This window comes from Onychomys torridus, chromosome X, assembly GCF_903995425.1.
Source record: "Onychomys torridus chromosome X, mOncTor1.1, whole genome shotgun sequence".
Taxonomy (NCBI): Eukaryota; Metazoa; Chordata; class Mammalia; order Rodentia; family Cricetidae; genus Onychomys; species Onychomys torridus.
The window spans coordinates 115,859,579-115,995,940 of record NC_050466.1 but is presented as its reverse complement, the minus strand read 5'-3'; the positions used below and the strand labels follow the sequence as shown (position 1 = coordinate 115,995,940).

The 136,362-nt window shown below is 40.7% G+C and overlaps 3 protein-coding genes and 1 non-coding gene across 11 annotated transcripts; 3 read left to right on the top strand and 1 right to left on the bottom strand.

Moving 5' to 3' along the window:
- The first annotated feature begins 42,154 nt into the window (after window positions 1-42,154).
- On the top strand, window positions 42,155-91,412 carry Sytl4 (synaptotagmin like 4). 5 transcript variants are annotated; one of them, XM_036174632.1, is made up of 18 exons: window positions 42,200-42,302; window positions 42,744-42,839; window positions 66,523-66,705; window positions 66,918-67,133; window positions 67,271-67,380; window positions 68,001-68,103; window positions 74,775-74,876; window positions 75,310-75,385; window positions 75,751-75,841; window positions 75,954-76,057; window positions 76,768-76,863; window positions 77,876-78,054; window positions 78,290-78,392; window positions 79,812-79,973; window positions 84,110-84,218; window positions 86,518-86,617; window positions 87,298-87,506; window positions 89,785-91,395. In XM_036174632.1, exons 3-18 carry the CDS (start codon window positions 66,596-66,598, stop codon window positions 89,931-89,933), a joined length of 2,019 nt encoding a protein of 672 aa, XP_036030525.1. In that variant the 5' UTR covers window positions 42,200-42,302; window positions 42,744-42,839; window positions 66,523-66,595; the 3' UTR covers window positions 89,934-91,395. The 5 variants fall into 5 exon arrangements, with proteins under 5 accessions (XP_036030526.1, XP_036030530.1, XP_036030525.1 ...); XM_036174633.1 differs by lacking the exon at window positions 42,744-42,839 and having other exon boundaries at window positions 42,155-42,302; window positions 89,785-91,412; XM_036174634.1 differs by lacking the exons at window positions 86,518-86,617; window positions 87,298-87,506.
- Window positions 91,413-93,122: 1,710 nt separating this feature from the next.
- Srpx2 (sushi repeat containing protein X-linked 2) lies at window positions 93,123-116,505 on the bottom strand. Of its 2 annotated transcripts, XM_036175044.1 has the most exons (11): window positions 116,300-116,492; window positions 111,894-111,974; window positions 101,935-102,126; window positions 99,787-99,963; window positions 99,386-99,512; window positions 99,101-99,222; window positions 97,565-97,744; window positions 97,128-97,261; window positions 96,086-96,207; window positions 94,917-95,120; window positions 93,123-94,430 (listed from the first exon to the last, which is right to left on the bottom strand). In XM_036175044.1, the coding sequence occupies exons 1-10, from the start codon at window positions 116,379-116,381 to the stop codon at window positions 94,940-94,942; spliced, it is 1,398 nt and encodes a 465-aa protein (XP_036030937.1). In that variant the 5' UTR covers window positions 116,382-116,492; the 3' UTR covers window positions 93,123-94,430; window positions 94,917-94,939. The 2 variants fall into 2 exon arrangements, with proteins under 2 accessions (XP_036030937.1, XP_036030936.1); XM_036175043.1 differs by lacking the exon at window positions 93,123-94,430 and having other exon boundaries at window positions 94,840-95,120; window positions 116,300-116,505.
- Window positions 102,753-102,824, top strand: Trnaf-aaa. Its single transcript has one exon. It is a non-coding gene; the product is annotated as a tRNA-Phe (tRNA).
- Window positions 116,506-128,161: 11,656 nt separating the features above from the next.
- Tspan6 (tetraspanin 6) lies at window positions 128,162-134,489 on the top strand. Of its 3 annotated transcripts, XM_036174583.1 has the most exons (10): window positions 128,191-128,376; window positions 128,768-128,783; window positions 129,270-129,311; window positions 129,385-129,458; window positions 129,763-129,837; window positions 130,684-130,782; window positions 131,199-131,333; window positions 131,681-131,764; window positions 133,487-133,593; window positions 134,299-134,489. In XM_036174583.1, exons 1-9 carry the CDS (start codon window positions 128,290-128,292, stop codon window positions 133,553-133,555), a joined length of 681 nt encoding a protein of 226 aa, XP_036030476.1. In that variant the 5' UTR covers window positions 128,191-128,289; the 3' UTR covers window positions 133,556-133,593; window positions 134,299-134,489. The 3 variants fall into 3 exon arrangements, with proteins under 3 accessions (XP_036030475.1, XP_036030476.1, XP_036030477.1); XM_036174582.1 differs by lacking the exon at window positions 128,768-128,783 and having other exon boundaries at window positions 128,162-128,376; window positions 129,270-129,458; XM_036174584.1 differs by lacking the exons at window positions 128,768-128,783; window positions 129,270-129,311 and having other exon boundaries at window positions 128,347-128,376.
- The last annotated feature ends 1,873 nt before the right edge of the window (window positions 134,490-136,362 follow it).

Genomic DNA, 136,362 nt, shown 5'->3' with positions numbered 1-136,362 from the left:
TCCTGCCTCCACCTCCCAAGTTCTGTGATTACAGGCATGTGCCATCACACCCAGGTCAATGAGCCAACTTAAAAATAAAGGATTTGAACAAACATTTCTCAAAGCAAAATGTACAGATTATCAATGAGCACTTGAGAAAGTGCTTAGCATCATCAGTTTTTAGAGAAAATCAAAACCACCATGAGATACCATTTCTCATGCTCTAGTATGGCTATAATAATAATTATAAAAAGATGGTCAGCTGCAAGTTTAAGTGTTGTAAGGAGAGGGAGAAACTGGAACCTTCACACATTGTTGGGGGAGTGTAAAATGGTGTGTAATTCTTTTACAGCAGAACCATAAATTATTGAACATAAAAGTGGTGATGTCACTCAGCTATGTATTCAAAAACTGAAAGTATGTACTCACATAAAACTTGTATGTGAATGCTTATCACAGCCCTCACAATGACCTAAATGTCCATCAACTGATAATTGAGGAAATGTGACATATCTATACAAAGGAAAATTATTTTTAATTTATTTTTATTTTTGTGTACATTAGTGTTTTGCCTACAAGTATGTCTGTGTGAGGGTGCTGGATCCCCTGGAACTGGAGTTATAGATGGTTGTAAACTACCAGGTGGGTGCTGAGAATTGAACCTGGGTCCTCTGGAAGAGCAGTTAGTGCTCTTAACCTCTGTGCCATCTGACCAGCCCAAGGAATATGATTTAGTTATTAAAATCAGTGGAGCACTGATCTACAACATAGATACACTTATCAACATTATGCTACATGAAAAAAAAAAACAGTCCTGGGGGACCATATAGCCTGTGTTTCCATTTATATGAAACATTCACCATAGACAAATTCCCAGAGAGAGAAAAGCTTACCAGTTACAAAGCTCAGAGTAGGGTGGGCAAGGGAACAACACTAGATGGTATGGATTTCCTTTCAGATGTGAGTAATATGTTCTAAAATTGGTTGTGGTGGTGATTACATAATTCTAATACTCCACCAGTTCACGATTATATACTATAAGTTTGGGTGTTTATTATATACGAATTGTATCTCAATAAACATACTCCTGATAGGAGAAATCCAGGACCAGATCATTTTTCAGATGAATCCTACTAATTATTTAAAGAAGAATTGAGATCAATTTCACATAAACCCTTCCTAAACATGAGGAAAACTTTCCTCTTTATTTTCTGAGACTAGTATTATTTTAACATTCTATTCACCAAAGAATATGATCAAAATGTGTTGCGTGAAAAAATTTAACAATTTTTTAAAAACATACACTAAATACCTTACAAAAACAAACTGAAGACCAATATTCATTGTGGATATAAATGAAAAATCCCTAACATGATATTAGTTCCCTTCTGTTCCCATCTTTTTGACACTTGTAAAAACAGTCCAATAATTACATAAGTATTAAATTGTCAAATATTTTTAGTGTGAATTGATAGCATGAGTGTTTTTCCATTAGTCTGTCAGTATAAAATACATTGTATTGGTTGATTTTCAAATATTGAAGCAATCCTGCACAGTTAGAAGAAATTTAGCCTATATAAAGTACTTTTTATACAGTACTGAGTTCAAATTGCTATTATTTCACTGAATATTGTTTCATATGGTCACTTGAGACAATGGTAGGCTTTTTTCTATGTATGTGGTATAATCATAAGATGTAGTATCATTTTGCTATAAAAAAGAAGATCTGATATATAACAGCATATATGGACCTTGAGAGCATGATGCTAATTAAAGAGACCAGCAAAGAAAATGCATGACATAATTTCAATTATGAAACCACCTGAAAAGAGAAATTGTGTATAGACATGGGGCAAATTACTGGTTGTCAGTTGTTGAGAGGATGGAAGTGAGAGAATGGAAGTAGATAGGATGGTAGTGACAAAAATGTCCCAAAATTGACTGTACTGCTGGTTGCCCATATTTGTGAATATATCAAAAACCATGGACTTGTAAACTTTAAGGGATGAATTGTATACTGTTTGAATTACAGAATAAATAAAATAGAGAAAGCAGCCATATGTGGTGGCACACACCTGTAATCCCAGCACTTGAGAAGTGGAGACAGAACTATATGTTCATCTGCCCTTGAGTACATAGCAAATTCTAGGTCAGTATGGGATATATATGAGAGACCTGGTGGTACAGGAGAGGGGGGCAGGGAGGGAGAGAGAGAGAGACAGGCCTAACATTAGGAAGAAGGCAGAATAGGAGACCCCAGACTCCAGTTGCCCCATGGAGACATTGACTTAACAGCAATGCATGACCCGGTTGCCTCTTAAGAAGTCATAAAATGGGAAGACAGATACTTCAAAGGCTGGTAGGAAAATTTGTAATACTCCTTAGAGCCTCACCTCTCAGAATAGCAGATGCAGTTGGGAACTCTCAGCTGTTTAGTTCTATCTAAGTAGGCAAAGACACTTGGAAGAAGTATCCAATATTCTAGTTTTGGGAGGAGCTGTCCAAGACAGTGTTTTCTAGAGCTAAAATCCTAATAACACTAAGTGCCAAGTCAGATGTTTACATTATGGTATGCAGTACCACAGATAGATACTAGGTGGCACTCCAGTACCACGTGTTATTAGAGCACGAGGCACGATGCACTACTACAGGCAGACACGAGGGGGAAATTGTGAGCAGAGGAGCACAAAGATTATATGTAGGAGACCAGGAATAAACAAACAAACAAATCCCTAGGGAAGAAATTGAGAGGTCTTTAATCTCTAGTTAGACATATTGGAGTCTTTCTAGACTGGAAAGACTAGGGGATGGAGCTGATTTATTTATTTATGAATGCCAAATCCTCAGAAGATAACAAGGCATGCAAAGAAATAAAGATGATTACTGATCGTGAGAACAAGTTAAAATCTGAAAACAGACCATTAAACAACCAAGATTCATGAATTTCAAAACTATTATCATAAGCTAAACAGAAAAAAACCCACTATAGGCTTCCAACACCAGTCTGCATTGGGCATAGAAAAGAATCAGTGAATTTGAGGATTAGGACACTCTAAATTGCCTAGGCAGAAGAGAAAAGAAAAAGAAAATAATGAAGAAAAGTGAACCTAAGCGACCAATCATGAATCACATATATCAACTTATATATTATGTAAGAACTAGAAAGAGAAGAAAAAAGAGATGGGAACAGAGAGGCTCTTTGAGGATCAAATAGCTGAAAACTACTTACATCTGAAAACACACACACACACACACACACACACACACACACACACACACTCTTCAGGAATCTCAAGCAATTTCAACTCTACTAGCTACACGGAGGCATAATAATCATACCATCAAAAGTCACAGAGAACCTTCAAAGCAGCAAGAGAAAAAGGACTCATTACATACAATTGAGTTACCACGAGATCACTTGCAGTTTTCTCAAGAGAATCTCTGCAGCATAGAAGGTAGTAGAATTAATGCTACGAGAAAGACAACTATCTGAAAGTACTGTATCTGGGGCCTAGGGGGATAGCTCAGCAGGTAGAGTACTTTCCTAGCATGTGCTAAGCCCTGGGTTCCCTATACTCCGCACCACAGAAAACAGGGCATAGTAGTACATGTCTGTAATTCCAGCACTCAGTTAAATGGAAGCCGAAGGACCAGAAATTCAAGGTCATCCTTAGCAGCATAGGGGTTTTGAGGCCATCCTGGGCTATGAGACACTCTGTCTCAACAAAGTTAAAATAAAAAGAGTACTATGTCTGGGGAAACTGTCCTTCAGAAATGAAGGAGAAAATGAAAACCTTTCTAGGTAAACAAAAGCTGAAGGTTTTAATCACAGAAGAGCACTCTTACAAGAAATGCTTAATGGAGTAAAGTTGATCTCATCACTTCTCAGTAGTATCAGAAGGAGACAAGCTTCGAACACATAAGATTTTTGGGAGGAAAAGGATATTATATAATCAAACTATGATAGATGATGTCTTCTAGGTGTCACAAATAGCAGTGAAATTCTCAAGGCCAGAGGTGATTAATGACCCCAAGGAAAGAGTATCTTCTAGACACAATAAGGCTGATGTGCATATGAGCTCGCAGAGACTGCCACACCGCTGTCAGCTAGTATATACAGCTGCCTCACTGTGTGTAGCAGACACTGTTTTCTGGTACTCACTACTTCTAGCTCTTACACTGTTTCTGTCCTTCTTCCACAATGATCCCCAAGGTTTTTGGAGGAATGGTTTCAGTATATGTCCCATTTAGGGCTGGACTCTCTACAGTCTCTTAGTGAATTTTATTTTTTAAATCTGATATTGTACTTTCAACTCCACGATTTTGTTTTGTGATAAAGTCTTATAAAGGAAAACATTTAATTGGGGCAGGCTTACAGTTCAGAGGCTTAGTCCATTATGTCATGACAGAAAGCATAGTGGCATGCAGGCAGACATGGTGCTGGAGAAGGAGCTGAGAGTTCTCCATCTTGACCTGCAGGCAGCAGAAGGAGACCGTGTGTCACACTGGTCATAGCTTGCACAGAGGAGACCTCAAAGCCTGCCTCTAAAGTGACACACTTCCTCCAACAAAGCTAGTCAAATCACCACAAACTCCAATGATACTCTGTTTAGTTTTTGTTTGGATGACCTGTCTATTGATCCAAGTGGGCTACTGAATTCACCTACCATCACTGTATTGGGATTAAATGTGGTTTTAGATCTAGTGGTATTTTTTTTTTAATGAAATCAGGTACAAATGTTTGGTAAATATTTGTTTAGAATTGTAGTGTTCTCTTTGTGGAGTGTTCCTCTAATGAGTGTGAAGTGACCCTCTTTATCTCTTTTGACTAATTTTGTCAGATACTAAAAAAGCTATGCCTGCCTACTTTTTGGTTACGTTTGCTTGGAATAGGTTTTTTCATCCTTTTACCTTAGGTGGTATATTTTAGTGGCAAGGTATAAGTTTTGGAGGCAGCAGAAAGATGGATCTTGTATTCTAATCCAATCTGATAGTAGGTGTCTCTTTAGTGGAGAATTTAGTCCATTGCTGTTTAAAGTCATTATTGAAAAATATCTATTAATTTCTGTCATTTTGGGGTATTTTCTTAAACCTCTCTCAACTAACTATTTTGATATTGCTTACTTATTGCCATGTCCTCTTCAGTGTGTTTGTTTATCCTTCTCTTTAGATTAAAGGTTTCCTTACAGGATCCTATGTAGAGCTGGCTTAGTGATCATAAGTTCCTTTAGTCTGTTTTTATCATGACAAAACTTTTCTCTTTCTCCTTTAATTAGATGACTTTGGGGGGTATAATATTCTGGATTGACAGTTGTGGTCTTTCAGAACTTGCAATACATCTACCCAGGCCCTTCTGGCTTTGAACATTTCTGTAAAAAAAAAAAATCAGGCTTATTTTCCCCTAGATAGGCTTGCTTTATAAGTGACTTGTTCTTTCTGTCCTGCAATTTCCAATGCCCTTTTAAAAATTAAAAACTTACTTTTCATACAATATATTTTGATCATATTTTTGCATCATCAAGTTCTTCAATTTTCTACCCAACAAACTTCATTTTCTTTTTCTCTCTCTCAAAAAGAAAAGAAAACCCCAAAAAGTAGAAAGCAAAAGAAACAAAAACCCAATAACAAAACAAGCAAGCAAACAAAAATAAACAAAAAGCACACAAAACACATATAATCTGTTTTGTGTTAGCCCACTACTACTCTTGGGCAGGGAGCCTGCCCTGGAGTATGGTCAACCCAGTGCCACTTTACTGGAGAAAATGGATTTTCTCCTTTCGAGGGGGGTATAAATGATAGTTTCTTGGTAAGGGGTGGTACTTTGTGTTCCCTTTCCCTCTTCCATGCTGGCTTGAACTCATGCAGGCGCTTTGCATGCTGTCACAGTCTCTGGGAGTTCACATGTGTATCAGCTCTGTTGTGTCTGGAATATACTGTTTCCTGGGAGTCAGCCATCACCTCTGGCTCCACAAGTTTTTTGCCTCCTCTTCCATGTAGATCCCTGAGACTTCAAAGGAAGGGGTTGTTAGGCCCTCCTGTTTAGGCCTGAGTGCTTCAAAGTCTCTTAGTCCCTGTGTGTTGTCCACTTGAGAGTCCTCATGTTTAGTACCGTCTGTTGCTAGAAACATCTCTGACGAAGGCTGAGTGATGCACTAACACGAGTCCTGGCTCAGTGTGGCAGCTCTTTTCAGTACTCTAAACATATTTCTTTTATTTGGGGGATTATACTATAATTATGTCATCCCTTTTCCCTTTCCTCCCTCCAAACTCTCCCATGTATCTTTCCTTGCTCTCTTTCAAACTTATGGCATATTTTTCAATGATTTGTTATTATACATTTTTAATGTTTTAATTACAATATGTCATGGAGATTTTCTTCTGGTCTTGTCTATTTGGTGTACTGTAGGACTCATATCTAGACAGGCATCTCTTTCTCTAGGTTTGGGTAATTTTCTTTCATGATTTTCCTGAAAAATATTCTCTATGACTTTGCTATGTTGTTCTTCTCATTCTGTGCAAATAATTCAGGGGTTAGATCTTTTCATGGTGTCTTCAAACTCCCCATGCTCCATATACATACACACACACACACACACACACACACACACATATATACATATACATATATTTACATACATACATATACATACACATACATATATACATACACATATACATACATGCATACATACACACACACACACACATATTTCTCATTGACTTTTACTCAGTGATCCAATTTCTCTGCTTTGTCTTCAGCCTTGACATTCTGTTACCACATGATCCATTCTATTGGTGAGGTTTTCGTTTCCAGCTTCATTTCAGTTTGGCTTTTCTTCAGCAATTCTATCTCTTTGTTGAATTCAGTTTTCTTGTCTTAGATTGACTTCCTTACTTCATTCATGCCATTGTGTTTGCTCTCTTGGATTATATTCATGTCTTTTTGCAGTCGTTGGAACACATAATTATAATCATTCTTCATCTGGAAGTTCTCCCAGGTAATTTTCATTAGCGGATATTACTATGAAATTACTAATTTTTAGAGGAGACATGCCCTGGTTTTTCTTGTTGCTTTTGTTTCTATGCTGGGATTGCACCTCTGGAGTTAGTTTCTTAGTTCCCTCCCCCTTCCTTTTTTGTGAAGTCACCTTTCTCATTTCAGTGGAGGCTTGTATAGTCGACTAACCATTCTATGGTTGAGATGTTGTTTTCCTCGGTGGGTCTGGTGTTGAGAGCTGCAGGCTCTATCCCAAGTCTTTTCTGATTATCAGTTACCTTCTGGACACTGCAGTGCCTGGAGCAAGTTTCCGCTGGTTTTGAGGACTGGTTTCTGGGCCACGTGGGGCAGCTGCAGGGTTCCCGGCAAGTAGACAGCAGAGCTTTGCGTGGGGGAGGGGCATTTACTATGCGGCGAGGGACCAAGAGAAAAGGAGTTTGTTAGCAAGGTCCAGGAAAGGTGAGGGTGGGAGGTTTGGGAATTCCTGAGCAAAAAGAGGCTGGAAGGAGGAGATGCAAGCTCATTACCAGGGTTTTCAGGTTTTTTGCCTTGTGGGCAGCAGGAGGGGCCGGGACAAGCAGCAAGTGGGGCTTTAGTGAATCACTTTCAGAGGAGAGCTGGGAGGAGAGGCACAGGGCACCAGAGGCCGGCATCTGGGACTTTAGGAGATTGGCTAGGAGAGATGGGCAGAAAGGAAGAAGCACAGGATCCTAGAGGGGCTTCAGGTGAAGCTTTGAGGAGTCCAGACCCCAGAGGAAAAGAGAGGGGATTGGCAGCACGGTTCTAGGAACGCCCAGAAAGGCCGGGGCAAGGAGGCCAGAGTTACCTGTCTGGGTCTTTCTTCCCCCAACATGGAGAGTTGCAGCTGGGGGCGTCTCTGGCAAGTGGTTGGGGTTCCCCTAATGGGGCTTTGGCAATGACAGGCAGCTGGAGGATCATTATCACTGGGAGGGCTTTGGGGAGTCATGTTTTGGGTAATATGCAGTAGTAAGCGCAGATACTGATTTCTCCTCCACATGTGGCTTGTTTTGTTGTTTTCTTATTTATTTATGTAGGCACTTGGCTAGACTATGTTAGTCGAATATTTTTCCACGCTGTCTGAAGTCGTTGTTGGTGCTGTTTGAGGTTAGCTTCTAGTATGCCCACTGTCTCTGTTGAATGACTGTCCTCAACAGGGTTGTCTTTGATCCATCTTCCTGGCTCATCTGGCTGTTGAATGGTCTACCCTCACTCTTACTATCACACCCAGATGTTAGGCTCCTCCGATTGCTGCCTAATTGCTCTATTGTTTTAGAGAATACCCTGTGGTTTACATTGTTTCACAGCTGAATCCAATTAAAGCTGAGCATCTTACAGGGATAATTTTGAGACTCCTATTGGAGGTTTGGTTTGATGCCAGGAGGGTCTTAGCTTAGCTTTATATTTCCCTGGTTCTCTGTGGGAAATTAGCTGGCCTACAATTTAGCTTGTTGCTCTTATAGAGGTTTTAGCTTACTACAAATATATCCATTGTTTTGGAGAGTACCCTTAGGATTGACTTCACCCACAAAAACGTTTCCAATAATGTTAATTCTTACAAGAGAACTTTAGAGTTGTGTTCTTACAAGCTGCCCTTTTCCAAGAAAAAAGATCTCTGTAGTGGGTAGCCACGTTGGGCACCATTTGGAGTTGGAGTTTTTCTTCCTGGCCCACAGTCAGGACAAATCTCTCTCACCCGTCAGTCCCATAGTCGCTCAGACCCAACCAAGTAAACACACAGAAACTTATATTGCTTAGAAACTGTATGGCTGTGGCAGGCTTCTTGTTATCTACTTCTTGCTGTGGATATTGCTCTGTGTAAATAAAATTCTGATTGGCCAGTGGCCAGGCAGGAAGTATAGGAGGGACAAGAGAAAAGATAATTCTGGGAGGTGGAAGGTTGGGGCAAACAGACACCACCAACCACCTCCATGACAAGAAGGATGTAAGGTAATGGTAAGATACGAGTCACCTGGCAAAGAAGAGATTAATAGAAATGGGTTAATTTAAGATAGAAAAAGTAGATAACAAGAAGCCTGCCATGGCCATACAGTTTGTAAACAATGTAAGTGTCTGTGTGTTTACTTGGTTGGTTCTGAGCGTCTATGGGCCTGGCAGGTAAGAGAGATTTGTCTTGACTGTGGGTCAGTCAGGAAAACTCTGCCTACAAATGGCGCCCAACGTGGGGCACGAACCCACAACCCTGAGATTAAGAGTCTCATGCTCTACCGACTGAGCTATCAGGAAAACTCTGCCTACAACTTCTTCTATCTTAAATCAACCATTTCTATAAATCTATACTTTGCCACGTGGCTTGTGGCTTACCAGTACCTTACATCTTGTCATGGTGGCAGCGGCTGGCAGTATCTCCCTCCTCAGACTTCCTGTTTCCAGCCGTCTCCCCTTCCTTGTCCTGCCTACCCTATCCTTCCTGCCTGGCTACTGGCCAATCAGCATTTTATTTATTTTAACCAATCAGAGCAACACATTTGACATACTGAACATCCCACAGCAGATCTCTGAGATTTTTCTCTGACTACTGGATATGTTCCGTCTCTCCTAACATAAAGTGTTCGTTTTTTCAAATGACCAAGAGGGAGGCAATTTTGATCTTTGAACACTTGGTCTAACTAGTATAGTGCCTCTGTCTTGGTAGCTGGCAGTACGTGGAAAGCAGGGAACTGCAACTTTTTAGTAGTATTCACTAGATATTTTGTTTTACATGAGGGCATGGAAAAAGCTGGTGACCTGAATTTCCTAATAAGATGCCTTAATCTTGATTTTTTTTTGAGACAGGGTTTCTCTGTGTAGCTTTGGTACCTTTCCTGGAACTCACTCTGTAGACCAGGCTGGCCTCAAACTCACAGAGATCCACCTGGCTCTGCCTCCCAAGTGCTGGGATTAGAGGTGTGTGCCACCACCGCCTGGCATAAGCTTGATTTTATGCTTGGGAGTGAGAGTGACCCTCCTCTTGGCCCCAGAGCTTTCCTCAAACCCTTCTGAGGAATGAGGAAGGAGGGAATGGGTACTGGTTAAATCAGCCTAGATTCTTGCTGTTCTAGGTTTTAATAGGTTTTCTTGAAACAAATTCTTTATTTGTTGTTTCTTTTTAAAGTAACTTCCAGGGACTCAAATGGGTTGCTTTAAATATATTTTCACCCTCCTTCTTTACTTCCATCTTCTATATGCTGCTTTTTGTAATCAGTTTTTTGTGTTGATAGATAAGGTATTCAGTTCATGAAGGCAAACATGGGATGTTATTTTGTGTCTGATGATTAGGTTTTCAAACTCTACCAGGGTTCCATGGTCAACCAGTAGCCATTGTCTAATGAAGAATAGTTATCAACAGATGAAAGTATGATCTTCCTCATAAGACACAGTAATCTTTGCAGTGATTCTATTTCTCTATCGGGACTTACCAGTTTACCTGTTGTTAGTCCTTGGCCTGGTATTTTGAGTGGCACTGGACCTTCTGAGTCATAGATTCAAGTGGCACACCAGTTTGTCCTACTAAAACCTGCTCCAAAGCTATTGTTTTTGCTGTGGGTTTCATTACAATATCACTAGTAAATAGGTCAAAATAGCATTTAGATATTGTCCTCAAATCACATGGGTTAAAGGCTTTACTCCCAGGTTAGAGCTGTTGGGAGGTGGTGGGACCTTTAAGATGTGGGGACTAGTAGGAGGTCCTTGTTTCACTGGGAGTAGGGGCTCTGCCCTTGAAGAAGGCTGTAGAGGCTTCTTTACTCTTAGCTTGCTTTTCTTTTGTCTGTTCTCCTATGTGTTTCTGTTGGGACTTCTTGTCTCACCACAGGCCCAAGCAATGAAGTCAACTGATCATGGATTGGAATCTAAAAAACTGTGAGACAAAGTAATATTTTATCTTTAATAAGTTGATCATCTCCTGTATTTCATTATATTGATGGAAAGTTGACAAACACAGAGCATGATCAAATATTATAAACGTTACCTTCAACATTCAAAGACTCACTAATTTGTGTGACTATGTATGTAGATGATACAAGTGTGGGGCCTAATCTCATTTTATAAGAATTCCCAGACATGTACCATGCCATTGTATGCTTACAAACTTCTATTTGGTAAGCTCCCTAGTTTTGTCTGTTCTCTCTCACATCCCTATCTTAATAAGATATTTAGTCAAACATCTACAAAATGAGATACATTCTCAGCCCTTTTTGTATATTTCTTATTAGGGTGAGCCACAAGAAAATTTTGTGGAACACTTGGAAGGTGAAACAGCAGCCAGCCATTTTACATTCCACACATATCAAATTATTGTTTATTTTCTGACTCACCTTGTTGGTGTAATGGACCATCTGGCCTGCAACCACTACATCAGTGCATCCAACTTCTAGCCAAGATATGGTCTCTTTTCCTGTTCTTTTATTTTAAACATAATTTTTAATGTTTAACTTAATTAGTCTTTTTAGCTGACACAAGAAAGTTGTGCACGTTAATGTGTGTGCTGGTTAATATTTGCCAACTTGACACAAGGTTTCCTGGGAAGAGGGAACCTCAATTAGGGAACTGTTTCTATCACATTGGCTGGTGGACATGTATATAGAACATTTCTCTTTGTTTTCCTTAGTTGGACAAACTTTTTTAAATTAAAATGTAATTATATCATTTCCTGTGGGTATTTTCTGGATTGATAATTTATGTGGGAGGGTGTAGGCTACTGTAGATGGTGCCACCCCTGTGAAATGTTCTGGATTGAGCAGGCCAAGGAGAGCAAGCCACTAAGGAGCACTTCTTTATGGCTTTTGCTTCAGTTCCTGGCACCAGATCCCTGCCTTCCATCCCTTCCCTGACTTCCCTCAGTGATGGATTATATGTTGTATGATGAACTAAACTAAACCCCTTTCCTCCCCAAGTTGCTTTGGTCAGCATTTTATAACAAACTAATACAGAAGAAGGCAGGAGGAAGGTAAAATAACAATATGGCTATCTGAAAAATGTATGCGGAATCATACTGTTAACTATTTACCTTAAAAATCCCCACAATACACATAATTCAGTATATAAATATACTTAAATTGTCTTTTTTTTTTTTTTTTTGGTTTTTCGAGACAGGGTTTCTCTGTGTAGCTTTGCACCTTTCCTGGAACTCAATTGGTAGACCAGGCTGGCCTCGAACTCACAGAGATCACCTGGCTCTGCCTCCCGAGTGCTGGGCATATATAGTCTTAATGAACTTTTTTCATGCTGACATTGCTCCCCTCAAGAGCCAAAGACCATCTAACAAAAAACCCCTATACAGAACATGAGAAGCCCTCTTTTGAGTTGTTGACCAGGGTTCTCCAAGAGACTCTTAGAACATGCAGCCTATTGCTGTTGTCCTTGGTTGCCCACCTCAGAGGTGGAAAGTAAGTCCCTATTGCTGAAGATACCATATACTTCAGAAAGAGGACTCAGAGACCCCTGAGCTGGAACTGATGTGAATGTGCCCTCCCTGAGGACTAGCTTTTATGGTATAAGAAGGCGCTGTGCAGTCTTCCAAAGGAAGGAGGGAACCAGTTCTACTCAGCTTTGACATCTATAAACTGCAAGTGTACATTTAGTAACCTGCTTACCTTGGTGCTAACCAACAGCTCTCTAATTGGACTTAAGATCCACTCAGCAAGAGGGAAATCATGTCTGTGTCTGGAAACCTAGCTAACAACTCAGTGCTAGTGAAGTCATGGATAAGGAGGAGAATCTGCAGCCACATCCAAACAACTAAGAACAGCCCAATTGTCTATCAATTAATAAATCAATCCAGAAAGTGTACTTCAGCATGCTATGAAAGCATTATAATCTCAAAACTAAAACATAAATATGAACGAATTCTAGCATGGAAGGGAAAGGGACTCCTGATGTCCCAATCCAGAGCTGAGCTGCTGGCAGTCGATGGATGCTGGGAGAAAGTGATGGCTTGGGGGAAAAATCACAGAAGAGGGGGCTCAAAGATCCAAAGAGCCAGAGGGCCAGGATACCTGCTGTGAGATAGTGTCATATACATATGACAGGGAAGTTGAACCCATGGAATCTCAAAAATATGACTGCCTTAAACGACACTTGCAAATTGACTGTAGAGGTCAATGTGCCAATGTGGACAGGGGAAGTCTCACAATCCCTTCCTTAGTTGATAACCTCAATCATCAATGGATGATGAAGAGGGAAAAAGTCTTCTTCAGAAAAGCCCATGTTAGGTTATCTAATCTGGACTGTTCAGCCCCAGATGCACGTGCATTGCGCAACACTAAATGGACTCAATAGGTAGGAAAGCTAGTGGATTTAGGAAGGATGACAGAGGATTAGTTGGAAGGGAGAGAGGAAGGGGTGGATACTATGTAACTGCAGTATTCATGTGTGAAATCCTCAAAAAAATTGAAAAAATAATATAAAGGAAGAACTTTTAAGGAGAGGATGTGAAGTTGGAAGGGAGCTGTGACTGAGTCCTGAAGGGAATTGGACGGGGAAGTGAGGAATGGTTATGATCAAGATACATTGTGTACGTGTATGACATTTTCAAAGACTAAATAAAAATTCTAAAAAAATTAATTTTTAAGTGTTGGCAATGCCATCCATACTCATATACAATGCACTGTGATTGTTTTCCTGTAACTAGGCATTTGTCCAAGGATCTCCAGTTTCTTTTTGGCAGAGAATGATATTTAGCAATCAAAATCTAGGTGCTAATTGCGATTGTTGTTACCAGGAAGCCATTTTTTTCAAGCCCTTTTGAGCAGACAGAGCCAGGAACATGTGTGTGTGTGTGTGTGTGTGTGTGTGTGTGTGTGTGTGTGTGTGTGTACGCACATATGTGTACATAAACCACTTTAATTCTGTGTGTTATATTGAAAAATGTGAATTTTCATTGATTCATCCATGCAATTCTAGTCTAATACTACAAGATTCTGTTTTTCCCTTATCATCTTGGTAGCTAGCTCCCTTCTCTGTCACTGATAGTCCAAATTTCAGTTAACATAAAAAACCTCATTAGGCTTTTTGTTTGTAATTAATCAGCATATCATCCATCACTCCTTCACCTATGGAAATGCTTCCAACATATTTTCATTTTGACACATAATGTTAGACCACCCAGACACTTGGACGTTCTTGATGATACCCCCATTGTAGGCTATGTTTGTGAAGATTCTCATTCAGTCCCACTCAGTCTCGGATGCTGCTTATTTCTTATCTCCTCAACACCTCCACTATGTGGTTATCCTTATAACTACACATGACTTCTGATATTTCGCACCAGGTTATCCTCATGCAGAAATGTCTGCCTAACCTTTCCTTGCTCAGACCCTTCAAATGCCACGCTGCCCTTCTTATGTGGGCTCTGAAACTTATACTAGGGAATCTTTCTCTGAAGACTTCCTCACTGTGCTAGGGTACAAACATTCTGTCTCAGGATGAGTGAAAGTCATTTTCCTACAGGTGGGCTCATCACACCCCACATCAGAAAGTCCTTGCCCTTCACTGGCTCTCTTCTCATTCTCCTTAGACTTTGACACTCTATTGTTCCCAATTCTCCACCCTCCATTCATGCCTTTTCTACTCTACTTGGGCCCTGACACCTTGCTCTGCGTTACTCTTTTGTTTCACATATGCACCCTTCATCTTGCTCAGAATCTGATACCTAGTATGAGTCTGATAACCCTTCTGATTCCACGTGGGCTATGGCATTTTGTGTTGGGCCAAGTCTCTATGTGAATGCCTTTCTCACATTGCACATCTCTAACTTCATATTCTAAGTTGTGTTCCAGCATGGGGATGGCCCTAACTTCACTTCAGACCTGACATTCTGTTCTTAGGGTACATATTGTGGATGAATACTCTCCTTACTGATTCCATCTGGAAATCTCTTTTACTGCACACAGATGCTTTCCCATTATCTTTGGACTCTAACATGACATGCTAAATTACCCTTCAGCCTTGATTGTGAGTCCCCATGCGGAACTGTCCTATTATGGATAGCTCTTCCAACACCACTCCAGTTCCAGGAGCCCATTCTAGATCAATCCTCTGCACGAACCCCCTCCTTTCCTGTTTGGATTTTGTTATTCCACACTGGGCTGTCAGGTTCCACACTCACATGGGTACCTTTCATACTCTGCTTAAGCTCCATCACCCCATGCCACATCTTTCTTACTTGATCTAGTCTGTAATGCTCTGCCCTCCAGATATTGCCCCTTTTTTTCTTCTGCCAAGTGACTTTCACACTAATTTTCTCAGAAATTACATGGGATGCTCTCTTTAAATGCTTTAGTGAATGTATCCTTTGTGTGTTCCCAGGAAGTATTTATTAGCTTAGCAGTTTGTACATACACCAACTCCGTTATATTTATGTCTCTGTACCTTTGGACTCACTGCATAGGATGCGAGAGAAGTTCAGATATATTGACTTCAGTAATTGCAGGCCATCATTGAGTAGAGGTTTTGATTAGCCAGAATATTCAATTCCAAATTATGAATGAGTTCATCTGTGTCAATGAATTTACTCTTACCAACCCTTATTATCCAAGTTGGACAACACCCTTATAACATACTATACATGCTTCCTGTGCTCTTGTCAATAAGACTAATGATGTCTTATGACTCTTTTGAGGGTATAGGCTCTCTTCTCTGGTCAGGCTTTGTTCTTCTTCAATTAGTGCTATGGTGGATCTATCTTCCCTGTGGACTTGGGAAAATGGGAATATAGATCTTCAGGAGGTTTAACAATAATTAATCTCATAACTGCTTCCAGGAATATTTACTAAAAGGATTTTGTGTAGATGAGAACTGATTATCTGTATGCAAAAGAAAGAACTATAAGGTTACTAACTTCTCAGTACTTGGGAGCTTTGACAGTGGATGCATATTTTATGTTACTGTACTGTTTCTTTTTCTCACTCTTTCCTTTCTAACTTTCTTGATGAACGGTCTTGTGGTGGCTACTTTGGGGTCCAGACAGAAATGTAATTGAATCAATACATTGTTATCACCATCATCATCATTATTTATTATTTTTTGTGTGTAATAGATGCACATTTATGTGCACACATGCATGTGTGTGTGTGTGTGTGTGTGTGTGTGAGAGAGAGAGAGAGAGAGAGAGAGAGAGAGAGAGAGAGAGAGAGAGAGAGAGAGAGAGAGAGAGAGAGAGAGAGAGAGAGAGAGAGAGAGAGAATGAGAATGCCGCCAGGGGAGGATGTTGGATGTTATCAGTCTCCACTTATTCCTTTGAAAAAGGGTCTTTCCCTGAATCTGCAATTACGCTGGTGACCAGCAAACACCAGCAACTCTTCTGCCTCTCCTTTCCTTACAGTTCTGGGGATATAGGCATGTATGGCCATGCCTGGCATTTTATGTGGGTACCGGGAATTTGAACTCTGGTGTTCATGTGTGTGCAGCAAGCACTTTTACTCACTGAACCATTTCTTCAATACTATTCTTTTTGATGTGATTGCTTATAGAATTTTGTGTATTTTCTCTACTGGAAATAAGAGCTTTTCCCTTGCACAGAGAACAAGAATAGCTATTATTCTGTGGTGCTGCAGATGGAACCTAGGGTTTCATGCATCCTAGGCAAGCCTTTTCCTTCCACTGAGCTGTATCCACAGTATGAGGGATGAATTTTGAGCAGTAAAAGTGGCATAACACATATGTTCAATAAATAGCACTGAAAATAGCATATATGTATGTTAAAAGATGCAAATCTACTATTTTGTAAGCTTCATATGCACAATCACATATGTTTCATGTGAAGGAGTTTAACTAGAGTTACCCTACATAGAGAATAATGCTCTTCCAAGAAACCATAGGTTGCTAAATAAAAAGCCCAGTACCAGGTATGGGATATCTCCTTCAAGTTGTTGGAAATGACTATCTCAGAACCTCCCACAACAATACAGACTATTGCCATTGCTCTTAGTTGCCCATCACAATTTGATGGTTAGACATACACTTTGGTCACAGGACATAGAGAGATCAAGTTGATACTGACTGGGAAGTTTCCTCCCTGCTGGCTAGCTTTCATAGTACCAGATGCAGTCTACTAGGGCAGGACAGTCATCAGCATTCTTAGCCAACTGTTAACCCTATGAAATACAATCATGACTGGCATGCTAAGATATGCCAGTTAGTACAGTAGTGGCATAAAGGCTATGGGGATAATCAACCACTTTCTTATTGGAATTAAGGCCCAATGTCAAGGAGGTAATACATATCTGGTACTGTAAATCTGGTCTAGATCCCATGGGTGGAGATCTCATAGGCCTGGGGTGAACTTTCTACTATTATTTTGCTAAACATATAACATATCAAATTGTTCTCTAAATTCATTCATATCAATATACCCATAGATTACTGCAACTCTAATGAGCCTCATCCAAGCTGAGAAGCTAATGACAGCTGATGGGTTCTGGGTAAAGGACAGTATATTTTTTATGGGTGTGGCACCTGTAGTATTCTCCAATGGATGGCCCCACACCCATGATTCTATGGGCAGCACAAATTAGACTGGATTTTTTAAAAGGACATGAAATAAGGAGGGAGTAAAGGAGTGGAAGATGGATCTTGGGGGAGTTAGGAGGAGGAGTTGGGTAAATATGATCAAAATACATTCTATGCATATAGGAAATTCTCAAAAATTTCAATAAAATGTTATACTTAACCAAAAATGTGATTAGACTTTTGTCCTATAACACACACACACACACACACACAAAAAAAAAAATCAGCTGAAAATAGATTAAAGATTTGAACAGAAGACTTAAGACTGTAAATATCCCCATAGAAAACATGGCTGTGTGATTTTTGACATTGATTTCCCAGCAATGATTTCTTGATTATAACATTAAACGTGCAAACCGCAAAACCAAACATAGATAAGTGGGCTTACATCAAACTGAAAAATATCTACAACAAAGAAGCAGTCAGCAGAATGAAAAGGCAGCCCACAGAATAAGAAAACATATTTTCAAACCATTTATCTGATAAAGGGTTAATATCTAAACTATGACAGAAACTCCTATCACAACTTGATTAAAATGGGCAGGAGAATAAATAGCATACACAGCTAATAGGTACAAGAATGGTAGTGACAACACATGCTTATTGTTCCAACATTCTGAAGGTAGAATCAGAAAAAGTTAGAAGTTCAAGGTCATTCTTGGCTTTCTAAAAAGCTTAAGACCAGCCTGCGTTACATCTTGTGTCAAAAAAGGCACACACACCACCACCACCACCACCACCACCACCACCACCACCACCACCACCACCACCACCACCACCATCTCTACCACCATATCACCACCACCACCACCACCACCACCACCACCACCACCACCATCTCTACCACCATATCACCACCACCACCACCACCACCACCACCACCACCACCACCAACCAAAAAAGCCCCCCCCCCAAACCCAAACAAACAAACATCCAAGGTAAGATACTCTCTTACACAGTAAGAATGGTTAATATTAAAGAGAGTACAGACAGGCCCTGTGAGATGGCTCAATGGGTAAAGACAGCTGCTGCCAAGCCTGAAGATCTGAACTTTGTCCCCAGGATCTCACATGATGGAAGAAGAGAACCAATTGCTCACAATTATCCTCTGACATCCACATGTGCACCATTGCATGATCCCCTCTGCCTCACTGCCAAATAAATAAACAAACAAATACATCAAAATGACTAAAGGTAACAGGTGCTGGTGAGGCTGTGGATAATAGGAGGCTCTTGCACGCTGTGGGGGAGAATGTAAATTAGTACAGCCATTGCAGAACTCAACACAGGGGAGCCTCAAAAAATTAAAAACCTAAGTACCAGATACTCCTTAAGTTCAATTCTAGGGTATATATCTAAAATAATTAAAATTAGCATCTGGAAGAGATACCTGCACCATCATGTTCATTGAAACATTATTCACAACAGTCAAGAGGTCAAACAACCTAATTGTCATTATTGAGACTTACAATAGAAAAAGTATTCTGACATTTACAACACATGGATGAACCTGGAGGATATCATGGTCAGTGACATAATCTAGACACAGTAAAATGAACACTATGTGATATGACATATAATTCTAAAATAGTTAAACTCAGAAGCAGAAAGTTCTAACAGTAGTTTTTGGGGCCTAAGAGGAGGAGGAAAGGGGAGAGTATTATTAGTTAGAGGCACAAGATTTAATTTATACAAGATTACTTAGAGATCTACTGTTAGCATAATTCCTATTTGGAAATATTGCATTCTGTGTTTAAAACTTTTGTTGTAAAGGGCTGGAGAGATGACTTAGTGGTTAAGAGCTCTGACTGCTCTTCCACAGGACCTGGGTTCATTTCCCAGCACCCACATGGCAGCTACAACAGTCTGTAACTCCAGTTCCAGGGGATCCAACACCCTCACAGAAACATACAAGCAGGCAAAACACCAATGCATGTAAAATAAAAATAAGAATTTGTTGCCAACAGAATTTATGGTAAGTGTTCTTATAAAATAATAATAAATAATAAGGGTGGGAAAAGACTTTCAGTAATGATGGGTAATGCTTATAGTTTATAATACCGAGTGAGGAGAGTATTTCCCAGTCACACATAATACGTATTTCCATGAAACAATGAGGTAAATGAGCTACAACTCTTTACATAAAGCTTGTCTAAACAGGTCTACTTTATACTCCTATCAACCTTTACATTTTTTTAGTCTTTTCTAATCTTAGGAACTAACTCTCTACTTCCAACATTTTCTAATCTTTCACAAAAGGCTTTAGGTTACCAACTGAGGGCATAGCCAAATAACCTTGTCCCTTTTGTCAATCTTTATCTTCACCACTTTCCCCCAGGAAATTTTAGATCATATTTATCATTCAGATCTTTGCCTTTTGACTTCTAAGAAGTCTCTAAACCGAGGTAAACACAACTAACTTACTCTGAGATTTTTAATGTTAGGGAACCCACATGAGCTCCTGTTGGTCTGCCAAACTTCCCATTATTTTGCATTAAAATGTTTGTTTTAATGCCTTCAGTTTTCATGTTACTCACCTCATTTCTTAATAATGCTTTAAGACTCCCATCCTGCTAGGATGACTCTGGTGGCTCTGTCTTTTCTTCCTTAAGTTCATCCATACTAATGCTTTCTTTCCTTATTTTATTTCTTAGTGACTTTAAAATTTCTTTTCTTTCTCTCTCTCTTTTTTTTGAGACAGGGTTTCCCTGTGTAGCTTTGCTGTAGACCAGGCTGGCCTTGAACTCACAGAGATCTGCCTGCCTCTGCCTCCCAAGTGCTGGGATTAAAGGTGTGCACCACTACCACCCGGCTGACTTTAAAATTTCTATCTTCTTGAGATGTGACCAAGACTCTCCACTTTGTCTTTCCCCACTTTTTGTTAATTAACTCAGTGACTTTTATTTACTTTCTGCAATTTTAGGGATCAAATCCAGGTTCTTGTGCATGCTAGGCAAGCCCTCTACTATTGTGCTTCATTGCCAGCATTGCCTAATGTTTTTATTAGCATTCCTAAGACAGTGAACGGGAAGGTGAGACAACAAAGTAGATAAGGTTTTTTTTTTTTAACTTTTTATTTTGCAGCACTAATATCATATGTGGAATGCATACTAATGTGGCCCCCTTAACCACAGCAATTACCATAACTCAAGGACATATTCAGTGGGTGAAAATGTTGGTCATCTTAAAGCCGGTCTCATGTGGCTTGCATATAGCCACTTCATCCGGAGTTTTTTCTTGGCACTTGTAGATGGCAGCAGGCAGTCTTTTTTTTTTTTTTTTCCCCCAGGGCAAACAGATTTTGTGGTTGTTTTGTTACAGTCCACAAGGCTGGCTGTCCCTTAGGAATAAGGGGTATGTTTGTATTGCATACAACCATCTGTGGTTGTTCCACAGTGAGCTAGGCATCCTGCATCAGATCAAACTTGCTCTTCTACTCTCCCATTTAAAACCAAAGGTTTTGTTCTCATATCAGTAAAGTCTCCTCAGGGAGCAAATGACAATCACAAAATGAAGCAATGCTTTCATACTCTCCCCTCCACATGTTAATAACTGTCTTTTTGGTGACCAAAGGTCTTAGAGATATTTTCTGTTTCCGTAACATACTTTTCTCTATTGAGCGGCATTGAGGCTCATGGCCTGCACTCTTACACTCTACCTCAAAGCCTGATGAGGCACTCTGTTCTAGGCAATCTGTTCTGCTTTCACTTTCCTATTACAGATAGTGATAACAAAACACTTGTGTGTTCATTACACTCTAGTTTTCATTTCCTTACATATCCAAGAACTAGTTCCTCAATAGTTGGGTGTGCCACTATCTCTGAATTCCACCGGTAATATATACTCTCCACAACTGAACGAAGAACAGCTCTGCTTTCATATTTTGTATGACCAAGCATCAAAGTTTTCTCATCCCATACTATTTCATTTTTTCCTTCTATAAAAACATATTTCTGGGAGCTAGGACCATTCTAGAAAAATCTCATTTTACTAATACCAAATGAGTTAAATAAATAAATACAAACTTGGTGCCTCCTCTACTCAATCAAATAATTATGAATCTGACACTAGAATTTTTTTTTGTGTGTGTGTATACATCTGTGTCTCTATGTATGGTGGGGATATTCTTTGCTCAGAAGGCAAGCAATGATGAAACAGCAACTATCAGTTGGGTATCCTCTAATCCAATTTCAACCTGACACTGTTTATCTGAAGATAAAATCAGATCCCATAGATGGGAGCTCAGTCCTTAAGATTATCTTGATTTTAGATGCCAATTTCAAATCCTGAGGTTATTTTACCTATGCTTCTGAGCAACTAGTTATAAAGCAGGATGATTACCAAAACCCTTCTGTGGCATTAGGATGTAGCTTAATGGTAAACTGATTGAGTAGTATGACTGAGGCCTTGGGTTTAATTCCAAGAACCTAGAAAAAGAAAGATAACAGAAAAAACTTCTCTAACCTCCTCTTTAGATTTAGTTAATTAAACCCACAGAACTTAGGAAATACTTACTTTCCTTGTTTATTTTAAAGAATTTTGCATAAGATACAGATGAACAGTTAGATGAAAACAATGTATAGGGTAAGCAAGACAGAGGGGCATGAAGCACCATGCTCTCTCTGGATACAGCACTATCCAGTAACCTATATGTGTTCTTCTCTTCAGAAGCTCCTGCAAGTTCATATGACATAGATTGTAGTGCAGAATTCATGGGTGTATACTACTTACCTACAGACTAATCTAGTTGTGTGTTAAATATATACATAATTTTATATGTCAACATACCACAATAAAGTGAGTGTTTCTAAGTATAGAAGAAAAGAGTGAGTTGGGTAATTTTTGTCCCATATCCTCATACATTTTATACTCTTCTTAGTTCTCTAGGTCCTACAAGGTTTACCCTTTGTCTTGGTTTCATTTCAATTGCTGAGATAAAATAGCCTGAAAAAATAGAACTTAGAGAAGGAAAAATTTATTTTAGCTAAAAATCCCAGGTTTCAGCCCATTATTGTGGGGAAGTCAAGGCAGAAACTGGATGAAGCTAGTAATATCCATAATCAATATGACAGATGTCTTTCTGTATGCTGTGAATACATGTTGCTACCATTAGCTAGTAAATAAAGTTCTTTTGGCCTATGGCAAGGCAGCTTAGAGGCAGGCAGGAAATCAAGTGGAGAGACAGGAAGAAGGTGAGGAGAGACATAGCTGCCTCTGAAGGAACAACATGCCAGCAGCCATGGAACACATGGCAAGAAATGGGTTAATTTAAGATATAAGAGCTAGCTAGCAAGAGGTCTGATCCATAGGCCATACAGTTTGCAAATAATATAAGCCTCTGTGTGTTTACTTGGGATCAAGCAGCTGGAGTACATGGGAGGGAGAGATTTGTCTCAACCACAGGGCCAGGCAGGACCAGAGAAAACTTTCAGCTACAGAGAGAGAATGAATGGATGCATATGTACTTATCTTCCCCTCTTTATTTACATAGTCCAGGTTTCCTACCTAGGATATGATGCCACTCACAGTTGGCTGTTTTTTCCCATATCAGTTGACAAGAGTAAATAAGACAATCCCCTACAGACATACACAATACAGCCTGATCCAGACAACCCTTATTAAGACTCTATTCTCAGATGATACTAGATTATGTGAGTTGACAAAACTAACCATCACAGCCCATATACCGTGCATATTATTGGTTTCTTTGCCTGTTGACTTGTAGTTGGTTTTGGTAAATTAATAGAAATATTAGGAGGTCAAATGGTAGAAGAAGAGAGGGTTAGAGGATTTCTATTTTACTTTCATCCTCCTGTGTCAAGAGTTGTGTTCCTATACAATGAGAGGACCCTATGGACAAGTACTCATCCATAGCACCAGCACTCACTGGACACTGGCATTTACATTCTTCTGTTTCCTTGATCTCTTGGCTGTAGCAGTGGTAAACATCAATATTCCTTGTTTCTTCCTGTAACACTCTGACTGCTATCTCTAAGTAATCTTTTCACAAGCTATCTTTATCTGGATAATTTGTAGTGAATAATTTTCCAGTTGAGACACTGTTGATGAAAGTTGGTCCTGTCTCTATCCATTGTGGTTATTTTTAAACAACAATAATGCTGGATGGAGAAACAGCCTCACTTGGGCATTTTCCTGTACTTTCTCAGTTGTTCAACAGTGCTTGAAGACAGAATGCTTGGATAAAAAAAAGTAACCATGTCGGAAGATCACCTTTCTAAAAGCAATTAAAACAACAACAAAAACCACAGAAACAACATATGACCATGACAGAAAATTCGGGAAGCCGCAAAGAGGAAAAAAAAAAGCCTACTCCTTGAAATAACCACCATTTTAGATTTTAATGACTGTCTCTTTGGAATTACACATATTTAAATTGTACACTAATTTTGGATCCCACAATTCCTAAGGAAGTCATCTTCAATTCTTGGTCTTTAGTAGTCTTTATTAATTGTCCCTCTCTGTGGTCATGTGTGGGAGACCAATTGAAGAAAAAAGAAGCACAGAAAATAAGCAGAACTGGGATGTTTTCACAGATCAGTCCCTTTCATCAACTGACACAGTTGATGCACTAGGTGAACCCCACCCATACTGAGTCCTGCTGCATTGGGCTGGGCTTGTGTGCTCTTTGGGAGGGACTGTGTTCTACACCTCTCACACTCAGAGCAATCTATGCCAGAAGCCTGGGTAAATAAGCCATTGTTGCACAGCTGGCTGCCCTGCACCAATCTCCTTTGGAACACATAGAAACCTCTAGAGCCTAAGGCAGCCCAAAGAGAGAAGTTAAGAACCAATTAATTCTCCAGCAGCTCTGAAAAGGTTAATCCCAAATTGACTGCTGAACACAAATGTGTTCCCACAGGGAAGAATCTAATCTTATTGTGGGTAATAACTTCAATCTTTGGAACTGGAGCTTATTTGGTAGATGCCAAGGTCATTTTGTTTTCCCTCAGAATCCGAAGAGCAAAAAATCCCTGCTATTTGATTACTGTGTCTCTCAAAAGAAATAGCACTATTAGGTATGTGTGGAACATCTTGTCCCTCAGATTCATTTTTTTTTTTTTTTTTGCTGCCCAGTGTTATGCTGACCCCAAATAAGCAATCCTTTTGTCATTAAGTTTATAAATAAGGCTGGTAAAATGGACTGTGGAGAGAGGGATTTGGTACATGCAGAAACATACACAGAGTGGCGAGCATTCTGTGCAAGCAGATTTGGTGGGAGTGCAGTATTTCTTGAGGGGAGAGGGTATACTATTATCTAACTTTCTGCCTCACTCCTTCAGAGCAACTGAGACATCCGCTTCCTACCACTTCCTTCTTCCGGGACAGTTAAAAATAGCATCAGAAGGATGAAATGTGATGCCATCCTTCTTCTTTGTCTTTTCAAGTATTATTATATTGTCCTTTAAGCCCCCAATTTCACTGTAAAAATATTTTGCTTGTAAGTCCAATATTTTAAAGACCTAAAGAAAGAGACATCATTGTGAAAATTTTATTATGGACCAATCAAAGGACATAGAGCACAGATGAGTCCCAACTGTGTATTTTGAAAAAAGAAAGACCAATTTTCACTTTATCACTACTAGTCAAATGCCTTTGTTTTGGCAATCTTGTCTCTCTATATATTTCCCTATACATTTATCTACTTATTGAGTGTATGTGTGAGTGTATGTGCATGACATGGCATGTGTGGAGGTCAGAGAATGACTTTTAGGATTTGGTTATCCCCTTCCATAACGAGGTTTTGAGGGATCGAATTCTGATTGTCAAGCTTTGTAGCAAGTGTTTTTATCCACTGAGCCATCTCTCTGGCACTGTTTTGGAAATCATGTTGCACCTTTTAAGAACATGCTAAGGTGAGATAAGTATACATTTATTAAGCTTCAAATAGGAAAGATCTAGACATGGTGGATTCTAAATACCTTTCTTTGTTTGCTAAAAATGTGTGCTACAATTCAACAAATTGCCTGCAGCTTCCCAGTAGTCAGCCACTTGCACATCTAATTGAAATGTATTTTTTGTCAAGCTTCATTCTCACATACCTTTGGCAATACAGTAAGAACTGCTTCAACATTGTCAAGAGTTCAGGATGAATCATACGGGGAATGTTAGATGAAGAAAGTGGGATTAAACTAACGTGATTTTAGGGCTGAGGATATAATAGTTCAGTGTTAAAGTGCTTGAAACACACACACACACATACACACACTCACACAGACACACACACACAGACACACACACACACACACACACTGAAGGAGGAGGGTTGAGATTTTCTTTGTGAGCTCAAAGAGGAGGTTTGATCTGCTTTATCCAAAACAGAGAGAAAATAGTAAGGTAGGTAGAGAGTATGACCTTGATGCTTGAAGACAAAGCTTGGAATAAAAGAGTAAAGGAAACTCTCGTAACGCAGGTTGTGGTAGGAAGCAGTCAAAACATATGCTACAGTTTCAGCACAAAGATTTCTTTTCACTGGGCTGAAGGGTAACTAACAGAAGCATTGTAAGACATCTCACTCTATTACAAACGGACACCATTCCTATGACACTCCACAAGTTACAAAGAAGCAGTCTTTGACTCAATGTCAGTACTAGTAGAAATGTGTAGTCCACATTTTCCTCTGATTCTGGACCATGCAATGGATCCCTCCCTTTTAGAGAAACAGTTCGGTAGTCTGTAATAGACTTCATAAAAAGGACCCCTGTGATTGTCTTCTGAAGTACTGACAGTGTCCCACTATGCAGAATGTACAGGGGAAGGATTAAGGAGAACTCTAAGTGGGTAGAGAAGGTGGTAAAAGTTTTGAAAAGAAAGAGAAGATGACATAGTACCAGAAATTTGGCATTTTTACTCCCCTACCCCTGAGAGAGAGTCTCATGTTGTCTGGGATGACCTCGAACTCACCATGCAGCTGAGGATGGAAGCTGACCTTAAACTTCTGATCCTTTTGCTTCTACTTCCTGAGTTCAGTTTCCTAGGGACTTTTTGGGTTAAGAAGTAGGTCTGGACCTAAAAGGTGACCTTGAAGTTACATATTAGAACGTCATATAAGTAGAATAAATCACATCTCTTATATTCTATGGTTATCATAAATAAACCATATTATTTTGCAGATGGAAAACAAAAGAATGAGATAATTGCCACAGTCTTATTTTTAAGTACACATGATTTATTCAGTGAGCTCCTATCTTTTGATTCCCAAACAAGGCATGATCTTATTGGTATGGTGTGTCCTCAAATGGAAATATATCAAAAAAGGATGAGTCTTATTAAATTGTGAAAAGCCAAACAAAAGGTTAATGGGACTCAGAATGCATGCCAACCCACTTTTTGTTTGTTTGTTTGTTTGTTTCCTATGCTGGGAATTAAACCCAGGTCTTCATATATGTTAAGCAGGCACTCTGCCTAGCCCCTGTTTTTCCTTGTCTGAGTTTGGAAACCACTGAAAGCATTAAGATATTTTTCTTGAGTTTGATGTTCTTTAAAACTGAGTCATCTTAGCCTGGTGTAATAGACATTGAACTTAAGTTCCTATTTCTTCATTTAGCATGAATGTGTTCTGAACTCCTGTGAACCATAGTTTAGAATGCTTCTTGTCAATGCTACTGTGAGCATGTAAATTTCCCTATATCCGGCTCCACATGTAGCTTCCTTCTCCACTTGTGTAGAACTTGCTCTAGTGTTCTTAGCTTAAGCCAAGAATAGTGGCTCTAAAGTTTTCTACAAATTTAGCTAAAACCATTTGGGCTATTTTTAAAAGGTCCATGTCTGTGTGAGTGTTTCCCCAAACATAGGATTTTACATACATTCAAATGTATTTTGTTCATCCAACAAGACCAAATGAAACCCTAGCCCACAAAAACTATCTTTATGACTCCCTTTTCCTCCTCTTCATTATCTTAGACTCCAGAAGACAGGACTGAATTTCTCAGGCAGCTATAGAATTCAAAATGAGAAAAAACAAAACAAAGCTCCGAAGCACATAGGAGTTGTGGGGTTTTGCTTGCCACCAGATAGGGTTTCTTAGCTTTAGTACTACAGATGTTTTCGGTTGGAAACTTCTTTGCTGTGTGGATTGTATAGAGCCCCCCTGGTCTCTATCTATGAGATATCAGTAGCACTTCTCCCATGAGTATGACAACTAGAAATGTCTCTAGAGAACACAAAATGACCCCCTGGGAATGGGGGAAGCATTATCCCTGGTTGAAAACTATTCCTCGGACAAACTTGCCAGTGAGCTCTTTGGCACACAAAATAGAGGTAGAATAAAGTAAAATTTTGGTAGTGATTGAAAACTCAAATAGAAAGCTGAGGTGCTGGGGATGTAGCTCAATGCTTGCCTGGCATGCACAAGGCCTTGGGTTCTTCCCTCAGCAACACCACCACAATAAGAAAAGCCATCCAGAAAAAGAGTTTGAAATAAAGAGTATTATTGGGTAAGAGGAGACCTGAGCATTGGCACCCACCCTAGAAGGAATTCAGGGAAGACTGCCCATAGAAGGTCACATCTGAGTTGAAGGCTGAGAAGGAAATTAGCCTAGAGAACAATTAATAATGGCAGACAACACTGAAAGAATTTAGTGTTTGGGAGGAAATGTGAATCATTTAGTTTGGCTGGAAGCCAAATAAATGGTCAAGAACAAGGAATAGTTGAAGACATGCAAGATAGACTGGGGCCACTCCAAGCCATGAAAACAAACAGATTGAGTTCTCAGAGTTATGGAAGCAAAGTAACTATTTTTTTTTTTTTTTGAGCTGAGGATCGAACCCAGGGACTTGTGCTTGCTAGGCAAGCGCTCTCTACCACTGAGCTAAATCCCCCAAAGTAACATTTTGAACTCATTTGTAACATTACTAATTAACTCAGAGTAGAATCATCTCTTATCTACACTACATCAGTCTTTGAAGGCTGTTACAGTAATGTTATAAATTAGTTCAGGCTCCATTTAGATGTAAGAACAAGATCTAGAGTCTACTTAGATGTGAGAACAGTTTCTGGCTTTTGCTCCTGGGTAGGTAATAGTGCTGTCCACTGGGATGACAAACACTGGGAACAAAAATAAGGTTGGAAAAAAGATGAAGCTCAAGCTTGGAATAGCTGAATTTTAAGTAGCTAGTTGTGATCACTGAGGTGAGGATCGGTAGTCATTAAAAATGTATCTGAAGACTGGAACAATCTAGTGTAGTGATACAAGTTACCAGGGGAAAGTGAAGCTGTAGGAAAGGATGCTATCCAAAGCAGAACATATATAATAACAAGCTATCAGGTTGAAAGAAATTCTTATAGCAGGATTCTCAACCTTCCTAATGCTGCGATCTTTTAATAGTTCCCCAACCATAAACTTATTTTCATTGGTACTTCATAAATGTAATTTTGTTACTGTTATGAATCATAATTTAAATATCTGATATGCAGGATATTGATATGTGAGCTTTGTGCAAGGGTCGGTTGACCCAAGGGGTCCTGACCCACAGGTTGATAAATGCTGTTCTTATGGCTTCTCCATTTGTGTTAACTCTGAGTGGAATTTCTTAATTTACTGCTGAGGGTTGGATATGGTTTGAGTGTATCCTCCAAGAGTTTCTGTGTTGGAAAGTAGGTTTTCAGTGTGATGATATTAAGAGGTGGTAGAACCTTTAAGAAATGAGACCTGGCAGAAGGTAATAAAGTCATGGGGAGTATTACCCTTAGAATGGGTTAAGGCAATTCTCTTGGGACTTTGGCTTGATTCCATGGTAGAGTTTTCTGAAAAAGAGTATACCTGGCTTCTTCTTTTTAAAAACTAATTTTTATTTTATGCATGTGGGTTCTTTGCCTGAATGTATGTCTGTGTACCATATGGATGCTAGTAGAGACAAGAAGAGGGTGTCAGTTCCCCTGGAAATTGTGACAGTTGTGAGTGAACATATTGGTACTCAGAACTAAATCAGGGCCCTCTGCAAGAGAAGGAAGTGCTTCTAACTGGTGAGCTGTATATCCAGCCTCATCACTCTAGTTAGTGTCTTGGTGGTTCTCTCTCTCTCTCTCTCTCTCTCTCTCTCTTATTCATGCTCTTGCTATTGTGATGTTATCTGCCATGAGGTCTATGTAAAAGCTGAGCAAATGTTGGCAACATGCTCTTGAGCCTGTGAGGTTAAATAGTTTTTTTTCCCCCTTTGGAAAGTACCCAGCCTCAGATACTTCATTATAGCAACAGGGAAACTGACTAATAGAATCTACAGAATATGTAAAACATTTCCCCTATCAACCTCTATGAATTTATCTTTTTTGCAAAGTATCACCATCCACATTATTTTATTTATATAACCCACTATCTCTTGGTTACTCTTGGAATTTATAACAGTTCAGTATGTAGATACTAAAAAACCCAAGCATTCAAAAATAAGAATTATGTCTTATATCCATCCAATTCAAACCTCCAGCTCCCAACCTTCATTGCAGCTTACTGAGTGATCCCACAGATCCTCCAGAGAAGAAAAATGATTTTGTCTTTTCTCTCATTTACTTTGCTTCTTTCTATTCCTTCTCTGCTTGACCTAATGCTTCTGAGAACTTGTGGTTATGGGTAGGGCATGGTGAGTGTGGGTGGTAGCTTTTCACTGTCATGTGACAACAACTGGGAAAAGCAACTGAAAGGCGGAAAGATTTCCTTTGGATCATGGTGTTGGATATTTTAGTCTATGCTCACTTGGATCCTTTTTCACTGAGCCCATGTGTGGTCAGGCAGAATATCATGGGGATTGAATAAGTGACTCACCTCCTGGTGGACAGGAGGCAAAGAGAACAAATCAGGAAGCAGCCAGGGACAAAATAAACTATTGAAAGGAACACCGCAGTGACTTACTTCCTACAACTAGGCCACCTCCAAATAGCCCATTCAGGTCCAAACTTTTCTGTGGATTAGCTAATAATCAAGTGAGTGTCCTCCTGATCCAATGACCTTTTAAGAGCACTACCAGTTTCAAACCAAGTGTTCAATACATGAGCCTTCTGGGTGTGAGGTACTTCATTCATATCCAAGGCACAACAGTGAAAAACTCAGTTGAATGGTGTTGATATAATTAACCACCAATGCACTGTGTAAGTACTCAAAAACTACCACCTTTTTGGATCATGCTTTCATAGTTTGCTCAGAAAGCCCTTCCCCATTCCTCATCACCTGAGTGAGCATCCTTTCCCTGTACCATCCCCTTATAGGGACAATGTATGAATTGACAGTTTTCCCGTTCAGGTCTTAAACATAGCTGTCTTCAACTGGGATTCTCATTTTATGCTATAGCTCCAAGATATGCACAGAAAAAAACCCCCATAAACTTTCTACTCCCTTCTGCCCATTGGAACATTATAACTCTACATCCTTCCATTTGGGCCCACCATTGTGAATACCTTCAGCTAAGATTCTGCTCCAGGATTCTTCAGATAAAAGTCAGGTTCACAATTTTACTTTATTCTAAACACTGGATGATACATGTAAGGTTCTTCCAGGAACTCTCCCTGCTTCTGTACTAACACAGGTAGGCCTAAAATTGACTAGCATAACACTCTCCCATTCCTTAATTTCATCTTGGGATAAAGATTCCAGTTTCCTCCTTTGAAAGATTTAATTGAGTTTTTATTTTTATTTTTTTTCACTTGGCTTGAGCAGGGAGCCATAAATGCTTCTTATTCCCCTCAAAAATATCTTTGTTCCTTCCGTTAATCTCTAGAATTCTCTCTTCCTCGGTGAGGATCTGCCCAGCATCTTTCTTTAGAATGGAGTGTTATTCTTTGAATGCACGTCTTCAATCTTGAGGCCTTAGTCAAAACTTGTAGAAAAACAAAAAAAAAGCACCACCATTGAATATCATTTTACTAATATTTGTAGCAGCAGACTCATATGTATTGGTGTAATTATAAAGGCCACTCCACGTAGTTAAAAGGGAGGTTTATTTTGTGGGGTAACTTACAAAGGAAGGGATAGGTTGCAGGGTCTGGCAAAGGTATGGCGCAGTCTGGTGGTGTTCTCTGGAGAACTCTGCTTGGTCTACCTCCAGCATCCAGGGTCCTGGAATCAAGAGAGGCCTCTCCTCTCGATCCTGGGTCTTCAGCATCCTCCTTCAGCCCTGCCTTGTGGGTGTGACCATTATTACCGAAGCCTCAATGGGGGTTGGAACTTCTAGGCCAAGGCTGGGATGGCTACCCAATACACATATGTGTGTATACAAATATATGTTATTTGTGCATGTCTGTGTATATATCAATATATGACATATTTACTTATTATTGAATGGTAAGACAGATAACTAGTTAAGAATATGGAGAGACAACTGCACCAAGCTCAAAGGAACTCATGAACTTTGGACCGACAGCTGTGGAACCTGCATGGGACTGGACTAGAACCTCCGCATACAGGAGACAGTTGTGTGGCTTGTTCTGTTTGAGGAGCCCCTGGCAGTGTGACCGGGATCTATCCCTGGTGCATGAGCAGGGTCTCTGAATCCCATTACCTATGGTTGGACACCTTGCTCACCCTTGATGCAGGGGGCAGGGGATAGGCCCTGCCTCAACTGAATGTACCAGGCTTAGCTGTCCCCCCATGGGAGAACTTACCCTGTTGGAGGAGCAGATGAGGGGTTGGGGGGATATGGGGGTATCAGGAGGAGAGATAAGAAAGGAATCTGTGGTTGGTAGGTAAAATGAATTAAAAAAGAATTTTAAAAAAGCCGTATCTCACTTCATACCCTAAACTTAACCATTTGATCCTCTATGCATCAGTTTCCTTATCTGTAAGGGTATATGTAGCTGCGTCGTGGGATTTTTGAGTATTAGGTGTAATGCATGTATATCTTAGATTAATATCTTAGAACAGTGTTTATACTAGTAGTAAATATTATGTGTGCTTACTATTAGTGTTGCTTCTTTTTCTTAAACTAATAATGTATGACCCATGTGGACAAGCTCTTGGCTGCTGTTTATTGCTAAGTTCCCAGCTCCCCAAAATTGCATATAACAGGCACCAGTATATGTGAGTTTCTGCAGACTTCTTATGAATAAACTAACTCTAACGTGACATTTATGCTTTTAATATTAAGGTAGGAGCAGAAAGAGCAGGATCTGAGAATATTAAGAAGCACAAGCAGAAGAGATAGATGAACCTGGAGGCCATGGCATTGTTTCAAAAGCCATAGAAGAGGAGGCCTTAGTAAGGGATAATTGGGGAACAATGTCAAACATTGGTTGAGAGTCAAAGGAAAATTAAAGTAAAAAGAAATCATTACATTTGATAACAGAGAACCTTTGTGTTTTTCTTTCATATCTGGGTACATGCTGCTTTTCTTGAAAGATGCTTTTATTAAAATGAATAACCACTCAAAAGAAATCTTTGAAAACACATCTTAAAAGTTTTCATCCTAAATTACCAACTGCCCGAGAACAAATCAATCCAGCACTTACATAGTCTTGGCCAGAACCACAAAGTACTCATACTAAATTCAGTACAGGTTTCTCTGACCTGGACACTTCTCTTGAATCAAACAACAAAACCTGTTCTTTATGTCTTCATGACACTCTCCTTCCTAAGAGTGTCTTTCTCCTTTCCTCTTACCTACTTTAAAAACTATAATTAAACCATACAAAAATTCTTATAACTCAATAGCAAGAAAACAATTGAATTAAAAGTGGAAAGTGATGTGAATAGAATTCTTTTCAAAGAAGAAAATACTAATGGCTAATAAGCACATGAAAAGATATTCAGCATTACTAGTTTTTAGGGAAATGTAAATAAAAACCACAAAAAGGCACTGCTTCTCACTGGGATGTCTGTAATAAAAAGACTGGTATGAGTGGGTGCCATCAAAGATCTGTATAAATTAGAGTCCTCACACTTTGCCCTTGTGAAAATCAAATGGGGAAGCCAGTTTGGAAAGAAATCAGGATTCCTCAAAAGACTTAAGTGAGTTTCAACAAGAATCAGCAATTCTACCCATAGGTTTATATGTGTGTGTGTGTGTGTATGTATATCTGTGTATATATATATATACATATATATGTTTTGAAAACAAATATTCATTAAAACTTCATATACGATTGTTTACGTGAACATTATTCTTAATGGTCAAATTTGGAAACAATTCAAATGTTACTATCTTATGAATAGATAAACAAAGTGTGTTTATCTTTAAAAAGAGTATTGAGCTAGAAAAAGAGATGAAGACCAGTTAAACTAGTAGTGTCACCAAAAGCCCAAAAATCTTTAAAAGCCTTTGGAGTTCTAACACCTACCCTTATATTGTGAGTTGAATTTTGTATCTTAAAATTAATGTTGAAGTCCTAACTCCCAGCACCTTAGAATGTGTTCTAAATTGGGTCATTGCAGATGTAATTAGGTAAGGTAAATTCATTAGGATGGACCTTAATCTATTATGATTGATGCCTTTATTAGTGTAGCTCTCATCCTCATAAAGAAGCTTCTTTTTGCAACAGATGGAGATTGTTAGAGAGATACACAACAGGTCAAAATGCAGAGAATATGGGATAATGGAGTGCCTAACTCTAAATGATATATCTGTAATGCAACCATACACCCAAGGCTTAGGAAAAAAAATCACAGAAGGGGAGGCAGAAAGGTTATAAGAGCCAGAGGCCCAGGGCATCTGCTTTTAGATATTGTTCTCTATACGTGACAGGGAAAATGTACACATGAACTTGCAACAATATGGTTGCCTGGATGATATTGGCATAATGACAAAAACAGTTGACATGCTAACTTATATAGGGAAAATTCCATATTATCCCACCCTTAGATGAAGAGCTATGGGAGTCAATGCCTGCTGAGAGGGGAAAAAATCAGTTTCCTACAGCGATGAACTCCTGCATAGGATGTCCAATCCCAAGTAGTCAGCCCCACAGGACACATGTATATATAAGCATCTCTCTTTCTCTTTATAACACACACACACACACACACACACACACACACACACACAAACACACACACACACACACACACAATCATTAATTGGCATGGGAAGAGTTGAAGGGGGAGTGAGTGAGTGAGTGAGTGAGTGATGTAGATACACTACAAATATCTCAGAACATATTTTAAGGTAAAATTGATTAGGGCATAGATATACACAGGGAAAACACCACATGAAATTGAAGGTAGAGATAAAGGAAATATTTCTACAAGCCAAAAAATCATTAGCTGCTAGGATGGAGACATTAAACAGCTTGTTTTTCTCACATTTCTCAGGAAGAATTAACTCTGTAGACATCTTGGTCTCAGACTTCCAGTTTTGGAACTATTAGACAAGTTTCTGTTGCCTAAACCACTCAGTTTGTGGTATCGAGTTTCAGCAGCACTCAAAACCAATAAAGCATCTTTCCCCTATTTTCTACTTAGTGTTTTGCATGCAATATATTTTGATCATATTTTATCCTCCCCTGACTCATTTCAGATAATTCCCACCTCCCTACTCACCCAACTTCATGTTTTCTCCCTCTCTTTAAAAACACCACAAAAAACAAAAACAAAGCAAAAAAATGAGACTGAAAATATCAAACAAATGAAAGAAAATGAAACAAAATTCACACAAACACACACAAACTCATGGAGTACATTTTGTGTTGGCCAACTGCTCCTGGGCATGGGGCTTGCACTGGAGTGTGGTTGATATACAAAGTGACACTCTATTGAAGAAAACTGATTTTCCCTTTCCAAGTATGTTTTAATTGTAGATAGCCTCTTGGTAAGAGGTGGATTTTGTGTCCACTTCCCCTTCTCCATGGGACTTTGTCTCGTTCGAACCTGTGCAGGTCTTTTGTGTGCTGGCACAGTCTCCGTGAATTCATATGTGTGGTCAGTCCTATTGCCAACACACCATTTTTTAAGTCCTCTTCCATCATACATTTTCCTGGTATACTTTATGCTGTAACTATACTACCTCCTTTGTAGTTCCGTTGTACATTACCTAGTGTTTATAACCCTCTTACATTGCTGTATGCTATTTTCTCTTGTCATATCTTTCAATATTCTTGATCTAAATCCTACTTAACCTTTAAAATTCAAAGAACCTAACTTTTTCCAAGGATACTGTGTTAGTTACTTCTCTATTGCTGTGATAAAACACCATGACTAAGGCAACTTATAAAGGAAAACATTCAGTTGAACTTATGGTTCCAGAGGGTTAGAAGCCATGATGGTATAATAAGGGTATGGCAGCAGGAACACCTGAGAGCTAATATCTTGATCTACAAGTAGGGTGGGTGGCAGAGAGGCACTTTGAGAATAGCATGCATGTTTTTTTAAAATTTTTATTTATTTTTATTTTATTGCATTATGAGTGTCACGTCCCTTGGAACTTGGAATTACACACAGTTGTGAGCTGCTATGTGGGTACTGGGAATTGAACCCAGGTCCTCTGGAAGAGCAGTCAGTGTTCTTAACCACTGAGCCATCTCTCCAGCCCGGCATGCATGTTTTGAAACCGTAAAGCCTACCCCCAGTGATACACCTCCTTCAACACACCTACTAATACTTCTCAAACAATTGTATCCACTGGGAACCAAGCATTCAAACGGATGTGTCTATGGGGGCCATTTTCATTCAAACCACCACAGAACCTTCACTAACCATTCCCATCCAGGCTGGTGTAAATGGCCTTTTAAAGTGTTCCTATACCCATCTCCCCAGATTAACATTTTTAATATTATATTTTTATTTGTAACTCACTTGTATTTCCATACCTTACTTAATAAACTGTGAGCCACAGGAGGAAAGAGTTGCTCAAATCCTGTACCTACCACAGTATATGTTGCTCATAATAGATTCTCAACATGTATCTCTGAATGGAGCTTCTTTTCAAAATTGATTTTTTTCTTTTGCCTTCCAACAGCACTTACTGAAATGCTTTACATATTGATAGTACTTGTATATCATGACATTTTTTGACTGGGATTATTTGGCATATCTGGAGACAATTTTGGGAAATGCTGCTAGTATTTAGTAGATAAATGTCAAAGGTGATGTTCAACATGCTACAGAAGAGCCTATTCCACCTCCCAGCAGGGCATTCTTCTGTCCCAAATGGCTGTATTGCGAACATTGAGAAACCCTGATCTTGACTGAGTGAGAGAGTAAGTCTACATTTTCTACCTTATACTCATGGAGTCACTGTAGACCACTAGTGCACTAAATTTACTTTGTCAAGAAACCTGGCTTTTGTTTAGCTTTTACAAAGGGAGAGTGCTGGCAACCAGGATTACAACTTTGACAATTAAACAGCTTTTGATCAGTAGGAGAATAGATAAAAAAAAAATGTAATAGCTTCATGTTTGGGAATGTAATATAGCAACAAAAATGAATGAGCTGCATCTGCCAAAAGGGACAAAATCACATAAACATGTTGATTGAGGAAAAAAAAAAAAACTGCAGATGGTGTATACTGCGATATATAGGGTAATACTGATTATGTAAAATATTAGATATTGGTTCGAGATAGACATGTATATAGCAAATGTAGACATACATAGAAAGGATAAGACCCAAATCTGAGATAGTGAAACATCTAGATTGAGGAGAACATACAGTGTTTGAATTGCCTTTGAATGTAATGCCATAGTTTTTAGAGCTTGCCTTTGAGATGAGCCATTTCCCTAGATAGCTAGCCCAGGTTTGCTTTAGAAGCCTGATCTTCCCACCCCAGCCTGTCAAGGGCAGTGGACTGCTTGTGCTACTAACCTAGACTGTTTATGCAGTTTTGAAACATTTCGAACTTTAAAGAGTAATTGCTAAATACTGAAGTGTCTCGTTGCTTGTAGCTGAGGAAAATCTCCATCTTTTCAAATTTTCAGTAGCCCAGAAACCCCTCAACATGCAAAATTGATCAACTCATTGAATCCAAACAATCCAAAAATTTTCTATGGATAGGAGATTAAATCAGAAACAGGATAAATATAAATTCCTGTTTAAATATTTTTATTTTATTTCATTGAATATTTCATGTACACACAAATATCTAAACACACACACACACACACACACACACACACACACACACACACACGTGCATGTATAACTTGCTGAGTCCATTTAGTATTGCTTCTGTGTTTAAGGCTGGCCAGTTAGGATAACCTATCAGTGGGATTGTTCCTGGAGAAGACTGAGTATCCCTCTCAGTAGCCATTAATTTCCTATAGCTCTTCATTTAGAGATGGAACCTTGTGAGATTTATCTAATCCATGATGGAATGTCAACTGGTACTGTCATTGTGCAGATCTTATTTAAATGATCACATTGTGGTCCTGTCCCTTGTCACATATAGAAGACACTATTTCACAGAAGATGCCCTGGTATTATGGCTTTTATAATCTTTCAATACCCTCTACGATAATGATGTTCTATGAGCCTTAGGTGTAGTAGAGGTTGTACTTCAATTGTTCTTTACATTCTGATTAGTGATGGTTTCCTCCTGCTATAAGAAAGAAGTTTCTTTGGCAAGTGATGGGAGCTTATTTCTCTGCAGCTATAATAATAGGCATTTAGAATGCAGATAGGATTATCCTGGTTTAAGAAAGTGACATTAGTAAATTCTCTTCTAGGGTCTATGATGTCAACAGCTATGGGTAGTTGGCTAGATTTACAAAACCAGGCATGAGAACCCCTTCTTGGGCAAGCCTTAAGTTCAATTAGATAGATGGTTGTTGGTTACTCCTAAGATATAAGTGCCACTACTGCACCATTGGGGATATTTTGACAGGGCAGTCATTGTTGTGGTTCCTAAGCTTTACTGTTGGGAAAGACTACAGATTGCTACTCTCCCCTGGCAGCTTGAATAACAAATTCAAATACTATGAGAGCTAGTCCTTAGGGAGAGAAGTCTCCAGGTCAGTTCCAGCTCAGTTCTTCCTAGTCCTGTGTCTGAAGTGTGTGGTATCTTTAGCAATCAAGTCTTACCTTCAAGTTCTGTGAGAGCATCAAGTGCAACAGCAATAGCTTATGTTGTTTGGGGAATCTCTTGGACTCTGAACAACAACTTGAAGGGAGGTTTCCCAAACCTGGTACCAAGGTTTTTATTAGATAGTGTATGACTCTTGTGAGGACTGTAATCACCCCAAGTGTCATAATTTCATTTAAACTATTTATATTTTTATTCACATATGCACATATATATTATATGTGCATTAATATTAAGTAAACATAAAACAGTAGATTTTCCTTTGGGGTTTTCAATCATCTTTAGTGTTCTGTATTTCTCTCCACCCTTCCCCATCCCTACTGCCTTCCCTTCACCCTCACAAGTTAAAGCCCCCACTCTGTTTTCTCCACTTCCCACTTCATAGCACCTGTGTCCTACTAACCCCATCTTCTCAGAGCTCTGCCCATGCCTGACTACGTGTTTTCATAGGACATTGTTTGAATTTTCTTGCATTGTTAGACTCTTCAAAATATTTAGTAGAGTTTGAACACAGAAATATTTTAGTAGTAAAGAAGGGTCTAATCAAAACTGACAGCAATTTTTGAAACACAAACTATGTGTAAGAAGGTCACTGTCTAGCTTTGTTTTGGTTTACTGTTTATGTTTGACTCTGTGCATTTGCTGCTGGGTTGGTAAGACTGTCTTAGAAAGGAAGAGTCAGAACTTTGTATCCTTTTAATGAGGTAGCTCTTGGTGAGTGAGACATTGCACATAAAGATGTAAAAGCTTGCTGGGTATGGTGGCACATGCCTTTAATCCCAGCACTTGGGAGGCAGAGGCAGAGGCAGAGGCAGAGGCAGGTGGATCTCTGAGTACAAGGCCAGCCTGGTCTACAGATTGAGTTCCAGGATGGCCAGGACTACACAGAGGAACCTTGTATTGAAAAACCAAAAAAGAAAAAAGAAGAAGGAGTAAAAACTTAAAGTGTTGTTGAAAAATAAAGGAGTTGGAATCAATGTTTTCTTAGATCGATTCTGGTTGAAGATATTTTAATTACTAAAGACTGCCTGCAAAAAGGTGTTTCCACAAGCCAATTTTTTTTTTTTTGTGTGTGTGTGTGTGTATAATACAAAAACCACAAAATCTCCCACTCCAACTTGGATCTAAATTGCCAAAGCTTCATAGAACAAAAAGATTTCATTTTTAAAGGTGTTTCTTCACACTTTAGGGTAGAGGAAGGTATTAAAAAGCTAAAGTACTTAAAAAAATGCTTTTCCATGTTTTAGAGCACTGGGTTTTTATTGTTTTGTGTACCAAAATTGGAATTATTTTTCCCTATTAAAATTCTTTTCAAAAGAGTTTTGCTTCTGGGGCTAGAGAGATGGCTCAGCAGTGAAGAACACTGGTTGCTCCTCTGGAGGACCTGGGTTCAATTCCCAGAACCTACATGATAGCTCACACCCATCTGTATGTAATTCAAGTTCTAGTGGGTATGATGCTTTCTTCTGGCCTCCACAGATATGCATGCTCGTGGTGCACACACATACATGCAGGTAAAACACCTACACACATGAATTTTAAAACATTAAAAATAATAAGATATAAGATTTTTGGTATTATCAAAGTCATGTATACTCATATGAAAGTTGAAAAATAAAGAAAAATGAGAAAACAAAAGTCTATCAGTTTTGTTACTTACAAATATCCATTGTTATTATTTTGTATATTTCCAAGTGTATTCTAGTTTCATTGTTATAATATTTCCCACTAAATGTTGTATCATACTTTCAAATAATGTTATATATTATAAAGATAATATATTATTCAAATAATAACATATATACTATATTATACATAGTACAAGCATTTCTTTGTCATTATAAACCGTTTACATATCAGTTTAATTGACTATAACAATATTCCATTTGTAGGACTATATAATATTTCACTTACCCACTAAACTGTCTATCTTTTTTTCTTATTCTAGGTTATACTGGAATTAACATAATTAAACAAAAACTTTGCATCCATCTCTATTTCTTTAGGATTCATTAATTAATTCACCCATCATACAATTATTACACAGGGCGTACCTCAGTGGCATGTTGTCTTTTACTAAGAAACCCCTGGAAGAAAGAAAAATTTTAAGAGAAAAGCCTATAGGTTCAGCTTTAGTTGTGCTGAATTTGAGGTGCTTGCAGGATATCTGATTGGAGATGCTAAGGAAGCAGAGCTCAATATAGCCATCTGGGAAGAATTATAGGTTACATTTGTGGCCATATAGATGAAAGATACCATTTAGAGATGGAGAGAGAGCATATTAATCTTCACTCTAAGACTGCCTGACTTTCTGAGGTCAGACAGCAGAACATGAACCCTCCAAGGAGATGGAGAAAAAGGCAAACTGCTAGGTGCAAAAGCAAAACAGTGTGATGTCACAGATAGCACAGAAATCATCTCAGGGAGAAGGAAATGGCCAATGTAGGGAAGAGGTTAGGCAAGATAAGAACCAGCAATGCTTTATTTGTTTGTTTATCAAGGACTTTCTTGACACAGAGATCATTGCTTGGATATCTTGTTTAGCTCAGTTCCAGTGGAGGAAGGAAGCTAGACTGCTAAGAGTTGAGGCATGAATGAGAAAGGAGAGAGTGGGAAATTGTAGACAAGTCTCACCTGTAAAGTACATTTTCAATAAACTGACCCTTAAAGAAGGTATACAGAGATCTTGCATATGGGTAAGACAGAGATTTTCTTTTGAGATGGTAGAAATTTGAGCATGTTTAATTGGTAGTGATAGATGAAAGAGATCTGCCCACCTTTCAGGGCTGATGTGAAGCAAAGAGGGACAGAGAGGAAGGTGGCGATGTGGGTAAATAAAAACATTTTAGTGTGTATTGATAAACAGTGCCCAATGCTTTCAAAGAAGGTCTTTAAGCAGCATACATTCCTGCTAGTAGTTACAAAAATGCTTATTTGGTGATTACTCAGTCCTCATCAAATGCTACTTACAACCTCCCCCCACAAAACTGTTTTCGAAAGAATCTCATTGTTGTTCTAATTTGTTCCCTAGTTTCTAATGAGTTGAATATTTTAACCAATTGTGCCTTTGAGTGTGAATGTGTGAGTTTAATCTATAACCTTTGCGTAAAGGATACTTTTATTTGCCTCAAAAAACAAGTCAATCTGTATGGCACATATATTAATATTTCCCCCAAATAATATTCAGGCTCCCTTTTCACTTTTTATCTCCTGACCATTACCCTCTCCTGTTCCCCCTACTCCCTCTGATGTCCTGTCTTTACCTAGCTAGTCACCTTTTTATTCTTTTTCAAATTTATTTATTTATTTTTGAAGATCCAATCCGTTTCATCAGGATTGCTTACAAGGTCCTGGGTAATTATTTACAGGAGCAGGGGCTCCTTACCAATGCATACACCACTGAAGAAGATATCTGTCCCTTCCCCAGAGAGACCCTTGTTTTCTTAGAAGCACTTCACAGTTGGACAACTTCTGGCTCACTGAACAAAAAGGTAAGTGAACTCCCCACTTCCCCCATTATCTAAGAGTGTGGACAAGGAGGTGCATCCAGTAGGTCCACAAAATCTGCAAACTCAGGAGGAAATTCCTCCAGTGCCTTAAGGCTTGGGTTCCCAGAACTCTCTTTGCTAGTTGGCACTCAGCTAAAATATCCCTGCGCTCCGTGCGGCCCCTTTAAGAGCCCAGCTCCTCCCCGCTCCAGGGAAAGTTGCAGCTTTTCCGCCTCCTGGGAGGGTGAGTAGGGCCGGCCGCCAGGGTTGCGGTCTGGGTCTCCTCGGAACTAGAGACCCTCCCTCCCCTTGGGCACCCAGAGCTTTGGTCACCTAGTAGCACCTGTTGCAGGTGACAGGTAGGTGGCAGACAGCTAGTGTCTGAGCGCCCCTCGCCCTCTGTCTGAGACTTCGAGGACCCCCCAACCCCGTGTTTCGCCCCCCCCCCTCGGGGGGTCATGTGTCCTGCTGTACCTTGTGTGTCCCTGTCCTCTGTCCCCAGCTGCCACACGGGCACCTCTGTCGTGTCCACGTCTCGGGACCGCACCCCCACGCAGTGCCTCCCGTCTGCTCCGGGCGCTCCCTCCCTGCCACTTTTCCTTCTCCGGGGCTGCTTCTGCCGGGTTCCCTTGGACCGTGTCTCTGGGTGCTGCCACTCCACAGGTATCTCTGACCCAGCGCTTTCCCGCCAGCCTTGGCCCCTCTGGAGAGCTGGCCGGGTGCAGGCTGGGACGGGCTTCTAGCGGAGCTGGGTGCTCGGACTTGGCGGCTAGTCACCGTTTTGTGACTGCTTCTTGCAGGGTTTGGCGGTCCAGCTCCTTCGGTGGCCCCTCGCTGTTTCTGAGACCTCCAGGCTTCTATGTTCCTAGCTTCTTCGCCTTGTCTCTCCACCACAGGTACAGGCTAAAGGCCAGCTGACTCTGACTTCTGCCTCAGTGGGCTCCCTTTGGGCTCGGGGCTGGAGACCCAGCTGTGTACTTGGGAGCTGAACTCCCTTATCATGCTTCCGAGCAGGCTGGGGATTGCTCTGGCAGAAGGACGCCAGTGTTCCCCAAGCCTGTAGCATTGGAGAAGATGGGGTTGGAGGAGAACTTGATGCCCAAATAATTCGCTTAAAATTCTGGTAGCTTAAAAAGTGATGGGTTTTGCTTTATAACCAACCCCCCCCCCCCCCCCCCCCCCCGTCCTGTGTTCAGCTTCAGGACCAGAGGACCTAGCATTCTAGAATACTGCTTCTAGCAGGATTGACCTGAGTCTTGTATGTTTGTGGAAAAAATTAGTCCCACTACATCCCTGTTTTTTTTTGTTTTTTGTTTTGTTTTTGTTTTTGTTTTTTGTTTTTTTTTTTGGTTTTTTGAGACAGGGTTTCTCTGTGTAGCTTTGTGCCTTTCCTGGAACTCGCTTTGTAGACCAGGCTGGCCTCGAACTCACAGAAATCCGCCTGGCTCTGCCTCCCAAGTGCTGGGATTAAACTCCACTTTCTGTTTTTGGTGCTTTGAAACAGATTCTCCTTTTAGCTCAGATTGGTCTGGAATTCATTTTGTGGACTAGGCTGGACTCACACTGGCAATTCTCTTGCCTCTCCCTCCCAAAGCGCTGCCATTCTAGGTTCCACATCTGTTCTCCGCTTCTTCTTCTTTCACTGGATACCTTTCTGCTCTTTCAGCTTCATATCCCCACTATTCATAAATGTGTTGATATTAAGGAGTTAATGAACTAAAGTGTAAATTTACCCTGAAGTAGCTAAAACAATGTTTAATGGAGAGAGCTGTGGCAATTTTTTTCTTGGTGTGTGTGTGAACACCTGCTGGAAATTGTAGTAGAACCCCCCCCCCACACACACACACACACCAGCACCACCACAAAACTGGTTTGTGAGGCTCCATTCGGGTAGCTGAAGAACATTGGTAACATGATTTCAGATGCTCCACCCTAGGTCAGAGTGGTGAACTTGAGCTTGGAGGTCTGTTCTGGGATTATTGGTATGTGAGTATAGGAAGCATCCTGGTTGGTGTTCTCTGAGCACTTTGCCTTCAAGGTTGGAACTACTGTAATGATGGTAAAATGAATGGATGAAGTCGGGCATGGTGGTAAGTTCTCATATTATTTCAGACTAGTTGCATACTAATTCCCTACAATAGGTGCTACAGTTACAACTATGACAGGGTAAAAAGGAGACTGAGAGGTTAAGTACAGTGTCCTAAAGTACAATGTCCCACATTCTGACAGTGGGACAGAGCTTGTGTAAAGCTCTTAAGTTTTGGCCCTTGCTTTCATCTTAGATGCATTGTGGAGGAGTTGAATCACCTCATTCATGTCTTCACTGAGTTAATTGTAAGCATAGAGCCAGTTGCATGTTGCTGTTGTTAAGTACCTACCCCTGAATGTGCCTGGATGAATGAAACCTCCAAAGTGCTCAGCTCCATGGCAATGGTCTTGAAGTTAGGAGAGCATAGTCCTGGATTTTAGAGGTGTATGCCTAGATTCTAGAGATGGGCACCTGATTCAACTTCTTCCTTTCCTGGGAGAGACAAAGGTGTAGTAGCTGATAAGTATTTGCCAGAAACATGTGTATGCGACAAAGTCACATCAGGCAGAGCGGTACTGTGCCCTTTCTAGTCATAGAGATAGTTGGGAGAATATGTCTTCTTCAACCTCACCTCTGGAACTTAAACTATTGTTGTTCCTCTGGGAAACTAGCCATTCATATCCCTCCCTTTCAGGAATTCTTATTCACCTCTCAAGATCTAACCAAGAGTCATTGCCTTTGAGACAACCTCATTGACCACACACTTCCTCCCTTCAAGCAGAATGACTAGTTATACTATGTTTAAGGACTTTGTTTACACTTCAACAAAGGTCCGAATACCGCTCTGTTTTTTTCCATCTAGAAGCTTGTAATCTTTGTAAGGGCAGTAACTGAATCCCGAAGCACAAACATTTGTGCTAGGAATTGGGGATGCAGTGTCCTCAAGATGTGGTGAGATTGGAATAAGAAGAAACCATCCTGAGCTACTTGGAACCCACTGTAGGGGTTTGTACATAAGGGTTGTACCTCTGTTGGGAGGCAGTTGCTGACCAACCCACTTAAAATTGCAACTCCTTCCCTAAACAATCTTTCTACCTCTTTCCTACGTTTGTCTTGCTTATTGGTTGTTTCACCTCCACCCCATAAGACAAAGGCCACGTGGAAAAGAATTACTGTCTTTTGTATTCAGTGATGGTCAATGGAAGCAGAGTTCTGAGCACATCATAGAGGTCATACTGATGTTTATTGAGTGAATGAATGAATGGCATTACCATTCTAGGAATTGGAACTCATTTGTACTTTCCTGAGCCTATAACCAAACCTTCTTAGTTTGCTACATGTACATGAAAGGATGCCCAAGGCCCAGTTCTCACACAGCTTTCCTTCTACTGTCTTTGTCCCTTTAATTTCTAATTTGTTGGAGATAGAGTCTCAGAATGTATTCTAGGCTGGCCTAGAACTCACTGTGTATCCTAGCTGGCTTCAAATTGATTCTCCTGCTTTTGCCTCCTGAGTGTCAGGATTGAAGATGTGAACCAGCGTGCCTGACTAGAGCTCTGTCTTTATGTTTAAGTCCAGATCTGTGGGTGGAAATGTAAAGATACCCCTCTCTTTGCTTCATTTTCCTAACAGTGGTTGAACTGGGAAGGGAGGTGAATTAGCAGATGTCCTGAGGCCTTTTGGGCATTTGGCAAAGCCAGTGAGAGGGTACAGAAGGTGACTGCAACAGGGAAGTGAAGAGCTCAAAAGTAGAAAAGATGCACAAATTAGGTGTCTAGTCTTATCGCCCTTGACCTTTGTAAAGTGTCGGTGATTATTGGGTTATGGAGTGTATGGAGAAGTTCCAGCAGAGTGCTGCTTTTATAGAACTCACCTAGTTGTATACTGGTTCTATATAGGATGAGGCAATAACCATGTAGCAAAACAAAAGTGCTATTTTATTTAAATGCAGTTTGAAGTATCCAGCCAGAAAAACTTGCAGAATGCATGTAGTAACATCGGACTTGGAAGGAGCTAGGCCCTGGAGAAGGTAGTGAGTGTGTACATCTCACCTTTTATTGTGTTGGCTTCTTTGAAGTTTAAGTTTGTACAGATAACTATGTAGGCACTTTAAAACATATCCCCCCAAACACTGAACACTGGAGTGTCTCAGCCTGCAGAATTCTCCACCCAAAACCTTCTCAGAAATTCATCCAGCACCATTACTGTAACATCTTTCTGGACACTCATCATTCATGTTTCTCTTCTGGGTCTTTCTTCTATGCTGACGCCTCATGTTCTTAGTGACCTATTTGACATTTCTACATGTTATCCGATAGATGCCTCAAGGGTAACATAGCCAAATGAGGATTATTGATTGCCCGAACATCTTTAACCCTTTACTTCAGCTTCCTATGACTAAGAAAAAGGGTATCATTATCCATTTAGTTGGTTGAACCAAGATTTTTGTCAGCTTACTATTGATCTCTGTCTTCTTAGTCCACCATATACAGTGTTTGAACTCTTGATCTCAGATTCAAACTATATCATGCATTCTTCCATATGCCTCCATCTCCTCTGCCCCTGCCACCCTTGTCCAAGTCACCATGAAGTTCTACTGAACATTCTTTTTTTCTTCCCCGAAACAGGGTTTCTTTGTGTAGCTGGCTGTCCTGGAACTAGCTTTGTAGACCAGGCTGGGCTTGAACTCACAGAGATCCTTCTGCCTCTGCTTCCAGGTGCTGGGACTAAGGGTGTGTGCCACTACTGCCCAGCTTCACCGAACATTCCTACACAATGGTCAAGTATATACAAATGTTTCTGTGGACTAGCTTTGTATGGGTGTGAGATAAATTTGTGTGGGCATACATGTACTTGTGGTTGTGTATACAGAGGCAAGAGGAGGGCTTTAGGTGCCCAGCTCTAGAATTCCTGCCTTATTCTCTTGAACCAGAATTTCTCACTGAATTTGGGGCTTGCCATGTCTTGGCTAGGCTGGCAGCCAGTGAACCCCTATCTTCCTGGCTCCATCTTCCCTGTCTATACCAGGCTTTTTCATGGGTTCTGAGGATCACACTCAGGTCATCATTAGAAATCTTATCCACTGAATCATCTTCCTGTCCCTAGAAAATCATTCTAGTAAGTGACCTTCTGGGTGAGGGAGATATTGATTGATGGATAAATAGTTTCACTTCAACTGGAGAGATAAATTTTAGTCATTTATTGCATTGCATGCTGACCACTGCTAATGAATGGTATATTCTTAAAAAAGAATAGACTGAATCTTTATGTAATATATACATATATCAAAATACTGATTCTATACCTTAAATACATACAGTTATTATCAATGGAAGACAAATTTTACAGACATACATACACACACACACACACACACATTTTAAAAATTGAGTAAGCAAGACACAGTTGTCATCTCAGAGGGTTTAACCATTTAATATCAAGAGTAATTTTTTTTTTTTTTACTTATGCCCTTATGAAGGATGGATGATCTTTTAAAAATATCTTTCATTTTTTTCTATGGTAGAGATCAAACCCCATAGTCTTATGCATAGTAGGCAGGTACTCTACCAGTCAGCTCTACCCTGAGTCTGGGACAATGCCGAATTTGTACTGGAGAAGCTTGGCTATGATGGGAAGGAGACAAGGCTCAGGGAATATCAGGATATTAATTTTGTGCTATTTTAAATCCAGGATAGAGAGAAGCCTATTTGTGAGCAGATCACATATAGTTAGATGATACAGCATCCCCGAGGAAGCTGGGGGTGATGATTGAGCACAATAAAAGTGGAGAAAGTACCAGACTTAGAGAAAGGGAAATAGCTCTTTCGTTGAGACAAGAGATGGAGGGCAAAGCTAGTAATGCTGTGGAAGGCTGGGATTCTGAGGGTGGTCCTCTTTTTTGTTGTTGTTATTTATTTATTTGTGTTTTAACTTTACACATCAGCCATGGGTTTCCCTGTGGGAAGGGCTCCAGTGGCATTTGAGAAGGATGAAAAGGAGAGTACACCATCAAGATTATGCACATGTGTTTCACAGCATCATATTTACTGCAAATATGTACAACTTTTATAAATTATACCTCCATAAAGCTGCAAAAAATTATTGTAGGTTGTTTCTACTTCCGGTCACAGAGGCTGGGCATATTTCTTTTCATCATCATCACCAGCCTCAGGTCTGGGATCACTGTGGACAATCTACTTTGAGAGATTTGTCTGGATGGCTGTGTCAGAAAATGACAAGGTCAGAGATTAGACAATGCCAGAAAATGAAGAGTTGAAATGAAATGATAGACCACAGACAATCTCATGTCCTTGTCTATCTCAAAGTACCTTGAACTCAAAGTATTTTAAAGAGATGGAAAACGCCTATGGTATCTGCACTATTTTGTGTTTGTAGCTTTTTTCAGTTTAGGTACCAAAACTGCCTGATTGTCTGTGTCTTTTAATTATTTCCAGTGACATATCAGAAAGCATGGTTTTATCTGCTGAGGCCCCACAGTGTGGTAGCTATGAGGACTTGCAATTCACTTGAAGCTCTGTATTGGGTCTGGCCATCCATACACTTGAGATGGAGTGGAGAGAGACACTGGTCTTTTTTTGTGGGAAACATTTCAGCAAGGAAGGCATGTGTTAAACAGTGTATCATAAAATTCATTGCAACTGGGAAAAGTTCTGTAAAGTTTAACTTTTGAAAAACCAGCTTGTTTTAACAGATTTTTACCAGTTTACATTGATCAAGAAAGTATGAGAATACCTTTTATATTTTGTAAAAATTTGAACATTGGGGCTGGAGAGATGACTCAGTGGTTAGGAGAGCTTGCTGTTCTTCCAGAGGACCTGAATCTGATTCCCAGCACCCACATCAGGCAGAGTATACATCAGCCACACACCCACAAATACACATAAATAAAAACAAATCTTTAAAAAAGATCAGCATTGTCTTTCTGCATTTTTTTGAATTGAAAACCAAACATTTTAAAAAACTTTTATTGCCAGTGTGAACCTTTTTCTTTTGGATATATCTTGACCATTTGATTTCCCCCCCTTAAGGATTTGTTTGTATTCTCTGTCTGTTGGCTGTTTCTCTCTCTTATTTGATACCAATAACCATTTTTCTTTCCCTCCTTAAGAATGGAAAGCCCACAGCATCTTCTCCCAATATTTATAGCTACTACTTCTGTCTCATTTCGGTTTCTTTCTTATATAGCTCAGTGTGCTCAGGGATATGAGGATATTTTTATTACTTGACCCAGTAAGAGTTAAAATATAATTGTATTGCCTCTGCTTATCTTAATTCCTAGAGGGAAATTTTTTGTTTGTCTTTTTCTCCAGACATTGTTTGTGTGCCTATGTAAGATATTTCCATCTATTCACCCATCCTTTCCATCTCTTTATATTTATATGTTAAAAATACAAATGAACTCATTTTATTTAATATCCTGCAGAAAGCTTTCAATGTCAGTATATAGAACCTAGCTTTTAAACAGCTACATAGTTTACCATTATATGTATCACAAATAATCAGTTTTCTATTGATGGACTTTTTTCTGCTGCTTTAGACATTGTTCATCCCCGAATTTCTGTGTCTCTCTCTTTCTCTGTCTCTCTATCTCATTCTTTCTCTCTCCTTCATCCCCATCTGTCTGTCTGTCTATCACATTTTGAATGTCAGCTTAATAGTTTTTCCAAATGTAATAGCACTATTAAAATGGTCAGTGCTGTTATATTAAAAATAGTCAGTGTTGCTAAGGACCAAAAGAATTCTAGGAAGAGAAGGACTAAGAATTGTCCATTGAATTTGGGGAGTTCCTGGATCTTTCCATCATAGAAGAAATTTTAGGGTGCTATGAGGTGGAAAGCTAGATTGATGAGTCGAGTAATAACTGGGGAGATGAGGAATTGAAGGTACTTAATATGTATAATTATTTAGAGAAATTTGGCTCTGACGAGCAGAGAAAAGGTAACATCAGGAGAGGGGCTGAGATATAGGGAATTCACTTTTCAATTAGTATCTCTGAAGGCTGATGAGAAGAATGATGGTATAATTCTTGTGCCTTATGGGAGGGGATCTGGGATTAGGCGGAGGTTCACCATAATGGATGTAGATGAGCATAATTTTCTAGATTTAGCAGCAAGAAGTTGTCTGTTGGCATTTATATTTCTCTATGATGAGAGAAGATGTAAGATCAGCCCCTTGGAGCAAGAGTTGAGGTAGACAAGGTTTGGGTTGAACATTAGAGTCACTCGAGCAATAGGTATTGTGGAGAAGGAGGGCAAGCCAGGTCCAGAGAAGCATATTTGTGGTGCCAAGCAGTGTTAAGGTGAGCTTGGTGATGAAGAATTCATGTGGATAATAATCTACCAGGGTGATTCTTTTCTTCATTGGGTCCCAGGAGCTCTCATGGAGGCACAAAAGTGCATAAGTGAGCTCAGATGGGTTAGGCTTTTTAAAAATGAGATATCTGTAATGAAATTAGTGGTCAATGATGACACTAACAGAACCCAAACTATCTAGGAAAGGAGGTGAAGACAGGAAGGAGCTGACCGGATGAAAGGGGGTTTGTGGAGGACTGCAGTGAGGCTGGGAACAAGATAGAAGGATAAGGTGTTAAATTGAGAGAGGAGTATTGAGTCAATGATATCAAAGGTGGAGAAGTTCTGGGCCATAAACTCTTAGGTGTGCTTGAATGATAAGTAGTATTTTTGTTGCCAGCTCATTCATTCAACAAATATTGATTGAGTGCATATTGTAGGTCAAACAGTACTCTAGACACTGAAGGTACAGAGATGAACAAAATAAAGTTCCATTTTCTTCCCTCTTCATAATCTACAAAGTCTGTTCTCTCATACAGCTTACAGTCCAGTAAAGGAGTTTATATATAGTTAGAAGTTGGACATTTGCAAAATAAGAGGATAACTTCATTGCCAAACAGATTCCTCTATGTGTAATTCTACTTAGGACTAATAATAATACAAGAGCAAATATTTACATATGTGTGGCAAAGAAAGTACATCTAGATATTTTGAGTGCTTTACTTTTCTTAAATTCTACTTATTTCATTATGAGAATTCATATCTCTTCCCCTTTAGAAATTTCAAAGGTACTTTCATGTATCTTGTCAGTTTTGAAAATAAAGAAATGTACAACTCTACTTTGGATAAGTTAGTGGTTGTAACTCTTTATTCTTTGTTTTTTTAACTGTTAGAGCATTGCTTCTGCAGTACACCAGATGCTGATAATGCATGTACTAATCTTGCACTAGGGATTTGAAGTAATGTGTCAAGTAATTATGGTTAAACAGTTTAGGAGGCAAGAAAGACTTGCAGTAAGTTAATATATTACATTTATTTTATATTTTGTAATTTCCCTGCCTTTTGTGTACACATACTCACATATGTATTTATTAACAATTTACTTGAAAGAAATTTACACTTTAAATGATCTACCACATATGCAGCTCTGTTAAAGTTCAAATGCAGGTTATTTGGTTGTGTTTAAGGTTTCTATGGCCATAGCTAGATCACAGCATCCCTAAAATTAAAAAGAAGCCAAATGCATGAAATCACAGCTAGGTGTGAACATGGGCTGGATTAGTCATGAGCCATCATGATTTCTCATTTCAGAGGATGGCGTGGGTGCTTTTTAGGTGACGTGGCCTGCAAGAAACAGATGCCAGTTAGAGTTCAGTTTAGAAATCTCCACCATCTGTGACCCTGGCAAAAGAACAGGGTCTTCCCTGTGGGGGTTCAGCCTTATCAAAGCTCATTGAGTAGGGATGATAATGAAGTTACAAGGTGATAAGCTTTATTGAAAAATTACAGCCTGAACACACTTAACAATGAGTGTAAATGAATTAATTTTATAATATTCCTTTATTTGGTGGTTATAGGGATAGGGTGAGTTGGAAAAAACAAAATTCAGGGCTTTGTGAATGGCTAGTCAATGTTGTTTCACTGACTACACCCCTGGTTCTTGGATTTTGAGACAGGATTTTCTTACATAGCCCAGACTGGCTTTAAACTCACAGTCTTGTTGCCTTGGCCTCCTGCTTGCTGGGATTCCAGGTACACCCCCATGCTGGACATTCTGAGTTTTGAAGACTCTTAGGCTCTTAAGGAAATGGGTTTTAGTATAGAAGGTGGTGGATTGGTCAGTCTTTCACCATTCAGCCTTATAGGCCCTTATGGAGTCTGCCTGGCTCACAGGAAAGGAAAATTTTCTAGGGCAGATTTTGAAAGTTAGAGAATTAAATAGGTTTTTCTTAATAGCTATTGCTCTGTTGCCAGGTGGGGCATTTGGTCCCATGGTTTCATTTTTGACCTACAACCTTATTTTTATGAAATTTAATATTTCTGTGAACCACCTATATGGAGAACTGCATCTAGGATTTGTGGTAGATTTAAACCCTGAAAAGCACGGTTTTTTGAATGTGAGATCATGAAAATAAGGCCACACCCACATGTCCATGTATGCATCTCTGAAAGAGCAGTGTGTAGTGGGATACATAGCTTCCTTTTACTGTAGATTTTATATAGTATCTGACGTGGAAATTTTCTCAAACCACTTGTGAATAGTATTTGACGATTTTGAAAGTTAACTATGTAGATAGCTTTTGGTGAAAATTGTCCCCATATAGGATCATAAGAGGTACTGGAGGAAATTTCATCTTGGTTACTTTTGCTCCCCACATTGTGCTACCACTGTCCATGAGAAGAGATGTAGGGAGAGTGGGTATTTTCCTGTCTGTAGAGAACTCAGTGGAATGAGAAAATAAGCCAGGCTGAGGGCCTCTTGAACATTGATCCATTAGTAGGTAATGACTTTAAAAACCTACCTCAAGTTCCCAGGCATAAAATGTCCCCCTTTACAAATATCACTGTGCAGAACACTATTTCTAGTCTATAAAGAGATGGTACAATGTAATGGCTAAGACCTTGGACTCTGGAACCAGATTGTCTCTTCCAGGTATATAACCTTGGGCAAGTTATTTGCTCAGTCTGTGTCTCACTTTCCTCCCTTGTAAAATGTACACAACATTTTAGAACCTGCCTCATGGCATGATTCTAAGAACTAAATGACTCCATGTGTAGAAAATGTTCAGAAAAGTGCCCAGTACAGACCAAATTTAGAAATGTACCTCCCCATGGGAGGCCTTATCTTTTTGTAGGATGGAATGGGGGTGGGTTGGGATGGTGAGACGGGGGGGGGGGAAGAGGAGGGAAGAGGTGGGATCTTTGGTATGTAAAATGAATACAAATTTTTTCTTAATATAAAATAAAATAAAGAAGTGTTAGCTGCTGTCACCTTTGACATGGTCATCACCCTAGTTGGTACATATTTTAAAATGGGCTCAAACTGCACTCCACCACAGCACATGCAAACCCCTTTTACAGAGTCCATTTAGAGAGAAGATATTTGAGATCCTAAACCTTCATGTAGAACTGGGAGTTAGTTGTAAAATTCTCACCATTAAGGTAAAACAGAAGACAACTTTGCCACTATAAAACTATTGACAGCAGGTCCAGAGAGGTCAAGGCCAATGGCATGTGTGAGGGGAAGTTGTGCTCCATGGATGAGCTGGTGGGAGGCTGGACTGCAGCTGAGTCCAGGTACTTACTATGAAGCTTCACTTGCTCTTTGCTCTAGGACCATGGCTTTGAATCTTTTACTTTGTCTCCATTGCTGTTTTTCTTTTTTTGATCCTACTTTAAAAATTTATGATATTTTTTTATGTTTTATGCATCTTCATAAGTCACTTTAAATCCTGTCTGGAACAGTGTATAAATAAATATCTTTAAAACTGATCATATCTAATTACTAACATTTGCTTAATATTTATGCTTCCCAGTCTACATCCATGCAGAGAGGTACGGGCAACTTTCCATCTGGGCAAGATTACTGATTAGATTTCTCAAATTTCATAGAAAGATGTCAAAACAGCCATATGCTCATATATTTTCCAAAGCATATGGTTAATAATAATTGAAACTAAGCAGCTAACAATATCGGGTTCTTATTCCAAGCCAGACACTATGCTATGCCTTTTACTCATGATGCATATTTGAACCCTCATAGCCCCTGGAAGGACTTCTTATTGCCATTCTTTCCAGTGGGAAAACTGAGACTCAGAGGTCAAATAACTTTTGCAAAGTTCATTGAGGTAAAATGTCATGAAGATACAGATTGAACATAGGCAGCCTGGCTTCAGATCCAGTGCTTTTAAGCACAGTTCTATGCTCTATTGTCCTTAATTAGAAATCTAGTCCATCAGAACTCCAAGTCCTCATAGGAGAGGCTATTTCTGCGTTAGAGAACATTCTCAGGCCCTGCAGATTTTACCTCCACGTTACCTTTGTGGTTTTCTCCTTTCCCTCTCTACTACTTCTGTTCTGTGAACTTGTTTCTTGTCATGTTCTCCAGGATTTATGTCACACTCTTCTCAAATCAATAGTCTTCACAACTGTTTGAGTGCTCTAAAATGTCCTTGCCTTACCTGAAACACTTCAGCGTGTCGTATTGTCAAAAGCTAACTAGCCAAGCTTCTGCGCATAATGTGCCAAGCTCCCCAGACCTTCTGCCCCTTTACCACCCTCCCTTTATAATTTGTCAGTCATTATCACTCTAGTGCTTGTTCTAGCTTGTGGTTTTATGCCTCCATGCTTTTTCCTCTTGATGGAAAGCCCTCGTTCTACTGGTAAACCAGCTGCTGCCCATTAAACTTACATTTAGTTCATGTGCTCCTGCTGCTAATTCTCTGCCTTGTCCCCTTTCTCCCCAGCTGAGTTAGAGGCTCCAACTTAATATTCTCATGCTACCATATGTGTGCAGGCGTGACTGTATGTAATCAATTTTTAGACTTTAGAGACTTTATTAATTTTTATTTTGTTTTTTAAACATTTTTATTTTATAATTTAATTTAATTTTACATATCAGCCATGGGTAATTTTATATATGTATACAGTGTATTGTGATATTTACCCCATTACAGTCTGTTGTCCCTCTCCAACTCCTGCTGACCTCCTTCTTTTCCCACACTATTTCCCCTCTTACTTTCATTTATTATTATTATTATTATTATTATTATTATTATTATTATTTACACATCTTGTGGCAGTAGCCACAGCTGCTGTGTGTAAATGACGGCAATGATTATATCATATCCAGAAGGTAAGTTTTCATAACTCTTCCCATGCCTCTGGCTCTTTCAACCTTTCTACCCTTTTTCCAGGCCTCAGAGGCAGTGGTAGAGTTGTCCCATTTAGGGCTGAGTACTCAACACTCACTTCTCAGCACTTTGGAAACATATGGGTCTCTGCATTAACCATCACCAACTATAAAAAGAAACGTCTCTGCTCTTGGGTGAGGGTAGCACTAATCAATGGACATGAACATAAATATTTAGGAGACAGTTTAGTTACATGTACATTTGACAAAATGTCAGTATTACATTTCTCACTAAAGCCTGGGGTCTCTCTAGTTACAGGCTTTTGATCAGGTTTACAGTAACAGGCATGTATTTCTTAGCATGGAGCAGGCCTCAACTCTACCTAAAGTGGTTGGTTATGCTCTAAATAGCCCTGCCACTGTTGCACTTACCTGGCAAGTCATTATTGAACCACACAGAGTTCACAACTGGGTAAGACTATTTTTGCTCACCCAGAAGCACTTCCCAGCACCATTAATGCTTCCAGTTTAGTTCCAGCTTAATTATTCAAGTGCGTAGTTTCTTCAGTATCAGTGTCTTATCTGATTCTGCTCAGCAACCAAGAGCAATGACAACATTTGGGAGAACCTGTGGGGGCTCCTTGGAAAGCAATGCCTGGGAAGTTCTCCTGCATTTGGCCCTGGGGTTTCATTTAAAAATATATGGCCTCTAAGAACAGCATTATGTACCCACTATCATGTATTCATTTCTTTGCTTATTTTTTGAATGATTGTCTGTTCAAGTGTCTGCTTCTCTGACTGTGTGATGTTTGTTGGCATGAGCTATGTGTATTCCTTTATCCTTAGTTAGCTTGTATGGTGCTTAGAACATAGTTGGTATACCAATCAGTGAACATTTTGTACACAGTGCAGAATTCAGAACTCCAAGCCTGGGAAAGAAGCAGAAACCATAAAAATATTCAGAGGTGACTACTAGGACAGTAGAGGGAAGTCTCATGGAAAAATCTGTGGGGCTAGATAAATTTATACTTACAAATCCAGGAGGCAGAAGAGGGTTGAATATTCATAGATATTAATTGTGATAGTGCTTTTGGTTGATCTTCAGATATTGCTATTGCCCTAGTGACAGTTAATGGAGTTCACCAAAAAAACTTCAAAGCTTTGAGATGCCAAATCTACCAACTTTCTCATTTGAATCTATGCCACATTTTAGTAGTCTAGACTAGATAGTTAAGACATATTTATTTCCATGAGCATATTTATTAAACACTTCTAGGAGAGACATCACTCTAAAGTGGAAAGGAACAGTTGATACAACAACCAACACAATATTCCAATGTGGACACTGTGTTGCAGCTAGTTCCTTTGTGTGTAGCAGGATCCAGACAGGATTTCTGCAAGCAATGAATCCCTAGAAGCTAGCTTATTTGTTTTTTCCCTGCCACCTTTCTGTATTACCCTGTTTCTCCTTCCCCTTTTCACCTCTCTACTCCTTTTCTCTTCCTTCTCTCCTTTCCTTCTCTCTTCTCCCCCTCTTTTCTTGCCTTATTTTTTTGAGATACAGTCTTGCTATGTAGCCTAGGTTATCGTAAGTTGTGATTCTTCTTTCAGTTTTGCAAGTGTTGCATGAAAGCTTTCTTTTCTATGTGGCATGGGTTTGTTCGTTTGTTTGTTTTAGATTATAGAGATTGACCATATCCTCTGGATTTTTCCCCTCACTTTACCACACTCTAAAATCAACTCTCTTACCTTTAGACTATCAAATAAGTAAACCCACATCGGTGCTGGGTTTTCAAAGCCTTAAGAACTATTCTTCCCCCAGGTTTTGGAATCTTCTACATTAAACAGCATTAATTGTGACAGTGCTTTACCATAGTCTGCTTCAAATACTGCCATTTTCTTGGTGACAGACAATGGAGTCCACTTTGGCATGTGCTTTAAGACTGCTTTCTTAAGACAGATTTCTGTGCTGCCCTATCTGAACCAGGACAACTGCATTGTAGTCATCAGAATGATTTCCTGTTTCCTAGTTAACGTTACCTTGCATGTCTGTCTACAAGCAGATTCAGAAAACAGAGGGTAGGTAGTTTGTAAGAGTGCTTTCCCTCTATTCTCCTGTAGGCAGCTTTTCAAATTTTTTGATTACTTGCCCTTATTATTTCAGTTTTTAACCTGTAAAATAGGTACATTTACTTAGTACTGTACAGATGGCATATTATGAAGCACATGGAATACTAGAAATAAGGAAGGATGAATGATAAATACTGTAAAGGCTTTAACATTTATTAAAAGTAAAATGTTTGTACTCATTTTGGTGAGAGCAGTGATACTAAATGCTTTTACCATATTATGATGATGATGATGATGATTATGATGATGATGATGTGTGTGTGTGTGTGTGTGTGTGTGTGAGAGAGAGAGAGAGAGAGAGAGAGAGAGAGAGAGAGAGAGAGAGAGAGAGTCTATGTGAGTGTGGCTATGCAAGCACGACAGCATGTGTGGAGGGGTCAGAGGGCAACCTTTGGGCATTGGTTCTCTCCATCTACTTATCCCTTTTTGTGTGTGTTTTGTCTGTGCTACACACTTCTTACTCTAGGCTAGCTGGGTCTGTGAGCTGGGCAGTTCCCTGGTCTTTGCCTACCATTTTGCCATTGGAATTACAGCTATGTACCACAGTATTTGGCTTTTTGCACGGGCTCTGGGGATTGAACTCAGGTCATCAGGCTGGTGTGGTGAGAGCCTTTACCCAGTGAGCCATCTCACCAGCTCCAAGAGCAGTGATTTTAAACAAAAATTTCATTTATGATATGGCTTCTTAAAAATCTGATTCTAACCAGTGTTCATTTTCTATTTGATTTTTCACAAAATACATGTATCCAAAAGTGAAAGAAATGCCTTGTGGGATGCCATAACTAAATAACAATGCTCATAGTTCCATGTATTCATTGTTCAAATGTTTTGCTATGATTTTGCCTTTCAAGTTCTGATGATGGTGTAATTTGTATTTTTTAACAAATTGTGAAAAACTTCTTGAAAGTCTTTTTTTAGAGGAACATGGGAGGGGTTGGAGGAAGAAGAGGGAGGGGAAATGGTGGAATTATAGTTCATACAAATTGCACAGATGTGGTAGAGGCTGTAAAATTATATAATGGATATTTAAAATCTAGTTCATATTGTTCTCTATTTGAAAAAACCTTCAAGTGTTCTCCACCAGTCAAATGTTGGAAACTTAATCTCCTCCATGTAACAGTGTTGGGATGTGGGGATGAGTGGGCGATGTTTTGATTATGAGCTCTCCACCCTTAGGAATGGACTTACAACATTATTGTGGAAGTGGGTTTGTTAAAGCGGTAGTTGAGATCTCTCTTTCCATACCCACCTTCTTTCTATGTGTGCATGTACTTTGTTGCCATTCTAAACCCTCTGTCGTGGATGATGGAACAAAGAGGACCTTCTAAGATGTGTGAAGTGACATAAGTCAAATTCAAAAAGGCAAAGCTGCATTTTCAATATCCAGAATCTGTATTTAAAAACATGTAAGTATATAAGGGGAGTATATAAGGAAGGTTATCCGTGTGTATGTGGGGAGGGGGTAAAAGAGGGCAGTGTGCAGTGAATATAAGCACAATACATTATCTACACTGTTCTCGTTTTCTTTTTATTGCTGTGACCCAAAGCAAGTTGAGGAGGAAAAGGTTTATTTTATCTTATAGTGTATTGTCCACCATGAAGCGAAGTCAGGGCAGGAACTCAAGGCAGGAACCTGGAGGCATGACCTGATGCAGAGGCCATGGAAGAGTGCTCCTTACTGTCTTTTTACTCATAGCTTGCTCAGTCTGCTTTATATAGAACCTAGGACCACCAGCCCAGGGATGGCACCATCCACAGTGAGTTAGGTCCTCTCACATCAACCATCAGTCAAGAAAATGCACAGGCTTACTTGCCCACAGGCCATTCTACTGGGGGGACATTTTCTCAATTGAAATTACTTCTGTCAAATTGGCAGAAAACTGGCCAACACATACATGTCTGAAAATATAATGAAGCTCATCATCTTGAATAATTAGATACTTAAAATTACCTCATTAAATTGTGTTCACAAGGGTTAGGGTATGGCTCAGTATGTGTGGTCCCTTATCACCACAAAAATAAAATAAATAAAATAATTAATGAAATGAAATAATATTTTAAGCCACTAAATTAAAAAAGACTAGATATTATACATTGATGTTAAAGTTCCTAGCTCCAGAGACAGCCAAATATATCTTTCTTTATAAAATTATCCAGTCTGTGGTACTTTGTCATAGAGGCACAAAATTGAGTGACATACAAAATGTTCTTTTCTACTCTGTTGTAAATTTTGCTTACTGACCTTTTTTTAAAAAATCATTTTTATTTTTCATGTGTATGGGTATTTTGCCTGCACGTATATCTGTGTACCATGTGTTTGCCATGCCATGGAGGCCAGAAGAGAGTTTGTAATTACGGATAGTATGAGCCGACATACGGGTGCTGAGAATCTAACCTAGCATTCTAGAAGGTCATCAGCTGGTGCTCTTAACCACTGAACAGTCTCTCCAACCCCTCGTTCTTTCAACTTTTTCAAGCATGAAAAAGGTTTGCATTTCACCCCCATTTTAAATGATTGATTTTATTTTTAATTATGTGTGGGTTTAAGTAGGGTATGTGCTCATGAGTGAGGGTGCTTGAAGATGCTGAAGGCATTGGATCCCCCGGAGCTGGCATTCCACACAGGTGTGATCCACTAACATGGGTGGTGGGAATTAAAATTCAGTCCTCTGTAAGAACAGTAAGCTCTCTTACCACCGGGCCATTCTTCTAGTCACTCACCTGTGTTTGAATAATATTTCTGGTGATGTAGATTTTAAATAGATTGTATTTTTCCTTTTAGTAGCTTAGAGATGTTGTTCCACTGTTTTCATGGTTATTTTCAATAATTAATGTGCTTTCATCATTATCTCTGTGTATCAGTGTGCAATGTACCTTTGTCCCCTACTCTAACTTTTCTTATTTCTTGTTTTAAGTGCTTTGACTGTGGTATGCTCCATTCCATGACGTTGTTTGTATATTATTCTTGAAGTTCATTGAGCTTCTTGTATCTGTAAACTTGACAGTATTTTTCAAATTTAGTTCATTATTTTCTGATTTTTTTGGTGTTCCCACTCCCATTCATTACTCTTGTTGGAGTATACCAGTTTGGAGTTGTCCTGCAACTCATTACATTGCTTTTCTTTCATAATTTTTTTCTTACTGTGCATCATTTTCTATATTATCATGGTTTCATACTTATTATCTTTCAACTACAATGTTTAATCTGTTGTTGATGTCATGTTGTGTATGTAGTTTTATATTTCTAGGTTTGACTGCAGTCTTTTATTTTACAGCTTCCATATTCCTACTTGAGTTTTCAAACACATGAAATGCAGCCATAGTAACCATTCTTAATGTCTTTGTTAAGTCCAATATTGGAATTTGTTGAACATTTTCAGTTGATCTTGTTCCATATTATGCATTGAATTTTCCTGATTTTTGTCAAGGCCTGTTAACTTTTAATGGGTACTGGATATGGATGAATTTTACTTTATTAGGTGTTGTATATTTTTGTATCATAAACATTCTTGAGCTCTGTTTTGAGATTCACTGAAGGTGTTTGGAAGCACTTACATCACTTGGAAATGGATTGATCCTTTCAGGTTTTTCTGGTTAGATTTGGTAGTCAGGATCAGAGCAATTCATAATGTAGACCTATTTGTTGCCCACTACTGAGGTAATAAGACTTAGTTCTGGAGCCAGTCGTCTATGAATCATGAGGTTTTACAGTCTGGCTGTGGAAACAGACACTGTTTCTGGTCTTACCTGAATGATAGACACAGTGCTTTTGAATCATTTCAGGTAGACCACTCCCCTCCCTGACATAGAGTAATTTCATCACAGGGATGCCTTGGATTGGTTGGTCCTTTGCTAGATGTTTGAAGGAGGCCTTGTGTAGGCACTTGAAGGGTTTTTTTTATGCTGTTCTACCACAGACTCTGTCTCGAGAACTCTGGTCACCTCAGGCTTTCTCAATCTGGGAAGCTTAGCAGGCTTTCTCTCATTTCCCTCTCTCTACTTTTGCTGGAAAACTTTCTCAAGACAGTAAGCTAGAAAAATGAAAAGTCTCACCCCACATATTGGTCATCTCATAGAGATCACAGCCACACATTGCCTCATGTTCACAGGACAGGAAAGACCATTGTTACATGTATTTTGCCAATGTATCATTCTTTCAGGCAAAGAAGATACATTCTTTGTTACTTCATCTTGAATGTCAGTAGATGTGACCTTTGGTAACTGTCAATGATTATGCCCAACTTGTAGCTCAGTTCAGTTGTCATCTTTCAAACATGTAGGCATTATCACATTACTTGTTTGACATAACCAAATCACCTCTAAATAACTATGTTCAAATGCATATAGAATCTGGCATGCAGTAATATAAATCTCTCATAACAAACCAGTATCTGTAGTAGAGCTGGCCCTGGTGCTGTAGGTATGAGTGGGCTGGCCCTGAGGGCATGAAAACAGGAGAGCTGGTCCACCCTTGCTCCTTGCTGCATAAGGTGAATTAGCCAGGTAAATGCTGGAGAACTTGCCCTGGTGGTGAGGATCAGGGAGACCTGGTAGGCTGACCAACCTGCAATTATGAGTTGGCCCACCCCAATATCCACCCCATCTGTGATCTGCTGGAACCTATGAAGGGGCAGGTCCTACAGATCCAAAGCTACAGGATCTCCATGACACAGGGTAACAAGAGGTTATCCAAGAGAAGTCCCAGTGAGGGCCCTGTATCAATAGTGTAGCAGAAGCCAGGGGCCTTGAACCAGACCAATGACTCTTTGCAATGAACACTGGAAAGTAAAGATATATGGACTACGGGGTATATATACTGTGTGACTCACTGTGTCACACTACAGATTTCATGATGAGAATTTTCTTTTTCCTCTTTTTTATTTTCTCTTACATTTTATTATATTTTATTTGTGAGGGGAGTTGCAAGGGCAGAGGGCCGATAAGAAGGGACGGTAGATTAATGGGATGGAGATGTATGATGTGAAAGACACAAAGAATAAATAAAAAGAAAGTTACAAAAGCAGTGTATGTGTATACCATACACACATTGACTTAGCAAGAGTAGTTTAATGTAGGGCTTCATAGATAAACTAACATCCTTTGAACAAATCTAGTTCCATCCTTTATGTGGAGTAAGATAATTTTTTACCAAAATTGTTCATTATCCTTTGATGGGAAATGACTGTTAATCCATTAGAGTTGACATGTAAAAACATAATGTAATTAGCATTTGTAAGTTTAGAAAAATATTTAATATCACTTAAAACTTTTAGCCCTTGAGCATGAGTCAGGTTTTCAAAATCCTTTTGTTGTATGTAAGTCTGTCAGTGTAATTTCTTATTTAAAAAAGGCTGAAAACATCACATACTGTCTAGCTAGAGTTTCATTCATGATCAGCCCATATTCTTTAAAATAAAGCGACCATTTTTCCAAGATATGGTAGAATCTGAATGTATGAATTAACATATATAAAGTGATGACATGTGCTAGGGTAGCTCAGTGGTACAGCAGTGCCCTATAAGGAGTGAGGCTTTTTTAAAAAGCTACTGCACAGCATCTGTGTGTTCACAGAACTTTAAGCATGTTATATGTTTTAAAACTAACTTAACCTTTACAAAACAAGCTCAGGTGTGTGAATTCAGTTACAGATGTATAAACACATTTTTACAAATAAAGAAGACAATGGTGAGGTTTAGCAATTTACGCAAAGTCACATAGTGAATTGTAGAGTTGAGATTCACATTCAGTTTGGCTGCACAGTCCAAGTGTTTAAGACCAGCACCCACACTGCATCAGGAAAAGAACTGTTTTTTCCTCTCTTACCTCCATTACCACTTTTCAATTTTTGTGGATGCAAATCTAAACACATAAAAAGAAATAGATCTCTGAGTGAAGATAATCACTGAAATCATTGATTCATTGAAATCATACTGTATGTCAGGTATTGTTCTAAGCTTCTGGCTGTGTGAATCCATATTCAAGAATTTCTTTTAAGGAGGTCATATCTGGCAGAAGTTTCTAGTTTGAACACAAATATTACTGAATTCACATTTATAAATAGCCTCCATGTTTGAGAGAGAGAGGGGGGAGGTATTTGTGTGTTCAACAAATGTAACACAGAATAAAATCTATTGTATTTTCTTTCTCCTGAAAAAAGTGTTTCTAATTTGCATCACTTTTCATTTTCTGAACACCAATAGTGATTTTTAATCTAAGTGCTATTGAAGAGTACATATATCTGCATGACTTTCTTGGGTATTTCCAAAGGCCATCTAGCTAATAAATAGAGCCAGATTTTGCATCCACCACTGTCTGATGCCACTATCTCCATTATTCATGCTTTCTTTTTTCCTTTCAAAAGCTATCTTTAGAATTTAAGAAGTTAAGAAACCAGGGTTCAGATTATGTAAATTCTAAATATGCTCACTAAATCAAATTTATTGTTTAATTTGCCTATATATTTTCTGTTTTTTTTTCTGCTAGAACTATTATAAATTGAGACATAAGTCAACTTTCTGTTCTGGTGGATAAGTTGACAGTTTCTCCCCTTGCTTTGGTATTTGCATGGAATATTATCCTCACCTTTAGCAATAAATGAATGTAATTGCTAACTAAAGAAGCTACCTATTCTAGAATACCTTGTTCTGGGTCCAGGCCCTACCCAAATGCTATTTCAGTGAAATTTGACACTACATGACCACACAGAACGAACAAATTGTCCACCAGAGCTCAAGTTTTGACAAGTGACCTTAGCCACTTTTGATTATACATTGATGACTGACTGGAAGTTCTAAGACTCTGGCTTCACTGTTCTTAAGTTCTAGTGTCCATAAATTGAGAGTGTCTGAATGGCCATGGCTTTTTCTGTAACTTTGTGTTTGTCTGCCATTCTGGCTTCAACTGTGTCTGTGCCTCTATTAATCTTCATAATTCTGGTTTTCAGAATGTGATGTTATCATTTGCCCTAAAATGATATCATTTAATTAATTGCACAGGAAAGCATTACCTTTTATTCCATACATTCCCTTTTGAATTCCTAGAGAATATTCTATCCCATAGTATGCAAACAGTCATGGGGGTGAGGCAAAAGGCATGTTTATTTGCTAAGATACTAAAGATGAATTTAGTCCATTATGAGTTCTTCTTTTACCTACGAGTTAATTAGAGGTGTCTGGTAAATTTTCAGACAGTATTGAGATTAGAGATATCTTTTAAAATTAACCTATTTAACTTTCTTGAAGTCAAAGATTGTGGTTTGTATGAAAATACATTTTTTAAAAAGATTTATTTATTTATTTATTTATTTATTTATTTATTTATTTATTTATTTATTTATTCTGTACACAGAAGAGGGCACCAGATCTCATTACAGATGGTTGAACTCAGGACTCTTGGAAGAGCAGTCAGTGCTCTTAACCTCTGAGCCATCTCTCCAGCCCCGAAAATACATTTTTTAATTTACTGAGACTTATATTATAGTCTAGTACATGATTAGCTCTTGGGGTAAATATTCCAAGTGTGCTTGAGAAGTATATCTCCAATTGGATATATAGTTCTTTATATGCCATATAAGTTAAGTTTCTTATATTGTTCAACTTGTTTATATGTTTAATAATTATTTTTGCTTTTAATTTTTTGAAACAGGCTCTCATGTAAACTAGGCTGGCCTCAAACTTGCTATGTAGCAAAGGATGCCCTGAACTTTCTGATCTTTCTGTCTGTGCTTCCTGAGTGCTGGGGCTGCCAATGTGAGCCACCAAACTTTGTTGATAAGATGCTGGGGCTTGAACTCACGGCTTCATGCATGCTAGGAAAGCACTCTGTCAATTGAGCTACATCTCCAGCTGTAATCATATGATGTTCTAACATAAAAAAGCATTACCAAAGATGCTTGATGGATTTCTATTGTGTGTATGGTGATTTATAAACTTCTTCATTGTTAAGAATGCTTAAGTGGCATATAAGTTGGCTCCAACCCATCTTTCCCTCCATTTTCCTTTATCAGCCAAAGTACTCATAGGGCTAGAAAGATGGTTCAGTGGATACAAATGCATGTTACTCTTCCAGAGGATTCTAGTTGTGTTCTCAGCACCCATTTGGAGTGGCTCACAACTGCCTGTAACTCCACCTCCATGAGATCTGATGCTCTCTTCTGGTATACCATTGCACCTGCATACACATGGTACACACACACACACACACACACACACACACACACACACACACACACCTTAAAACACTCATTTTAATAAGGCAAGATCTGCTTCCTCTGTAAAAACCCTCGTATGTAAATAGTGTTTTCTTTCTTTGTCTATTTCTATTTCTCCCTCTCCTGTCCATGTGTAGACGAATTTCTAAATGGTCTTATTAAATAAAAAATATGGAGCCAGAAATTTGGATTAAAGCCTTAGAGAGATCAGGGAAATACAGAAAGCCAACAGCTAACCTCACCTCACCAACTCTGCAGCTTCCAAAGACAGAATTGGATACATCTGTAAATTTTCATAGATTTAATTTGCAATTCCTTGATAGCGTGTAGCACAAAGTACTATGTTCATGTGTGCAAATTTCTGAAATTATGGGTGTTTTGCCTGCTCGTATATCTGTGTACCGTGTGTTTGCCATGCCATGGAGGCCAGAAGAGAGCAGGGACCATGGTTTACTCATTTCTGTATCTCCAAATGCTTTGCAAAATACTTCTTAGAGTGGTGCTCAACAAAAATTCATGAAATGGGAGAAGCTGCTCTCAAGTACAGGGCCAGTGGAAGTTATTGGGAGGTAGCGGGGATGGTAGAATCTTTTGAAGCATTATCAGGAAGTTGACTAAATTCCAGGAATACAGGAACTAGTCAGGAATGAAGAACTGAGCCTAAACTGTTAGTCCCCTTCAATGCAGAGACCCCTGCATTGGGTTAATAGAATTGGGACTTGAGAAAACAGAATAATAAAGTTGGATGTCAAGGACCTACTTTGTGGAGGGAGAGTTTGACTCAGCTGGTTCTATGATCTTTCCTAAGATTCTTATTCTGAATGACCCAGCAGTTTCCCAGAGTCATGAGTAGTTTCTCAAAAGAAATCATCATAGGAAATGGTTCAAATGTGAAAGTTGGAAACAGCGAATAGATCAGAGTCTCTTACTTTGTCTCTTTAGCTTGACTGGAGGAGGAGGTGTCCTGGGGAAGGTTCTAGGGCTATGCAGTTATTCTGGACTTAATCTGGACTTCATCTTTGTGTAATTAATTGTTCTTTTATTTCAGACAACTCTACTCACTCTACTTGCCCGGTTGCTTCAAAGAAAGAAGAGTAGAAGATAAAGAGTAGAAATACATCATGTCAGAGATACTAGACCTCTCTTTTCTGTCTGATATGGAAAGGGATTTGATCCTTGGTGTTCTGCAGAGAGATGAGGAACTCAGAAAAGCAGATGAGAAAAGGATTAGGTGAGAGTCCCAGAAACAGTATGTACTTCCAGGCTTCCAATCAAGAATACCCAAGATTTTCCATTCGGCATTAGGGATATGATTTTACAGCTCAGTGGGTCAAGTTGGGCTCCGAGTCTGTTCCTTCTACACAACCCAGTAGCCTTGCTGCCATAATCTCAACTTGTTAAGATCCTGAACCCACTTGTGCCTCTGTTTTTGGGTCTTGGCAGGCGACTGAAGAATGAGCTACTGGAGATAAAACGGAAAGGTGCCAAAAGGGGCAGCCAACACTACAGTGATCGAACCTGTGCCCGGTGCCAGGAGGGCCTGGGCCGTTTGATTTCCAAGAGCAACACCTGTGTGGGTTGCAATCATTTAGTGTGTCGAGAATGCCGCGTTCTGGAAAATAATGGTTCCTGGAAGTGCAAGGTGTGCGCCAAGGAAATGTGAGTGTTACTTAACAGCATAGTAAAGAGGGGAGATGAGTCAGGCTGTAGTGTGAATTTTTGTTGTCAACATTGTTAGTTGTATGGCAAAAGTCATTATTTATACATCTGACTTTTATTTTTTTCTTTTCTCCCAGAGAGCTGAAGAAAGCAACTGGAGATTGGTTTTATGACCAGAAAGTAAACCGCTTTGCATACCGAACAGGCAGTGAGATAATCAGGATGTCGCTGCGCAGGAAGCCTGCAGGTATTGAACCGGCCTAGAAGCTGTTCCCTGAAGGGATAGTTGTAGCTAGCTTCAGGGATAGGTGTAGCTGGAGATTTTTGCTGACCTGCTCGCCCCCACAGTTCGGCAGCCCACTTATAAAATAATCACCCAGAAGCTCATATTAGTTAAAATTACTTTGCCATTAGCTCAGGCTGACTATTGACTAGCTCTTACATCTTAAATTAACCCATTTCTATAAATCTATATCTTGCCACGTGGCTCGTGGCTTACCAGTATCTTACATCTTGTTTCTCCTGCCATTGGCTGGCAGTGTCTCCTGACTCAGCCTCCCACTTCCCAGAATTTTTCTCTCTTTGTCCCACCTATACTTCCTGCCTGGCTACGGGCCAGTCAGCACTTTATTTATTAACCAATCAGAATAACACATTCACAGCATACACAGCAGATAGGTAGGCTTGTGTAGAATCCAGCTGCATCCTGGCCACTGGCAATTTACCTCGAGGGCCTCAGCCATTTGGTAGGAATGTAAAAGAATGTATCCATTCCATCAGCAAGTGTGTACTTTAGGGGAGATGCTTTAAAAGTTGTTTCTTTCCTTGCCCTGGTCACTACTGGCCTACTATGCTTTTGTTTTGAAGCAAGTAAAAGAGAGACAGTGGGGCAGGCCCTCCTTCAGCAGACGCAGATGGGTGATATCTGGCCAGGAAGAAAGATCATTCAGGAACAACAGAAGGAACCCAGGTAAGAGCCAAGGAATTATTAGTGTTCAATCCTTCTATTACCTTAAGTCATTTCCTAAAATAATAGGCATTATTAGAGGGAAATGGGAAAGTACAGATAAAAGCAAATAAGGAGAAAAAAATCAATCCTGATCCCCTTAGCCCCATGTAAATATCAACATCTTGGCAAATTTACTTTGTTCTTACACTGCACTGTGCTGTGAAAAAGAAAGCTGTTAACTCTTAACCAAGATTTATTTACTTAAAAAGTTGTGTGTCTATCTGCAGGTATGTGCACATGTGTGCAGGTGCTTCCAAAGGCCAGAAGGATGTTAGATAGCCTGGAGTTGGAATCCTCAGCAGTTTTGAGCCACCCGACAAAGGGTGCTGGGAACTGAATTGAGTCCTCTGCATCCTTAACTGTGGAGTCGCTGGCTTCATCTCTCAAGTCCCACATCAACTTTCTCCTATGCCTTCCTAATCTTTTCTTTTCTTTAAAGTTTTTCAGGCTTTGTGATATTTTCTTCCTGTTATACAACCGTAAATCAACAGACTTTTAAAACCGGTTTAGTTTTAGTTTCATATTTATAAGGATTGTTTGCTCGCAATCTGGCCTCGCACCGTGACTTCTCTACTCCTGAATTCTTTACTTTGGCTTTATTTCTTGGTTGTCTAGATTTCATCATTGGGAACTTCCTTCAAGAAGGGTTTGTGATGTTTATTGCATTCTTTCATTTTCAGAATACCTGCCAACTACCTTTGCACTTGAATAGCATCTTAGGTGAACTTTACAGGCTTGAGTCAGGGTTTCTTTCTCTCAGACTATTGTAGATGGTGTTCTGTTGTCTTCTGCCATTGAATCTAACTCTGAAAAAGGCCACCTTGACATTTTTACCCTTGTAGGCAACTTTGTGTGTGTGCATGCACAAATACACATGGGTATGTATGGATATGAGAACTTCTGTGGATATAATCAGATTTACTGGGGAAAATGTTTTTTTTCTTGAGTGTTAGTAACTGGAGAATATAAGTCAATGATGATTATTCTAAACTGTTTTTTTCTTGATGACATTTTTCTTCATAATTGGAATTCTTTCTGTACCATGTCCTTAAATATTTTTTCCTGTTTTGTTAGTTAAGGGCACCACCTCAAGGATACTGGATTTCATTTATCCTCTGTTTGTATAATTAAAAAAAAACTGTATGATACAAAAGCAAAAGAGGAAGATGGAAGCAATTTACCCTAGAGACCCCAACTTATTCTTTTCCTCCATGCTATTTGAATTTGGGACATTATTTTTCTTTCTCCCTGCCCCCTCCATGTCTCTTCCTCTCCACTTTCTGACATTAATTTAATGGTCTGAAGAAATTATCTTGCTGAGATTTTAATTTTGTTTTTCTTCATTGTTTTTTATTGTTTTTGTTGTTTATCATCTTGTATTTGAGCTCATGCACTTTATCAAGTCTACATTATGCCTGTGCAATAAGAACAAAGTATATTTATGCAAACTAAGATAGCTGTGACATTATTATATCATGTAAATTTGTGGGCCCACCATCATATATGTACTACCTCTTTGAGTGAAATATCATTATACATCACATGGATAGTTTTTAAAATTAATTTATTTTTAAAAAGATTATCAAATTTCATTTTGGGGTTAAAAAACTAGAACATCTATTTGCTCACTTAAAAAGAGATTTTTAAACTTTGTTTTGGAGCTAAGGAGCAAACTCAGAGCCTTGTGCTTGCTAGGCAAGTGTTCTACCGCAGAGCTAAATTGCCAACCCAAGATTTAAAATTTTTAACTGATACAAAAAAATTGTATATACTTATGGATAGCATGTCCTCATGCTTGCGTTCTTACTCGCTGACCCCCCCCTCCTCAGGCCCTCCAAATCTATTTTCTTAACTATTGTGTGTGTGCTTTTTGATTTGCGGACTTACACTTTACCCCATTTGTTTGTTGCTGGGGTATTTTAGTCATATGTGTTGTAAAGAATTTAAGAAAAATTTTACCTCAACCAAAGAGAAAAGATTTTATTGCACTTTTTATGATTGCAAAAAACAAAACAAAACAAAACAAAACAAAACAAAACAGTATAGAGCTGGGTGGCTGCTGTAGGAGGCCCAGAAGCTGGAGGGCTCTGTGAACTATATAGTAAAACCAGAGGTTGAAAAGAAGGATACAGAAACATGATAGTGAAGTTCTCCAGGAACCTCCTTTTCTTTGCCCAATCATTGTTAATAGTCATTGATAATTTTGGCATGTGAACTACAAGGATCTCCAAACATACCCATGTGAGTTAAACTCATGCATTTTAATTGTTTTTAAAAGATTATATTATGGACATGTTAAGTATAAAATGAAAGAAAAAGAACTTTATAAACAGTAATACAGACAATCCCATAGAAAAGGAGCAAAAGATCTGAACAGATATTTTATTAAAAATAATATTCAGATATCAAATAATGATGTTCAACATCATCAATAACTAGAAGGATGCAACAAAAAAAGCAGTGAGATGCCACATGCCCACCAGAATGGTTATCATTTCAAAAGCTTGACTATACCAAACGCTAGATGTAAAACAACTGAAATTCGCATTCACTTCTGTGGAGAAGTGTTTGCCATGGTCAGCTGCTCTGGAAAAGTTTAGTCTTTTGAAAGTTCACTGTACAACTACTGTGTGATTCAGATGTTTCATTCACAGATATGTAACTCAAGAGAAGTCAAAGCATATGCCCATCCAAAGATGTATGTATATTTGTAGAAGTTCCATTTATTTTTTAAGACAGTAAGGAATTTTTTTTTTAATTTGGCATTGAACTGAACTTATGGCATCATACAAGCTAGGAATGAAGTAGTTGTATGGCCTTGGCCTACATTCTAGTCCATTGACCTATGAGTCTGTTTTTGTGACAGTACCATGTTGTTTTTATTATTGTGGCTCTATCATATAACTTGAAATCAGGTATGATGATACCTTCAGCAGTATTCTTTTTGTTCACGATTGGCTACTGGGGTCTCTTGTGCTTTTGTATGAGTTTTAAGATTTTTTTTTCTACTTCTGTGAAGAATGTCACTGGAAATTTGATAGTGCTTGTTGAATCAGTAAATTGATTTTAGTAAAATAGCCAATTTGATTTTTCACATACTGATATTTTTCAGTTGATAAACCTGGGAGGTCTTTCCGTCTTCTAGTATATTTCTCAGTTAATTTCTTCGGTGTTTTGAGGTTTTTATTGCGGAAGTCTTTCACATCCTTGGTTAGGTGTATTGCTAGGCTAGTGTGATTGGAACTAGTTTCTTTTGCAGTTCGCTTGTCATTTGCGTATAGAAAGACAAGTGACTTTTGTGGATTAAGTTTAGATCTTGCCACTTTGCTGAAGGTGATTATCAGTTGAAGAGTTTTCTGGTGGTGTCTTTAGGGTCTGTTATGTGTACAATAACTTCACTCATGATAGCTAAAAGCTGGAAACAATTCAAGTGCCCACCAACAGGTGAATGGAGAAACTGGTTTGCTTATGCCACAGAGTACTAATCTGGTCATGAAAGCAATGGATTATATACTCACATATATTGAGGGAAAATCAGTAAACAAAAAAGTACCTATGTTCTGAGTGTGGTGGTGCAAACCTTTGGTCCCAGCCGTTAGGAGACAGGACAAAAGCCGGTGGATCACTGAGTTGAAGGCTGGCCTGGTCTACATAGCAAATTCCAGGCCAGCCAGAGCTATATAGTGAGACCACACTCCAAAACAAACAAACAAACAGGACAAACAAACAGAACAAAACAAAAAAGAGAACTTGCTTTATGAGTCTATATGATTCTGTTATATAAATTTTCAAAAACGACAAACTAATTTTTAGCAACAGAACTAGATCTACATTTGCCTGGAACCAGGGCCTAGAAGGGAAAGGACGGATTGCTAAGAGGCATGAAGACACTTTGGGAGAGTGATTAATATGTTCCTTAACTAAATTGTAGCAGTAGCTTTTGAAATGTATATCTATTGGCAGAAATCATCAGTGTGCGTAATTAAGCACGTACAGCTTGTTTGTGCCAGTTAGTTAAAAACAGCAGAGAACTGCAACACAGGCACCGTTCCAACCCCGGAGCTCTTCAGTCGTTTTTATGCTTGTGTGCTCTTTGACTGCATGTATGTACTGCGATTGTATCAGATCGCCTTGCGTGTATGAGTCATCTGTTCCAGGTGATGAGGCCCCCTTATTCCTTTGTAGTTAAGGTTAAAAATGGCTTTTATTTGCTGAACTTGATTAACGCATCTGACATCACTGGTCAGAATGTAATTTCTGAAATCTACTGCTTCTGGCTGTCTGGGACCTCTTGTCTCATTGGATTGAGAAGCCTCTTATTTATTATAAACATGAAAACAAATTGAGTGAGCATAAGTGATTTTTACATAAAATTATGGAGCCTCAGAGATAATTGAATTCAACCCTTTTATTTTTATAGAAAAGAAAGCAGGATAAATGATTTACCTGAGATCATACAGATAAAGAGCAGGACTGCTATCTCTGAGTTTATTTTTACTGCACAGATGTCAAATAATTGCTTTTTTGCCCTACGGTTGTTTACATCAGCTCAGGATCAGAACGTAGTCATCTTCAGGGAAAAAAGGGAAGCAGAACAAGCAGCAAACACTCCATGAGCCATTGCTGACTAGCGTCTCTAGAGGAATGATTGCAGAGAAGGGGACAAAAGAATGATTTTAGAGTAAAGCAAAGCCAAGCCAACCAAGCACCTTGCTGTGTCTCGTGTGATAAAGCTGGTACAGTTGTTGAGAATGACCTCTGTTTCACCTCCTGTATATGTGAAGATTTCAACTCAGCTCCTTCTATTTGTTTGCACAGACCTATCTCAAACATCACCTGACAAGTTGGAAATTTTTTTCTCCACTGGCTGAGACGTTGAGATAGTATAGATTTGGTTACCTTGATTTTGTTCATTTATTTGCCAAATGTACGTGAAAGCTACTATGTGCCGGATTCTGTTTTATGTACTGGGGTACTGTGGTATATACAAAAAGTCCCTTGTTTGTAGATTGTAGATTTGGACGTAGGGAGCGCATAAAGCAAATAATGAAATATATAGTCTGTCACATGTTGGCAAGTGTGATGGAGAAAATTAACTGGACTTAAAGTCTGTGGAGTGCCAGGAACACATGTGTGTACATGTGCTATTTTCCTTAGGATATTTAGGGCAAGTCTGAATAGTAAGGTGACATTTGAAAAAAATGTAGGGGCAAACAGAGAGAGTATTTGGAGAGTAGGAGTGTTGTAGTCAGAAAACTCAGTAGGTCTAAAGAAGTCAGAATGAGTTTGACACACGTGTAGCCTGGAGTTGAGTTGGAGGATACATGGAAATTGGCACAGACATGGATGGGAAGCCAGTTGTGTAAGATTTGGCTGACCCCTGTAAAGACTGTATTTTGAGAGAGAGGAGGCTATCAGAACCAATGTTATGATTTTATTGCTTCTTTTTTGTTGTTGTTTGCAAATTGAGGTAGAATTCATATAACGTTAAACCATAATTTCAATTTTGTCAAGTTAGTCTATGAGTGTTAAAAATTTTAGGATGTTGTGCTATTGATTGGTGGAACATTCCTATTGCTCTGAAAAGAAACCTTGTACATTAACTAGCCCCTTAATCTATGTTCTACCTTTCTGTATTTACATACTCTGGATTTATCATCTGAATTGAGTCATACCAACTGTGGCCATTCTGACTGGTTTCCTTCAGTTAGTGTAAAATTTTCAATATTCATCCACATTGCTGTAGACACTAGAGTTTTATGCTGTCTTACAGATGAACAATATTCCTTTGTATTGCTACACAATACTTTGGTTATCCCTTCATCTGTAGGTGAGCATTTAGACTATTTATACCTTTTGGGTATTAAGAATAATGCTATATGAGGCTGGGGAGATGGACCAGCTGTTAAGATCACTTGGTCTTCTTGCAGAGGACCTGGGTTTGGGTCCCAGCATCCACTTGGTGATTCACAACCATTTGTAACTCCGGTTCCAACTGATCCTCTGTCCTATTACTGACCTCTGTGGGCACCAGGCATGCACATGGTACACAGACATACATGAAGGCAAAACACTAATACAAATAAACAAATGAATGAATAAATAAATCCTAAAGAAATCAGGGAAAGGGATAAAATGTTACCTCCAGGTCTGCTCTTTCAGGCCTGTGACCCTAGCATTTTGGAGCAAAGGCAGGTGGAGCTCTGTGAATTTGAGGCCAGCCTGGCCTGCATAGAAAGAAGGATAGGCTTAGGATATTTAGAAAGTAGGGGATCTTAGTCTTCTGGAATGAAGAGAGTGAAAGGTGAAAGATGAACCTGGAGACCTTAGAAGGGGCAAGTCATTAGAAGTTTCATGTGACGTTAAGGAGATTGAAACTCAGTTTCCACAGAAATGGGAAATGATAAGTGTTTTCAAAGTCTCTTCACATGGTTGGGCATGCAGCTTAGTGGGAGAATATTTGCTTAGCACATGTGTGGTCCTAGGTGTGAGTCCCAGCGTTATAAAGTTGATTCACATTTATGTTCAAAAAAATCATTCAGGTGACTACTACGGATCAGAGGGAAAGATGCCTATTCAGAGGCAGGAGAGTCCACTTCCTGTAAAACACCAGATCTTGGTTTTTATTCTAGTGTGCCGTTCGAAGTACCAAAGCTGAAAAGTGGAAGAAGCACGCTGGAGGCTGAGAGCGAGAGTCTGGATAGCTACACAGCTGACTCGGATAGCACCTCCAGGTGGACTTCCCATCTTTCTCACCTCGGTTCATGCTGAGCTCTGAGTTTGTTCTCTAGCATCAGGCTGCAGGTTTCTTTTGCCGTGAGTGGTTTCTGTCCTTGGGCTGTTGAATGACTCTTTCCTCCGCCCTCACCAGGACTCTCTCTTTAGTACTTCTCCTGAGTTGGCTCTGAGCACAGCTTCCTGGAATCCTCGGATGCTGCACCGTGGAGGATTCTGTCCCTTAGGAAAGGGGGTGTGCGCATTTGTGTGTGTGCCCAGTTGCTTGCCTGATCTTCAGCACTCCTTCACGTTGACTTGGATGTGAACTGTGACTTCGCCATTTGGTTGCTATAGTCATGGCAGTGACTCTCCTTTTTTGCTAGTGCTTTGGGGCCTGGCTAGAAGAGGAAGGGGAAGCCATGACTTAATTCTAACTTCTGATACTTCTAGGCGAGATTCTCTGGATAAATCTGGACTCTTCCCAGAATGGAAGAAGATGTCTGCTCCCAAATCTCAAGTTGAAAAGGTAAACTACAGGCTATTGGTGTTACTTCCCTTCCCCTTTCTCTCTCCCACTTTTCTCCTCCCTCCCTCCTTCCTTCCCTCCCTCCCTCCCTCCCTCCCTCCTTCCACTCCTGTCTTATCTCAAGTCAGAATTTACACCAGGAATCCAATCGAGATTTTTTTTTTTTTAACCTCAGATCCATTTGGAAACATTTCAAAGATCTTGGCTAAAATGTGTGTGAACATAGGTTTTATATTAATCTTCCCTTGAAGTTTGTCATAGTTGGGTTGAAATCTGACCCAGAAGCTGTTTGTGAACATCCTTTACTTGCTTCTTTAGTCCACCTGCTGGTCTTTTCCCATGTCCTTGCCCTTGTTCCCTTTTAGGAAGTTCAGCCAGGGAGCCCAAATGCAGTCTGTGTTGACGAGGGCGACATGATATTCAAGAAGAACACCAGAAAAATCCTGCGGCCTTCAGGTAGACTTTCCTTGGTGGCTACATGGGGCTCATGTTGTGAGTGCTTTTGCTGGGCTCTTGGGATGGAGCAGAGCAGGTTTCTTTTGACTTACATTTTTGGTCTTTCATGCAGAATACACTAAGTCTGTAATAGACCTTCGCCCAGAAGATGTGGCACAAGAAAGTGGCATCTTGGGAGACAGGAGCAAATCTGTACCAGGCCTCAGTGCAGATATGGTAAGTACTCTTATGGTTCCCTTGGTCACTATATGAAAATTCTAAATTTAGAGTTGGCTTTAGTACCCAGTTCTCTCATCCAAATTGTTTAATTCTTTAGGAAAGGTGAAATAACCCTTGTTTTCTCCAATTTCTGAAGTAGTACCACCTCTTGATTTGCTTAAAGAACTGTCTTGGTTGTCTCTGACTGTTTATCACATGGTTGGGTATATGGTTGGCTACTCAAATACTTACTTTGAATAAAATATATAGAGAAGACCAGTGAGATGACTCTAAGGACAACAGCACTCACTGTGAAAGCCTGACATCTCAAATTGGATCCCTGGAGCCCACATTAAGGTGGCAGGAGAAAACTGACTTTCTAAAGTTGTTTTTAGACTTCCACATGCAAGCCATGGCGTATGCATGGATGAATACACACACAGAATAATAATTAAATATACACACTACTACTACTACTACTACTAAAATTAAAAGTATACAAGGAGATAGCTAGATGGGGTATTCAAATGAAAGACTAATAAACTCCTATTAAAATATTAACTACTTACATTCTTTTGAGATATGAAGATATATTAAAGACAAGGAAATATGCATATATATTCACATGACAACTAAGAGCTTTTGCACCCAATATTGGTGCTTACTGAAGGAAAGATGCTGGTTTTTGAGCCCCACTTTTATTAAGTCTCAAGTCTCTGTTGTTCCAGGAAGAGGAGGAGGAAGAAGAAGAGGACATTGACCATCTGGTGAAGTTGCATCGCCAGAAACTAGCCAGAGGCAGCATGCAAAGTGGCTCCTCCATGGTATGTTCTGGGTGTTTGTGCTTATAGATGCACAGGGGCCCCAGGAAACAAAGAGGAGCCAGCCTCCTTAGAGCAGACTCAGGACCTGGGGAAATAACCCTAGTCACTCTTCCTAGGTAAGGGGCATGCCTTTGTTTGTCCTGTCCTCACTTAGAGCTTAGGTACTCAGTGTAACTTCTAGGTGACTGCCTGAACCTCTGGTTTGGAGGTTCTCCAAGAGGGAGTGAAGGCTCAGGCCCTTATTTCATCACAGCTTCATGAAAAGTAACTGTACCTCCTCTGAAAGGAGAACCAGGCCATGAAATAAACAAGACTAGACTTCTTCATCTTAAGCTGCTCCCTGTTCTCACACCAAAGGCAAGCAGGTGTCATGAGAAAGACCTTTGCCAGATTGGCATCAAGGTGTGGGTAGGGCTGAATATGGAACAGCCTCATGGACATCTTTGGGACATTTGCTAATCAGAGCCTCCATCGATCGTAAGTACCAAGATTGCTATTTGGGCGAACAGATTTTTACATTCACTCTGGAAGGAAATGTAGAGCTCACTTCATATCCTGACTGCTACCAGAGAGGAGGGTGCCTTTATATTTCCAGTGGTGGCTCTCCTGCTGCTCTCAGTTCTGGCCCAATCTCTTTCTTCTGTAGATATTGCTAGAGAGAAGGTAGAGAATTAAGGCGCCATTTTAAACCGGTCACTAGCACCTTCTAGCCAATGTTGCAGCATACATAACACACACCACAGACAGGCTATAGATAGCTTAGCTGTCTATACCTTACCTCCTTATGAACATCATCACTAGATTGTGTAACAGGATGGGGAAAGAGTCTGTGTGAGGCAGAGAGTTTTGGATGCGCTACTGGCACTGACTTACCCTCTGGGTAAAGGACTGTTGGCAGTACTGGCTCCTTGCAGACCCTTTAGAGACTTTTGACTTTATCGTGAGGGAAGGTGGGAACAATTGGGGATGTGGAGAGTGTCTTCTTTACACATTTTTATTGCTTTATTCTCAGAGTACCATTGGCAGCATGATGAGTATCTATAGTGAAGCTGGTGATTTTGGGAACGTCTCTGTGACCGGCAAGATTGTCTTTTCTTTGAAGTTTGAGCAGAAAACACAGACTCTGGTCATCCATGTAAAGGAGTGCCACCAGCTGGCCTATGCTGATGAAGCAAAGAAGCGTTCTAACCCGTGAGTGCTTCTGGGTCCTGAATAATAGTTTGACAGAAAAAAGTAGACCTTGGAATCTGTCTGGGTACTCTTGAACCAAAATGATGACATATCTGGGGGTAGAATAGTGAGATGTGATATAATAAAGGGCTTAGAACTTAGAAGAAGCAATAATGAAGTTTTTGGCCAAGCAGAGAAGTAGAGAAGGGACTTGAGAAAGGCTAGCAAATAATTTAGTGTTGTCCTTGGTTTCTAGATATGTGAAGACTTATCTTCTGCCGGACAAGTCCCGCCAAGGAAAAAGAAAAACCAGCATCAAGAGGGACACCATCAATCCACTCTATGACGAGACCTTTAGGGTATGTTTCTGAACCTAGAGGGGAGAAGGTTTTGTTTTGTTTTTGTGCCTTTGTGGTGTAGCTGTGCCTCTCTAACATGGGTGGATGGCCATGTCTGTGCCTGGGGAGTCATTACGGGCATCTGTTCATATCCTGACCTCTCGGGGAAGAGAACACAGGTGAATTTGGCTTCCTTGGGTTATTGTGAAGTTGGAAATTCACATGACCATATAGCTCATTTCAAAAAGTCATTTGAGGACCTGGAGAGATGATTTAGTAGTTAATAGCTCTTGCTGCTCTTGCAGAGAACCTGAGTTCAATTCCCAGCACCCACATGGTGGCTCACAACTGCCTATAACACCAATTCCAGGTGATCTAATGTCATATTCTGGCCTTGGTGGGCATCTACATGCATGCATTGCACATAAATATACTCAGGTCCATAGTCACATAAAAAATAAACATAATCTTTTAAAAAAGAAGTCATTAACTGACCCAAGCTTGTGGGAGCTCACAGATTCTAGACCAACAGCTAGGGAACCTGCATGGGACTGACCTAAGCATGTGGGTGATAGTTGTGTAGCTTGGTCTGTTTGAGGGGCCCCTGGCAATGGATCTGTCTCTGGAACATGAGCTGGCTTTTGGGAACCTATTCCCTATGGAGCAAGACCTCACTCAGCCTTGGTGCAGGAGGGATGTACTTGGTCCTGCCTCGACTTGGTATGCCATGCTCTTTGTTGACTCCCATGGGAGACCTTACCCTTTCTGAGGAGTGGTTGGGGGTATGGTAGGGTGGAAGCTGGGGGGAGGGAATGGGAGGAGAGGAGGGAAGGGGAAACTGCAGTTGGGATGTAAAATAAATGAAAAAAATAATAAAATAAAATAAAATAAAATAAAAAAGAAGTCATTTGAGGACCAGCAAGATGACTTATCAGGTAGAGTCTGACAGCCCGAGTTTGGTTCTTCAGATCCACGTGGTAGATAGAGACAGCTGACTCCTGTAAGCTGTCCTCTGATCTCCATACTCATGCCACGGCCATGCTGGTGGCCACACATACGCACATGACATTGACACACCCACACACGCATACACATACACACACACACACACACACACACACACACACACACACACATAAATAAATGTAATAAAATTATGGAAGTAATTGGAGGGAAAAGGTCCCCTAGGCAGTTGTTTGTAGCTAGTCTTGTAGCCTTTCAGCCACGCGAGGACAAACTTAATTTTCCCTGGCTTCCTAGGGACTGTGTTAGGGTTCGTGAAGGAGGAGAAGTTGAAGCTTTGAGTGGAGCAGTTCAGAGTGCTTAGGAACGGAAACCATTGGACAGATCATGAGGACAGGTTGCTGAGGGTTTGGAAGAATTCCTTTTGGAGGAGCTGCTCCTAACTGGCCACCTTGGTCTGCTTGTTTGCCTTCACAGTATGAGATTTCAGAATCTCTTCTGGCACAGAGGACTTTGCAGTTCTCCGTTTGGCATCATGGTCGTTTTGGCAGAAACACTTTCCTTGGAGAGGCGGAGGTCCACATGGACTCTTGGAAGCTGGATAAAAAGCTGGACCATTGCCTCCCTTTACATGGAAAGGTAGTCTGCCTTGAAGGTCTTTCCCAGCATGGCTCCCAAGTGCATTGTCTGCAGTGGCCTCTGCTGGGCTGTGTGGGAAGTGGCTTTGCATGTAATTTTCTGTAGAGTTCTATCACACCCTGCTGGCCTTTCTGAGTTTAGCAGCAATTTTGGAGGCTCCTGCAAGTCAAGTAGGAGCAATTTCAGGCAAAGCAGGAAGTTACTGCGTGCCAAGCTTTTCCTGCTAACCTTCCAGAGCCTGAATGTATACTGACATCCTAATTTGCACCTCCTCTTATATCTAACCTTTGGAGTGTATCCTAATCCGCACCCCTTTCCAAGCTAAACATCCTGCTTTAGAAGTGAGAGGCAAGACAGTTTGTAGATCTGCAAATGGCTGTCCTCTTGGTTATGTGTGCAGGCCAGGGGAACTTTCCTTTAGAGAGGGCACCTCAGATGTTAGTGTAGTAAGGTGGCGTCATAGTGGTTGGTAGTTTAGTGCAGATCAGGGTTAGAATCTTGCTTCTGTAACTTACTGGGAACTCAGAGAATCCACCTACCTTCTGTGAGCCTCAGTTTAGTGTTCTACAAAATGGCATAGCAGTGTTACTCCCTGCTGGAGCACTGAATGCAGAGAATCCTTCAGTATGTGGCAATAATGGCCATTCCATAGCTTACTGCCCTTCTGGTTACAATGAAAGAGCTACATCAGAGAACTTTAGGCAGCGACTTCCTATTTATCACAATGAATCAAAGACAAACATCTTTAAAGGTTACAGTAGTTTTTTGAATGTTTCAAACAATGCAGAGCACATAGAATATCTGTGGAAAGGTGGTCTAGAAACTTAGAACAGGGCTGCCTCTAGGAAGTGAGCCTGATGTGGAAGATTTACTTTTATCTCTTCCATTTTATTATTGTCTTTTAGTTTTATTTGTTTTACATTTTTACTCTGTTAAGAATATTAAATGTAAAATTATCTATATGTGCACAATTCCAAATTAACAACAAAACGTATGTAAAAAGAAAGTATCCTTAAGTATCCTTCTAGAATTTTTGTATCAAGCAGCATAGATATCATCTCTCTATATATCATCTATTCATTTATACATATGCAGACACACTGTATTCTTTTTTGACCCAAGTGAATTGTCTTCTTCTTGTTCATATATCTGTAAGTATATATAGATATAGATTCTCGATTTTAAGAATTTATCATAAGCATCCCTCTATGCCATCACTTACAGATCTATCTTATTTTACTTGCTACATAATATTCTCCCATATTTCTGTATTATAAATATATTTGCCAATCCCCTACCAGTGAGTACTTAAATTGTTTATTTTTTAAAACTGTGCTGTCCATATCTTTTTCCAGTATTGGTGGTCCAAGCCAGAGCCTCACAAATGCTAAACAGGTGCTACACTGCCGAGCCACACCCCTTCCCTGTCTCCGCCTTCTTTGGGGAATGTAATCATCAGAGAAAGCCCTGGTGAGGAAAGAGCTGAGCCAGAGGACTGGACATCTAGTAATATGCGGGCTGGTGCCTTCTAGAAAATTGAGTGACATTACATTTCCCCCCTCTCAATAGTCATAAAAACAGGAATGACTATCAAAGTAAAACATGGTATTAGAACCTTGGAATTTCCTGAGCATTTGATATGCAAATCATTCTCCCAGAAGCCTGGAGTTTGTATAATTATATTGAAAATGTCACTACAAACCTCCATGAATTGCCACAAAAAAAAATGGCATACATCAAAATGGAGGTATTTGCTCTTTGGAAGTATTTTTAGCAAAATGAAAATGAGCTGTGGAAGCAAACTTGCTAGCTTCTACTCAATACTAAACCCTGGATTTTACGAGTTCACAAAAGTCAACAACCTAGGAATTAATAAAGTGTGTAGATAGTTCATGAAATAAAATACCATCTTGTCTCCCTCTTTAAAAAATTTGATAACTTGAAAATTTCTCCTTATATCTTATATTTAAAACTCTATCAAATCATTCTATTATAGTGTTATTTAATATGTAAGCTGTATTGGTATACATAAAGCAAGGCTTTTAAAACCAATTTTTAATTAAATTTTAAAAAATTATGTATTTGTTTTTACTTTAAGATGAACTATATTTGTTGTTTCTGTTTTTTGACTCCCCACCAATCCATGTGCTATTATTTTGTTTCTCTTGCTAACAGTCCCCTCCCACTTCTTGTCTGTCTTCCCCACAGACTAAGCTTGTGTATTCTGGATCTGTAGTAGGTCTATTGAAACACAGGAGATTATACCTACCAGTATCAGCATGCTCAGTGGTGAGAACCTAGCTTAGCCCAGCCTCAAGAAACATGGGCAGATGAAAGGGTGTCTCTAGACTGTGCCAGTTTGTGCTGGAAAAACTGGAGCATGAAGAATGTGATACCATGTGAGCCAAGAGAGTGAAGCAATCCTGTCTCCCAGAGCTACTTGCTCTGTGTCCTTGACATTTGTTCATTCATTGTTATATTCATTCAGTCAACATGGGATGCCTATGTAAACTAGGTACTATGCTAAGTGTTGGCCTTTCTAGGACAAACAAAAATAAGGTTGACTCCTGTCCTCTGGCACACGGATTCTAGTAATGGTTGTTAACTAAAACTATGTAAGTCAGGGGCTGAGGATTTATCTCAGTGGTAGAGTATATGCTTAGCAAGTGTGAGGCCCTGGGCTTGATACCCAGCACCGAAGCAAACAAGCAAACTGTGGAATATTAAAATCTAACCCTGGAATTTCTACACCCCCTGTCATCTTTTAAATTACTTTTTAGTTTTAAAAATCAGATGTGCCTCTTTTTCACAAACAGGACACTATTGGTGATGATAGAGGAAGGAAGGAAAGTCTGTTCTCTCTGCTGTTAGGTTGTTCTTCAGTTTTGGATTGTTTTATCCAGTCCAGCAGTAAGAAGCCTGGGCTCTGGAACCAGTGTGTCTGAATCTGAATCCAGATCTGCTAATTATTAGACGTGTGTCTGTGGGAAAATGACTTAACCTCTCTGTTTTTTTATTCAATAGCCCATAAAATAAGGGTATATATCTGGCACATAGAGCGATATTAGAGACAGTAATAATAATAGTGAGACAGTAATAATAATAGTATAGTTCACATGTATGGTTTTAATACATTTTTTGTGTATATTTAATATAAGTGAGTTTATTTCTACATCTTGCTTTGTTTACTTAACAGTAAGTATATCTTTTATAGTTTCCCTTTTCAGAAAGCATAAATTCAGTATAGTCTTATTTTAGAATATAAATTAAACCATAGATTTAGGTTTGTTTTACCCAACAGTTAAAAGGTAGATTTTTTTTTAGACATATAACTAAATATGTGTTATATTCAACTAGGATTTGAAATTTTAAGAAAAGCAACACTTTTAGGAGCAATTGACACAGAGCCAGGATAGGCAGCATGGCTGGAATCATCTGGGTTCCATTTGAACTGGGTGGGCTATAAGAGGAAGGCCATGTTCAAGCTATGACTGAGGAGAGCAAAGTCAACTGCTTTCTTGTCTGCAGTGACCTTTCTTTACTTGCACTTGGGCTATCAGAGATAGCCTGTGTTCTTTCTAATAATCTCATGTCACATGTCACATGAAGGCATTAAAATCACTCTTAATCCTGCTTATGTTTGCTGATACTTGGATTGCTTCTACTTCGGGGCCCTTACTAACAGTGCTGGTAGCAAGATTCATAATTATATGTCATTCATTCCTTTATGAGTTTGTGTGGCCACCTTATTGGCATACCTTTGGGAGCATTTGGAATCTAGTGATCATATCCCCAGAGTGCACAATAGTGAGTCTTAAGCCTTCTGGATTTTCTCTGGAAGAGGCTGCCAAAGAAAACTGTAGGTGCTGTGGGATTGTAGCCATTAAAGAGGGACCTGTTCTTGGGGTAATTTTATTTATATTTTCTTATTTATTTTTTAGATGGGTCCTGGCTACCTATGTATTCTAGGCTGGCATCATACATGCAATCCTTTTACTTCAGCTTCCCCTGGGCTGGAATTACACAGGTGTATCACCACACCCACCTGTGGGAATAACTTTATAATCCTCTTAGGGAAAGGTCCCAGGGTTTCCTGAGAGGCTTGATTTCACTTGTTGGGTTTCCCTATGTTTCAGATCAGTGCTGAGTCCTCACCTGGCTTGCCAGCACACAAAGGCGAGTTGGTGGTTTCATTGAAATACATCCCAGCCTCCAAACTCCCTGTTGGAGGTGACCGGAAAAAGAGTGAGTTTTTTTTTGGGGGGTGGGGGTCCCTGGATTCAGCTATTAGCTTCTATACAGGGTCTATGAGACTGGGATGTTTCCTGGATCTTCTAGGCAGGAGTCCCTTCCTAAGTAAGCCTTTGCCTTTCTCAACAGGAAGGAAATGCCATAGTGCTGACATTCCTTTTAGGTGACCTTTAGGCTGTTAGTGTGATTTGGTCTTGTTCCATTTGTGTCAAGCTACTGAGAAGGCAAAAGAAAGAGAACAGGAGCTGTGTGGCTACAAAAGGTGCTTAGAATGAGTTTGGTAAAGTATGGGAAGTGCAAGGCTGAGTCACTAACATGTCCAGCATGGTGCTGGTGACTGTGGATACATAGATGGGAGAGATATGGTACGTATCCTCTGAGGACAACTTTTTCTTTAATTCAGAAAGGTAGTCTAGTCATGTGTCCAGAGCACCCACCTGTGAGGAAGCAGTATTGAAACTAGACCTGGAGATTGTCCCAGGTCCAAAAGGAGGGAAGATGGGGGCTGGGATTTAGCTCAGTGGTAGAGTGCTTGCCTAGCAAGCACAAGGCCCTGGGTTCAGTCCTCAGCTACAACAACAACAACAACAAAAAGAGGGAAGACAGAGAGAGAGAGAGAGAGAGAGAAAGAGAGAGAGAGAGAGAGAGAGAGAGAGAGAGAGAGAGAGAGAGGCGCAGTGCTTGGAGAAGGAACAAGACCAGCCCAGGTTCCTAAAGAGATGGTGCATGCCTGTAGGCCTAGCACTTGGGAGGCTATGACAGGAGGATTGCCGTGAAATTTCAGGCTGGATAGGCCATACAGTGAATAACAGGCCAGACTTGGCTATAGAGTGAGACTCTATTTCAAAGAAATTGACAGTCTAAAACATAAAGAAAAGCAGAGTAACATATAAAAATGTAGGCAGGGGATGCAGTTAAATTCATAGAGTGCTTGCATAAGGGCCTCTGTTGTATGCAGGGAGCATTGCATAAAGGGGTACTTGGGAGATGGAGGCAGGAGGATCAGGAATTGAAGGTCATCATCAGGCCACCTACATAATGAGTTTGAGACCAGACTGGGCTGCATGATACCCTGTCTCAAAAAAAGCCCATTCTATATATGCCTGGTAGATGGAGAGTTTTAGGTCAGCAATCAGGAGTGTGTTCCCAGTTATAGTGGAGCTGGAGTTATGTGTGTATGAGTACAGCTGGAATTGGAGATGAGTCTGAAGCCAACTGAAAAAGAGAAAAGACCTTCAATGAAGAGTTTAACTTGATCTGTCGGTAATGGCAAACCAAAGTTCTTACAAAAAAATGCCTTCAGCAAAGTGTAATGTAGAAGATTTGAGGAATCATTAGGTCCCAAGGAAGGTGTGCAGAATGACTAGAAAAGAAGCAAAGACCAAATCTTTGGGAACAGCAGCACTTTAATGGATGAAGATATGGAAAGTGTCAGTGAGGGAGAGGGTTATCAGGACCTCAAAAGGCCAGGAGAGAATTTAAACAAGAGGTGGGCGGAGCTGGCAGCCTCTCTCAACACCACGGGCAGTCAGGCCAGATGAAGCCTGAGAAGACACTGCTTGTTTGAGTTAGGCCGGAAGACATTAATGAAATCTGATTTTACATGAAACTAGGCTGAGTTAATGAGGTGGAGAAGCAGAGGTTATGAGCGTGGTCATTCTTGGCTAGGGTAATTTGTCATGGTGGAAGGAAGGAAGGGCACAGTGAACAGCTTCAAAAGGAGCTGATCGAAGGAAGGGAAGTTTTCTTTGAAAGTGGATATTTAAAAAAAAAAAAAGACAAGAAATAGTAAGATTAGCCTGCTTTCAGAATGAGGGCAAGGCATCAGTCCGGAGAAAGGGATATTCAAAATGGTAGGTGGGAAGTGGAAATTCACGGTGCTCTGGTGAGGCCTGTGTAGTTAAAGGCTGAGGTGAAGAACTCGACAGAGGAGTTCCTTCCTCCTTTAATTGCATAGCAAATGCCAGGCATCTTTGCTTCTTGTAGCTTCAGTTGACTTATGTATAAAATGAGGGCAATTTTAGTGTGTATCTAATAGAATTGTTTGGAGGAATTAAATGCTTAAGGTGGTATTTGATTCATAGCAGCTTTTCAATGAACATTTGTTGCTGTTGGGGTTGTTACTTGAGTTCCTACTGCTTATATTGGGCACTGTGCTAGGAAGAGAGGACATAGGCATGATTCCATTAAGGAGTTTGCTGTATTCCAAAGCAAGGAGAGAAAGTGCTAGTTAAAGCCCAGAACACAGCTGGCAGTGTGGAGGTTCACTTGAAATGGCTGACATCCCTTACAGGTAAAGGTGGGGAAGGGGGAGAACTCCAGGTGTGGATCAAAGAAGCCAAGAACCTGACGGCTGCCAAATCAGGAGGGACTTCAGACAGCTTTGTCAAGGGGTGAGTCCCTGGACCAGCATCAAACTAACCAGGTATAGGACAAGCAAGTTAGTGGAGAACCCAAGTGAATTTTCCTCTGTAGATCCTGCCCTCATCCTCAGCAGCTTTGTTTCTGAAATTAGGTAATGGGGAAACCTCCACCCCCACCTTTGCACTGGTCTAAGATCAGTTTGGTCTCAACTGTGGTGCTAGCTTTCAAAGGGGAGGGTGCTAGACAGATAGGTTCTGACTTTCTCAGACTAGTCCTCTTCCTGAATCTTAGATGGACAGTCTATGTCCCCTGACTGCCTAGATTCTGGATTCAAGGCTCTGTTGTCCATAATTTTTAAGCAGTGTAAGCTTTGTCTCTATTGAGGGTCATTTATTGACTTAAGCTCCCCATGAAGTCATGGCTTCATTTACCTTGAGTGAGAAGAGTGGAACCACATATTTAAACTCATCCTTGGTGGAACATAGGCCAGAGCATGACTAGCATGTTCATTTTTCTCTCCAGCTTAAAGGAAGTAGATAATGTAGTGGAAGGAGTGGGAAAAGTGCCTCAACATATTCAAAGGAAGGCTGTGTGCACTTGGACCTGGGTGTTGGCTTACCATGATGGGCTAGGCCTGAAGTAGGGGAAAGGGGAATGTAGACATATTGCCAGCTTGAGTAGGTGTTGATAACTCCCCACCCTCTGCCAGATACCTCCTTCCCATGAGGAACAAGGCCAGTAAGCGTAAAACTCCTGTGATGAAGAAGACCCTGAATCCCCACTACAACTATACATTTGTCTACAATGGTGTGAGGCTGGAAGATCTACAACACATGTGCCTGGAACTGACTATATGGGACCGGGAGCCCCTGGCCAGCAATGACTTCCTGGGAGGGGTCAGGCTGGGTGTTGGCACTGGTGAGACTCTCTCCCCCATCCAATCATCACTTGTCTTAGGGGTCCCTTGTCTATCTTACTCTTCCTTCCTTACTCTTCCTACCTCTCGCCCTCCAGGATATACAAAGATCTTTTCCAACAGAAAATTTCTTCCTTTACATAAACATCCAACAAGTACCTCCTGACTGCCTGCTACCTGCTAGGCCTAAGGGAAGGCTGAACTCCTACAGTGTTATATGTGTAGAAAGGTGACCCTGAAAGCCAGGGGGACTTCATCATCTTCCCACAAAAGAAGATATAAAAACTACCTAAATACCTGACTTGTGATTCCTACCTTCTATCTTGATATAGTGAGAAGGGTCCTTTGCCAGCAAATCCTTGCTCTCCAAGGATTCTAGACTTACCCCTCACTTCTCAGTGGCTCTTTGCCTATAATTTCTGATCAATTTCATTTGATTGACTATTGAAGGGGAATACACATGTGCTCTGATGACGCCTATCTCTGTTTATTTCTTTCTTTGTTAACTGAGATAGGGTCTCATGTAGCCCAGATTGGCCTCAAATTCCTGATACTCTTTATTTCTACCTCTCAAGTGCTCAGATAATAGAGATGCACCAACATGCTCAGGCCTATTTTTATTAAATAAGAAGTAAATCTTCTATTGACCACATGCCTACCCCCACTCTGAAAGGAATGATCTCTATTTCCTGGCCTTTCCTTCAATTCTCAGCCCATTCTTCTACTCTTCTGAGTCATTATTCATGCTAAAGTGAGGTTATTATCTGTCTAGAATTCCCAAGCACTATTAAATAGAGGAGATTATTCTCTTTTTCTTGAAATTCTTACCACTTATTGCCTTCTTGACTCTCTTTGACTCCATTGCACATGATTTCTCCATTTCTTTCATGGATTCTACATTCTGTATTTCTGTATTTACACTTTAAAAATGATGCTGCTCTCTGGACTTAGGCTTGGGTGCTCTTTTTTTTCTCTTTTTAGAGTCTTTATCAGGCTTACAACCTTTTGACATTGTGACATCGTGACATTTTCAAGTATAATGTTCACACTCAAGAACTGGGCATTCCAGTTATCAAGAAATCACAGAAAGTAAGCCAACCATCATTGGTTTAGTTATGATTTTGTGTTGTGCCACATTCATCGCTATCCTTAGTTCTATCCAGCTCTGGTTGGACATGTCTGCTGGACTCTTATGGCCTCAATTACTAGTTGTATATGAATAACTAACAGAAAGCATCTATAATGGTATGTTTGCACATGTAAGTAAGCTACTTTATGTAGGTCCCCTGTGTAAAACCCTTTGGTGACTTTCTCCCACCTTAGAAATTCTTCTCAAGTCTACAGACCCCATATAATCTGGACTCTTCCTTTCTTATACTTCCTGTATCTTTTTTTTTTTTTTTGCTCACTCTTTGTTTTCCAATCACCATAGCTTTTATTCTGCTCTCCAAATATACCACATTACTTCCTACTTTGGGACTTTATAATGATTGCCTTTCCTATTCACATGTAAGCTGTCTAAGGGAAGGGACATTTTGGTGTGTTCATCACTGTATCACCAAACTGGCATAGAGTAGGCACTCAGGAAATTTTCACTGAAGGAATGAATTAGTATACAAAAAAAATATGAGTAAGATCACATAATCCTAACTTTAGGCATAGAATTTACAGCTATAGAAAAAGGTACTCATAGCTTGGGCATGGTTATGCATTCCTCTGATCTCAGCACTGGGCAGGCAGAGGCAGGAAGATTGCCACAAGTTCAAGGCCAGCTAGGGTTTCAGTATGAAGTCCTGTCTCCGATTAAAGAGAGAGAGAGAGAGAGAGAGAGAGAGAGAGAGAGAGAGAGAGAGAGAGAGACTGACTTCAACTTTTAAAAATGTCAAGGCCCCATGTGTACTCTAGTTATTAACAAGTCCACTGCCTTTTTACTGTGTATGCAATAAACTATTCTTTAAAAAAAATTAAGTCAAATTGCTAATGACAGAAGGTTAGCAGTTCTGGGATGGGGTGCCAGACACAAGAGCTCTGAAAAAGCCACCAAAAACCAAGCTCCCATTGACATTATGCTGTTTCAAGTCCCATTTCATCAACCTGCAGTGACCTGATTGTCTCTAGGGCACAAGTAGTTGTAGACTCAGCTTGCTAGCTTGCTGTCCCCGGCATTCTGTCTTCACTGTACATTGTCGTTTCTGGGTTGGCCTCCTCCACTATAGAACCCATCCTCCTGATGGGCTAGTGGTGGGACTCTGTTCAGCCTCCTCTGGTGTTTCTCCTCAGGGGTCAGTAATGGCGAAGTGGTGGACTGGATGGATTCGACTGGTGAAGAAGTGAGCCTGTGGCAGAAGATGCAGCAGTACCCAGGGTCTTGGGCAGAAGGGACTCTGCAGCTACGTTCTTCAATGGTCAAACAGAAGCTGGGTGTATGAGTCCCTATCTTTATCTGCAGGTGCAGCCCTGGTCAGTCCAAGTCAAAAGAAGCTCAGCATCCACAAGGAGAGATTGCTAATTTAATGTGTGTGCATGTATTTGTATAAACACGTATTTCTGTAGGTCTTATGTTGCTAGCAAGTGTGACATAGATGTGTTCCTTTAAAGCAGCCCAAGAATAAGCGTCTTTTCAAATGGTTTTTATTTATGTATAGTTTAGTATATTTTCAGAGTACATAGTTGCCTCTATCTTTCTTTGGTTTAATTCACTTCCAAAGCCTTTTACAGCCACTCTCTCCCTTCTGTCTTGCTATCCTCGTTCCCACTTCCCCTGGAAGTATGGCTGCTCTTGGCAGTAGTTCTAGTTTGTGGGTCTAGGTATGCCTGATGAAAGGCCAAGGCTCTGGAGAGCAAGGTTTGCTTGTTAAAGACAGTACACTATGGGAGAGGGGTTTACAACCCGTTCAGTTCATATTTTATTTCATTATCCACCTTGATATAGTTTTAGAACACGCCTTTTCACTTTTCTCGTTTTTCAAGCAATTTCTACCTTGCATGAGTATAGTGGGTTTCTTTGAAATGCAATGAAAATTCCCCGTCTCCTTCCTAGACCTTTGGGGAGCCCTTATAATGGAGTCACTTTAGAAAAATCACTTTAATTAGATAATGGCCTTTTCACTGAGACATTAAGATGCCCTGTGAGACCTACTAGATGATCCCAGAAGGCTTAAGTGACTCTGAATAAAGTTTTTCAAGGCCCATGCTGAGTTCTCTCTTTTAAACTGTTATAGCAGTTGTTGAACAGGGATTTCCTTATTTCCCTGATGGAAGATGAGACATCTTCACTCTCATGTACTATAGCTTTCTCTAAGTCTGTGTCTGGGGTGTGCTGCTACATAGAACTTAGTCTGTATACCTCTGTTTCATCCAGAAGAGCCAAAGACTGTCTAAACCAATACAGTGCTCCCCCAGAATGGGGATTATTGCCACCCCCATGGAAATGTGGATGGAATCGCCCATCTATTCTGACTTTTGACCTAATATATTTTCAGTTCCCATTTTGGGTTGTTTCCTAAATGTGACCTATATGTAACAGGGTGGTGTGTTGAGACTTAAAAGAGAGATCTAGTGAGCTTTCATTTCCTGCTACTCATTCTTCTAAACTGGATTTTTCATTCAAAGCAGCCTATGTATACAGAGGTGTGTGTGTGGAAGGTGTTGGTGCCAGGGAAGAAATCCTGTCAATGGAGCCAGCTGCGAATTGACGTTCCTATAAAGTCCCTGGATTGCAGGCAGCTGGAGTGGTTAAGATTGTATGTATGAATTGCATAGAATGCTTTTCAAAGATCCCTTCGATATGGATTGATACTGGGATGGAAGTGTAACTCAAGAGCCTGGGCTCATACTTGTTCTTTGCTATTCCACTTCAACATGCATGCATGTTTCAATAAAGCTTTCTCACTTGAGTGTTTACACTTTGAGTTCTGTCGATCCTTTTGTCTCTGATGTCCTGACTTATTATTACCACTTTGACTCATAGCTTGAAGGTCGGAACCAGAGTAATAAATGCACCTTGCTATACCGGAAGAAAACCTGCCTTTTCCTACACTGTGGTCAGATGTTGAGCTCACAAGTAGCGCTACTTTTCTCACTTTGTGGTACCAATAGAAGTTGGCCTTTGGCATTGTAGGCTGTCCCTCTCTGGAAGAAGAGGAAAGATGTTCATACAGGCATGAGGGAACACTTTCCATGCTACTAGGATTTCTTTCTAGATTATGTAGTTTCTCTGGGAAGTCGGGATTTTTTTTTTCTCATCTACTCCATTATTTAGATTCAAGAGCTAAATCGCAGATACTATACAACTCACTTTTGAAATAAGGCTCTGATTTTCTAGTTAAAGCTCAAGTGATTCTTGGCCTCTGGGCAAAAGCATATTTGCAAAAGTGAAATGCATCTCATATACAAGCTTTGCATGATATTTTCTGATTCTCTCCAGCACAGTTTGAAGTAGGAAACCTGCTCTTGCAGATCAAACACAAGCTCCTTGTCATGTGACAAAATTGGAATTTGAATCCAGGCCTGATTACCATGTTGCCTTCTATGAGAATGATGTATATGAAGGGCAAAGTATGAAACAAAGTGGTGGTTCATCTCTCCTAAAATACCTTAGAGCAATAGGATTAATTTGCGAAGGAGGACAATAAGAATGCTTTGGATACTGCCAAGCCAGCCTAGTGACAACACTGTGTGCATATGAGAGGGGGGGGGGAGAGGAAGGGAGAGAGAGAGAGGAGGGAGAGAGGAGAAGAGTAGTAAAAAGGGGGAGGGGCACAGAGAGGAGAATAGGAGGAGAGGGGAAGGGGAAAGGGAGCTGCATAGGAAGGAAGGAAATGGCTCTTGTCACGCCAGTCCCTTTCTGACTGGCTGTGCCCCTGATTGTCTTCCTGTCTTCCCCCTACCTGGATTTCTTAAGTCATAATCTAAAAGGACTACAAACGAGGTTGCAGTAGAAACTTCCCTAAAGAAGACAAGGTTGACTTGACTACTCCAAAGGAAACAAAACGGAAGCCCCTAAAGTTGTTCCAAGCCTCAGTTGCCTGGAGCATTTCCATGCAAGGGTCAGGCCCAGCTAGGAACTTGATGCAGGAGATAGTGGGGCCCTGTGTTATCTTCTGGGCCATTGACCTGCTAACATGTCCTGGCTTGCCACTTGACATGCTACTATAAAGACAAGGTGTGCATGCATCTTCCCCAACGTGCTCTCTTTGCCTTTGGAATCACAGACCTCGCTCTGACCAGAAATTTCCATCAAGAACTCATTGTATTTCACCTTCTGCCTATGATTTACCTTTGGCCTTTCAAAGCTCCAGTATTTTCTCAAGGGAAGATGGAGAATGCATTTCCCCCTGCCAGTCTGATAATTTTTCCGTGTTCCACTCCACTAAGTAATTGCCTGACTTCTTGTTTTCCCTTTTTAAACTGAGATTTCCGATAAAACTCTAGTTGAAACTGCTTCTCTCTGATTCACTGCTATGCCTGTATGTTGTAGGCTTATGATTTATATCTTACCACTCTGGGCTGAGAGCCTTTCATTTTTCTCTTTCCTCCCGGCCCACTGTGAATATTGTCTCCAAGGAAGACAGAACACCTATTAGAGTGGTCAGTTATCATTTAATGGGAAGTAGAAAAAAAAGAAATAGAGGTCAGATGGCATAGTGGAGCCTGGCTGCTGGTGTCTATGCCTAACTGCCACTTATTAGCTGTGGGATCCTAACATATTGCCTAGCCTCTCTGGGATTCAATTCCTTTATCAGTAAATTGGAGCTAATAACAACTCCTACCTTCTATGGCTCTTGGCAGACTTCTGAGTCAATCAAGAATGTGTTTATAATGGCATCTGACACACAGTAGGTTCTTGAGCATTGTTATCTCTGCCTCCCCACCCAGCCTGCCTGCTGTTTTCAGTTGCCCAATGATGGTGCCCAGGAAAAAGCTGAAGGAACAGGGCATCTGAGACTTGACTATGATTCTGGCTTCCATCACTGTACAAGAGACAGTTCTCAGAAGCAAGGGAAGAACATTTTTTTTTCAATCACTGGTGAAACACCCCTTGTGAGACACAAGTTAGAGCAGAAACCTGCAGCTGGAGATGCACCTCAGCAGCAGAGTTTGGCATGAAGAAGATCCTGGCTTTAATGCCCAGCAAAGAGGGGCAGGGAGTCAGGCGACTAAAGATGCAAACCAAAGGAAGAAAGAAAAAGCAAAAGCAGGGATCTGTGTGTGGCTCCATTTCCCAAATGCCCAACCTCAAGTTGACTTTCAGGCCTGGTTCCTAACCTTGACCTTTGGCTCCTTTAGCTACCTGCTCTGTGCTCATCTCTTAAAAGTGGGTATCTGAGAAAGTCAATGCATGACGCTATCCCCTTTGCTTTCCTGCTATATTTGGTGGTGGTGGCGGCGGCGGTGGCGGTGTGTGAGTACATGTGCGTACACAAGTATGTGCCTGTGTATGGAGATTGTAGAGATCAAATGCCAGTCTTGGGTTATGTTCCTCAGGCCCTTTACCATGTTTCTTGAGATAGTGTTTCTTGCTTGGCCTGGTACTCACCACTAGACCAGGATCCCCACAGATCTGTTTATCTCTACCTCTGCACTGGGCTTCCACATCTAGCTATTTTACACCACATCTAGCTATTTAACATGGCTTCTGGGGATCAAACTCAGGTCCAAATGCTTACATGGCAAGCATTTTACCAGCTGAGTCATTTCCCCAATTGGGGTAAATCTAGTTCACAGACTGGGGGATCCTCTAATGAAGGGCCACCATCAGGGGCACTAACGACCTCAGTAGCAGGCGTTCTTGCCCACAAACTAATTGGAGTAGCTAGGAGGGAACATCCTGCCATGGCTGGGTGGTGCTTCCCAAACTCTGGAGAAAATGTTTTTCTAACCCTTGATGCAGCAATGGTTCAAGCAACCTTTTTTAGTCCAGTGTCCTGCAAAGGGAAATGACAGTCAGCTTCAAGAATGTTTTGTAGACCCGTCACCCCTCGCCTGCTCCTAATACAATTCAGTAACTGTAAGGCAAGTCTATTGATGCTTGTTTAAAGTGTCCTGCTTGTCTGTTGTTATGCTGCCCTCTGCTGCCACCGTAGAGTAAAGGAACCATTTCTGCCACAGTAAATGAATGAATTTAGGATTTAGTTATCTCAGCGACTTTGGAGAGCTGGGCAGAGGCTCTAGTTAGAGAAGACCATCTGCCCGCACACCACTGCCTGGCCTCAGTCCCTGCCTACTTTCATATGCTTTCCCAATGCTGCCTGAAGTGGAGCCTTGCTGAGGAAAACAAATATTCTGCCCTAAAATGATGTCTGGTACTGAACTGGATTTGGCAAACCTCACCCCCACCAGAGTCCTGCTCCTAACACTGGAAAAACCTTTCCTCCTCAGTTTAAGCTACCCAGGACAGTTGCGCACTTGACCTCAGCCCCAGCCTGGCTCAGGGTCACTCGCACGCATCCCTTTGCTCTCTTCGCTGTGCCAGCTCCTGGTTGCTCAGCAGGTAGTCATCAATGAAGGTGAAGATTTCCTCAGGGGTGACAGGTTCCATGTAGCGTTCCCGGTCAATGCCCTGCTTGTCAATTAACACCATGTTGAAGTAGGAACTAGTGAGGCGCTGGAATTGCCTAGACAGGGCAACACAGAGAGGTATAAGACCTTGGGCCAAGTCCCACAAGACTGTGCTGCTCCCCTCTGCTCTTTTATAGCTCCACACTTTCCTGTGCCCCTCTCCTACTTAGCACACATCCTTTTTGCTTATTTTCTGCTCAGTTTCTAGTCTTGGTAGCCTTCGATGTCAGCTTTCCTTCCTCACCCTAGCCTGTAATTTCTGCAACATGTTTTCCACTTTAAGCAAAGCTGTTACCTGCTGCATTCAGGCTGCATGGAGCAACTCCAGGAGGTGTGTATTGCAGACACTGTGACTTACTTGTATGCACATCATGCTTAGCAGCCACGAGGTTGATAAGCAAATCCTGTTTAACTCTTCCACCTGTAGCTGTGAGTCTGCTGTCTCCCTCCTCCGAGTGTTTCCTAGTCTCTTTAACTGACCAGAATCATTCTGTCCCCACTGAAACTGAATCCTAGGGGTAGGTATTGTTTCTCAAACAGAGAGCACTGATGGTTTTATTGGACCTGAGTGTAATTGGGGACAGATAATGAGAAAAGTCAACTTCTACCACCTGCTACAGGTGGCACAGATAGATATGATTCAGATTTCAGTGACCAAAGATGCCTTCTTCTCCTTTGGCGACTGAAGGTAAACACAGGAGCTCATAGGCACCAAGATCAGAGGCTTCCTAGCGATTCATGTCTAGAGTGGAATCTTTGTGTCTCAATTGTGGCTCTTCAAGGTCACCTGAGGTGCTTTGATGAAAGCCCAGAGATGTGGTTTGTGGTAGAGCCTGGTTATGTGTAGTTTTAGCCTCCATCTAATTGTCATGTTCCATTAGAGCTGAGAATGGCTCTCCTGACTGAGTGCAGCTGTAAGAGTTCAAACACAAGGAATGTCTCCAAGAGCCCTTGCTCCTGCTCACTAGTGTCCTGTCTCAGGTTCTTGCCCATCCCTGCCCTGCAGCCTCCCAGCCTGCACCTGAGCTCCTCAATGATGCTGGCTGATAGTTGTTGCTCCCGGATGCGCCCCACCTCCTGAGGTGGCTGCCCCACCAGCTCAATGATGGTCACATGCCGCAGGTCTAGTCCACAGGTGGATTGCTGGGAGGGAGACAAAACATTAAATTGAATAGCCTTTGCCCTCAAGTTCTTAGGCTGCTCGGCTGACGCCCACCTGTGACCACAGAAGGCAACATGGGAAAGGGTTTCCGCAACAATCACACAAGCTCATAATCAAATTGTCACATGCTATGAGGTCTGGACAACCTCTTCCCCCTCATTCCTGAAGTACTTGGTACACAAAAGTGTTTTTGTATTCGAGTGTCTGAAACTGATTTGCAACGTGGAGTAGCAAAGAGAAACACAATTCTTGACAGCCACCCAGTCTAATCTTTTCTTCAGTCTTCTTCTACCTACCCACCTTTCTCTTCTACTCATCAGTTAAAATCACTGCACAGCTTCCTTGCTTTCCTTTATGATATCACGGAACTTTTGCACTGATCATGATTGACAGCCCAGACCTGGAGCTAGATAGCTTGGGTTCAGTCCCAGCTCTCCCACTTACGAGTTAATGTGCTTGGGCCAGTCACTGAATCTGTTTTCAGCTTCCTCACCTCTTCAGAGGGGCGTAGAAAAGTACCTACATCATAGGGGTTGTTGGGAGAACTAGTTGTATATGTATAAAAGCATGTCAGTCATTACCTGGTACTTACCTAGCACTCCTTATACAAGTGAAATTCCTTGGAAACACACATGGAGTTTATTCTTAATATTTACATTTACTCATAGCTGTTTTATGAACCTCTCCATATTCCTTTCCCAGCCTACACCCTGTTCTCTGCAATATACATCTACCATTCCACTGGTCTTACTTATTTTCCCACAAAAATAACACTTTTTAAAATGTAACCGATGTACCTAATGATAAACCGAGTCAAAACTACCCACAAAAGGAGGAATGCATAGGTTGTGCTGCACAGAGTAAGCTTTTGGCTAGGCTGGCCTCGGGGAGTAGGTCTCACCTGCAGCATGGAGATCTGCATTTTGTAGTATCGATTGGAGGGATCTGGAGCTGAGACTATGAGGAGTCGCTGTTTCTCAAAGAACTGATCCAGGAGGCCAGCAGCTGAGTTGACATTGACATTAATCTTCATAGCTAGGGCAGAAGCAGATGGTCAGTCAGAACATGCCCTTCTTCACCCTGCAAGACATTTTGGTCTTTATATCCTTGCCCTCTCTTCCCTGAGGTGAATTCCAAAAGGAAACCTGAATATTTTATACCCTTCTTCTTGAGGTATAAGTATTCTCTGGGAGAATGTTGGCCCTTAAAACAGACCCAGGTCAGAATCCCCATTCTCATATCACACACATTGATATTAGACCTCTGGACCATAGAAGAAGTTCTTCTAAAGTGCCCCTGAGCCACAGGTCTGTTTAATCATTTCATAGTTTCACTCACGAGTACAGACAGGTGGTGATCCTGACCACTGTCGACTTGATTGGCAGACTCTGGATGGGGTTCCCTGGCGTTCATAACCACCGTCACAGTGGTATTCACAGGTGGCACCATAGTTGTCCCCTGCGGAGGTGCAGGTGAGGTAGCCATGCTGTGGTGGTTTCAGAACTGGACAGCGTCTCACTGCCAGGAAGAAGCTCAAGTTAGAGGTTGTGATATCTCTTATAGTCAGGAAAGACACACACACACACACACACACACACACACACACACACACACACACACCACACACACACATACACACACAGAGCCATAGGGTGACTGTAAATGTATCAAGGAAACTGCTGTCTATATTTGTAGATTTTTATAGATAACCATTGTAAAGATGACCAACTTGTAGAATGTTTTTTTTTTTCCTCTTGAAACCTGGTCTCTCAATCAGTACAGCACAGGCTGCAATGGCTTCTCTGTGGAGCCCAAGAGGTTCCAAACTCACTGCTGTTCTGTCAAAGCTTCCTAAGTGCTAATATTCCGGGTATGTGCCACCACACTTGATCAGACTTACTTCTATAGCATGTAAGTCAGATGAGTCCTGATGGAGAGATAGTTAAACCCATCATGATACAGTCTTAGAGTAGAATTATGTTGTGATTGAAAATATTTATGAACTCAATATCAAAGAATATGGGGGAATTTCTTGTGTGTGTGTGTGTGTGTGTGTGTGTGTGTGTGTGTGTGTGTGTGGTTTTTTGAGACAGGGTTTCTCTGTTTAGTTTTGGTGCATGTCCTGGATCTCCCTCTGTAGACCAGGCTGGCCTCAAACTCACAGAGATCTGCCTGGCTCTGCCTCCGGAGTGCTGGGATTAAAGTGGAAAGGGTGATCTTAAATGATATGTTGTAAGTATGTATAGAGAAAAAACTAGAAGGAAGGTGCTAGAACATTATCAACAATGATCCTCTGGAGATAGAGGTAATAAATTATTCTGTTTAGGTATTACTTTAATTTTTTTTGAGACTGCATCCAGCTATGTACTCCCAGGCTGACCTTGAACTTGCTATCCTCCTGTTTCTGCCTTATGTGCTGGGATTACAGGCATGTGCTACTATATCTGGCTGTTCCTTTATTTTAAAGTATTTAATTATGAGCATGAATTATTTTAATGATAAGAAAGCCAAAGTGAAGCAATGTGATATGAAGCAAAGAAGAAAACACCAAGCTACCAACATTATCATTTTGGCAGATGTGAATGGGCACAAAGACTCATCAAATTTGATTATTTTTAAGGCCAAGAAAAGAAATGGATCTAGACTATCTGTGAATTTTGTCTAGATTTAGAAGAGCGATAGAGCCTTATTAGAGAGTCAAGGCTTCTGTGACAATTTTATGCCCATATAGTGTGGGTTTTCTTAATAAGTCTGTTTGACAAAGTTGGCCATTACACCTCCCAATACAAACAAGAGGAAGAGGTTGTAGGTTTCTGAAGGTCAGGGCAGAGCAGCAATGTTGAACAGTATGTCTAATAGAGAGCTTTTTCTGACCTTGTACTTTTACAATGAACTTGCAGCTGGCCCGATTGTAGGCTCGGTCATAGGCAGTGTAACGAATCACATGCTCTCCTTCAGGGAAGTGAGAACCAGGCTCTGGGCCCCGAAGTGTCACCCTAATGAGACAGCATAAAGGAGTTACTTAGCTCCTCAGGGAAAGATGGGTAGAATTGAGATCTGAGGCACATCATCACTTCAAGCACAGCCTGTGTGGTCAGACTGTGAGTACCCCAGGGGTACTTGCTGGGGACACAAGAGGCATTCATGACACAAGCTCACCTGGTGATGGTACCATCAGCAGAATCTTTCACCAAGGGTGGGTCCCAGTATACTCGAGCAGTTAATTTCTCTGGCTCTGCCATCTTCTCACGGGAATGAGGACAACGGATCTTGGGTGGATCTATGTCTGCCAAGGTCAAAGATCAAGTGTGGATTTATAGATCCCCTGCCTTCCCTGGTGGAAGCAATATTACACACTGCTGGTAGGTAAAAGAACAAAAGTTCACCTTTATCTAGGAAAGAGGAGAAAGGAGCCTGACTCTATAGACAATAATGCTATGCACATTGTGTATATTCTCATACACAAGGTGTATGAATTCTGTGATCAGAATTCCACATCTGTGAACCTAATGCCAGGTCCCTTTTGGGGCAGCAGAATAACTAGAGCTGCCAGCATTTACCTACACATACAGGCTCTCCTCCACTCCATCGTCCATCTTCCATGCAGATGCGGCTGCGATCACCTTCTAGGTGGTAGCCACTGGAACAGCTGTAGTCACAGCGGGAATCAAGCAGCACTCCGTTTGTGCAGGTGTAGGTGCCACTAGTGATGAATGGCAGTGCATGACATCTCATCTCTAAGAGAGAAACGAACAGTAAGTTCAGCACCCTGTGGTACTACTATCTGGAGGTGATGCATGAGCATCTACCATAGGAGGATCATTGTTGTATTCAACAGAGATCATAGAAAACTCACCCAGGCTGCCCTTAACTTTTCCTATGGAACTGCCTTCCCTTCAATTTGCCTTTTTATTTTCATCTTACCAAGTAAAGAAGCAATCTTAGTTGGATGGAGAGTGGGGTCTGAAGAAAGTAAACTAGTTGTCTGAGTACATGATTATCAAAATAAGACCCGGATTTGCATACTAACTTCACCTCTTGCTCTGTGGTGTTAAAGGTGTTTCCTCATTTCTTGGAGCCTCACTGTTTTTTATCAGTAAAATATATTTATCTCACAGGACAATTTAAGGAAAGCATCGGCAATGGTTAATTTTTGTTTCTCATTCTTTAGGTGCCATGTCTTCTTCAAATGCTATATGCCCTAAAGCATGTTCAAAGCTATTGGCTGTACACACAGTTCAGCCAAGGCTCCCTTACAGTCAGTTGGCTTTCTGTTCACGTGAGTCAGGCCATTGTGTGGAGGGCACGATGACATTTGGTAAAAGTGGAATCTGTGTACTTTATAGGCTGTTAGCATAGAATAGCTGTCATTAGTTTTCTTGGTGACACCTGACATTTGAGAGGAGTAAGCCAAACACGTTTCTTTAGCTTGTCTAAGTTATAATCCTGCATAAAGTTTGAACATTAAGGCATTCTAGAAAAATTCTATATGGGCTCTGTTCATTTTTGCTTCTTGACTAAACTAAGCTTGAAGGTTATTGCTTTACTGTGTTCCTCTATTTGTTATGTAAAAAAAATCACATGAAAATGACCTCCTTGAAGTCAGAACCAGAAATCAGAAAGATCGGTCTCTTCAGATGAATTCACTTATTTAGTATTATATGGCAGTGGAAACAGTAGATTCAACCATGAGGAAGGTCAAAGCTAAATACTGGATTCAACTGCAAAAGCCACCTCATTCTAGGCACCTGGAAATGGGCATATTTTTGTGCTTTTGACTAGCTTTTTGTTTATAATTTACAGTCTTATATCTGTTTTGTCTGTTCAATTCAAATTCATTTTGGAAATGATGAAGTTTAAGTCCTAAAGCCACTTACTTATCATCACCTGAAGGGTTGTAGTGACTTCTTTCTGTCTATCCATCTTCTCCTCTCCTTCATAGCTTCTTTTCTCACCAAGCTCATTTATCTCTGAATGCTTAGCACATCTGCCTCCAGGTGTGCAGCGTGCATGTGCACACATATAGGATTCTATCTTATTAGCCTATTAGCAACTGAAGGGTAGTTGAGGAGCTGAGCAATTTCCTGAAGCAGCCAATGTAGAGCTCTGTGCACATGGATGTCCTTCAAATGGTATTTGCTGATCACATATGGAAGCCAAATCTCTGCTGCCAAAGGGCTGAAGGTTTGAATAAGAGGCAGGGGTTTGGGAGGTGAAGGGAGACAGGATTTGGTATATGTGTGTGTTTCTATCCCATGTTATGGGATTGGGGATTCTTCCTACTTTAACAAGAAAATGATGATTAGCAGATGTCTCATTAGCTTTACTGGCAAGACCTTCTATGGCTGTAGTCAAGGAAGGATGACACTTGACCACAAGTGGGAGAGTCTGGAACACATCCTTGGAAGCTCCAAGAGGTGGCCCAGGCCTATATTAGTTCCTCATGGCCAAATCTTGTCCTCCTACACACATTTCTGGGTGCTATGAGTCATAGTGGCTGGCTGTGACTTAAATACCCATATTACTTGGACAGTAATCACATACAGAGAAAAATAAACTACAATGTCAGGAAGAAGAAAAGCTCTGTTGGAGGCCTATGGAAAATTCCCAACTTTCACAGAGTAAAACTTCCAGGTATATACCTCCCATGCCCAGCAGGTTGCCTTCTTTCTCATACACACATCAGTATATGCTCACATACAACTTACGCCTGCAGTAGGCAGTTCCAGACCAACGCCGGCTTGGCAAGCATTGTACCGACCTCCGTCCAATCAGTCGAAAGCCCCGGTCACAGGAGAGCTCACAACGTGTGCCTAGGCTGCTGTGATAATTTCCTCCCCTTGGTGAGTAGCATGTGGCTTCTCCATCCTGGATATTCATTGTATAACACCATCGGGGGACTGCAGTAGCAGAAGAAAAGTAAGCTAGAAGTACAGGAATCAACCTTACACAAAGAACTATAGGTGACTGAGAAGAGCTGGGAGCGGAAGAGGTGGCCCTCCTCAAGGAAGGGTACACTGATTGTTTGTCTAGTGCTTAACAGTCTAGCAAGAAAACATACATACAAGTAACATTATATGGACTCAATAGGCATATATATATATGTATATATATATATATATATATATATATATATATATATATATATATATATATATATATATATGCATATGCATGTATATTTCCAAAAGAACAAAATTCACCTTTATCTAGGAAAGAGGGGAAGGAAGCTGGCTCTATAGGCAATAATGCTATGCCCATTGTGTATTCTCACAATGGACAGTAAGGCCTTCTGTGATTAGAATTCCACATCTGTAAGCATAATGCCAGGTTACTTTTCTCAGGAGAATGACTGGAGCTACCAGTATTTACAATACATATACTGTATATATGTATATACATATATACATATATGCATGCAATAACAATTGATGGAAAAAGAGGCCATAAATTCAAAGAAGAATGAGAGGGAGTATATGGAAAGGGAAGGGATAAATGTAATTAAAATACAACCTTAAAAATAAAAGCCGAAATAGCTCAGTTGGGAGAGCATTAGACTAAAGATCTAAAGGTCCCTGTTCGAACCTGGGTTTTGGCAAACACTTGCTTTAGCTGGGCTGTGGTGGTGCACGCCTTTAATCCCAGCACTCAGGAGGCAGAGGCAGGTGGATCTCTGTGAGTTCGAGGCCAGCCTGGTCTACAGAGTGAGTTCCAGGACAGGCTCCAAAGCTACACAGAGAAATCCTGCCTTGAAAAAATCAGTCAATCAATCAATCAATACAAAATGACAACAAAACAGTTTGGTAGTGTTAAAAGAAAAGACACACACCTCAGTAGAACAGAATACAGTCCCAGAAATAGGCTTTAGTAGGTCAACGTAATTTTGGACATAAGTACAAAAACAATCCTATGGAAAAGAAACAGCTTTTCAAAACAAATCGTGCTGGAGAAATTGGAGTTTCATGTGCAAAACTGAGGAAGAAGAAGAAAAGAAATAGAACCTAAGTCTCATATCTTATACCAAAATGTAGTAAAAATTGAAGTTAGACTTACATTGAAAACAGAAAGCACAAAACTTATGGAGAACTGGAAAACCTCTGAGATTGAAAATGAGCAAAGAAGCCTTAGACATGACGCCATTAAATCATTAGAGAAACCAGCAGACTGGACATTTTCAGAAGAAAAATCTGCTACTCTATGAATGAGTTCAAAGAAAACACAAAAACTGGGAGAGAATGTTTCTAAACCATGTATCACATTCACAACAAATGACTAGTGAATGGAATATAGAGTACAGAAAAAATTTCAAAACTCAACAGTAAAGATGCAAATTCTCCAAACAACCCAGTTAGAATATAGACAAAAGACAAAGAGGATCTATGAATGATTAATAAACATATGAAAATATGATCTTCACCATTAGCCAGTAAATAAGTACAAATTAAAACCCCAGGGAAATATCATCAATATATCTCTTTGAATGTCTAACTATGAAATGACTATACCAAGTACTGAAGAAAATGCAGAGAACCTAGAACCCTTACACATTGCTTGAAGAAAGGCAAAAACATTGACATACTGTAAAATACTAGTTTATAGAAAAGTAATGTCATCATTCTTTATGAAGAAAGGATCACTTACCATTCGACTCCACAACTTCACGTCAAGGTGTTTATTCAAGGGAAATGAAAACCTGGGTTCACACACAATCTTATACACTAGTGTTTAAAGTACCCATATTCATAATTGTCAAAAATCGGTTCTATATGTGAATAGTGGAGTTAATGAGTTTATCTCTGTGTAAGAGTGATGTGCTGATACATGTGACAACACAGATGAATTTTAAGTGTATTTTGGGAAGCTAGAGAAACAAGACTCCATTATATAAAATATACAGGGGCATCTATAGGCAAGACCAGATGCATAGAGTACATATCAGTAGTTGCCAGGTGTTAGAGGTAAAGATAGAGAACTACAAAATGGCAATATGGGACAAGTTTCTGAGCTGATAAAAACTTCCTCCCTCTGGTGTTAGCTATCTTACACTGCATATTTGTCAAAACTCACAGATCTGTACACCAGAAAGTGCATTTTGCTGTATGCAAATTTAAAACAACTTAAAAAAAAAACATGGAAAATGTAAACCAGAGAAAGAATAGGAATATGACTTCAAAGCAGATCACTGAGGACTGAAAAATCCAATCCCAGTTCAGTACTGAGCATGCAAGTTTACAGGATGATTATATTATAAAGACACCTTACTGGTGACAAAATACATGCCTTTTCCCCTGGTTCTGTGTTTTTATTTATTTATTTTTTTGAGACAGTGTCTGCTATATAGTCCATGCTGGCCTCAAATTCATGATTCCATGCCTTAATCTTCTGAGTGATGTGATTACAGGTCTGCACCACTACTCCTTGTTCTGTATGGTTCTGATTTTAGAGGGACACAGGGAAACAACTGGATGGTGGCCTGCACAAGGGTTACTCACACACCATGGCACAGATTTGTTTGCATAGGGTTTGGAAGGCAAAAGCACCATATAAGCTTATTTGATTTTCAAACCCCAGGGACAAAGACAGCACATTGCATCGGGAGTCAAGGAAAAAAAATGAAAGGTTAGGGCCTCTGCTTACATGCAACTGGAGAATGAAGACAGATGACAGAGAGAAAAACTATTCAGTACCATGCTTGCGGCTTCCAGAATTAGTTTAAGTCGGTGGCAGTGACAGGGCTACCATCTGGAGACACCATTTCGAATTACATAATGTTTCTTAAGTGCTGGATTTGCAGAGCTGCTGATTACAAAGCCACAATACATATCACAAAGACTTACATGGGAGGCTGGGATCTCAAAAGCACCTCTGTTCTATTTGTCTCCCATATTGTGTCAAGGAAAATACACACACCAGATTGAAACGGGTACGGGAAATAAGAATGAGAGAGAGAAATGCAAGGCTCAGAATCAATGCCAAGAGAGTGATAGGAGCCCGGCTACTGGAAGGAAGTTCAAGTTTGCTGGCCTGGTCTCAGAAAGATAACTATCACATTTAAAAATATTTGTGATTCCTAGACTTTATACAGATGTAGAAAAGCAAGGCTTGATGTGCAAATATATCTGTCTAAGGGGAACAGAGGGGGCTAATGGAAGCAGTGGGGGATGAGAAATGGGAGGGTAGAGAGGTAGGGAGGGATTCATTTACCACACAATATATACATGCATGCATTTTTTAAAAATCGCTAGCCCAGAGGAATTGTGACATAAGGACACAATGTTGGGAGACAGGAGAGGGGCAAAACCACAAATTCAGTTTTCAAATAAGGGAGAAGGTTGTCTCTAGGAAGTGTAGCCTGCTGACGCCGATGGCACTGATAGAACAGTGTTCTAGATTATTTCAAGGGGAGGCTTGTGAGCTGGCAGAAGCACTCAAGGACAAGTAATTCCAGACTGACTTCATTTCCTTTTTGGGTAGGGCCACCAGACTGGTAGAACAGGGATGGTGAAAGATACGTTATGTGGAAGTCAGTGAGGCATGACCGACAATGCCTTTCGTGCCAGGGCTGTGAATGAGATGGAGAAATACAGTTCAAGAGAGTCGAAACTGGTTGGACAACTGTAAAGAAAGACTTCCAGTGGGAACTGGATCTAAGGCTGTGGTTAAATAGTGCATGCTACCATGTCTGCTGTGCAATTTAATAATATCGAGTCCTGTGCTTCGGCATCATACTTCCCTTCTTGTGTCCATCTCATATAGTTCTCCCAATAGCTCCATGAGTTATGCAGTCATTATCCCTATGTTTTAAGACGACTTTCCCAGGATTCCATGGGAAGTAAGGGTCAGGGCCATGATGGAGCCCAAGTTTGTCTATTCTAAAAACTCGTGCTTTCTAAGTACAGAATCGGTCACTGCAGCTGCTCTTTTTGAAGGACTCACTGATATTTTGAAGAAGGAATCGATCCACCTGTTTCATGACTCCCAAAGTGTAAACAGCCACACAGTAAAGTATCTCCTCTCAGTCTTCATGTGCCTATGCTCGCTCATTCATTCCACTTCCAAAGAACCTATGACAGCAGTTAATAGATAAAATGCAAACCCTTGTATGACTTCTTAATTTTCTTTGCTCTTTTCACACATACACTAGCATATTGTGTACATTGGTCCCATCACTGCTTTATATTTGTGTGCTTCTTGGGATTAAACCTAGGACTTTATGCATGCTGGGCCTGTCCTCTATCACTGACCCATGTGCCCAGTTCTAATAACTATTTTTGAAGTGAATAATATACTTTAGAGATCTTTGCATTTCACAACACAGCAAGCATGTACTTTATCTAAATGAAATAACATTTATAGAACACTTAATATTATGAGTGACACATACTAGCTTGTCCAGAATTAAGAAACTGGAAGGGCGCTCTCTCTCTCTCTCTCTCTCTCTCTCTCTCTCTCTCTCTCTCTCTCTCTCTCTCACTCACACACACACACACACACACACACACACACACACACACACATACACACATACACACACAAAGACGAGAAAGACTGGCAAGGAAAAGACCTTGTCTGTGGTAAACTTGAGGTAACCCAGACAGTGACTAATTTTCTCAGGATTGAGACAAGCTGTGAGGCAGCTGCTTAGCCACCCAGAAGACTAAGGCCACACCTCAGAGAAAGGTTTCTGGCTCCAGGTTTCTTGATAAGAGAATGGCAGAAAGTGTAAAATTTGTGAAAACAGTATCAAACTATGTGGACAGTGTTCCCTAAAATAAGGATATGCCTTTCCCTTCTCATCTCTTCTTTTTATCTTTTAAAGAACAGTTGCATTTTTAACGAAGAACATGGGATAAGCACAGCTTGGTAGTCAGAAAGTCCTAGGTTTAAATGCTTCTCTGTCTCACTAAGTTCTGTCACTCCGAGACTTCCCTGAGCTTAGTTTCCTGGTTTGTCAAGTAGGAGATAATAAAGCAGCCCATGTGGCTGAGGTGAGAGTCAAATAAAACCTCACACATGCTGGGCGGTGGTGGCGCACACCTTTAATCCCTGCACTCGGGAGGCAGAGGCAGGCGGATCCCTGTGAGTTCGAGGCCAGCCTGGGCTACAGAGTGAGTTCCAGGACAGCTAGGACCTCACAGAGAAACCATGTCTCGAAAAACAAAAAACAAAACAACAAAACCCACTACCACCACCACCACCACCAAAACCCCACACATGAAATACCCACTCCCAGGAATGATTTTGTCTACATCAGTGTCTGGGTTGGAGTCTGGTGTCTTCAAGCACCAATACACTGGTGTCCATTTCCAGTACTTACACTTGGTGATATCACCTCTAAATTGCAGGAAGTGTTGAAATGGCACAGTTGCAGAGCAAATCTTTGCAGGGCACAAAAAGGATTACAAAGGAGGCCGGGACCTCAGGTTGTACTTTTCCTGGCTACTCCTTTGCATGCATCATTGATAACCTTAGTTTGTTTTAGGCCTGGAGACTCAGTTCCAAAGAGAGCTACTGGACACTAGACACCAAGGCAAATACTACTGTGTTTATGAGTTTTTGAAGGGCTTTTTGGTAATTTACAAATAACCGGCAAGGCAGGTAAGTAGTAATAATGGGGATGGCAGACCCTTCAAAAGTAGTTCTGGAGCAGGATGTATGGTTTGGTGGTAGAACACAAGCCTAGCATGCATTTAATTCATAGCTCTGCATGAAGAAGTACCTTTTGAATTTAATGCTTTTTAGTATCATATTCTTCCATTTTTCGTTCCCAGGAGGCTACCAGTCAGCGCCTACTTTTCATAGGCTTCTGTGAGAGTGATATACATGGTTCCCTTTGTTCAATAACTGTTCTGTTCAGAGCGATAAACAGAACATAATGAAGGCCAGATGAGTGAGTGGTTTTGGCAAACAAACAAATAAATGAAACATTCATTTCAGAAGAGGTACATAGGAGATAATTAAATAACGAGGGCCAGCAAGATGGCCGTGTGGGTAAATGTACTCACAAATAAGCCTGATGACCTGCGTTTGACCCACAGGTTCCTCATGGTAGAAAGAGAGAACAAGCTCTGTGGCAAATGGTCCTCTGACCTCCACACATGTGCTGCGGCACACGTCCTCCAAATAAATGAATAAATGTAATAAGAAAAACGAATGAAGGAGAGTGAAGTCCCAGTGTGTACTAAATCAATTTGTGGGAACAAACAGTATACCACCCTAGCTAAAGCACGGACTTCACGTGGAAAAATGGTGTAAAAAGTCATCAGACGGGACATAAAGCTAGATTTTGTTTAAAATGGGTTTACTTGGTCACGACATTGGAGGAATGCAGAAACTTGAGCCAGGGAGTCTAATTAGGAAACAACAGCCTTTGTCTATGTATGGAATAATAATAATTCCAATCCCATGTATTAAAGAAATGATAGGGCTTGGTGAATGACTAGTGAAAAATAATAAGGAAGGGGGTTATTAAATGTGATGGGGATTGTTAGAAGTGACACTGGGGTATTTTGAAGTCTGAGTCACTAAGAGGATGGTGGTAGTATTATCAGAAATTAAGACAGTCAGGTTTATTGTAGAACTTTTTTCAGACAAAACAAAAGAATTGCATTTTAGACATCTCTAAATGGTTGTGTCTAGCAGTGTTAGAGATGCAGTTCAGGAGCTCTGGAGCTAAGTTGGTGCTGTCCAAAATTCAGATGCCAGCCTTCTTCTCTCTGTGGTCACTACCAGAGACTCCATTTCCTATCTTGGCTTCAACTATGATCAGAATAGGGAAATTACCATGAAATCCAAGGAAGGGGAACCAATAAGAAAAGGATGTGCTTGCTGCTGTTTGAGAGATTGAGAGTGAAGCTCAAGGCCACACGATTTGGTGACCAAGGAGAACTATCTTTTTCAAGAGGTGTTGTGTCAGCTGGGGATACGTGGGTGGATGGGGAAACAGGCTGCAGGGAATTTAGAGTCAGAGGTAGTGGTTGTGCATCACTAGCAGCAAAAAGAAGACAGTAAAGGCATAGCTAGAAAGGAGTGTGGAAGAACCTCAGGCTGGGATCATTTATCTACTGGAACTGCCTTCTCAAAGGTCACACCATTTACCTTCGCAGTAACTGAAATATTTGCTGTCATTTGATCTCTCTGCAATGCTTGACATAGCTCCTTCCATATCATTTCCACATTTCTAAATTTTCATTTGCAGCTTTTGTAATATTCTTGATAGAAATCTTCTTCCATACTGATCTCTCTCTCTCTCTCTCTCTCTCTCTCTCTCTCTCTCTCTCTCTCTCTCATTTGATGTATATTTTTCTCCTACTCATATAGAGCAATGTCTTCTAAGGCACTGACCTTGGCTCTCTCTTTAGAGAGCCTTTTAATTTAAGCTGGGTGCTCACAAGTCTTCCTCTCTCTCTTTCAACCATCTACCCAGCAATCTTCCAAATTAGTTTTCTTTCTTTTTTTTTCTTCTTTTTGTGTGTGTACATCCACCACACGAGTGCATGCTCACACATGTAGTTGTGTCTGTGTGTCCTTGGCCCATGTGGTGCCAGGGACTGAACTCAGGTTATCAGCAGACTCTTTTTACCAGTTGATACCAGTTGAGCCATCTCATTGGCTCCTAGTTTACTTTTCAAACTTTGGCCTTCTGAAAGGGTTTTTAGAGTCCTCCTTGCTCTTCAGCTTGGAGTCTTTCAGAGATTAGTTTCTTTTTTTTTTTCTTTTCTTTTCTTCTTTTTTTTTTTTTTTAGTTTTTTGAGACAGGGGACAGGGTTTCTCTGTAGCTTTGGAGGCTGTCCTGGAACTTGCTTTGTAGACAAGGCTGTCCTGGAACTCACAGAGATCCGCCTGCCTCTGCCTCCTGAGTGCTGAGATTAAAGGCGTGCGCCACCACCGCCTGGCAACATTAGTTTTCTTGATCCCTTAGCACATCAAATCTGCACTCAATCTTATCATCTCCTCTGAAACATCTCTGGAATACATCCTTTCATTGTGATGCTGGGACTCGAACCCAGGAGAGCTTTCTACACTCCATGCATTCACTCTGCTATTGAGCTATACCTCTAGTCCCTCTGGGGTCCATCCTTAGTCTACATTTATTTGCCCCCAGAATTGAATGTTTCTACCTAACATTTCTGTAATTGATTCCTCCCCAACTCAGGCTTTACTTCTTCCAACCTATATTTTCTAGACAGAATAACCTAGTTAGTGTTCTGAAATACCTATTACAGTGGCACTCACCTGTGAAAAGCCATATGACCACTCTTTAGAACATAACAGCTAACCTCTTATGTATGCTCAGGAAAGCATGGACAGGTATAATCATAAATTAAAGTCATATTTGACATCACCTGAACTAACTTGCTATCCAATAAAGAAATTACTATTCAGCATTCTTTCTGACTCTCCTTAGAAAGATCCCCTAGGAGCAGGGCAGCAGTGGCCAGCAGTGGCGCACGCCTTTAATCCCAGCACTCGGGAGGCAGAGCCAGGCGGATCTCTGTGAGTTCAAGGTCAGCCTGGTCTACAGAGCAAGATCCAGGACAGGCACCAAAACTACACAGAGAAATCTTGTCTCAAAAAAACAAAACAAAACAAAAAAGACTCCTAGGTCATTGGACCTTTCCTAATTTGCTCTTTAAAAAAAAATATTTATTTATTATGTATACAGAAGAGGGCACCAGATCTCATTATAGATGGTTGTGAGCCACCATGTGGGTGCTGGGAATTGAACTCAGGACCTCTGGAAGAGCAGTTGGTGCTCTTAACCTCTGAGCCATCTCTCCGCCCCCTAATTTACTCTTTACAGTCAACTCCATTCTCTTATTCTCTACTACTCCACTCATTCCACCCCTTCAAGTCAGTGTAATTTCTTCTTAGTTCCTTAGTACAGTGAATTTGGTTTTCCCTTAATATCTTTGGCCATCTGCTTTGGCAAATGTCTGCCTATCACCTTCCCCAGTTCCTAACAGTCTGCTCATCATTCACAGCCTGTCCTGAATGTCATCTTTCATGCATGACCACTTTCCTGAATTCTTCATCTTCTGTTCCTACTTCATTTACGGCTACCACACAGTTTCACACTTATTTGCTTTGCATGTGTTAATTTTATTCTCACTTCATGCCCAACATAATGCAAACCCATCCAGGAGTGGGCAGAACCTTGTAGTAGCGCTTGTATTTCCCATAGACTTACCCTGCCTAGGAATAGGCATAAAGCAGATACTCAGGCCGTGCTTAATGACTCATAATAGATGAGCATCCTTCAGGCCAGGGAAGTGAAACCACAGAGCAAGTCAGTAGCCAAGTCTGTAACTAGAAATCATACCACACCTGCTATGTGTGGAGGTGCACACATGTCACCGCAGCACTGAAGAGGCTGAGGCAGAAGGGTCTGGAGTTCAAAGCTGTCCCAGGGATACATAGTGAGATCCTGCCTCAAGAAAGAAGTGAACAAAACAAGAGGGCTTGGGCTCAGTGCTAGAGTGCATGCTTAAAAACAAAGGGACAAACAAGAACAAGAGAAAACAACGACAAAAATCAGAGCTCTTGATGATTCTGTGAGCTGCAGTTCAGACACATATGAGCTAAGCATGGATGAGGCTGTTTCTGGGAAGAGCTGGGTCTTCATCAAGAAACCTTCCTTCCCGAGCTTGAAACACATGAGAATTACCTCTGTAGTCCAGGGTGCGGGCAGCTGGGACCTCTTCTGCATACACTTCATTGTAGCTTTCATCTGGATCGTGGCCTGAGCCTAGAACGAGGAGCCGAGTATAAAATTGTAGAACTACTGTGGGTGAGCTTGATCACATGAGGTACACAGACAGCAACATTGGAGGTGTAAGGTGTGGTGGGGGCTCTGGATGTACTAGGAGACTTTCAAAACAAAATAATTGGACTTCTTAACCACCTATCAATCCTGTCACTCTAGACTACAAATGGCCCACTCCCTTGATGAAGCTCACTAGTCTTGGTGAGACACTGACAGCCAAGCTCTGGGGATGGACTGTTGTCCCAGTTCTGAGGAAATAATTGCGCTAAGTGTCTTCTCCAGTGACAGGCATATACACAGTTCTCAAAGGGAAACAGTATTTCAAGCTCTCTCATTAGCCTACAGGGCATATTAAGTACCTGATTGTTATTGCTGCTGTGGCATGCCAAGGCAGAGATGGATGGCTTAAAGGGCAAAAGGGAATGAGAATTCTTTCATAAGCACTTTATTCTGGCTTGGAGTAAAAAGAGAAGTCAGAGTTCAGAGTTTTTTTTTTTTTTTTTTTTTTTCCTCAGTGCTAGTGATTGAACTTGGGGCCTCCTACATGTAGTGCAGGAGCTGTACTTCTCTCACAGTAAGCTCCATCTCCCAAGGCAGAGTCCTTGGGATAATTTCCTCTTCTTCCGGTCAGGAGCAGCATTAGCAGTGAGCTGCTGAACTAGAAAACATTCCCAGTCTATCTACTTCCATTCAGTTAAGTGGCCCAGTTCCTGGTGGTGGCAGGTCTGCGGCTGTCGGGGAGACTAAACAGTATGTTCCACCAGACGCAGGAAATCGGTCATGAATATGAACTAATTGGAAAACAATTTAGTTCTTTCCGCAGCAAAGTTTCCGGAAGGCCTTCTCTAATGCCCATGTGCTCTAATGCATGTTCAGGACAGGGCAGCCGGCTGTGTTGGAGTCTGCAGACAATTCTCCATTTCCAGGAGAGCCTTGGTACTTCCAGGACTGGGCTGGGCTTTCGAGCTGCAGCCCTTTGACCTTTGTAAACACACAGAATGTAAGCCTGTGGCCTTTTCTTGGGCAGAGCACAGGGACTCCTGCACTACAGGGTGGAGCAGAGGGCAAGATGATGCAGCTCCCTGCCTCCCCAGGGCCCAGGCTAGGAGTGTGTGTGTGTGTGGGGGGAGGTTGGGGGTGGATATCAGTCCATCTTGGTAAACATGGACATGAATCAGATTGCAAGTTTGTCTTATGAAATCATGTCCATATTGGTTTACCCTCATTCCAGAGGGAAGGGTTCACTTTTTCTCTCCAGTTTGGCTCTTTTCCCATTTCAGTTTGTCTGACTTTCCTCTATTTTTCCTTAGGTCCCCTCTTCTTCTCTTTCCCACGGGGAGGTTTGTTTGGGCAGCATGGACTCCTTGTCAGCTGTTTTACTTTAGTGTTCGCCTCAACCCCTCACAGCTCCTGTAAACAGGAGGCCAGATGTGCTTGCTTCCCAAAAGTGTTAGGTCTCCCCATTCTTATTGCAGAGCTAGCTTGGGAAGAAACGCTCATCAGGGACCAGCTGTTCACCAGAAGAGAAAGCAGGGTGTCCCAGGCCTATGTCTGGATCAAGTAACGCCAGTGACAACTCAGCTCTTACTATGTAGAGCTAGCTCATTACATTGCCATAACATCTCAATTGGGTACACACCAATAGTGCTCTTCTGCGTATAGACACAGAGGCTGACTCAGAGGAATAAAGGGAATTGCCCAAGGCCTCCTAGATAGTACATTGCAGAGTAGATCTCCCAGCCCGGTCTGTTTGAGCCCTGTGGACTAGACTCAGAGACTAAGATTCAAATGATGGACATTTTGACTATGTCCAGAAGGGATTAAGAACCTAAATCTGTCTTGCAGTCTAGCATTTTTACTGTGGCAATGGGGTGGGGTGGGGGAGACCATAGGCCATAGTGCATTTTATACTACTCCAGAATTACAGGGGATGTGGGAGAACTGAGGGAAGACTCAATCACAAAATTACAGTCTCCACCAGTGTATGGGGGTAGCTAAAGCAGAGCTGGCTTTTCTTCGTACCAAGAATGGGCTTGGGCTAGTTAACAGCTTAAACTTTCCCATGTCTCCTAGTTGCCTAATTTCGAATATTTTATGCACATTTTGGGATACTGAAGCGGGCTATAATAATGAAACTATCCAGAAGGACACAGCCTCTGTATCATTCCATTTGCTTGAACATGTTTCAGTTCCTTTGCATCATCAGTCAGTGGCTGCTTACTGTGTGGTCTGTTTCTGCATTCCTTCAAATTCCACAGCCAAGTAGGACCCTCTAAGTCCAGCCTTTCACAAATGTATGGTTGGAAAGATATTTCATAGTTGAAATGATGTGAAGAGCCAAATTAATGTCTGCTCTCTGAAGACAAAAACTACAGCACACACTTTTTAACCCACTCAGCTTCATGTATAGTCTCTAAGGTTTTCTCCTCTCCGTTGACTATTCCTGGATGCATTTTCTCACTTGCCCTGAGTCCACATTTGGCTGTTTTCTTTGTGCCTTTCCCATTTGAAAACAAAGCCAAACAAGAGAATGAAACACTCCTTGGGGGTATAGGCAATGTTCAACACATACTTGTTGAGTGAATGAGTGAATGAATGAATGAATGAATGGGCAAATGGACACAACCCCAGTGTTTGAGCCAGCATTGAAGGAAGAATCATTAACTCTCCAAGTCATCATGCAGCCTTCTAAGAAGGCTTGTAGGGCTGCCAAAGACAGCAGCTTGGGTTCCTCACAAGCAGTGTTGACTGTGGTGATTCGTGGAGAAGTGAGGAGTGTCTGATTTGCAAACAGCCCTCTGAGAACCTCACAGGAAGGTAAGTGTTTTTAATGCCTTGTCTGAAAAACTCTAACATTTCAGGCTTTAATGAGTTCCATACAGGTGTTCAGAATTGGGCTTTGAACCATTGAATCTCCTCTCCCCCCTAGTTCTGTGAGCTTTGGGGTAGATTTTGTTCTTCTATACTTGAACTGAAGCCAGCGGGAGGTTGGGGAGAACAGCCGTATATTTATCTCCTGAAGACTTGGGGCTCTTTTAACCCCAGACAGTGTGCCTCTGCCAAGAGCTTGATTGGAATTTCTTCAGCTGAATGTCAGTCCTTGTGCTTTCCCCCCTACTAAGCCAGGTTAAGCCAAAGAGGGGAAGAGGCTTGCATACTTGTTTGAAAGCTGGATGCAGCTGTTCCAGACAAACAGAGCTGTTGCCAAAGGCCTTTACCAGGAGCTGGGGGGATGTGGAAAATTTTAGCAGCAATGGTGGTGGCTGTGATGGTTGCAGTTTGTTATTTACTCATCTCTGGATATTTTCCTAACCCCATTGGTTGGGACTGTCTCATTCCCCCACTCTTTCCAGCCCCTATGAGGGCAGACACTGCAGGCCACAGAGTATTCTTAGCACTTGAAATGCCACTAGAACCCAATAAAAAACCTCTGTATAGTGGCTCAGTATCCTGTCCCTGTCCTGCCTTCTGTTCTACCCCCCTCTCCTTCTCAGACCATTCATGTTGGCTCGATATGTCTCCCAGGGGTGCAGAGTGAAATATTCAGGATTCCAGAAAGCTGCATCCTTTCTGAAATAAGGAAGAAACCTGAAGATAATGGGGTTCCTAATTAAGAGAATGTGATCTATACTGTCATTGACTGTGTTAGCAAAAAGGCTATACAAATCCTACAGACACTCTGGGAGGAAGAAAGAAAGAAAAACAGTGGTGGGGGGGAGTCTGGTGGACTCTTGTTCCTTCTTAGTAGACTGTCTGTCTCCCTTATATTTTTCTGAAAGAAATACATGATCTGAGTTCTATTTTGTAGTCTTGACAAGGATATTTGGCTTAGGAAAGAATTAATATTAATGAGTCTTTGGCTTATTAAAAACATCTAAGAAGTTGTCAGTGGGCTGTGGATAGAGTTCGGGGGCAGAGAATTTGCCTGGCGTTTGGGAGACTCAACATTCAACTCTCTGCATAGAAAGCAAAACATATAACAAAACAACGAAACACACAGGCAACCCTAAAAACCCCATTATCATTGGAGAAAAGGGAGTAGGAAGCCTGGCCTCAAAGGCCACGCCATCTCACTCTTTCATTTCTGTGTTAGCACAGCCTAGTATCAAATAGCTCTTGCTAGGGTGCCTCATGGGCCTTGATCATTAGCCCTTTGTAATACTGAGTCATCTTTATTGCCACTTAATGGTTTTTTTCTGGGTGTGAGTTAGGATCTCTCATTGTCATCTCGTTCTTCCCTCTTCTATGTCTTGGTGGAGTTCGTGACCCCCATAGAAGGGATGGACAAAACGGCTCACAGAACTTACCTGCATACCATGTTGATAGCACTGTTGGTGTTAGGAACAGCAGCAGGGGGAGAGCAACTCTTTGAGTCAGTTGAGCAGCCATCCTTAACAGGGAAGCTTCAGGAGACAAGAATAGGGCTATGTGGCCAGAAGTATCAGAGTAAGGGAAAATGACTTTCAGAACTGAGCCAGCTATGAACTCCCAAAAGTGAGAAGAAGCAGATATATGAGATCTGTGAGGAAGAAAATGTTAACATTAATCAACTCCCGTTGTATAATCTGGCTCATAAACCTTTCCTACTTCATAGGATAAAAAGACTTATTTGGATTTATGGTCCTCTTTCCTCCAAGCAGGAAAAGGAAGGCATTAAGAAACTAATCCTCAATTTACTCTGATGCCATCCAGTGTGAATATTGCATGATCTAAGTTACAGGGAGGACACTGAAGTTCCAAGACCAGGGAAATGCTAACATAAAGTCACAGAGAACTAGGAGGGAACCCGGAAATCCAAAGGCTACTAGTTAGGGATTGTGTCCACTCAGTGTTTCTTAAGCACAAATCTGGGGAAGCATTAACATATATGGTCTAAGACCTTGAGCTCCAAAGTGAGGCAAATCTGTATATGAATCCAGTTCTGTTACCAATATGCAAATGAGGTAACTTCTCTAAGCCTCTGTCTCTTCACATGTAGAACAAGAACAATAGTACCTACCTCATGGGATCTATTATTGCCTGCTACAGAGGGAAACATCAGTGTGTTCTCATATCCTCATTACTAGCTTCATATCGGACAAGACAGGGCGTTTCCAGGCACTAACTATAGTTCTGTTCTCCTCTTGGTTTTGGGTTTTGAGGCTCAGTGGTTTGACAGTCACTTGTGGCTTTCAAGTCCAGCCCCCCGCCTCCAGTCTTGCCCTGCTGAACTAGCAGGACAGCAGAGAGGTTGAAGAGCTCCTAATGAGGCCCACAAGGAAAATATGAGCAAACTCCTATTGCTAACTCATTTCCCTTTCTGGGGAAATCTTTCACGCTAATGAGATGAGATGAGAGACTTCTGTGGTGCCACTGGACAAATACTCCCCAAACAGCAGCACTAAAACTTGCTGCCCATCAGTAGAAACTGGTCCCTGGACCTTTCCACAAGCATCCGTTCACCCACATGCTTTCCCTACGATTCCAGAGGAGGAGTTGGTTTCAGAAACAGAGAAACAAAAAACAATGGCAGGTCTGGGCAGGGCCCTTAAAGGGCCATCCAATAAAGCCAACAATTCCTTTTTCAAGTCATTATTCCTTGATTTTTGATCTGGGGTGTCTATGAAGTAGGAGAGAGGGAAAAGTGAGAGTAAGGAATGGAGGTGAAGAAAATGGTAAGGATGCTATCAGGAAAAGAAAATGTAAAGGAGCTAAAGGGAATAGATGATTAAAGCACCAGGGGGAACAGAAAATGTGTTTTAAAAGAGCCAGGGAAATGAGCTAATCACTAACCCTTCTCCCATATTATTCCCTTCGCAGTGGAATAAAGGTTTTCCTGTGTCACCCCCAGACTCTTAGAGCCCATGACCTGTCTCCTGCCCACCTTCTCCCCAGTCTCAGACTGAAAAATTTGACTCACCGGAGGGAGCCATCCTTCTGCTGGAAGCTGAGAAGAGAGCAGGAACATGCATCTGCAGCCAGCACAAATGAAAACAGCATATGATCCAATTTCATTAAAAAGTTTCCCTTCCCTCCACCTCCAGCCATAGCAGCTGAAGTCTTGGGTCTTTTGACCTCTCCACAGCTGTGGAATGGGGCAGTACAGTGTGAGGAATTAAGTGCAGTCCTTACCTGATTTTTATTTTCTTTTTTGCAGTCTCGTTCTCTCTCTTCTTTCTCCTTGCTCTCTGCTCCTCTCATCAGTTGGGGGAAAAACCCTCTACTTTAACATTCCTAGAACCAGTGGCTCCTGGTCTGTCAGGGCCTCCGGGATTCTGGTAACACTGCCCAGATGTTGGGACATGCACATCTGCCAAAAGCTGTCTTAAAGCTATATTATCCCCTAAGCTATAGTTATTACTCCTCAAGAAGAGAGTTTTAAAGGGGGGAGGGCAGGAGGATTAGAGGAGCTGGGGTTGTCTGCTGAACAATAGGGGGAGTGTGAATGGCACTGGCCTCGAGCTCGGAGTGTAGTAATGACTAACAGAGGACTTCCAGAGATGTGTTCAGAAGAACACTACGTTTTATGACTCAGCATGACATCAGGATTGAATGAAAAGGAATTTCACCAACTCCAGAGAGGAGAAGCACGTAACCGACTTTAGTTTTTCCCTAGGAATTTTTGCCTATAATCCTTTAGTTCTCTCAAATTCACAGTTGCATGATACAGGGCTGGGTATACTTTGAAACCTTCCTTTCAACGACTTAACTTCTTTGTTGTTGCTGTACTTTTAGAAATTCTTTTCATACAATACATCATGGTCATGTTTTCCCTCCTCGACTCCTCCCAGATCCTCCCACCCAACTTTATATTCTTGTGCTTTCTCTTTAAAAAACAAACGTTTTTTGGTCATAAATTTATGATAAGGTTGTGTTTACAAAAAATATAATACATTGTGTGTGTATGTGTGTGAGAGAGAGAGTGTGTGTGTGTGTGTGTGTGAGAGAGAGTGTGTGTGTGAGAGAGAGAGTGTGTGTGTGTGTGTGTGTGAGAGAGAGAGAGAGAGTGTGTGTGTGTGAGAGAGAGAGAGAGAGAGAGAGAGAGAGAGAGTGTGTGTGTGAGAGAGAGAGAGAGAGTGTGTGTGTGTGTGTGTGTGTGTGTGAGAGAGAGAGAGAGAGAGAGAGAGAGAGAGAGAGAGAGAGAGAGCCACGTGAGCACCCTATCACTGAAGTAGACCCCTCCCTTATCAACACTTGCCTGAAGAGCCGAAATTAATTTCCCATACTGTGAATGGAAGGAAAATACACCTAGTGGGGCTTTTCTGGAAGGCTCTTTAAGTAACTCTAAATAATCTATGCATGGCAAGATGATACCCGTTGCTAAACTGTTTTTTAGTGGTCTCAGATGAAGGGCAAGCTTTGTTCATCTTACTGTCTGCTATTATTCTTACATAGTATGGAATAATTCTTACATTAGTCTTATATAGTATAGACCACCCTATACCCATTATCTACTCACAGTTGACATTTCTTTTTTTTTAAATTTATTTATTTATTATGTATACAGCATGTATGCCTGCAGGCCAGAAGAGGGCCCCAGATCTCGTTACAGATGGTTGTGAGCCACCATGTGGGTGCTGGGAATTGAACTCAGGTCCTCTGGAAGAGCAGCCAGTGCTCTGAACCTCTGAGCCATCTCTCCAGCCCCACAGTTAACATTTCTATTTCTTGAAAATTCAGTTTAGATGGATCTGGTGGTATAGACCTAAATTTCCAACACTTGGGAGGCTGAAGCAGTGCAATTGTAAGGTCCAGATTAGCCTAAACTGCAGAGTAAGTTCCAGGATAATCTGGGATAGATAAGATTATGTCTCAGAAGAAAACAAATCAGCGATTTCTGTGACATTTCTTTTGGATTCTTTTGGATGTGACATTGCTTTTGACCTCATGAATTCACAGCAACAGTGGCTGCAAGCACCAGTCCTGCATGTGAGAGGGCTCATTGACATCTCATCACGGGTGGGGAGGGACTTGTCGGGGTTAATGGTTACTGGGGAGAGGAAGTCACGTTCTCCAGCGGTGCAGTCACAGGTTAGCTGCCCTCATTCATCAGTACCTTCCCACTCATGTTCGTGTAGGCAACCCTAATTCAATGCACAAAAAAGGCATGGAGGTAGAGTGGGGACTTGCTGGGAACAAAGAGGAATTTGGTGTCATTTGCTGTCTGGTGAGGTGATAGGAGAGGTAACATGACCAAAGTACATCCCTTTCCTTAAAAAAGAAAAAAAAGAGAAACTCAGTCTTCTGTTTTGAGAATTGCCAGTATGAGCTCTGCATTTGCATTAATGTCCACTCCTCCCTTCCCTCTTTTGAACCCCTTCCATACCCTCACAGATTCCTCTCAAGTTCCTAACCTCTTATTTAACCCCGTGTGTTCAGCCCCCAAGATGTGCCTATAAGAGCACACTAAATGGCTTTCCATAGGCTGTATGTAAATAACTTAGGTGTGTGTAACAAACTACATTTTTATTTTGTATAAAAGTAATTTTGTATAAAATTGTGAAAGAAGCGGTATTTATTTATTTTTGGTGTTTTTTCAAGACAAGGTTTCTTTGTGTAGTCCTGGCTGTCCTGGAACTCACTCCATAGACCAGGCTGGCTTGGAACTCAGAGATCTACCTGCCTCTGCCTCCTGAATGCTGGGATTAAAGGCATACACCACCACTCTGGCTAAGAATCAGTATTCTTTCACAAAGAAAAAAATCAGTAGTTGTAGATGGAAAAAAATTGCTCGGTGTGTATAAGTGCATTTATAATATCTTGATTATTAAGGGAAGAATTGGGCCCATAATTTTACAAAGTTCAATAGTAAACCTTAAATCTATTTTATTTTCAAATCACCAATTACATATATGTGTTGAATATCTACCATGGGTTCAAAAGTGTGGCACTATATAAGAAAGTAAAAGACACAATTTTGCCTTATTATTTAATAACATTTTCAAGTACCTAATGTGAAAGAGTGGTGGGCAGCAGGGTGGATAAAACAGATAAAATCCTTAATATATTGATAGTCATCTATAATTAATTTGACAAATACATATTGAGCCTCTACTATGTGCCTTATATTGCTCTAGACAATTGAAAAGCTTCAGTAAAAAAAAAAAATAGAAAAAAATCACATCAAACGAAAAATGTACTTAATGACCATTGAATGTGTTCGGGGAATCTTTGTTGTTCAGATCAAATATAAGGGTAGCATCAGTGATCCAGTGTTGAGCAAGGAATGTGGTTCATTTAATCTTATAGAGCTCACATCCACTTCCCAGAGAATTTATGTGCATATAGGAGAGAAGGGTGGCACGGATATCTGGAATCAATACACCAATAGCAACAAAACACCATAAACTACAGTCTAGTCTCTGTAGACTCTAGGAAGAGGCCAGAGGAAGGGGGTTGGGTAGAAAGAATTAGGCTTTGACCTATTTTCAGGCAAAAGAAATGACATAAACTGGGGTTCACTGTTAGGTTGGGGGGCTGGTGGATGTTCAAGAGAGTCATAGTAAACAAAGTTGAATACATAAGCTAGGGTCAGAAGATCCAGAGTAATGACTAGGTAAAGTGAATACATGAACTCTGTGTCTCTGTCTCTCTGTCTCTGTCTCTGTCTCTGTCTGTTTCTGTTTCTCTATCTCTCTCTCTCTGTCTCTGCCTCTGTCTCTCTCTGTCTCTGTCTCTTTCTCTTTGTGTGTGTAGCGGGGAGGTAAAGGTGAAATAATATATATTTTTTCACCAGGTTGTTGCCTTCCTAAAATAAGTCCTTCAGTGGCACTGGCTCTGGCTCGGACTTGGCCTAGCAAACAGTAGGTCCTTGGTATGACCCGACACATCATACTGTTCCTTCACAAGCAACCCACATCTGCCTTCAGCCTAGTTTGGGGCATTCATCTTCATTCCCAACACACTGAGTTTTCATCCCTTCCTTTGACACTTTCACGATTTTGTACACACAAAATTCCTTCACAAATCCCTCCCTCTTTTCTTGGCCAGTTGGAAACCGTATCTCCTGAGAAGGCCCAACTCAGTCAGTCAGAGGGAGTTAACTTTCCTTCTTTTGCCTCCCACAGCACATTTCACATACATCTTAATTACTGCATACACATCACGGTTATTGCCGTTGTCCTTGACTTATGTTTGACCCCTGATAGACTATGAAGGCCTGTATTGTACCAGGTTCTTATCTCCACTCTTCTTTATATTTCTAGCTCCCAACAGAGAGCCTGACTCAGGCTAGGATGAGCATGTTTGAAAAGAGCCTCATGAAAGTAAGGACATATGTGAGGGGACAGCATTCCTGTGAAGCACAAGGGTTGAGTATTATGTGTCTCGCCTAGAACAGCTGGGGTTAAACACACACACACACACACACACACACACACACACACACACTCACTTCTGCAGCACCTACTTTGTGTGGAAAATACGAAACCTCAGAGTCTACAATTAAACAAAACCACCTCTCTCTGTGTTTGGTTGGAAAGAGAAGATGATAATACAGACAAAACACATGCTAAATGTATGAAAATTCAGCATCATTTTCAACTTAAGAATGTTAATATGGCTGGGGTGGTGGTGGGGGTGGCAGGGTGGGGGTGGGGGTTGGTGGCCTTTAATCCCAGCACTTGGGAGGCAGAAGCAGGTGGATCTCTGTGAATTTAAGGCCAGCCTGGTCTATAGAGCAAGTTCCAGGACAGCTAGGGCTGTTACACAGAGAAACTCTGTCTCAAAAAACTAGAAAAAAAAAGAAGCCTTTAAACATTCAATAAGGTTTGTTCTCTTAAAAATACTAGATAGGTATTTGTCTTCTTTTTGTGATCTCAATAAAGCTCAAAGAGTTGCATATATGCAGCCTAAACACTCACACACATAAAAATAAATAAGGCCATGTTATTTGAATATAGGACGGTCTTTCAAAAAAAAAAAAAAACCTGGAGCCTGATATTGGGGTGAAAGCTGAAAGATCAGAGAAACAAAGCAAGCCACAGCCACCTCCTATTACCTCACCAACTCCATGAATCCTCTGACTGAAATCCTCTAAATCTTCACCCAAAAGGGTCTCAGCTGAACTGCCTTAGTTCCTGTTTCCTCAAGCCTTATGTACTTTTCTCTGCCCTGCCATCACTTCCTGGGAGTAAAGACGTGTGTGCTTCTCAGTACTGGAATTAAAGGTGTATGCCACCACTGCCTGGCTCTGTTTCCAGTGTGGCTTTGAACTCACAGAGATCCAGATGGATCTCTGCCTCCTGAGTGATAGGATTAAAGGTGTGTGCCACCACTGTCTGGCCTCTATGTCTAATCTAGTGGCTGGCTCTGTCCTCTAATCCCCAGGCAAGTTTATTAGGGTATGCAATATATCACTACAAGGCTAGGTGTGGTGGTACATGCCTTTAATCCCAGCACTCAAAGGACAGAGGCAGGAAGATCTTCCTAAGTTTGAAGCCAGCCTGGTCTACATAAGCAAGTTCACACCAGCTAGGGCACCATAGTGAGACCCTGTCTCAATAAGCTACAAGTGAATAGAAAAGACAGACATAGAAAAGTCAATTAAAGAAGAAATAGTGGGAACATGCAAGACATAATAGGTAATAAAAAGATATAAGCATTCAGGAAAGTAAGCTTTAACATTGCATGTGTTGAGAAGTTGATGAAATTATAATGTATAAGATGGTATAACACCCACTATTAAATTTTAAGAAAATAACTGGGAGGTGTTTTTAAATTTTATCCTATGTGTTTAGCCAAGGGAAAGTGAAGGCATGATCGTAAAAGGATAAGGAAGTAAAAATGCTAAGGTTATTATGTGAATAAGAGATAAAATATACTCTGACTTTTTTACTGGTTTCAAAGATAGAATAGGAATGCCTGAAGACATTATGTAGCTCAGATTAATGTATCTGTTTTATGACAGTAATACTAGAATGATTTAGACAGTTTTTATTTAATTTAAATAGTTAGTCCTTGAGTAACTAATAAGCTGTTACTCCTAGACCAGCCATGATCTTACTGAGCCATGTGCTAAACAGGGATTGGCTGAAAACTGGATGAGGTCATCAATGAAGCATTATGTCCTAGGTGCTCAGAGGGTTTAAAAGGAGGTGCAGTGGGCCTGCCCCACAGGCTCTTCAGTAGTTTCTGAACATCTAGACATCAGGATGTAGAGTAGGTGAGTAGGTACTCCAGTAACTGACTAATGTTAGAGGGCTGGGATGGGGGAGGGGGGACATTGTCACTGATTTGGGGTGAAGGTGGACTTTGAGTAGAGGAAATAGTTTTAATGTTCAAAGGTTGGCAGGGAATAGGAAGCAAGCCTTGTTCAGAAGATAATCCTATTGGGCTTGGTGTGTAGCAGACATTTCATGTTTGCAAGGCAGTGGGGAATGAGTTAAGGTTTTGTTTGAGGGTTTAATAGGGTTAAGGGATTGGGGTGCCACAGAGGACATCTGACTTAAAAGTGAGTTCTTGTCTATGATGTTTCTCGTGCCTGATGTCTGCCAAAGAAAACCATTTAAACCTAATCTTGAAGGTTACAGGAATTTGATAGGAAAGAGACACAAACCTCTACTAAATGTTGAATGCAACGTAAGTAGCAAAATATTTAAGGAAAATATTTTCTTACATTTTTTGGGTATCAAGTATATTCTTCTTGCCCAAAGTGCGGAGAAAATAACAAACTGAACTAGAAAAAGAGAAAGATTGGGGTCTCTACCTTACCACACAGAGATGGTGTTACTACATAAGTGACTGGATGTTAGAGCAAAGGCAAAAGCAGTTCTCCCTCCCCAAGAGCATGGGGGAACTGGGGACTCTGCAGAGCACCTATTTGTGATTCAGAGTCTGAGCAGGAACAATCTTGGCTCAATCTGACTCAAGATAGCTGTTGGTTTTTTATATTAGTCATGTCTCATTTCAGCGTGTGCCCTGTGTCTCACGAAGGAAGCAGAGGTATGCAGGGCTTAGTCTTAGGCTAGTTACTCAGCCACTTTGAACCTGGGTTTTCACCTGTAAAATGAGGAGAGTAGTAGGTTTGAGCTCATAATAGGAGCTTTGTGATGTAGGCAGGAGGTAGTGGGTAGCAAGGGCTTAGCAGCAGTGGTTGGTATATGGCACTCAGTACTGCAGTCAACAGTACTTGAAGGAATACATTTATCTTGTGGCTTAGAGAAGCACATGTTAAGCTGCTTTAGATGGAACTCAACTGTCATTTTGGTTTGGGATCCAGACCCCAGCCTCGATTTGAACTAAACTGAGCTTCTGAATTTGGTAGCATGGCAGGGAGAAAGTGGGTGTAGCAAGGCAGGAGGCCCTGGTACAAGGTGCTGTGGCCATAGGAATATTAATTTCCATGTCAGCTTTCGGTTTAGTTTGGCATCGACTGTCCTTCAAACAAAGCAGCGTTGTGAGTGGCAGAGGAAGGGAGAAGGAAAGTCAACACATTCTTGGAAATAAGATGTGCCTTTTAGCTTGAGCTGTTTTGTTTTTGCTTCAGCCACAGAAATATTACTTTGCTCTCAGGCTTACAATGAAAATCCCTTCAAGGCCATGGAACAAATCTAAACTTCAGAGGAAACCTTCTTTTCAGGATGACAAGGAGTTAGCGAGACTTCCTTTGATGTTTGTTGTTTTTAATACAGGACTCTCCCCTCCCCACAGACACACACACACAGACACACACAGACACACACAGAGATACACAGACACACACACATACACACAGACACACAGACACACATACATACACACACACAGACAGACACACACACATACACACACACAGACACACACAGATACACACACAGACACACACACAGACACACACAGACACACACACAGACACAGACACACACACATACACACAGACACACACACACAGACACACACAGACACACACAGACACACATACACACAGACATACACACATACACACAGACACACACAGACACAGACACACACAGACACACACAGACTAACAGACACACACACAGACAGACACAGACAGACACAGACACACACACACACACACAGACACACACAGACCCACACACAGACCCACACACACACATACACACAGATACACACAGACCCACACACAGACACACACACACACACACACACACACACACACACACACACAGACACACACAGACACAGACCCACACATAGACCCACACACATATACACACACACAGACACACACAGACACACACAAACACGCACACACAGACACAGACACATACATACACACACAGACACAGACACATACATACACACACATACACACAGACACACACACAGACACACACAGACACACACATACACACAGACACACATACAGACACAGACACAGACACACACAGACACACAGACACACACAGACACACACACACACACACACACAGACACACACAGACACACACACAGACACACACACATACACACAGACACACACAGACACAGACACACACAGACACACAGACACACACAGACACACACACAGACACACACACACATACACACATACACACAGACATACACACATACACACAGACACACACAGACAGACACACACAGACACACACAGACACACACAGACACACACAGACACACACACACACACAGACACACACACACACACCGACACACACACACACACACACACACAGACACACACAGACACACACACACACACAGACACACACACAGACACACACAGAGACACACAGACGCACACACAGACACACACAGACACACACAGAGACACACAGACACACACACAGACACACACAGACACACACAGACACACACACAGACACACACAGACACACACATACACACAGACACACACAGACACAGACACACACAGACATACACACAGACATATACACACAGACACACACAGACACACACACATACACACAGACATACACACACAGACACACAGACACACAGACACACACAGACACACAGACACACACACATACACACAGACACACACACTCCATTTTCCATGCATTTGTGTATCACATCTTTGTAATTTGGGGATAAAACTTAGTATAAACCCTGGCAATGAAGTAACTCATTTTCCAAGTGTTATTTCCTTGGACTTCAGACATTTGGTTGGATGTTACAGGAACTGGTCCTAGGTCAATATTTAAAGCACAGAAAAGCTTTGCATGATCAAGTCAATGGAACTTTCCTGTCCTCTGTTTCTGTGGTAGCATGTGTTTCAAGCAAAATTTCAAGTAGAAAAAATTTGGGCATCTACTTGTTGTCCATGAACATATAACCTGGCTGTTAAGTCTGTATTAAATATGAAGTATATTACATAGAGACTGATATTGCCCTGTAGTGATAGCACACACTTAACCAAAAGAAACCAGTCCTCAACATGTATTCTTTGATATAAAAATATAGATCAATATGTTCATAATACATTACACCAAAGCAAGCACCTACACACATAGTTTAGCAGGAGAAAACAGCATTTTTCACTCTCACATTTTAAATGTCTGGATATCCAATTATAAAACTTCACTGCTGTGTCTCACTGTATGGACAATGCAACATATACATTTGTAAGATTGGTGTTAGTTTCAACTCAGATTTTTCAGAGATTACAATTTTTTCATGAAAGGGTATACTGTTGATGAAAGAAATAGGAATATATATCAATCAATATATTGACACCGAGTCTTTGTACTAGTCTAGTCTAGATTAGAATTGTCCCTCCCCAACCCATTATTACTCTCTTCCATTTCTAATGAGTCAGGAAAAAAGGAGATTAAGGTGCCTATATCACTTCATTAATTAATTTGTACTTATGTACATTTTATGTAAGTAATATAAACTTGATTAGGAGAAAATATCCCTACCCTATTCTCATGAGAAGCAAAAATCGTATCCAAGTGGGGGACAATCTAATTTCTGTTTTTTTCTTTTCTTTTAGGGCACTAGGGACCTGGAAGGCTGGCCCTTCCAGCACTGCGGGCAGTGATAGACAACTTAAGGATGAAGTAAAAAAAGACCGGTAGAGACGAATGGGTGGGAGGTGGGAAAGATTCCACGGGAGGAACAAAAGAAAGCAGCAAGCTCCACTAGAACCTTTATATAAGTAATCTCCAGCAGGGGGCGCTCCGAAATTGTCGCAACTTTCCGGACAGCCTCCTGACTTGACCCTCTAGAAAATCGTAGCGTGTTTCCGGCTCTTCTCAGTAGCAGATACTCGTAAGTTTTCGGCAGTTTCCGGGGAAACTCGGGAACTCCCGCGCCTGGCTGGCTCGAGTGTTCGCCCCTTGCGGAGGCGCAGGGTCTCGGGCTAGTCATGGCGTCCCCATCTCGGAGGCTGCAGACTAAACCAGTCATTACTTGTTTCAAAAGCGTTCTCTTGATCTACACTTTCATCTTTTGGGTGAGACACGGGGACGGCTGGGGAACCCTGGCTTAGGTGGTGGGTGTGACCCAGAGCAGAGAACCTCAGGTCTGGAATGGGATGAGGTTTGGGCGGCTATGGTTCTGGAGACCCCGGCGCTGGTGACGAGTGGCCTAGGCCACAGTGCTGGGGTCCCTGAGATTGGAGCTGGGGCGTTGTAGCATTGGCTCTGGGGTCTTGATGTGAGGTGCCTGGTTGAAGTGGGACCCAGGTGTCTCAGGAGATCCAGGTTGGAGAGAGAGATGAAGAACGGAGTTAAGGCTCCTAGAGCACAGATGGTGTCTCCGAACCTTTGGAGACGAGAGACTTGTCTCCTTCCCTTTGAGGGGTCTTTTGCATAATAATATCTCTCTTTTCACTGCTTCATAAGAGGGGAGTTTTTCACAGTAAGTATGGTGTGATTCTATTCCTGCCAGTCTATCCTTGGATTTTTCTTTTGTGTACCACCCCTTTGTATCCTATGGCCATCCCTAAATTGGGGATGGGGGATGCAAGAAGTTTCTGGAATCCAGAAATGCTTTTGACCCTCCCCCTTACAAGGTGGCTTTCTTTCTCAGACAGGAGTAAATGGCTTAATGAAATTTTGATCTCTAGACGCGTATGCCATGGGGTATGTGCTTTACACAATAAAACAGATGTATGCAGTTTTGAGAAGATGCCTTGTCCATAAGGTTCTTTTATTTGCAGAACCCTTTCTTACATCATGGGCACCTGCTCTCCCCCGCCCCCTTATCCTATCCATCACACTGTGGCAACCAGACTGCTAAAATTAATTCTCGCACACATTGTGTCTTAGACACTTACTGAGTTTGTGATAGAAGATACAAGCTTGAATGGTGCCTAATTGTTTCTTTCTCTGATTTCTCACGTAGATCACTGGTGTTATCCTTCTTGCCGTTGGCATTTGGGGCAAGGTGAGCCTGGAAAATTATTTTTCCCTCTTAAATGAGAAGGCCACCAATGTCCCTTTTGTGCTTATCGGCACAGGCACTGTCATCATTCTGTTGGGCACCTTTGGTTGTTTTGCTACCTGTAGAGCCTCAGCATGGATGTTAAAACTGGTGAGTCCTTGATTTCTTTAGGCTATTCTTGGTTTCCCTAGAAAAGTCTTACATGTGCGAGCCTACCTAGCATCTTTGTTTCTCAGAAGTGACCACAGCTGTTTACACTTTTCCCCTTTCCTTATGAAAAAAACTAACTGTCCCATTACCGGCTTCCATATTTAAGTAGACATTTTAATCCTGCTTTCTCTGCCCTTTCCAATGAAAATATGTTGAACTGGTTGCACAGAATTCCACCCTCCTCCCTGCAGCTGCTGAGTCTTATTGTACTAACGTGAACTTTTTTAAAATTTTTATCTCACAGTACGCGATGTTTCTGACACTCATTTTCTTAGTCGAACTAGTTGCTGCCATTGTAGGATTTGTTTTCAGACACGAGGTAAGCCTGAATTTGAAAATCCTACTGCATTAAAATTTGCCCTCTTATCTCGGGTAGATTACGTAGCACAGTTCAGCAGCTTTCATTAATTTTAAAAACCACTTCAAGCCATATTTCAAGCTGAGTTTTCAATCTGCATCTGACAGTAGTGGATTTTCAGTAAAAATTCTGACATGCTTTTAGTGTAAGTGAACATTCAAAAATTTGTAGAATGATAATCACTAGAAGAAAATGGTACCACAGTCACGCTAGCTTCTAGTTGTAATTTGGTGTACAAACACCTCTTCAAGTGGACCTTTATAACTTTACTAATAGGAAAGGAAAATACAAAGTCTATCACAAAATTAATACTATCCCAGAAGTCACATTTTGAATAGATATAATTAATGCAAATCATCAAAATCTTAATAGTCATATATTAAAATCAGCTGAACATGGCACTGTGGTGAGGCCATTTATCAAGTAGGGAGCGTGTATTCAAGTGCCCTTTGAACTGTTAGTGTGGTCTTCCAAAGGAAAAAGTTGCAGCCCTATTGGATAGGCATCAGTCTTGTACGTGGGGAAATATTTAGGCTGAAGGCTGAAAAAGCAACATACAGCTGCCGTTTGGATCAGTACATACTCTCATAGCCCCTTTAGCTTGTAGGCATTATAGTGTAACATCTAGCTTAGTAGTCCTTTCAGTCAAGCTACATCCCTTAGTAGACAGAATTGGACCATGACAGTTAATTACCACACATCAAAGATATGACCATTAGGCAGATATGAGAATTTCTTATTTGCTATAGAAAAATCCAAGTATTTTCTTGAATGCGTGTTGATTGGCATTTTACTTTTCTGATACAGATTAAGAACAGCTTTAAAAATAACTATGAAAACGCTTTGAAGGAATACAATTCCACGGGGGATTATAGAAGCGAAGCTGTAGACAAGATCCAACGTACGGTAAGTGGGTGGAGCTGGTGCCTTTTCAAGAGGGAAGCACATTCCTTATTGCTTCAGAGGAAAAGCTGGCTCTAGGCTGCCAGCTGTTTCCCGCTTGTATGGAAAACTAGTGTGGGGTGATACCACATAGCCATGTGTTATTCTACCTACGTGTCCTTGTCCTCTTCCTCTCCACTTACATCATAGACAAATACTGTTAGTGCCAACTATGACAGGGCAGTAAAGCCAGTCGAAAACTTTGATGTTTATTGTTAGAGTCAAGTGCCAATCTTTTGAATTCATCAAGAAGAGAGATTGTCGGGTATATTACCTATTGTTTGGGTGACATACTATAATAGAAGATGACATAAGGGTAAATGTTTGGCTGCAAATCAGTAATATGAATGACTACAAATACTTTTGAAATTTTTTTTCAGTTGCATTGTTGTGGTGTCACCAATTACAGGGATTGGAAAGGTACCAATTATTACTCAGAAACAGGATTTCCCAAGAGTTGCTGTAAACTGGAAGGTTGTTTTCCACACAGGGATGCAGATAAAGTTAATGAAGAGGTAAGGCTCCTTTTAGGACTTTTTATTTGATGGTGTTTGAGGATTTAATGGAATACAAAATGGACACAAGTGTTACTCACATGAATATACATATCTGAAGTTTTCGGGGTAGCTGGTACTTCATTTCATACAACTAGCAAGTGACTTTCCAGTGCACAGTCCGAATGGTGGAACTAGTTGAGACTGAGGGTAGATGAAACTGGCTAGGGTTCAGTCAAATGATAATCCAGGCCTAATAGTCGCTCAACACCTGTTCTGTGGACACCTGACTGCTCAAAGTAGTAATTGCCAGGAAGAAGAGCAGAGCTTTCTTGTTTTGTACTGAACAACTTTTCCTCTGCCGTTAGGGTTGTTTCATAAAGGTAATGACAATTATAGAGTCGGAAATGGGAGTCGTGGCTGGAATTTCTTTTGGAGTTGCTTGCTTTCAGGTAAGCTTTCTTTGTTCTTTTGAAATGTCTCATTCTTGTAGGTATAAGAGAAGGGATTTTGGTTTTTGTTTTTGATTTTGTTTTGTTGAGACAGAGTCTTACAGTGTAGTCCTAGCTGTCCTGGAACTCAAAATATAGACCAGGCTGTCCTTGAACTCAAGAAGATTCACCTGCCTCGCCCTCTCAAGTGATGTAATAAAAGGCATGTGCCAGCACACCCAGCTCAGTTTTACTTTTTAGACTTGAAAGTTTTGCTTCAGGGGACTGGATAGTGAAGATGATGTAAGAGAAGGCCTAGTTCTCACAAAGCAGTCAGTCATCCATCACAGGATAGCAACCCTCCGGCTTATGGTGAACTCATGGACTTCATTTGGATGTATATTATTGATTTTGATTTCTAATTGAGTCATTATTTAGTTTATTTTTTAAGTGCAGGATTTCCTGACTCCTGTGTTTTACATGACTACAAATAACTCTAAATTTTAATTCTCATTGTCATAACCAATCATGCCTTGAATCTATAAAAGTAAGACTTAGAATTTAGTCCTACCAGTAGGTATACAACACACACACACACACACACACACACACACACACACACACACACACACACTCACTCATGAGAGAGAGAGAGAGAGAGAGAGAGAGAGAGAGAGAGAGAGGGGAGGGGAGGGGGGGGGAGGGGAGGGGAGGGGGGGGGAGGGGAGGGGAGGGGAGGAGAGGAGAGGAGAGGAGAGGAGAGGAGAGGAGAGGAGAGGAGAGGAGAGGGAGAGTGAGTGTGGGGTTGGAACCAGGAGTCTTACCAATACTCTACAAGCACTCCACCCCTGAGCCACATCCCAGGCCCAGTACATACTGTCAGAAAGCAGTTAACTGTGAGAAGACACAATACCCTTATAGTTGGTCGAAAGATAAATTAATAGGAATCTTGCTTTTATTTTGTGGTCAGTATCAGTCAAGGTTCTAAAACTTTATTAATATAATAAAAAATATAAGTCTTTCTTTCCTGAGCTGCAACTGGTTGATGGGTTGTAAATAGACCATACAAGTCTCTATTATAGATTGAATTCTTTCCCCCCGAGTTGCGCTGGTCACTGTAGCATGAAAAATTTGTGTATGATTTAGAGTAAATTTTAAAGTGTTTTTTTTTTTTTTGTTTTTGGGTTTTTTTTTTTTACATTTAGCATTATAGAAGTAAGACTAATGTTAGTCTCAATATATTTGCAGAGTAGCATTTCTTATCTAAATCTGCACCAATATAACAGCTACTAGCCACCTCCATTCTAAGGAGTAGATAAAATTAAAACTCCAGCTGTTCTAACTGCATTTAAGTCCTCTGCAGCCACATAAGGCCAACATCTATTGTACTGGACAGCAAAAGTACATCCAAGAAGTTACTTGTCCACATTGGTTAGGATTTTACTTGATAAGATGTGTATTATGAACAATATGTTCATTTTCTTTTCAGTAGCTAACCCATGACCCTTGAGTTTTCCCTTAGTGTTGTTTGTGAAGTTCTGGGTCATGGTTAGTAGAAAGGCTTTTTAGAGTCTTTGAATGTGACCTAGGCACTGCAGAAGTAGCTAACTTAGTCAGGTGGAAAAAAATTTAAGGAGGAAAATTATTGGTGAATTACAAATAAAATGAGAATACATTCATATTCTGAGCTTTTTAATTCTTTGTGTGTGTGTGTGTTTAATTTTGTTCATATTTTATTTCCAGCTAATTGGAATCTTTCTCGCCTACTGCCTGTCACGTGCCATAACAAATAATCAGTATGAAATAGTGTAACCAGTAGCCACATGGGCTTATTCCTCTCTAACTTTAAGGTGCGTTCAGTTTGGTTCTTAACCCTGTTCATATTGAGATGGTAGCTTGTGCATATGAATTATGAACTAAGTTTTCCAAGGTCTTCTCCAGTAGCTTATTTATATCTTGTTGGTATGCAAGCACTGTTTAGGCGGGTTGGGGTTCTAGTTGCAAGGCTGATCTGAAAGTATTAATGTAGCTTATCCATGCTTGCTTTTTCAAGCATTTGTTCAATAAAAGAGCATGTCTGAATTTAAGTGCTCATCTACACATGTCAACCCAAGATCACAAGCAATCAATCTCCTTTCTCATGTGTGTTGACCTAGAGTAGGGAGAAATACTGTAACCTTGACCTTTGATTTGTGAAGTGTTAGGGAAAATATGTTCTGCTCTTGATTAATATTGGCATTTCCCCTAGATCTTAATTTTCATTCACTATACCTAATCAGTGCTTAAGAGTGTTGCTTGGTCGAAAAATACTTTTGGTAGACTAGATTTAGATGAATGAATCTCCTCTGGCTTAAGGCAGAAACCAGGTGTTGGGGCAATTGTTACTGGCTGAATTAGTCTCTAGTGTACCTGTCATATTTTCATTGGGGCCTAGCCTGGGAGTACATGGGGAAGTCATCATTAGTGGGAATAGGTCAGAATGGGCAAATGCAGATGATGAAATTTAGGTGATAACTAAATAAACTTTTCTTTTTCTTTACTTTTCGGATATTAAGGTGGAAGGTTACCCTTATGAGTTTCATCATCACCTGGATGGAGACTGGCATCTAATTAGCCTGAAAAACAGCATCAGTAGACTGATTCGTCAAGATATGTGTGTATCGTGGTCTATGTCCAATTTTTGCCCTATTCATATATCCCTGAGTCTCTGAAACACTGGAAGAGCTAGTAAATTGTAATGAAATAATACCATGTTTCCCTTGAATTTTATTTCTCAGTGTGGGAACTGTGAAAAGTGCTGTGGATTTGCTGTTTTGATTTAGTGTTGATGGAAATTTCACCCATATGAATCTGCTGTTGATGTAATGTGATAGAAAATTGGCCTCCCTGAGTGGGCCTCTTAATAGTCAAGACTATGTGGTGTGATTGTCTAATCTGCACCAAGAAGGAAAGTGTTTCATTAGTCTCTGCTCATAGGCAGAGTCATGTTGTATAATTTCTTTCCAGCTAGTCATCAGATGGTGCCCATCATTAGCATTCCTGGGTGGTGGGAACTGTCTCAGGCTTTGGGTGCAAAGCATTAAAACTAGGAAGCACTACCTATGTTCTGTGACACATCAGCTTTCAGCACACATTATATGTATTTTTGTCTCTAAACTAAGGCATTTATACCGATTATATTTTATTTGAACGGTTATTATTACTTTATGATATCAAAATTATTGTATTTTCTTTATGCATTTAATGGAATTTATCTTGATTAACTTTAGCTAGATCTTCCTCACCAAGCTGAAATAATAGTTCACATCCACTGTCAATATTTTGGTTAATTTTAATAGTGTTTGTTTTGGCTTGTATCCTTGATTAATAAATATACATCCTCTTACACAATAAACACTGCATTTCCTCTAAAAGAATCATTTTAATTTTTAGAAAATCTACTAGAATGATTGTTTTCCACTGAGAAAGTGAAGCCCTACATTTCCACATGGAGTCCCAGTTTTAGGGATGAAACATAAGGCCAAGCAAGACCTTGACTCTGTTATTAAAAAAATAATATGTCTATCTAAAAATAGTATTCTCTATGATAAGATCACATTTCAAGTCATTAAATAATGTGCTTAGTGTTTTCTTAAGAGGTCAGAGTTTTTTGGTCATATAGTTTGCATTGAAAAGTTGCATAAGAAATCATGTAGCCTGTATCATTAGAATAATGAAGTTGTTATTTCATTGACTTTGAGTCTGTGTATCCAATAGTGAACCCTGTTTCATCACACAGTCCCTGAATTCATGGTAATGAGTTAATTACTATTCTTAATAAAATGGTCCAAAACTACCCAGTTTGTGATAAGGAAGGAGACCAGTTGGAGGGGAAGAGGACACAAGGAAGGTTAGTGTGGAATATGATCTGAGTAGATTACATGCATAAAAATGTAATTAAAGGTGTAGAGCATTTCCCTAGCAGGTATGGGACCCCAATTCTTAGTCCTGCAGAAAAGTAAAAGAGAAAAAAAGGAAAACGAGACCCAAACAACCTATGGTACTGGAGAGCTTGGCTTGAAAGCACAAAGACCTGCGTTCTATCCCTGGAACCCACCTTAAACCAGCCAGGTAAGGGGTTGCATGCTTGTAATCCCAGTGCTGGGGAGGTAGAGACAGGAAGACCCTTGGGGCCTGCTGGCCAGCCAGCCTAGCCTACTTGGTGAGTTCCATGCCAATGAGAGACTCTTGTCTCAAGAAACGGGAAAAAAGATGGATGGCACCTGACATTTAGGTGTTAATATGTACACTCCCCCATGAACACATGTACACAAACAAAAAATTTCATAATGAAACCCACTTTGGGCAATTAGTAGGTGCCAAAAATAACAACAACAACAAAACCTAGTTAATGAAGTTCAGATACTTATGTTGAACTGTTTGAAGTTGTATAAAAAGGATATTCTTGAATTCTTGATAGGTGTGACTTCTGACATGCTAAGAATACAGTGGTGGTCACACTCCAAATTCGAGAAATCCGATGTTTAAGTATAGGGGTTAATGACTGTATGGAAATAAGCATTTCAAGGGTCATCACAACAGTTTTTCAAAGACATTTTTAATCTCGAGAAGCCTTTAAA

Coding starts and splice junctions, on each gene's coding strand:
- Sytl4 (XM_036174633.1), top strand. CDS start 66,596: ATGTCAGAGATACTAGACCTCTCTTTTCTGTCTGATATGGAAAGGGAT. Junction 66,706..66,917: donor GCAGATGAGAAAAGGATTAG/GTGAGAGTCCCA, acceptor GGGTCTTGGCAG/GCGACTGAAGAATGAGCTAC. Junction 74,877..75,309: donor GACTCGGATAGCACCTCCAG/GTGGACTTCCCA, acceptor TGATACTTCTAG/GCGAGATTCTCTGGATAAAT.
- Srpx2 (XM_036175043.1), bottom strand. CDS start 116,381: ATGGCTGCTCAACTGACTCAAAGAGTTGCTCTCCCCCTGCTGCTGTTC. Junction 99,513..99,786: donor AGGAGAGCCTGTATGTGTAG/GTAAATGCTGGC, acceptor TGACCTTGGCAG/ACATAGATCCACCCAAGATC. Junction 97,745..99,100: donor GTTCATTGTAAAAGTACAAG/GTCAGAAAAAGC, acceptor TCTTCCTGGCAG/TGAGACGCTGTCCAGTTCTG.
- Tspan6 (XM_036174582.1), top strand. CDS start 128,290: ATGGCGTCCCCATCTCGGAGGCTGCAGACTAAACCAGTCATTACTTGT. Junction 128,377..129,269: donor TCTACACTTTCATCTTTTGG/GTGAGACACGGG, acceptor TTTCTCACGTAG/ATCACTGGTGTTATCCTTCT. Junction 129,838..130,683: donor GATTTGTTTTCAGACACGAG/GTAAGCCTGAAT, acceptor TTTCTGATACAG/ATTAAGAACAGCTTTAAAAA.